Consider the following 144,179-nt stretch of genomic DNA (forward strand, 5'->3'; position numbering starts at 1 on the left):
TTACGGTCTGTCTTTTCACTCTCCTAGTAGTGTCTTTTAGTGAACGAAAGTTCTAAATTTGAATGTACTTGGTTCGTTATCTTTTATATATTTCTCTGTTTTAAGAAATCTCTTCCCACTATAATGGTATAAAGATATTATCCAATATTGTCTTCTAAAATTTTTATTGTATTGCTTTTCTATGAGGTCTGTAAACCATCTTTTTTTTGTGTGTGATGAGAGGTAGGGAGTGTAATTTCATCTCCCTCCCTCTTTGATAAAATTAGGCATCAAATGTCCATATTTGGGCTCTCAGTTCTGCCCACTGGCCTTTTTGCCTGTTGCTGTACAAATACTACACCATTATAAATACTATAACTTTATAAATCGTTTTATAGCTGGTAGGCTAAAATGCTCCACTTTATTCATCTTCTTCAAGAGGGCTTTGGTTATTACCTATCTTTGCTCTTCCAATTTAAAATTTAGGATTAGTTTGCTCAAATTCAACAAAAAAAGTGTCCTTGAAATACTGATTGGAATTTTACTAAATCCACAGATCAGTCTTAGGAGAAGAGACATCACTACAATAATGGGTCTTTTATTAATTAGCATAGCTTCTCTCTAATAGTTAAGGGTTTTTTCTAATAAAGTTTATAAATTTATCTTATAGATTTTTTATGAACTATTAATTTTTTGCTGTACTGGGTCTCTGTTGCTGTTTGTGGGTTTTCTCTAGTTGAGGCAAACAGGGGCTGCTCTCTAGCTGTGGTGCATGAGCTACTCATTGCAATGGTTTCTCTTGTTGCGGCCCTCAGGCTCTAGGGCATGTGGGCTCAGGAGTTGTGGCACACCAGCTTAGTTGCTCCATTGCATGTAGAATCTTCCTGGACCAGGGAGCAAACCTATGTCCACTGCATTGGCAGGCAGATTCTTAACCACTGGACCACCAGGGAAGTCCTATCTTACAGATTTTTATTAATAACTGTAATATTTATTGCTAGGTACTTAATATTTTTGATGCTGTTATTGTGATTTTTTTTTAAATTCTACAAAATATAATCTATTTACATTTTTATTCAGAAACAAAGAGCACATTAATGATCACAACATAAGTAACTCTTTTAAGATTTAACTAGTTCTCTTGTTTTGTTGTTATTATACAGTTGCTAAGTGTCCGACTCTTTTGGGACCCCATGGACTGTAGTCCACCAGGTTCTTCTGTCCATGGGATTCTCCAGGCAAGAATACTGGAATGGGTTGCCATTTCCTTATCCAGGGGATCTTCCTGACCCCGGGATCAAACCAATGTCTCCTGTATTGCAGGTGGATTCTTGGCTGCTGAGCCACCTGGGAAGCCCCAGTCATTTAGTTTTAATACAAAGTAAAATCATGTCTATTATTTTTTTTAAAAAAACTAGTGTTTAAATAATCGTACCAGTGATTCTTTCTCTGAGCAACATTATATATATATGTGGATATATTATACCAAACCTAAGATGTATACATATATAAAATGAACTTTTAAGAATTCATTTTGAACCATTTGTTTATGGTTTATACAAATGCAATGTACTGATATTGATGTATTCAGCCGTGTGCCATATTTTGAAATTATTTTTAGTAATTCATAGATTACTATAAGTTCTATTATTCTGGAACAATCATATTACTTGCAAAACGGACTTTTTGTTTCTTCCTTTTCATCTCTATTCCTTTTCTTTATGCTCTTCTGTGTTGTCTAGGATACTCAGTATACTACTGAATGAAATAGCTATTGTGGATATCCTTGCCTTTGCCTGATATCAAGAGTAAGCTTTCATTGTTCCAGAAATAAAATTTTGATATTTTATTTTATTTACATCCTTTATCAAATTTAGAAAGTCCTTTTTTAGTTTTCTTAGAGTGTGATCACAAATAAATGTTTAATCAAATACAGTTTCTGCATTTATGAAGATAACCATATGATTTTTTTCTCCTTTAAACTGTTAAAGTGGTAAATTAAGCCATGTATTCCTGAAGTTAAACCCAATTTTGTGAAGAATCATTATCTTTTTTACCTGGATTTGATTTGCTAATAGCCTTACGATTTTTGCATTCCAATTCATGAACGATAATGACTAGTAAATTTTCTGCCTCACACTACCTTTTAAGTTTTCTACATAGATTTGCTCTTTTGGCTTCTTTGGCTAAAGTTTAGGGCATTGATTTAAAACTTTTCTTCTTTTCAAATATAAACATTCAACATCACCGATTAGCCCAAGGTGGTTAACAATGTTCATAATCAGTATGTCTTTGCTGATTTTTTTTCCAATTGCCTTATCAGTTTGAGAGATCTCTCTGTGTTAAAATCTCCAGCTATAATTATGGATTTGTCTATTTCTCCCTTTGATTTTTTTCAACTTTTATTTATGAATTACACATGTTATATTGTTTGATATTATTCCTGTTCTTTATTTTTAACTCTTTTTTTCTTTCTATTCTTCAGACTGAACAATTTCCATTTTCCTGTCTCCTAGTTCTTTAATTCTTTCCCCATCATTTCCATTCTGCTTTAGGTTGACCCAGTGAAATTTTTATCTCACATGTTGAATTCTTCAGTCCAGAATTTCCATTCTATTTATTTTTATAGTTTCTATTTCTCTGCTGAGATTTCTTATCCTTTCATTCCAGTGACATCTTCCTTTACCTCACTGAGAATAGTACAATAGCTGCTTCAAAGTCTTTGGAATTTCCAACATGTGGGTCATCTGGGATATCTGATTATCTTTTCTCTTACGTTTCTTTGATACTTTGAATGTCAAGACAATTTGGATTGTATCCTGGGGATTGTCAGTGTTACACTGCAACTCAAGACTCTGGATTCTTTCGTATTTCTCCAGAGTCTGCTAAGGTTTTGTTATAGCAGGATACTAATGGGTTAGACTTAAATGACAAGCTTTCTTGCCTGGAGTGGCTGGAATCTCAAATCTCAGTTCAGATCTTCTCTTTTAGGGAACTGCTTGCAGTCTTGCCATATGTAGCTGTTGTTACGAGGTCAGCCTTGAGCAGAGTTTATACACAGGCATTTGGTGTCCCCTCCTTAGTCTCTCTCTTTTATGGGATTTTTGTCTCACTCACTGAGCTGTCTCACTTCAGGGAATAGAACCCGGGGTGACAGTACCCTGGGTTCTGTTCCTTGGCTGCTCAGGACAGAAGGCTGACTTTCTGTGAGAAATTTCTGTGAAAGCTGCTCAGAGCATGCTTTATCTGCAGTTGCCAAGTTTTATCTGCTGGAGCCAAGCTATTAAAAAGCAAAAAATTTACCCCAGGCTAGTCTTGTTTTCCAAATTTTAATTTCTCTCTCAAATTTGCTGCCTTTTGTTCATTCTGCAGAGCTCTCAGTAGCTAGTTTTTTTATTCTGTTATTTGGTTGGAGTTTCAGTCTATTAGGAGTTTATTCCTCAGTGCTGGGAGAGAAACTTTTCCACGTCTTAAGTTACCAAATTATGTTTTAGGAAAAAATGTTAGCCAAAGCGACTCAAAATTTAGTGATGGCTGACACAGTAAAATATGCCCTGGCACCCCACTACAAATTTATTGATGAGGGTTAATAGGGCTTTTGCCCTCCATTGTAGCAATGCCACAGCTGGCCAACCCACCCACTGTCTTTTTATGGTTGTTCCTAAAGGCAAGGACAACTGTGAATAAACTGGGGCTGATTTTGTCCTAAGCCTTTCAGATGTCCCTCACAACGCAGTTTATTGTAAATCACTGACTTTCAGTATGGAGAACTAATTTCTTAGAGACAGCCCAGAAACTCTGGCTTTTTCATGGTCATCATGGTCACTGGTGGATTTATAATGTTTCAGCAACAATCTCCCAGAGCAGACATCACTTTATTAATGCTTTCTAGGTGGCAGAGTTCATTTACCTCAGAGACCCTTCAAAAGCACTCATCGCTGTATTTTTGTTTTGAAGGATGGAAGGGTGAAGTGCCTGAAGGCTGTACAAATCACTGTGGTTAATGTGTGGTAGGCTGACCCAGGCCCCTAGAAGGACAAATCGCATGTTTGAAAGCATCTAATGATACACTGTATAGGATGTTGGACATATATTTAAATATCAAACTTGTCAAAAACATTATTTTTTTCATTCTTCTCATGTTTACAAATGAAATCATCTCAGTGAAATTTGGCAAGTCTGAAAATGTTCCAAGATCCTTAAACTGGCCTGTACATCTTGTAATGATAGCTATGGGAAGAAAGAATACTCACGACTGTAAGAAAAAGTTGTGTCCTTTAGATCTCAAATCTTGTTGTTTTCAACAGGTAGCTTCATGTCATGTTTAAGTATTTTAAAGGAGTGTTTCTCAAAATGTGGCCCAATAACCTCTTGCATTAAAATCTCCTATGGTGTTACTAAAAATGAGAATTCCTAACCTTACTTTAGCCCTAGAGAATGAAAATCATGAGTAAAGAGGGCAGGAGAGATGGGCCCTTCAATTTGCATATTTGTCAAGCTCCCCAGGTGAATCTCATGCATCTGAAAGAGAACAACTACACTAGATTCTTAGAAGGACATTCTTCAGCATAACCGTTTCAGTAAAATGACGTAACACATTCTGAGAATTTTTTCTTTTTATCTGGTACATTCACTATGTATCTCCTAACTACAGGAAGCCATGCTAGGTGCTGGTGGGATGAAAAGATGGATAAAGCATAGTTCATTTCCTGCTAAGGGAAGAGCAGAGAGCCCAGAATAGCTTGATTGGGAAAAAAAAGTGCTGAATGTTCTAACTGAAATGTGATTTGTAATGAATATGTCTCGTCTTAATGAATTTTTCAAGTTGTCTGGATTATATACAAAATAAAAATCAAATTAATAAGGGACCACACTGTAGATCCATCTCAGAGACTGCTATAAAATCTGAGACCCACAAGAATAATGGAATTCCAAAAGGTATTTCTTCTCATTCAAAGACTAATGTATTTTAAACTATATTAATATATATATACTTTTTCATATTATTTTACATTAGAGGTTTCAAAAGGTATCATGTGCATCATTTGTAAAGGCTTTATTGAATATATTACAATATTGTTTCTGTTTTATGTTTTGGTTTTTTGGTTGCAAGGCATGTGGGGTCTTAGCTCCCTGGCCAGGGATCGAACATACACCCCTTGCATTGGAAGGTGAAGTTTTAACCACTGGACTGCCAGGGAAGTCCCATTTAAAAGATATTTTAAAACAAGTTTCCTCAGTGTCTCAGCCAGGTTCTGAGAAGCAGAGCCTGAGACAGAGATTCATTCAACTGGTTGATTGAGAAAACGCTCTCCTGAGACACTATAAAGCAGTGAGGGTAGTAGGAGAGGACAGGAGAAGAAGTCAGACAAACATGTAGCTCAGGAAGAGGTCTAGCCCCAGCCTCTCCTGCCCCTCCAAAAAGTACTCGAGCAAAAGTGCGTGTGTGGCACAGCGGCCTTCTACACACCTGCATAGCTTCTGATGACCAGGAGCCACCACAGAAGCCTCCCAGGCCTCCTAATCATCTCCTGTCAGCCAAGGGCAAGCCTTCCCCAAGAGGTGCAGCTGGGAGCTAGTAGCAGCCAACATTCGAGCTGGCTAGGGATGGGTACACTGCCCAGTAAGGAGATCGGGGAGGATACCAAAAGCATATGTCTTACTCCCCCATTGCCTGAAATGATTCTTCCTCTATGCTACACTCATTCTGCTATTCAGGCTCTGCAGTCAGACTGCCTGGGTTCAAAGCTCATCTTTTATTTTCCATCTTACAGTAGCCTCTTTGTGCCTCAGTATTCTCATCTTTGAGCTTCTCTGATGGCTTGGACGGTAAAGAATCCGTCTTTACCAAGACAGTAAAGAATCCTGTCGCCTGCAGGAGACATTGGTTTGATCCCTGGGTCAGGAAGATCCCCTGGAGAAGGAAATTGCAACCCACTCCAGTATGTCATGCCTGGAGAATCTGATGGACAGAGGTAGCCTGGTGGGCTACAGTCCATAGGGTCACAAAGAGTCAGACATAACTGGGTGACTAAGCTTGCATGCACGCATTCTCATCTTTAAAATGCAATTTATAAAGTTAACTACTAGAAGACTGAGAGGAGATAATAGATAACCCTCACCAAGTATTCTGCACAGTGCCTGGCATACAGTAAGCACGCAATATATTTTAGCAACACTAGATATTATTTTCATTTCAGGTTCTTAAGACCCTTAAGGTAATTCATGAAAAAATATTTTGTTTTCATGATCCTGTATGTACAGCTGGGAAGCCATCTTAACCTTTAACTTGCCTGAGTCCTATCTGAAAGATGATTATGAAAAAAATATTAACACCTCATGAATGTCATATAAAAACAATGTCAACTACAAGATTATAGTGGAGCATTTAGGAACTATATTTTCCTTTCTTTAGCTCTAACTCAATATCACAACATGATTTATACTTACAGATAGACTAGGTGTATATAATCCATAAATTAAAAAATTGGTATCTAGAGACTAGATAATGAAAGAGATGTATTTCTCATTTGTCTTTGTTTAAACCTCTAGATCTTTTTATGAACACAAAAGTCATGAGCATTTTAATGGGGGCACAAATAGGGAACACATGTGATGAGTGTTAGAGTGGTAAAATCATTCATTTGTTACACTTAGGGTTTCATTTTGACATTTCTCTAATAAGTGAAATGCCAGGTTCTGCTAATGTGCTAATGAATCTGGGGAAAAAAAGGTTATTTCATATTAAGTGGAATATGAAAGATTTTACTCTTATGACTAAAGGTTAGTCCTAAAATAACAATTTGATAGTGGATTAAGACTACCATACAGGGTATTTAAAAGAATAGATCATTTTATTTGATTTTGTGTGATAATAGTTTCAGCACCTAAGTTTTGACTCTTAGACCATGGGGATGTTTTTGGAAGAACATTGTCCTCTATTTTCCCCTTAACAGCTCATTGTGGATAGATGATCTACAACTTGATCTTAATTTTCTTTGGAACCACTTAACTTTGAGCTTGAGGCTTTAAAAAAGTATATTGTGAATTCCCTGGTGGTCCAGTGGTTAGAACTCGGCACTTTCTCTAAGAGGGCCTGGGTTCAATGTCTGGATGGGACCAATAAATTAAAAAATAGATAAAAGTATCTCAACTTTATTGTCCACAGTATTATGTGTATTTTGTCAAATTAGGCTCATTGTCTTAAATGTATCTCTTATAAACTACAAAGAAATCTTACCCATTTGTAATATATAAATATTTAGTTAAGAGGTGTATAATCACTTTGTCAATCTCCTTCATGGTTTTATATGCTATTTATTTTTTAAAATGAAGATTATAATGCTTGATTTTACTGATTTTTTATAGGCAAATGAAATAATGCAAGACTGTTGAAAAATAATTCCAAATACATATGAACCACAGTTTATGACCTCTGATCATATTCCTTCTTTACACCTATCTTTCTTTAGTTACTTTAGTTTAGTTACTTTAGTTTCTTTCTTTAGCCCTACTCATTTGGCTGGTTTTTAGAAAGCAGACCTCTTTTAGTTTATCATTCTATCACTCTGGAGATTGCTTTCTGGATATTTTCGAGTCATTATTTTCATGAAGTACCATATAATTAGAACCATAAAATGTATTTCCACAGCTTTTAGAGTACAGTTTTATTTAAAAAAAAAAAAAAAGAAGGTAAGTAAATGTTTTCCACATTCTTTCTCTTTTTTTGGCCTCACTGTGCGGCTTAGGAGATATTAGTTCCCTGACCAAGGATCGCACCAGTTCCCCTTGCAGTGGAAGCAGAGTCCTAACCACTAGACAATCAGGGAATTCCCTTGTTATTTCTAAATGTATTCTCTATTTAAAAATCTTAAATACATTAAAAAGTGGAGGGTTATCCACCACTACATTTGCTTGTCATGTAAGCTCAGCAACATCACTTGCTATTTATGGAGCTTCTATTTATTATTCAACTTATTAAATAAAGCAATTTAGCCTAGTAGAGCGATAAACAGAAATAGTAAAATTTTTTGAGGAGGGAGCTTCAAAGAATTCCTCAGTCAATTCTTGCCACTGATCTTTTCCTATAGCGATTGTACTGGTACCTCTAGAAGCGAGACCTACGCTTGGATGTGCCCTCCTGTATTATACGGACCTTATGATAATTACAACGTTTTCCTTTATTTTTCTAAGTTGGGCCCATTATCTTTATAGAATTCCCTTTTACTTCTAGTCCAATGACTTCAACTACTGAGATAATATACATTGTTTTAAATGTGCTAGTTCACACCTACATTCATACATTTGCCCTGCATTTCCCTTCCATATTAAGTGGGGGGCTTGATGACCAGGCCTGACTTAATATATGAGGGTAACAGAATTTGATGTCCAGGAAGATCTGAAACACAGAACAGTCAGCAAAGCTGGAGCAAGCCTGGCGGAGAGTTGAACTGGCATGAGTGTTGAATTTGCTTGTTGCTAACTGTGGAAAATCCCATGGACGAAGGAGCCTGGTAGGCTGCAGTCCATGGGGTAGCTAAGAGTCGGACACGACTGAGCGACTTCACTTTCACTTTTCACTTTCATGCACTGGAGAAGGAAATGGCAACTCACTCCAATGTTCTTGCCTGGAGAATCCCAGGGACAGGGGAGCCTGGTGGGCTGCTGTCTATGGGGTCGCACAGAGCCGGACATGACTGAAGCGACTTAGCAGCAGCAGCAGCAGCAACTGTAGGAGTAGTTAGACAGGACACAGCAGAGAATGCTGGGAATGAGACATACATAGGAATCAGAGACACTGAGTGCTACAAGCAGGTTCACAAAAGAAAGTAGGAGGGAGACGCCAAGAAAGATTCCTTAAGGGGCTTAAGGATTGCCACAGGGCTTCTAGTAGGGTGTCTGAGGCCCCGTGGGTGGAATCGAGAGGTTCCGGAGACTGAGACTATTCAAGTGCATTTGTTCAGCCAACAATTGTCTGCACATCTGTGGAGCCAGGCTCAGGTAATTCTGGATTGGCCAAAAAATTCATTTGGGTTGTACCACTGCATCGTATACAAAAACCTGAATGAGCTTTTGGGCCAACCCATTATAATGACTACTAAGGTGTCACTCTTAGCACATTACGGAGGTATTATTTGATATTACTATATCTTTTTTGGTAGCAAACAAAAGAGTGTTTTTAGGACACCTTGTCTCTATGGTTAATCTAAGATCTATAAAATATATTATTAAAAACATGAATATATTTGTGGACAACATGATGAATCCCTGCAACAAATGTGGTTTCTTGTTCTTTATATAAATCTTTGAAATGTCCTTGAACTGACAATTGTCCTTGACTAGAAAGAACAGTGGAGAAGGCAATGGCACCCCACTCCAGTACTCTTGCCTGGAAAATCCCATGGACGGAGGAGCCTGGAAGGCTGCAGTCCATGGGGTCGCTGAGGGTTGGACACGACTGAGCAACTTCAATTTAACTTTTCACTTTGTTGCATTGGAGAAGGAAATGGCAACCCACTCCAGTGTTCTTGCCTGGAGAATCCCAGGGATGGGGGAGCCTGGGGCTGCCATCTATGGCGTCACACAGAGTCGGACACGACTGAAGTGACTTAGTAGTAGTAGAAGGAACAGATTTTGACTAAAGTAAGAACAAGATAAGACTTTTGGGAAAAAGTAACCAAGCTGCATGCACACTGAGTTAGAAAGCATGCATTAATTATGCCCAAGAAAGGGATAGAATTTTGAGGTTGGTTTGAAGCCATAATTGTGAAGTTGGTTTCCTAAAACTATTGGTTCATGCTCAATATCCTCAAGAATTATTGAAAACCGAAAATGAAAATATAATCCTACCTGATATATCTCTGCTTGGAATATTTCTCTTCAAAGACTGCAGTGTTTGTAGAAAGGATAAAAAAAGGGAACCCAAACTTGACAGGAGACAAAGGCAGTTTTATTAAAGAAAAAAATGTCTTCTTTATTTTAGAAAAAGAAAGTTTTAAAAATATAGAATCTTAGGAGCATATAATAATAAATTTAGAATAAATTCTGAATACTAAAATTAGGCTGGGCTTTTGAATCTGCCTGCAATGCAGGAGCCACCAGAGATGCAGGTTCAATCCCTAGGTTGGGAAGATCCCGGGAGGAGGGCATGGCAACCTACTCCAGTATTCTTGCCTGGAGAACCCCATGGACAGAGGAGCCTGGCGGGCTACAGTCCATGGGATTGCAAAGAGTTGGACACTACTGAAATGACTTAGCACGCATGCATTAAAATTAGGTTGCACCCTTTAAAGTTAAAAGAGGTATATCTTAGAATAACTAAAAATGACTACTCCATAGCATGCATAAACTGTAGCTGTATATTGCCTGAAAGCAACGTTTTAAATCTCAAATGTGTGTTGAGCTTTTATCTGTCTTTTGTGCTCAGTCCAAATAACTGCTCTTCTGACTGTACCTCTGCAGAGATTCATGGAGTTCTGGTCATTGTGGGCATAACAAACATGGTTGAATGACTGGCACAAATGAAATTATGTATTAATAAATACTATCTTTACAGTAAAACTAAAACGGGGATAATTTATTATATTCTCTTGATGAAAAATAAGTAAATAATTTTTAAAACAGCATATCCTGGTTTACTGACATTCATTGGCAAAATGAATTCGTCAACAAATACTTTTTATTAAACTCAATGTAGGATGTATACAAATTTGGTTTATATTATAATGCGGTATTATTCATATGACTTTTTAAGATAGATAGAAACGGCAATGTTTGATTGGCCCAACTGAGTCCCTGAAATTTGTTTCAATATTTGCGTCTGCATTTTGTAGTTAAGGCCAGTCCTGTTGCCAGGAAGTGAAGCAATGCTGCCACCTACTGTGCAGGACTTGGTAACGACAACGATTAAGGGAAAAATAAATAATTCTCTAGTTTCTATGGGCAGAGGAGCCTGGTAGGCCGCAGTCCATGGGGTCGCGAAGAGTCGGACACGACTGAGCGACTTTACTTTCACTTTTCACTTTCATGCATTGGAGAAGGAAATGGCAACCCACTCCAGTGTTCTTGCCTGGAGAATCCCAGGGATGGCGGAGCCTGGTGGGCTGCCATCTGTGGGGTTGCACAGAGTCGGACACAACTGAAGCGACTTAGTAGTAGCAGTAGTAGTAAGTGAATTATGAAGTAGAAATTAAGCTAATTTTTGGTGTAATTACATTATGTTGTTGTTTAGTTGCTAAGTCGTGTCTGACTCTTGCGACCTATAGGCTATATCCCACCAGGCTCCTCTGTCCATGGGATTTCCCAGGCAAGAATACTGGAGTGGGTTACCATTTCCTTCTTTCCAACCCTTTCCAACCCAGGGATTGAACTGGTGTCTCCTACATTGGCAGGTGGATTATTTACCACTGAGCCACTAGGGAAGCACATAATTACATTATCAGTTCAGTTCAGTTCAGTTCAGTCGCTCAGTCGTGTCCGACTCTTTGCAACCCCATGAATCGCAGCAGGCCAGGCCTCCCTGTCCATCATAAACTCCCGGAGTTCACTCAGACTCACGTCCATCGAGTCAGTGATGCCATCCAGCCATCTCATCCTCTGTCGTCCCCTTCTCCTCCTGCCCCCAATCCCTCCCAGCATCAGAGTCTTTTCCAATGAGTCAACTCTTCGCATGAGGTGGCCAAAGTACTGGAGTTTCAGCTTTAGCATCATTCCCTCAAAAGAAATCCCAGGGCTGATCTCCTTCAGAATGGACTGGTTGGATCTCCTTGCAGTCCAAGGGACTCTCAAGAGTCTTCTCCAACACCACAGTTCAAAAGCATCAATTCTTCAGCACTCAGCCTTCTTCACAGTCCAACTCTCACATCCATACATGACCACAGGAAAAACCATAGCCTTGACTAGACGGACCTTTGTTGGCAAAGTAATGTCTCTGCTTTTGAATATGCTATCTAGGTTGGTCCTAACTTTCCTTCCAAGGAGTAAGCGTCTTTTAATTTCATGGCTGCAGTCACCATCTGCAGTGATTTTGGAGCCCAGAAAAATAAAGTCTGACACTGTTTCCACTGTTTCCCCATCTATTTCCCATGAAGTGATGGGACCGGATGCCATGATCTTCATTTTCTGAATGTTGAGCTTTAAGACAACTTTTTCACTCTCCTCTTTCACTTTCATCAAGAGGCTCTTTAGTTCTTCTCTTTCTGCTGTAAGTGTGGTGTCTTCTGCATATCTGAGGTTATTGACATTTATCCTTGCCATCTTGATTCCAGCTTGTGCTTCATCCAGCCTGGCATTTCACATGATGTACACCGCATGTAAGTTAAATAAGCAGGGTGACAATATACAGCCTTGACGTACTCCTTTTCCTATTTGGAACCAGTCTGTTGTTCCATGTCCAGTTCTAACTGTTGCTTCCTGACCTGCATACAGATTTCTCCTTCAATTGTATTTTCAGTAAACAGGGTTACTGAATAGAATCAACCAATTCTGCTGGGAGTCCTATGAAGCTAGGCCTTGTGGCCATGGGCTTTTAAGATAAACCTCCTCTCAGTATTTTTCTTTAAAAAACATACACATGTGCACACATAGAATTTTGTGAATTCATACATCTTTTTTCCTTCTCCAACCCTTTTATTTGATCTTTTAAACATGATCTTTTAGTGTATTCCTTACTTTTTCCATGTTATTTTTCTCTTTTTTTAAGCTTAACAAATTTTTTCTGTGACATATTTTTTATTTTTAAATTTATTTATTTATTTATAGTTGAGCCATGTTTTATTTTTCATAAACTGATTTGCAAAATGATTTTTTCTATACTGTCCATAAATAGTTTCCTGTTTAATTTTGCTAAGGATTCAACCTATCTGATTTGTGAAAGTTTAGTTCAAGATAAAATTTCTCAATTAGAATCGGAAGCATTCCAAACACCAAATTTGTTAGGTTGCTGCTGCTGCTGCTACGTCGCATCAGTCATGTGCGACCCCATAGACGGCAGCCCACCAGGCTCCCCCGTCCCTGGGATTCTCCAGGCAAGAACACTGGAGTGGGTTGCCATTTCCTTCTCCAATGCATGAAAGTGAAAAGTGAAAGTAAAGTCGCTCAGTCGTGTCTGACCCTCAATGACCCCATGGACTGCAGCTTACCAGGCTCCTCTGTCCATGGGATTTTCCAGGCAAGAGTACTGGAGGGGGGTGCCAGTGCCTTCTATCCTCAAGTAAGCAATTAAAATGTTTTTCATAGCCACATACCAAAATACCAGTGGTCTATATTCCACCATCACTTGGTATTTCCCTGCTTTTTCCAATGTATTCTCCTCCATTAATCAATCATTTTCATAAATCACTCTCTCCTTCTGAATATAACTTATTTGAGGGCAGCTTTATATCATTTTCATGCCCCCATCATCAACTCTTGCCTGTGCCACTGGTTTTTTGAAAACAGGAGGCACCCAACGTTTACTAAATTAAATAGGAAAACTGTAATGTGCCGGGGTCCAGCCCCGGCTGATCCAGGGTATTCGAAGCGGGGACGGCGTCGGCGACCTATTTATATTTATTTATTCATCAAAGATTCAAAGAGTAATAGAATGAGGATAGCTCAGTGAAGAAATTCAGTGGAGAAAAGCGGCTGAAATAAGGATAGCTCAGTAGGAAAATTCAGTGGAGAAAAGAAGCTGAGTGGCTTGGTTTACGCGGAAAATCAATATAACCCGTGACACCAGGTTAGCTCTGACCACGGAGGCCGCAGGCGCCCTCTCGAATAGCGGAAGGTGCCCCACCTTAGACACCTTCTCGAGTGGGTCTTAGAAGCCCAGGCAAATAAATGGTCGCAGAGGACATCCGCGCTCCAGATGGACACTCAGCTGGAATTTGGGAGAGAGAGTGACATGGGGAGACCAAGTTTCAGTGAACAAGGCCCGCACTTTATTTTCCAAAGTAGTTTTTATACCTTAAGTTATGCATAGAGGATAATGGGGGAAGGGGTAGAGTCATGCAGCAAGCCAGGCTTTTTTCCTGTAAACTTATCATATGCAAAAGTTCAGGTGATAGACATCATCTTCTGGCCAGGAGGCCTATTAACATTTTAAGAAACTTATCTTTCTCTAAAGGTGATTATTCCAAAGTCAGGCACCAGCCTTCCAAAAAACATTGGACAAAGCTGCATTTTACATTTCTATACACCCATTATATCAATCAATACACTGCCAAGGACACAGTAGGTAAGGAGTATGGAGACTTAGCAGCAAACATTGGCCCAACAAGTGAAAAACCCTTCACCAATACAATTTCTAATCAATCTTTTAACTACTCAAAGGAATCTGTGTTTAGGCAGTTTAGAACATCTCTTGCCTCTCACAGTTGGGAGGCTCTGAACAATCACATGTGGCCGGAAAAACCCATTCAGGCAGGCTAGAGGATTTCCAAAGGAGTTTGTAGGTTGAAACACTGTCACACCCAGGAATTATTAACTGGAGCTGTAAGCTAACTCTTTTTTCAGAGAGAGGTAGTGGGGGACAGCCCCCCGTAAAGTCAGAGGTGTAGGTGAAAGCACAAAGCAGAAAGTAGGCAGACTCTGGTTTTGGGGGTAGATGCTCGAGAATTTCCAGGGGGACTCCTGAGGCTCGATCCCGCCTTTGCGTATGCCGAGCCTCCTTCCTCATGACCTTTGTCATGGGTGGAGTTCTTCACGCTGGCTCCCAGCAGTGATAGAATTCCAGTTGAGCTATTACAGATCCTCACTCAATATGCAATATGCCGGCTCCCAGCATCTCCCCCTTTTTTATTTCTTAAAACAGCCAGATGCAGCTCAGTCGCGAGCTTCTGAATGTTCTGCCGAAGAATCCTGACAATACAAGGAAGAATGATTATGAGAAGATTAGACAGAATGTTTTTTCCAGAAATAAAAGTTAGAGAAGGTGTGAAAAAAGTCATTAGCTGCGGTAAAATCCAGTCAAGAGTGTTTCAGGGTCTGTATTTGATTATGAAGTTTCCCTGAGTCCAGGCCAATGTCAGAGCTGTTCCAAACACCTGAGATATGATTTTTGATTTTTTCTCATTTATAATCTGTCTCGTTTACCTTTAAAGATGTCACGCATATCCACCGGTAATCAGCGTGGCAAGACAGAGCCATTTTCACTTTTAAAGTCTGTAACTCAGTCCCAATATGTATTATTGCCTCTTCTAAGGCGTCTACTCTCATCTCTAATTTCCTATCTATAGCTTCCTGTGTTGTTCGAGTTAGTGAAACATTTTTAGACATGGTATCAACATATTGGGCAGTATGTACTTGTTGAGTCAATGATATTGCTGCCACAGTAACAGAAGTAATTGCGGTTATTAAAGCTGATATTCCTAAAATAAGTAAGCCCACAAATCGTCGCAATCACATTAAATCCTGAAGTTGTTGTAATACAGCAAGACTATAGTTATATCAATAAGTGGTTACATTATAAGATAAGGTGGGCGTTGTAACACTTACAAAGGAGCAAACATTATATTGAGGGTTTAAACAAGATGAAAGCATACATTATTCACAGGTCACTACATTGGGTCCACCAGTTTAAAGTCACATGTACATTAAGTTTTCCAGAATCATTGGTAAAGAGAAAAACATAAGAAGAGGGTAGACAAGCCAAAACAGAATAAGTAGAATTATTTTCTGGTTGGAGTTCGCGCTGCAGCAGCCCCGTCGGTCCCGCCGGGATCTCGATGTTTATCTTGCCTCCCCTTCTGGCGGGCTCCTCTTTTGTGATCGAAGCAATGGGTGAACTGGATGTCTGGGGGTCTGCAACATGGTGAATCAGCCTGTCTAAATTGGAGAATCTGCATCCTGTGGAAAAATACACGCACATCCTCGACCGCTAGTTAATAATGGGTCAGGACCCTTCCATTGTCTTGAGAGGAGGTCCTTTCATTTGACTAATGGTTTTGTATTTAATTGCTCTGGGCACCAATGGGAAGGATTGTAGTAATTCCGGCTGAATCAGTATTTAAAATATTTATTATGAAAAGAGCATGTTGCAAGATTTGATGGGGAGAACTATACTTAAACTCCCCTTCTTTTAGTTTTTGAATTTGGATTTTTAATGTTTGGTGTGTTTTTTTTAACAATGGCTTGTCCCTGTGGGTAATAAGGGATGCCTGTATTATGTTTAATTTGAAACTTTATGCAAAATTTTTGAAAAGACTTAGAAGTGTAAGCAGAAGCATTGTCAGTTTTCAGAGCTTTTGGCAGGCCCAAATATGAAAAACAAGTAAAGAGATGTTGTATCACATCTTTAACTGCCTCTCCGGTATGAGCAGTTGCAATAATAACGTGATAAAAGGTATCTACAGTTACATGAACAAAAGACAGTTTTCCAAATGAAGAGACATGAGTTACATCCGTCTGCCAGAGTACGTTAGGTTTGAGACCATGAGGATTAACTCCCATAGGTAGATTATTATAAACAGTGGGGCAGTGTAAGCAAGAACGCACAATCTCTCGAGCAGTCTCTCTGGGAATTTGGAATTGATATCTTAAGGCGGTAGCGTATTGATGATGAAGTGAGTGAGAGGCTCTGGCCTCCTCAATCACAGTAGCCACTGTATTTCTGGTTAACAAGTCAGCCAAATCATTAAAGGCATTTAAAGGGCCGGGCAATCTGGAATGAGCCTGAATATGTCCAATGAAAAATATTTTATTTCTTTTCCAAATTTGTTGCTGTAACTTAGTTAACAAATGAAATATGGTAGTTTTATTTTCAGGCAGGACCGCAGTCTCAATGTGTGTAAACAGCCTGACCACATACTGAGAATCAGAGTAAAGATTAAATTCCTCATCTGCAAACATAGCAAAAGCCTCTATGACTGCTGTTATTTCAGCTCTTTTTTAGCTGAAGTTTTTTGTGTTTTTAAAACTTTTGTGATTTTTAGTAACTATGGAGGCTTTACCGTTTGTTGTCCGTCAGTAAAGGCTATCTGAGCATTTGGAATAGGAGACTGTTTACATCTGACAGGAAAAATAACTGGATGTCTGGATATAAAATTCAGCAAAACATGTGAAGGTAAACGATGTAAAAATTTTGACCAAAATAGTTTCCTATAGCAATCTGCCAATTTTCAAACATTAGAAGCACATCAAGTTGTTCTTTATTATATGGAATTACAATTTCTGATGGCTCTTTACCAAATAATTCAATGTTCCGCTTTTTTTTTTTTTACTATCAAAGTAGCTATCAATCCTGGATAAGAAGCCGCTACTTTTTTAGTTTGAGCGGGAAGATGGACCCACTCTAGGGGGCCGTTTTGCCATAAAACCAATTTTTTGTCTGGCTTCCCCAATTACACCTATGGGGGTTTTATGGCAAAGGAATTGTCAAGCAGTTGTCAATTTAATTTTTAAAATTTACATTTTAACAACATAAATTTAGAGATATGTTAATTTAGGTCTAATGTTTAGTTTAGGTCTCTGTACAAATTTAAATAATAAATGTATAACCTCCTTATCTCATTTTAGTATACAGATATACCTAAATGCAAAATGTATTTATATATGTATTTATATATGGCAACAAGTATCAACTTATTGACATATATATAAATCAATATACTTGAATTAATCGTTATAATTAATATATTAATTAATATATATACTACAGCAATACAACATGTACACAGCTAATACCAACCAACACAAACCAATGCACTGCAATAATACATGTCACACATATATAATAATACAGTATATAGAACATATATCACAGTACATCAATCCATACCAATTAATATCAGCCATTTACACATTATATTACTGCAATATATATTCAATTATACAGTATATATATAATATGCATATATAGTATACATATTAATTTATATACAAATTAATCAAGTATAGATCTATAAATAGAATTAGGTATACCTTTATTATATTTTATCTATACCCATACCTAACTAGGCAAACTGTAATTATGTAAATATATTTATATTATGTATTTATAACAACATATAAAGTCTTGTTAATTGTACCTCCTGTTGATAACTAAGAAATTGAGAAAACTCCTTCTCTGAATATCTCTTATTTGAGATAGCATGTCCTTCCCCCATAGGGTAAAGGGGAGCGTAGGAACTACATAGGGTTGGAAAGTTCTACAGGTATCTTCAAATTTCCAATCTAACATTTTTGAACTTTTAACTACTGTGGGGGCTTGAGGGCAAATGAAACAAAATTTGACTCCTGAAATCTATCAGGGCAACTTGCCAATCATCACTATTTTGTAAAAGACTTGCAGTTGATCCTTATTGAGTGAAATTATTATATTTGTTACTTGTTTTCTAAAAAGTTCTACACTTCTTTTTTCCTCCTTTTATAATTAATTATGCCACCGAGCTGGGATAAGATAAAACTATTTTTCTTGGAGTCACTGGTAGATGGAACCAATAGGCCTTTTTGTCACAAGCATCCTGTAGGTGTATGTTTTGTGGCAAGAATAATTTAATCTCATCTTTTGGTAATATTAATCTTAATTAACTGATCATTTAAAGTCTCATCTATTTTAACAAGAGCCGTCTGTCTCATTAGTCAACTTTTTCTTAGAACTGAAATTAGGATCGCTTTTTAAGTAATCAAACAAAGGCTTTAAATCTGTAGTAGTCAGTTTTAAATGTGGGCGTATCTAATTACTGTCCCCTAATAACCCCCTAATAATTTTTGGAAATCATTTAAAGTTAGTAAACAATCTCTCTGCAGCTTCAAATGGGCATTATCAATTTTTTAAAACTTTTGGCACCTAAATATGAGAAGCAAGTAAAGAGGTGTTGTACAACATCTTTATAAGCTTTTTTAATTATCGTTTTGTAAACTAAATCTGGTCTATAGCTTTTTATATGACAAGTAACCATCTAATCTTTGCTTGAATACTTCCAGCAACGGGGAACTCACTACTCTTCAAGGTTTTAAACTCTCTCTCACCTTTTTCTCTACAGCATTCTCACCCCGCATACCACTTTCTCTAATCCCACCAACTCATTTTCAGTAGTATGTGTTGGCCAGGAGCTGGGCCAGTCTTTTTCAGCAATGTTAAGAGACGTCTGTTCCTGCTTCTAATAGCCCTGACATTTTACTTTCTTGAATTAAAAGATCTTTTAAAGGCCTTGGAGCTGTAATTTCCTGCACCCCAAAAGCTAGATCACTAAATCCAAATACTCTGTGGCTCCTAGCCTGAGAAGTCAAGTTTTTTTCCTGTCTGATACTAAGGTAAAAAGCAAAAACTGTGTTACTCTTTGACCTTTATTAATTTGTACAGTTTTAGTAGGCGGTGAGGTCAAAACTTTAATTTCTCAATATAATCAGAATCTACTACACCATGTACCACCGAAATTTTTCTTTTCTCTTTTTTATTTTTTATTTATTTATTTATTTATTTTTTTTTTTTAAGAAAGCGAGCTACGCCCTAGCACAAGTCCTACAATGCCCTCAGGTAGGGGGCCAGCCACTCCCATTGGAATTGGAGTAACCAGCTAGTCAAGGGTTAATATTGTTGTTAAATCCCCTTACGGTTTTTCTCTTAGCCTGGGTGAGACCCCCCTGAGGGGGTTTTCTCCAAGGAGCACGCTCTGCATATTGTGCATGCAGTCTTGTTTTAAAAGCTCCACTGTTTAAAAAAACTTTTTATCTTTTTCAGGCTTAGGCAACACTTTGAGAGGCTTTGGGGGCAAAGTGGGGAACTCTTGGGCCCTAGAAGGCGCAAACGGAGGCGGCGGCGATGGCCTTAAATCAGAAAGTGGTGGATAAGTTTTTTGTTTTTTAAAGGTTTGCGCAGAGCGGGAGGGAGCTCACCAGGGCACCTGGTCACAGGGTCTCTTACTGTCTCTCTCTTCCTGCCTTTTTCACTTTTCTCTCACTCTTCTTTTTTCGCTACCCTTCTCTTTCCTTCGTTTCTTTTTCTTTACCCTCTTTTCTTCCCTAATTTTTTTTTTTTTATCTTTTTCTCTGTATCTCCTTTTTTAACTTCTTTTCTCTATCTTGATGTGTTCCCTGATTCCTTCTTTCTCTGTTCCTCTCCTTTTCACTCTTTAGCTCTTTTTCTAGATCTTTCTCTATTTTCTTTTTTCTTTTTTTTTTTTTTTTCACTTTTTTTTTTCTTTTTTCTTTTTATTTTTTCTTTTTTTTTTTTTTTCCGCATGGGTGAGGCCCCCCTGAGGGGGTTTTCTGCAATGAGCAGGCTCTGTATATTGTGTATTTTTTAAAAGTTCCTTTGTTTAAAAGGATTTTTTTTTTTTTTTTTTTTTTATCTTTTTCAGCCTTAGGTCTGGGAGGCTTTGGATGTAAACTGGGGAATTCTTAGGCCCTGGGAGGTGTAAGCGGAGGTGGGGTAGTCGCCTTAAATCAGAAATTGTTGGATAAATTTTTAAAGGTTTGTGTAGTAGAGGGGGAGGGGGCTTGTCAGGGCGCCCGGCCGCAGCGTCTTGTAAGCCCTCTCCTTTGTCGGGAGGTAGAGCACAGTCTCCCTCCTTTTCTTCGTCAATGGCAGAAAATATGATCTGCGCAGAAGGTGGAGACCCACTACCATCTACCGCTATAGCCTCTCCCATAGGCTATCCCACAGCCTCATGACGAGGGTCCAGAACATTTTTAATCATATTTATAGCATAAGTTTTTAGTTGTTTTTTACCTTCACCCAAGTATCTAAATTAACAGTAGCCTCTTTAACAGTTTCAAGATTACTTGTATAAAGAGTTGCCATTCTTAGTTTCAGTGTTACCCATGTCAGAAAATTAAGTATAATAGAAGATAAAGCTTTTAGCTTTTAAAAGATCAGGCTTTTCTTTGGCCTTTTAACTTCAGAAACCGTTTTTTCTCTCTAACTCTTTAACACTTTCAACACTTCCCACTCCTACTCGCCCTGTCTATCCTACAGGGGGGTCCGCGGCACCCTGAGTGGGGTCCTATCCGTCCCTAAAATTCAACACTGGGGGAAAGGGTTGGGGACCTACCTTCGAATGTCCCTGTTCGGGCGCCACCTGCCGGGGTCCAGCCCCGGCTGATCCAGGGTATTCGAAGCAGGGACGGCGTCGGCGACCTATTTATATTTATTTATTCATCAAAGATTCAAAGAGTAATAGAATGAGGATAGCTCAGTGAAGAAATTCAGTGGAGAAAAGCGGCTGAAATAAGGATAGCTCAGTAGGAAAATTCAGTGGAGAAAAGAAGCTGAGTGGCTTGGTTTACGCGGAAAATCAATATAACCCGTGACACCAGGTTAGCTCTGACCACGGAGGCCGCAGGCGCCCTCTCGAATAGCGGAAGGTGCCCCACCTTAGACACCTTCTCGAGTGGGTCTTAGAAGCCCAGGCAAATAAATGGTCGCAGAGGACATCCGCGCTCCAGATGGACACTCAGCTGGAATTTGGGAGAGAGAGTGACATGGGGAGACCAAGTTTCAGTGAACAAGGCCCGCACTTTATTTTCCAAAGTAGTTTTTATACCTTAAGTTATGCATAGAGGATAATGGGGGAAGGGGTAGAGTCATGCAGCAAGCCAGGCTTTTTTCCTGTAAACTTATCATATGCAAAAGTTCAGGTGATAGACATCATCTTCTGGCCAGGAGGCCTATTAACATTTTAAGAAACTTATCTTTCTCTAAAGGTGATTATTCCAAAGTCAGGCACCAGCCTTCCAAAAAACATTGGACAAAGCTGCATTTTACATTTCTATACACCCATTATATCAATCAATACACTGCCAAGGACACAGTAGGTAAGGAGTATGGAGACTTAGCAGCAAACATTGGCCCAACAAGTGAAAAACCCTTCACCAATACAATTTCTAATCAATCTTTTAACTACTCAAAGGAATCTGTGTTTAGGCAGTTTAGAACATCTCTTGCCTCTCACAGTTGGGAGGCTCTGAACAATCACATGTGGCCAGAAAAACCCATTCAGGCAGGCTAGAGGATTTCCAAAGGAGTTTGTAGGTTGAAACACTGTCACACCCAGGAATTATTAACTGGAGCTGTAAGCTAACTCTTTTTTCAGAGAGAGGTAGTGGGGGACAGCCCCCCGTAAAGTCAGAGGTGTAGGTGAAAGCACAAAGCAGAAAGTAGGCAGACTCTGGTTTTGGGGGTAGATGCTCGAGAATTTCCAGGGGGACTCCTGAGGCTCGATCCCGCCTTTGCGTATGCCGAGCCTCCTTCCTCATGACCTTTGTCATGGGCGGAGTTCTTCACGCTGGCTCCCAGCAGTGATAGAATTCCAGTTGAGCTATTACAGATCCTCACTCAATATGCAATATGCCGGCTCCCAGCAGTAATGTACCTGAAAAAAATGCTTTTAGTCACTGTGCAGGAGTGGGGAGGATAAAGGAACACAAGCTTAGAAAAGGTTAAGTATTTTATTGGATATTTGGGCATTTCTTTCAGCCAACTTGGTGGTGGGAACTGGAATGTGAGTGGAATGAGTCCCAGAAGTAAAGGACAAGTAATTAATCAAACACAGAGTTACTCAGCAGCTCAAAGTGTCAGAGAATGCGTGGCTTATAAACAACAGAAACTTATTTCTCACAGCTCAGGAGGCTGGCATTCTGAGATCAGGGTGCCAGTATGGTCAGGTTCTGGGGAGGGTGTTCTGGGTTTCAGACTTCTGATTTATTATACCCTTGCATGGCACAAAGAGAGTGAGCTAGGCTCTCTGGCCCTCTATTATAATGGCACTAATCTCATTAATGACAGCCACACTCTGTTGATGTAATTACCTGCCAATGGCTCCACCTCCAAATATCATCACATTGGGGGCTAGATTTCAACAGATGAATTTGGAGGAGACACACACAGTTCTCAATGCAGTGTTCACATATTTTAAGTAATGGGCTAATTGCTGTGGAGGGGCACAGAGTCAAAAACCACACAAATCCTTACATTGTGCTCTTATGGAGTTACAATTACTACACAAGCTAGGTGAGGGGAAAATGAAGTGCAGCGTTCACCATTTGTTCAATAAATGAACAAAGTGAAAGACATGAATTGGGACCAACTAAGGAATGCTTCTTCAGAAGATGGGTGTTGAACTGGGTCTTAAATTTCCAGATATGAAAAATGAAAAGAGGTAAAAGATGAAGATGGGTGAAAGAAGGAAGTATGTATTTTTGGAAAGAGAAGTATCATGAGACATAAGTAATACATACAAAATACACCTCTATTTCCTTCAACTGATTTTCACAATATTGACTAGTGCTAGCTGTGTCTTAAATACTAGCCACTAGCCACATGTGGCTATTCAATTTTAATTAGCTAAAATGAAATAAAATTTAAAATTCAGCATCTTTTCAAGGGATCAATAGCCACAGATACCTAGTGGCTATACCGAACAGTGCAATTACAAAACACATCATCGCAAAAAATTCTTTTGTAAAGGCTATAAGTGCTACTGACCACATACTATGCAAAAAGCTCTGATGATCCCATTTAATCTTCATAGCAAACTTAAGAAGCATACATTCACAAATAAGAAAACTGAGTTCCTAGAACTTAAGTATTTTCCCAAAGTCACATAGTCAGTGGCAAGGCCATGATTTGAAATTTCCAAAAACTGATGCTTTAATCCATGGAAAGTAAGGTTACTGGATAGGGGAAAATTGGGTTATTTACCAGAGACAATGACAGCCCAGAGTGAACTTTCTATGGCAGGTAAAATCCAGAGTTTCTCAAGTGAGGGAACAAAATCATAAAGCTGTTGCTTTGGGAGAATTACGTTGGTTTTGGATGCAGGGTTAGGCTAGCCCATGAGATGTCTTGAGGAGAAAAAGGCTTCCTCTCTGGAAAAGACGTAGCCTGTGGGTTAAAGACTCAGTTAACAGAGCATGAAGTACATCCCAGACCCCTCCTTACCCCCCTACAATGGGTGCCCTATCTCAAAGAGAAGAATTGGAAGGCGTGGAGGAAAAGAGAGCCTGGGAGAGAACAGAGGTGATGCCAGGGAGAAGGGGCGAGCGGACAGCAACAATTTTTAAGAAAGAAGTAAAACAACTGGTCTTTAAAAATTGGAAAAATAGAAGCAGAGTTAGAGCTTCTTCAAAGGTTTCTAGTATGTTGGTCCAAAATATCATGCTTGTGACAGAAAAGAGGCAGACAAAAGCCAATTTCCACTTTCTAGTCCAGAATCTAAGGAGCTTAGGAGTTGTCACCCTGGTCCACATAACAGGAAAAAAATCGCTGAACTGAAAATCAACAACTCTTCTTAGGTCCATCAGAGAACTGAAGTCATAGAGCAAACTGCTGCCCTAAAGTTGGAAAGACAGGCAGACATAGAGAATCACAACTTAACCAGAGCAGAAGGCCCTGCCACAGCCAATGCTGAGATAGGAAAACCTGAACTGTAATTGATGAACTGCTGGAGGCTCGCCGCAGACAAGTGTGAGAGTTAAACACTCCAGGAGGACCCAGTAATAGGGAGGCGCCCACATTTTTGTAAGCTTTAGCTCTAGGAGCTCTATCAGATTCCCATAATGAAAATTAGAGAAAATCCCCTTTTGCTTCTGACACAGGGAGGGGAAAAATAACCATATTGAAGTAAGCTCAAAGCATTCTGTTCTTCTTAAGGAAGTCTGACCTCAAAAGAAACTATTTTACCAGATTCTAACCAACTAGGGGTTTATCAGAGCCTAAGAAAGCTATGACAAACTTAGACAGTGCATTAAAAAGCAGAGACATCATTTTGTCAACAAAGGTCTGTATAATCAAAGCTACAGCTTTTCCAGTGGTCATGTATGGATGTGAGAGTTGGACCGTAAAGAAGGCTTAGTGCTGAAGAATTGATGCTTTTGAAGTGTAGTTCTGGAGAAGACTCTTGAGAGTCCCTTGGACAACAAGGAAATCAAACCAATCAATCCTAAAGGAAATCAACGCTGAATATTCATTAGAAGGACTGATGCTGAAGCTGAAGCTCCAATACTTTGGCCACCTGATGTGAAAAGCTGACTCATTGGAAAAGACCCTGATGCTGGGAAAGATTGAGGACAAGAGGAGAACAGGGTGACAGAGAATGAGATGGTGGGATGGCATCACTGACTCAATGGACATGAGTTTGAGCAAACTCCGGGAGATAGTGAAGGACAGGGAAGCCTGGGATGCTGCAGTCCATGAATTCGCAAGAGTCGGATATGATTTAGTGACTGAACAACCACCACCACCCACCTGGCAGAAGGGAAACCCCCAGCTCCAGCCCCACCCCTAGCCTTCCTGTCTCACCTAAGAGGGGAAGAGGTAAACCTGAGAAGCACTCTTTACCTCGTCCCAGCCCAGACACACAAGCTCAGCGAAGATTGAGACTCAATCATAGCACCTTAGAATACATCCCTTCCCCCAACACCTCACCACATCAACAGGGCTCCTGTGATAACAGAGGACTACAAGTGAAAGGGCTACATGTCTCAGATTGTGTTTAAGAAGTCTCTCAGGAACCCGAAGACCACAGGAGAGACAAAAACAAGAGCCCCAGAGGAAATTAAGCCTCTGACACCTACAGCTACAGCAATGGTAAACACAGCCTAACACCTAGCTAGATAAACAATTGTCGGAACTAGACTCAGCTCTGTCACGGATGTCAGAATCATACATCAGGAATTTGCATGAACTATGATTAACATGCTAAGGCACTAATGGGAAAACTGGACAGCACACAAGAACAGGTGAGTAATTTAGGCAGAGAAATGGAAATTCTAAGAAGGAATGAAAAGGAAATACAGAAATCAAATATAAATGTGTGTGCGTGCTCAGTCATATCTGACTCTCTGCAACTTCATGGACTGTAGCCCACCAGGCTCCTCTATCCATGGGATTGTTCAGGCAAGAATAGCCCACCAGGCTTCTCTATCCATGGGATTGTTCAGGCAAGAATACTGGAGCATGTTGCCATTTTCTCCTCCAGAAGACCTTCCCAACCCAGGGATCACGGCCCCGTCTCCTGCATTGGCAGAAGGATTCTTTACCAGTGAGCCACCTGGGAAGCCCAGAAATCAAACATACTATAATGGAAATGAAGAATGTCTTTAATGTGCTTGTAAGTAGACTGGACATGGTCAAAGAATCTGTGAGTTTGAGGAAATGTTTAACATCCGTGCCATGTCTACATCTAGTTCTGATGTTGCTCTTCAAACTGTTTTGTTTTGGCTTTTTGTCTTCTAATATGCCTTGTGAATTTTGGTCAAAAGCCAGACATGACATACTGGGTAAAAGGAACTGAGGAGAACAGGCTTTTTTCATGAGGTTTTATGTTTACCTGGCTAGGGGTTAGGTTGTGCTCCACACAAGACTTACTATATCAGAAACTCTGCAGGAGGATCCAGAAATCTGTGTTTTTAACAAGCTCTCCAAGTAGTTCTGATGCCAAATTTTGAGAACTACTTCTGTAGCATCACAATTACGAAGATCATGGTAAACTGGATTTGGGTACAGGTAGAAGGGCATGCACTGGCTTCTAACATTTGAAAGAGGTGAAAAGTATGAAAGAAGCTCTAACATTTGAAAGAGGTGAAAAGTAGGAAAGTGTTAGTTGCTCAGTCATATCTGAGGGTTCGTGACCCTGTGGAGTGTAGTCCCTGTCCTTGGAATTCTCTAGGAAAGAATTCTCTAGGAATGGGTAGCCATTCCCTTCTCCAGGGGATCTTCCCAACTCATGATTGAACTTGGGTCTCCCACACAGCAGGCAGGTTCTTTATCATCTGAGCCAACAGGGAAGCCCTTGAGAGAGGTGAAGAGAATTATAAAAACTGTGGAACTAGCTGGCTGTTGTTAATTATTGTTACAGTGCTACAGGGAGGAAATGACAAGATCAGGTTAGGCAGCTCTCTACTCAAGGCACATCATGAAAGCTAGGAATCTTCTATGGAAGCCTTTAGAGAGAGTGTCAGAACCAGCTTGCCTTTGAGAAATATTTTATTCTAAGACTACAGCAGAGAACATACAAGATGAGCCTAGAGCATCTTGTAGCACCAGAAAGTAAAGAAATGCTCAAAAAAAAAAAAAAAAAAAGATAGTGACACATCAGAGGGACATAGAAGTCAACTGAAAGAGCTCCCAAAACTGGAACACTTTAAGCAAAAACAAACACAACAGCAACAAAATGTATTGCTGGATTATAACCCAAAGTATAAGATAAATATACGTGAGTTCATATTGATAGAAACAATTTAATAAATAGGTGAATGTGAGAGAAGAGATGAATTTTCCTTATAGGAGAATTCCAATAATGTGCTTATTACAAGTACTCCCCTCTACAGAAGGTGAAGTTTATGGCCCTCTCTTTCCCTTGAGGGTGAACTAGATAGACTCTGTGACCTGCTTCCTAAGAACTTCCCTAAGTAGGGAAAGGGGAAAATGTTAACTTTGAAGTGGAGAAGCTTGGGCAATGCTGCATTTACCAAGTGCTAAAAGTTACCCTCACCAGATATCATGTACTCATTACAGGAATGTGATGAGGACACTCCGCCTTTGTGATTTTCTTTCCAAAATCCCACAACACTCATCTAAGCATGAGAAAGACATTAGACAAACTTAGATTCAGGGATAGTTTACAGGATATCCAGTCAGCACTTCTCAAGACAGCTAAGGTTGTGAAAAGCAGGTAAAGACCAAGAGACTGTCAGACATCTGAGGAGACTAGGGGAGGTATGACAACTTACATGAATTGTGAAACTCCTGTTTTCAGAAAAGGGTTAGCCTAGTAGGTCTGAGACTGCAATCCTTAGAAAGGCCTGCTTGTCAGGCCATTATATAAAGTAAATCAACAACAAGGATTTATTGTATAGTGTAAGTAACCATAATCAATATCTTGTCATAACCTATATTAATGGAAAAGACTCTGAAGCTGTACATCCAAGACTAATACAGTATTGTAAGTCAACTAGAGTTACATTTTTTAAAAAGCAACTAGAGATTATCATATTAAGTGAAATAAATCAGAAAAAGAAAGGCAAATATTGATACCACTTACATGTGGAGTCTAAAATACGACCCAAATGAATCTATGAAACAGAAACAGAATCAGGGACATAGAGAATAGACTGGTAGTTGCCACAGGGGAATAGGGTGGAAGTGGGTTGAATTGAGAGTTTGGGGGTAGCAGATGCAAACTGGTACATATAGAATGGATAAATAGCAAGGTCTATTGTATAGCCAGGGAACTATATTCAATATCCTGTGACAAACCACAAAGAAAAAGACTATGAAAAAGAATGCATGTGTGTGTATATAAAACTGAGTCAATTTGCTGTACAGCAGTAATCAACATGACATTGTAATTCAACTGTAGTTCAATAAAAAATAAATTAAAAAAAAGGGAAAAGCCTGCTTGCAAGGTTGACCCTTGATTGGCATCTGGGAACTTAGATTTGGGGAAAGTTGCCACAATATCCCTGATAAGGATGACTCCTGGTGCCTGAAGTGTTTGTACAAACAATATGGTTTATGCTGAACATCTGCTTTCCTTCTGAGAGTCTGAAAGTATGGGTGGGTGGTAGGTAGAAGGTGACTGTGTGACTAGCCCCCAATAAAAAACCCTGGGCATTGAATTTGCAATGAGCTTACCTGGCAGATGACATTTCACACAAGTTTTGGGTTGATTTAAGCAAGTCCTGTGTGCCGCCCCTGAGAGAGGACTCTTGGAAGCCCATACTCTAGACTTTACCCTATGTACCTTTACCCTTTGCTTATTCTGTTTTATATCCTCTAGTTGTAAAAAAAAAAAAATACAGTCATGAAGGTGACTATATGCTGAATCCTATGAGTCCCAGTGAATCATTAAACCTGGTGGCGATGTTGGGGACATCTGGCACACCAGAATTGGATTCTGGAAAAAAAAAGAGGCCATTAATGTAAACGTTGGTAAAATCCCAACAAATCTGGGGTTCAGTTAATAGTAATGAGCTAATGTTAGTTTCTTAGTTTCGACAAATTTACTATGGAAATGTAAGATGTTAACCACAGGAGAAAGGAGTGAGGAATAAATGAAACCTCTCTGTACTATCTTTGTAACTTTCATGTAAATCTAAAATTATTTGAAAATAAAAATTTTATTTCAAAAATACTCAAACCCACAGATTGAACCCGCATCTCCTGCATTGGCAGGCAGGATCTTTATCACTGAGCCACCTGGGATGCAATTGTGAGAGTGTGTTTAGTTGCTCAGTTTTGTCCAACTCTGCGACACCATGGGCTGTAGGCTGCCAGGTTTCTCTGTCCATGGGGATGCTCCAGGCAAGAATACTGGAATGGATTGCCATGCTCTCCATCAGCAGATCTTCCCAACCCAGGGATCAAACTCAGGTCTTCCACATTGCAGGCGGATTCTTTACCAACTGAGCCACCAGGGAGGCCCAATTGTGAGAGTAGCAGAACTTAAAAGAAGGTTGAATTCACGACCCATAGCAGAGTGTAGACTAAAGTCAGGGCCCTGCAGGGGAAAGGATGAGACTCCGAGATCTAGGATGATGGGGATATCTAGGATGAGACCCTGAGATCTAGGATGATGGGGATATCTGGGTGGATGCTCTGTAAACTCTGAGCTGATAGATTACCTCAGTATCCTGGACCCACAGAAGTGGTGTGCTTGACCCTTCTAGAGTACAGTGGCTTCTGTAGCCTGAAAACCATGGAGAAGCTCCATCTGAGGAAGATGCCTTCCAAGATGCGAGTTTCCCTTCTCAAGATTTCCCTTTTTGATCCAGAACCTCAAATCACTGCTTTCTTAGCTTACCTCAATCCTTATTTTCTGAAGTACTGAAAAGAGGTCATGTTCCTTACTCTTTTGCAAGGGAGGAGAAAAAAAAAGATTTCCCACAACCCCTTTTAGTGTTTCTAGACCAATGACTAGCATCAAGTTTCAAGTGCCTCTCTTCTTCATGGCCTGACTGGGGAAGCACTGACCCTTTTGTAGAATAAAAAGAGTTATTCACCAAATTTGTACTGGCAGAGTTGGAACATACCTGGGGATAGATTTTGTTATATGATCAGAGAAAGTGGTGTGAATTAAAAATATAGATTTGTAGAGTGTAAACCTAAAATAACAGCAACAGTTAACAAAAAACCCTAGACTGAATTCATCTGAAATCGATGAGATTATTTTGTTATCAGGGAGACTAGGGCTCAAAAGAGGTTGTACTACAGAAATTTTGCACACCTGTACTTGTGGACTGCCAATGACATATCTTTTAATTCTTCATTAACTTCATTAGGTGAAGTAACAATGAGCTATCTTTGTATCTCCCTGTTTCTAATACAGGGTCTGGATCTTAGTGACTATTAGATATTTTTTTAATTGGATTCACCAAGAGACTGGAGTTGCTTGGCACAGAAAAGTAAATACCTAGAGATTCTTGAGCATGTTTGCTATTAAAGATGTGGAAGAGTTAAGGAATCTCTTTAAAATGTGAATACTTTCCAAAGGTGAATTCTCAGCCCTTTGCTCTTATCTCAGTACAATCTCCTCTACAACATCTCTTCTTCAAGTGCCTCCTAAACTAGCTGTCTGGCCTGCTTCTTAAGGTATATCATGCACACTGCAGTCAGGTTAGTATCTGGAAACTTTTTGTGTACTCCTCTGCTGCTCAAAATCTTTAAACGATCGATGATCCAGTGCCTTCAGTGATAAAATTAAAAATTCTTAACTTGCTCCTTAAGGCTCTTTCCTGTTTCCTCTTATGTCTATCTAGCCTCATTTTCCATTCTAACACTGTCTTAATCCCATCCACCTAGAAAATCTCCAGATATATTTTGAACATCCTAGGTTCAATGTTTTTTGAAAATCAGCTTGTCTTCACCTGCAAATGTTTCCTCCTTGTTAACCTCTTTATGATACAAAATGCAACCACTTTTCTGAACTATGCCATGTATAAAGGTTCTCTCGTCTTTGTTTCAAATCTTTATACCAGAGGTTGTAAAATGGTTTTGTTTGGCCCTTTGTTAAAATGCTGAAGTCATTTTTAGGATTAAAAAAAATAATCATTGATAAACTGGAAGCTCTAGTAGGGTTCACACTTCAACTAATGGTTTAAGTTTACTGGTAGTTGCCAAGTACTGTTTAGTTGCATTTGAAAGGTATTTATTGAGCTTTATTTGAAAGGTATTTATTAGGTGCTGGACACTGTTTTAAATGCTGGGGATACAGCAGGGAACAAAAATAATCATGGAGTTTATATTCTAAAGAGAGAGAAAACATAGTAAGTAAATTATATATTGTTATTTATTATTGTTTAGTTTCTCCGTCCTTTCCAACTCTGAGACCCCATGGACTATAGCTTGTTAGGCTCCTCTGTTCATGGTATCTCCCAGGATACTGAAGTGAATTGCCATTTCCTCCTCCAGAAGATTTTCCCAACCCAGGGATGGAACCCACTTTTCTCCCGTATTCCAGGCGGGTTCTTAATCGCTGAGCCACTGGGGAAGTCCCAAGACATACTAGGAATTTTTTTATATATTAAGAATTTGTTGGCCCTAATATGATATATATTATTTTGAACTGTGGTGTTGGAGAAGACGCTTGAGAGTCCCTTGAACTGCAAGGAGTTCCATCCAGTCCATCCTAAAGGAAATCAGTCCTGAATATTCACTGGAAGGACTGGTGTTGAAGCTGAAACTCCAATACTTTGACCACCTGATGCCAAGAACTGACTCATTGGAAAAGACCTTGATGCTGGGAAAGACTGAAGGCAGGAGGAGAAAGGGACGACAGAGCAAGAGATGACTGGATGGGATCACCGACTCCAAGGACATGAGTTTGAGTAAACTCCGGGAGTTGGTGATAAGGGAAGCCTGGAGTGCTGCAGTTCATGGGGTCGCAAAGAGTCGGACACGACTGAGCGATTGAACTAAATTGAGTCCAGCAGTATTCTCATGGCGAGACCACGATGGAAAGCGAAAAGACAGAAGTCGGCACAGAGCCATTGTTACTTCGGCCGCTGCTTCTAGGGTGGTTATTCCCGCGGAGTTTAGGCGCCGGAGGAGAGTGCCACCCTGCAAGCGCCATGGGCGGAACCAAACCCTTCGCCGACTCTCTGCGCTACCAAGGCTCCTTCCGTTTCCAAGGCAACGGGACTGTGACGCGAATGCAGCCGCGGCCCCAAGGCCATGTGGCACCACAGCTTAGAAAGGAACCAATTTGGAGAGAGCTTGGTCGTCTGAACCCGCAGCCCTAGGCCGAGAACCCCGGACGACCGTACCCTAAGAAAAGCGGCCACCTGCAGTGCAACTTCCGGGCCTCTGGCTTCGCCCAGTCCCAGGCGCTACGACTTCCGGCCCCGAAGGTCCCCTGCTCCGTGGCTTGCCCGGGTCCTAGCCATGGACAGGTGGCCGCGGCAGCTGCCTGACCCTTATTGGAACTTCGGACCAGGGCTGCCGCCTCCTCCCCGCGGGCGGCGGACACAGGGGCGCTGAGAAGATGCCCGCGGCTGGCGGGACCTCTCCCCGGGAGGAGAGTTGAGGGCGGAGCGCGGACCGGGAGCTGGCCCATCAGGCGGGAGCCGGGCAGATGCGGTGGCGGAAGTGCTGGGACGTGGTCGGGGCCGAGCTAGACGTCTAGGAAGCCGCGGCCGCGGGTCCTCCAGCCCCGAGCAGCTGCTGAGCCTCTGCGTGATCGCAGCGAGGAAGGCTCGGGCACCGGCGAGATGCCTCTGTTCACCGCCAACCCTTTCGAGCAAGATGTGGGTAAGTGCTGGGCCCGGCCCTGGGCTGCTGTTTGTTGTGCTAGAAAGTGGGCGGTGGCGACTCTGGGAACTGGAAAGCCTAGGAAAGGGGGCGGCGCCGCCGCTCCGAGGCAGCCAGGATTTTTTTGAGAGGGTGGGCAACCTCGGCGCGTCCCCAGCGGTTTGGGGCGTGTCTCCAGCCCACCTGAGGTTGGGGACCTCGAAAAAGGACCATTCCCCTCGCCAAACTCAGGAATAGGGAGGAGACTGGGGCTCTCTGGAGACTGTACTAATTGAGCAGTTGCGGAGTTGATGACACAAACTTTTCAGCTCCCACTAGAGCTGGTTGAGTCTTGTGTCCCCCGGCCGTCCAGTCCCCTGCCTCGTGCTTAGGAAATGGTGCAGCAGACGCTGTTGTGTAGGGCACTCAACACTTAGAGACTTAAACTTGTTCCTGTTCAGTAGAAGGAAGGTGTTTTACCTCGCTTATATCCAGATGCGTCCGAGCCGTGATAGCAACTATTTACGGTAGTTGGAAGTGTTACTCTACCCATGGATGGCGCAAGTGCTATAAGGTGTCTGTCTTACGTTATGAAAAGGAAAACCCCAAGATTTCAAAATAGTCCAAAACAGCTGATATTTTACTTGTTGAGGAGTCTTCAGTGATTATGGAGCGAGATACTAGGTTATGCCAAGATTTCAGAACAATCCAGAACACCTGATATTTTACTTGTTGAGGGGTTTTCAGTGATTATGGAGTGAGAAAAAGATGGACTGGGTATGAGAACTTACATGTGGCATTAGAAAAGCAGTAACTGAAGCTGACTAAAGTAAATATTGATATTTTTGTAGCAGCAGTTAACTGTAGGTAGAGTTTTAGGATTTAGTGTAATGAAACGCATGACTGAAAATTGCCAGTCATACTGAATATTGCGCATCACACAATATTGCACCTGTTTCATAGTTACAATTTTCTGATTATGGGGAAGGTCTAGAAAGTGCCCTATTTTGGTTTGTGATTCCAAAAGTGCTTGTTCAAAAGTCTAATAAGTATTTTCTATTTCCAGAGAGCTAGACAGTTTTATATATTTTGACCCTTGTAGTTTTCAAGTATGTATTTCCATAATTTCATTCAGCTTTTTTTCTTGGTAGTTGAACATTGGTGACTGGTCTAAATCTCGGAAGCATCACATTGAGGCTCACAGCCTCTGCCTTTGGAACACCTAATGATGTCTTCTTCCTTTCAGTGAGACCTACACTTTTTATTGTTGTTGTGAAGACTTTTGTCACAGTTTTAAAAAAGAAAAAAGCAAACTAGAATAAGACAAATGATTTTCAAACTTAAAAACTGTGGAACTCTTCAAGGGAGATTTTTCCTGGAAGCCTGTTGTTTTCTGATTGAAAACTTCTCTAGTGAAAGTAAGCCTAGTTGCTTTTCTAAACCTCCCCCTCAGTGGCTCCTGAGGTTCCAACATGGTTTAGTAGATCACAGTTCAGTACTGCTGTAGTAAAAGAAGCACTGCTCTTCAGACAAAAAAACAAAACAGAACAAAACCATGTATAGATTATTTAATGGGCAGTGCCATCAGCCAAAGCTTCAGGCACTTATTTGTTAACCTAAGTATGACTGACTGGAAGTCAGTATCCAAAAGACAGTTTAAAAATAAAATAGAAAGCTTGATTGTAAACTTCTTTTAGGCAAGTGGTTGGAATTAATGGAGAAAATGGTATGATTTAGGATTTCAAACTGACTTTATATCTCTATCATAGAAGGGAAATTATATATTGCTCTTTGAAGGCTTCAAGACTTCTTTAATTTGAAATTAAAGTAATATGACATGCAAGTCATTATTTAACTTGAGATGTCCACAGGAATGTTGCTTTGCAATGTCATTGTCCTTTTCACCTGTGCTGTCTTTGATTCAGTCAGATTTTTATTACCATTGTTTCTTTTTTGTCACTGCTTTGTTTACCTTTCATTTAACAAATAGGCATTGAGTGATTACTGTGCACCAGAAATTGTGTTAAGTTCTGGGGACACAAATTTAATAAACAGACTGTGTTCCCTCAAGCAACTCTGTTTCTAATGGTGGATTCATACACATATAAAAAGATAATTGTAGGGACTTCCCTGGTGGATAAGAATCTGCCTGCAAATGCAGGAGACACAGGTTTGATCTCTGGTCCAGGAAGGTTCCACATGTGATGGAGAAGCTAATTCTGTGTGCCACAGCTACTGAGCCTGTGCTCTAGAGCCTGCGAGCTGCAACCACTGCAACAAGAGAAGCCAGCACAAATGAGAAGCCCATGCACCACCAGGAAGCGCAGCCCCCACTCTCCACCACGAGAGAAAGCCCACAGACAGCAACGAGAGACCAGAGCAGCGAAAAAGAAATAAAAACTTAAAAAATTGTAATACAATGTGAAAAATACAATCCTAGAAATACAGGCAATGCTTTATATTTTCCCTCTATTTACAACAGTTATTTTCCCTGAAAAGAAGACAAGGACCTTCAGGTGTACATTTTATCTGTACGGGTGTTGACAACTAGCCTCTCTCTCTCCCTGCTTTCCTGCTGCTGCTACTGCTGCTAAGTTGCTTCAGTCGTGTCCAACTCTGTGCCACCCCATAGACGGCAGCCCACCAGGCTCCCCCCGTCCCTGGGATTCTCCAGGCAAGAACACTGGAGTGGGTTGCCATTTCCTTCTCCAATGCATGAAAGTGAAAAGTGAAAGTGAAGTCGCTCAGTTGTGCCCGACTCTTAGCGACCCCATGGACTGCAGCCTACCAGGCTCCTCCATCCATGGGATTTTCCAGGCAAGAGTACTGGAGTGGTGTGCCATTGCCTTCTGCCTTCCCCTGCTTTCCTGACAGTACTTAAACCTGCAGGGAGTAACCACCTCTTACCATGTGTATGATATGGTCATTTTTTAATTAACTGAAAGTTGAAACTACCTTCCTTTGGTTGGTGCAGTCTCATCAGAGGGTGCACAGTCTTTCTGATATCATTCATGTGGAGAAGAAATCCTTTGCTTGAGGCAAAAGGCTGTAGCAAGTCATGATGTCCAAGGAGGCAATCATGAGTGGATGGTATTTGACTTGTCAAATGAAAGCAGGTCAAAGTCTAGGAGGTAGAAAGCTCTGGCAAGTTCCCATTTTTATCTTGAAGTCAAAACCTATAAATCCTGAAGGATACGCTAGGTATACCATACCTAGCATTAGAGCTTTTTAAATACTTACTGGAATTCTTGTAATCTGGATTTACTGTTTGTTTTGTTGAATAAGATTTCTCTGAAGCTGTGCTGAGAAAATATCCACATGTATCCCTCCGCTGACCCCCACCCCTGAGTCTTCTCTTGAAGGGGGAGTGTAGGTTTCCTGAGGTGGAGCCTGGTTAGGGTAACCTTTTTAGGGGATTCCAAAGAGAAAGTAAAACATGAGGGACACAGTCAACAATAGCAAGATTTAGTGATAGTGTTAAAAGGACTGATGTCATTTCCTTATATTTGCTATCAATTTTTTCCAGTCTCATGACATTGGTTCCCAAATCATGACTGTTCTGCTCCCTAACTCCAGTTCTTATTTGCATATCTTTTTTTCTCCTTACCCAAGTCAGGCAGTCTTTCTTACCAGTCTCCGCCTCTGTGCCTTTTACTGTTCACTGATAGATTTTTGCTCGTTTTCAACAACTCTTGGTATCTCCTTCCTTAAGAGATATACTTAATTGTGTTCCGCAAAGCTGAGCTTAAACTCTGCCTCTATAAAAACTCTTCAGACACAGTGGATTGAAGTATGAACTGTATCTATAAGGAGACTTTTTCAAATAAAATTTGAATGTATGTATTGCTGTCTTTGGCTTGTGTTGTGTTCAAATAACTTGACAGTGCGGTGGCTTAGGATTTTCTGCATGGAATTTTTTTCTCCAATGAAATTTTATAAGAAACCCTAATATAAAAATAGATGTTGATAGCTCTCTGATAATACAAATTTACTTTATATGTTTAAATTTATGTAGTTAAGGCAATTCTTGAACACATGGAGTGGTTATAATCTTTGTAAAAAGTTAAAATTAAAAAAATTTTTGATTATAGGTGAGAATGGTAGCCTTAACCATCAGTTTTTTTCCCCCTATACTTTCTTTTGCTCACGTGGTACCAAAAATCTAGTTATAAATTATAATTGATATATTTTGTAATTTTTTAAACAATATAATATTTTTAGCATAAAGCACAGAATGTAATGTAAACTTCTATTCCTATCCATCACCTCTCTCAAATCCTAACATTTGTCACACTTTATTCTTGTTTTCTTCGGAGAAGGCAATGGCGACCCACTCCACTACTCTTGCCTTGAAAATCCCATGGATGGAGGAGCCTGGTGGGCTGCAGTCCAGGGGGTCGTAAAGAGTTGGACACGACTGAGTGACTTCACTTTCACTTTTCACTTTCATGCATTGCAGAAGGAAATGGCAACCCACTCCAGTGTTCTTGTCTGGAGAATCCCAGGGACGGCGGAGCCTGATGGGCTGCCGTCTATGGGGTCACACAGAGTCGGACACGACTGAAACGACTTAGCAGCATTCTTGTTTTCTTAGGAAAACATTCAAGATACAATGGGAATTATTACCTATATTTAGTAACTACTTGACACTATTCTTTTTCCTGTCTTCTTACAGTAAACACTCCAAAAAGATTAAAAAAAACTATGTTATAATGTATACTAAACATGTAAATATATGTATTGTTTTACATGTTTTTAAACTTCATAAAAATAATACTCTTTGTAGTCATTTGCAACTTGTCATTTAGCACTTTTTGGGAGAGTTATTCATATTGATGTTTGTAGCGCTAGTTCATTAATTTTAAAAGCTGTGTAATAGTCCACGTTTTTTAACTCATTATCCTATTAATGAACATGAAGTTTTTTGCAGTTTTTTTGCTGTTACAGACAACACTGCAGTGAGAATTCTTATCCATGTTTTCTTGTTCATAAGAGTGAGAGATTCTACATGGATTGTACCTTGAAGAGGAATCCTTTATTAAAAATGTATATAGTGCAAAGTTGCAAAATTTTAAATAATACTGAATTGTTCTTTCATGTATTTTGTGGAACATTTTACTCCCACCAGCAGTGGAAGTCAAGCCTCTGTTCTATATTCTCAATTAACACTGGGTATTGTCATAATTTAAAATTTATGCCAATTTGATGGGTATGAAATAGGGCATTGTTTTCATTTCAGTTTCATTGCAGTTGAACATCTTTTCATGTTTTTTGGTGAGTTGGTTTTCTGTTTGTAAAAATTGGGCTTCCCCGGTGACTCAGCAGTAAAGAATCCACCTGCAATGCAGGAGCCACAGAAGATAGGGTTCGATCCCTGGGTCAGGAAGATCCCTGGAGGAGGGCATGGCAACCTACTCCAGTATTCTTGTCTGGAGAATTCCATGGACAGAGAAGCCTGGCAGGCTACCGTCCATAGGATCTCAAAGAATTGGACACGACTGAAGTGACTTAGCTCGCATACATTTCTGCTCATTACTTGCATATACTTATTCTGTTGGATTATTTTCTTACTGAGTTTTAGCATTCCACATGCATCCTCTACTAATCTTTCATTGTTTACATGAATTGCAAGTATATATCCCAGTCTGTTGCTTCTTTTTGTTTCTGATACCTTTTACTGTTAAAAAAAAAAAAAAAGAAGTTGTTTTTCTTTAGTAATACTGTCTTTCTCCCTTGGTTTTATTTTTTTTGTTCTAGAAAAGCTTTCTCTCTTCTCTTGAGTCTATAAGAATGTTGTCATGTTTTCTTCTGAAAATTTTATTGGAGTTTTGATTTTTGTACTTAGATCTTTAATCCATCTGGACTTGGTGTTTATGTAAGCTCTAAGGAGGGATCTGATGGGATAGTCAATTCACAATAGACAGTAATCAATTGTTTAATCACCATTGTTGAACAGTCTATCCTTCCCCTATTAGTTTAGTGCACTTTCTCCTACATAGTAAATCCCTTCCCCTGTAGGAGGCCTGCGTCTGTGCTTTCTGTTCACTGTTCTCTTTATCCTGTACCAGTACCACATTCATTTCCTATGTCAGTGGCTTTTATAGGTGTGGTAGGGTCAGGCCTGTGTCTTGTTTTTCTTCATTTTGCTAGTCATATCTGTTTTGGGCCTTTTTTCCTTCCATTTGGGTTTATTATTAGATTAGTAAAATCATAAAAGGAAATTTATGTTCTTTTAAGATTTGAGAAGACATTGTAGTTTATAGTTTATTTATTTATAGTTTAAGTGGCCACAGGACTGGAAAAGGTCACTTTTGATTCCAGTCCCAAAGAAAGGCAATGCCAAAGAATGCTCAAACTACCGCACAATTGCACTCATCTCAAACGCTAGTAAAGTAATGTTCAAAATTCTCCAAGCCAGGCTTCAGCAATACGTGAACCATGAACTTCCTGATGTTCAAGCTGGTTTTAGAAAAGGCAGAGGAACCAGAGATCAAATTGTCAACATCCGCTGGATCATCGAAAAAGCAAGAGAATTCCAGAAAAACGTCTATTTCTGCTTTATTGACTATGCCAAAGCCTTTGACTGTGTGGATCACAAGAAACTGTGGAAAATTCTGAAAGAGATGGGAATACCAGGCTACCTGACCTGCTCTTGAGAAACCTGTATACAGGTCAGGAAGCAGCAGTTAGAACTAGACATGGAACAACAGACTGGTTCCAAATAGGAAAAGGAGTACATCAAGGCTGTATATTGTCACCCTGCTTATTTAACTTATATGCAGAGTACATCAGGAGAGACGCTGGGCTGGATGAAGCACAAGCTGGGATCAAGATTGCTGGGAGAAACATCAATAACTTCAGATATGCAGATGACACCACCCTTATGGCAGGAAGTGAAGAAGAACTAAAGAGCCTCTTGATGAAAGTGAAAGAAGAGAGTGAAAAAGTTGGCTTAAAGCCCAACATTCAGAAAAGTAAGATCATGGTGTTCGGTCCCATCACTTCATGGCAAATAGATGGGAAACAGTGGAAACAGTGTCTGACTTTATTTTTCTGGGCTCCAGAATCACTGCAGATGGTGATTGCAGCCAGGAAATTAAATGACGCTTGCTCCTTGGAAGTAAAGTTATGACCAACCTAGACAGCATATTAAAAAGCAGAGACATTACTTTGCCATCGAAGGTCCGTCTAGTCAAGGCTATGATTTTTTCAGTAGTCATGTATGGATGTGAGAGTTGAACTATAAAGAAAGCTGAGCGCTGAAGAATTGATGGTTTTTAACTGTGGTGTTGGAGAAGACTCTTGAGAGTCCCTTGGACTGCGAGGAGATCCAACCAGTCCATCCTAAAGGAGATCAGTCCTGGGTGTTCATTGGAGGGACTGATGTTGAAACTCCAATACTTTGGCCACCTGATACGAAGAGCTGACTCATTTGAAAAGACCCTGATGCTGGGAAAGATTGAGGGCAGGCAGAGAAGGGGACGACAGAGGATGAGATGGTTGGATGGCATCACTGACACAATGGACATGGGTTTGGGTGGACTCTGGGAGTTGGTGATGGACATGGAGGCCTGGCGTGCTGCGGTTTGTGGGGTTGCAAAGAGTTGGACACGACTGAGCGACTGAACTAAACTGTAGTTTATTCTTGATTTATATGAACTGATGATATTAATAGCTAATAATACACTTTTTTGTTTCCTTATACTAATATTTAGTTCTAAGCTTACTTAGATTTATAGTTGACCCTTGAACGACTCAGGGGGTTAGGGTTGTCGACCCCCCTGCACAGTTAAAATTCCATGTATTAACTTTTGACTCCCCCCCAAAACTTAACTACTAATAACCTACTGTTGACAGGAAGCCTTACTGATAACACAGTCTATTAATATGTTTTTGATGTTATACGTATATCTACATATATCTTACGCATTCATGACACACCTTTTTCTTAATCTTTAAAATATTTCTAGGCTTCCCAATTTGTCTGCAATTTTTTTCACATTGTTAAAAACGTCTAAAAATTGTTTATAGTTATTAGAAAAGTTACATGGATATGTGCAGTTCAAACCCATGTTATTCAGTGGTCAATTTTAAAGTTAAGAGGGCAAGAGGAGGATTTTTCTACAGGTAAATATACAACATACTACAACTTAACACGGAGGGTTGAGAGGAAAGAATTTTTTTAACATTATTGCCTTATTTGTCTGTAGTTTACTTGTTAGTGACTGTTTGCATTTAGTATAGGGATTGAACCTAAGGTCAATGTGACAGATATCAAGACTTTGCCCCCTGAAAACTATTGACATTTTGAAGCTGCCACCTACTTAGTTTTAGCTCATATTGCTTCATTTTCATGTCAAAATTTTGCCAGTAGATAGTGGTGTAGTTTTGAGAATTTTAGCCATTTTAATGGCATCTCATTGTGGCTTTAATATGTATTTATGTGCTTGATCTTCAGTATAGTCACTAAATTAATATTCTCTTTTTTGAAATACCTGTTTAAGTTTTTCATCCAATTTTCTTTTCACTTAATTTTCACAACTCCTCTTTTAAACATGGCTGCTGCTGCTGCTGTCACTTTAGTCGTGTCCGACTCTGTGCGACCCCATAGACAGCAGCCCACCAGGCTCCCCCGTCCCTGGGATTCTCCAGGCAAGAACACTGGAGGCAGTTGTCATTTCCTTCTCCAGTGCATGAAAGTGAAAAGTGAAAGTGAAGTTGCTCAGTTGTGTCTGACTCTAGTGACCCCATGGACTGCAGCCTACCAGGGATCCATTCTAATTTCCATTTTACAGATGAGAACATGGTTTCAGATTTCAGTCAGAGCTGAGGGGAACTACCTAGAAGCCTTAAGCTAGTGTATAAGTTTCAGAGCTGGGAATAGAGAAGGTGAGTCTTCAGTGTTTAATGGGTGATATGTGTGCTCCACATGTGCCCGGTGATTTCCTCAGTCTGCAGAGGACAAGTAATCATCGGCCCAACCTAACTGCTTTTCATTCTCCATCAGTGGTGTTTTGGCAAGTTAGTGGCTACTTTTGGAGATTCATTTTTCCTTTTCCCCATCTATTAGTGTCTTCCACATGAAACTTTCTAGTAAGTCTGTTGAAATGGAAATTATACTTACTACATTTATACTTCTGCCCTGTTTCCTAATGTCAGAGTGTTTGTAGAAATGAGCATAACTGTTCTGTGGAGTTGGGAGTGGAGTATGAGAAAATATGGTCCACTGGAGAAGGGAATGGCAAACCACTTCAGTATTATTGCCTTGAGAACCCCATGAATGGTATGAAAAGGCAAAAAGATAGGACAGTGTAGATGAACTCTCCAGGTGGGTAGGTGCCCAGTATGCTACTGGAGATCAGTGGAGAAATAACTCCAGAAAGAATGAAGGGACGGAGCCAAAGCAAAAACAACACCCAGTTGTGGATATGACTGGTGATAGAAGCGAGGTCCGATGCTGTAAAGAACAATAGTGCATAAGAACCTAGAATGTTAGGTCCATGAATCAAGGCAAATTCAGTTCAGTTCAGTTCAGTTGGTCAGTCGTGTCTGACTCTTTGCAACCCCATGAATTGCAGCACACCAGGCCTCCCTGTCCATCACCAACTCCTGGAGTTCACAGAAAACTCAGTCCATTGAGTCGGTGATGCCATCCAGCCATCTCATCCTCTGTCCCCTTTTTCTCCTGCCCCCAATCCCTCCCAGCATCAGAGTCTTTTCCAATGAGTCAACTCTTTGCATGAGGTGGCCAAAGTACTGGAGTTTCAGCTTTAGCATCATTCCTTCCAAAGAACACCCAGGGCTGATCTCCTTTAGAATGGACTGGTTGGATCTCCTTGCAGTCCAAGGGACTCTCAAGAGTCTTCTCCAATACCACAGTTCAAAAGCATCAATTCTTCGGTGCTCAGCTTTCTTCACAGTCCAACTCGCACATCCATACGTGACAACTGGAAAAACCATAGCCTTGACTAGACGGACCTTTGTTTGCAAAGTAATGTCTCTGCTTTTCAATAGGCTGTCTAGGTTGGTCATAAGTTTCCTTCCAAGGAGTAAGCGTCTTTTAATTTTATGGCTGCAGTCACCATCTGCAGTGATTTTGGAGCCCAAAAAAATAAAGTCTGACACTGTTTCCACTGTTTCCCCATCTATTTCCCATGAAGTGATGGGACCAGATGCCATGATCTTCGTTTTCTGAGTGTTGAGCTTTAAGCCAACTTTTTCACTCTCATCAAGAGGCTTTTGAGTTCTTCTTCACTTTCTGCCATAAGGGTGGTGTCATCTGCATATCTGAGGTTATTGATATTTCTCCCAGTAATCTTGATTCCAGCTTGTGCTTCTTCCAGCCCAGCGTTTCTCATGATGTACTCTGCATATAAGTTAAATAAGCAGGGTGACAGTATACAGCCTTGACGTACTCCTTTTCCTATTGGAACCAGTCTGTTGTTCCATGTCCATTTCTAACTGTTGCTTCCTGATCTGCATATAAGTTTCTCAAGAGGCAGGTCAGGTGGTCTAGTATTCCCATCTCTTTCAGAATTTTCCACAGTTTCTTGTGATCCACACAGGCAAAGGCTTTGACATAGTCAATAAAGCAGAAATAGATGTTCTTCTGGAACTCTTTTGCTTTTTTGATGATCCAGCACATGTTGGCAATTTGGAAGTGGTCAAACAGGAGATGGCAAAAATGAACATCAACATTCTAGGAATCAGCGAGCTAAAATGGACTGCAATGGGTGAATTTAACTCAGATGATCATTATATCTACTACTGTGGGCAGGAATCCCTTAGAAGAAATGGAGTAGCCATCATAGTCAACAAAAGAGTCCAAAATGCAATACTTGGATACAATCTCAAAAATGACAGAATGATCTATGTTCGTTTTCCAAGGGAAACCATTCAGTATCATGGTATGCCCCAATGAGTAACGCTGATGAAGCTGAAGTTGAACGGTTCTATGAAGACCTACAAGACCTTTTATAACTAACACCCAAAAAAGATGTCCTTTTCATTATAGGAGACTGGAATGCAAAAGTAGGAAGTCAGGAAACACCTGCTGTAACAGGCAAATTTGGCCTTGGAGTACAGAATGAAGCAGGGCAAAGGCTAATAGAACAAGAGAACGCACTGGTCATAGCCAAGAGAACCACTGTCAAGAGAACGCAGTGGTCATAGCAGACACCCTCTTTCAACAACACAAGAGAAGACTCTACACACGGATGTCACCAGATGGCCAACACCGAAATCTGATTGATTATATTCTTTGCAGCCAAAGATGGAAAAGCTCTGTATAGTCAGCAAAAACAAGACCGGGAGCGGACTGTGGCTCAGATCATGAACTCCTTATTGCCAAATTCAGACTTATTGAAGAAAGTGGGGAAAACCACTAGACCATTCAGGTGTGACCTAAATCAAATCCCTTATGATTATACAGTGGATGTGAGAAATAGATTTAAGGGACTAGATCTGATAGAGTGCCTGATGAACTATGGATAGAGGTTTGTGACATTGTACAGGAGACAGGGATCAAGACCATCCCCAGGAAAAAGAAATGCAAAAAAGCAAAATGGCTGTCTGAGGAGGCCTTACAAATAACTGTGAAAAGAAGAGAAGCAAAAAGCAAAGGAGAGAAGGAAAGATACACCCATTTGAATACAGAGTTCAAAAACTAACAAGGAGAGATAAGAAAGCCTTTCTCAGTGATCAGTGCAAAGAAATAGAGGAAAACAATAGAATGGGAAAGTCTAGACCTCTCTTCAAGATAGCTAGAAATACTAAGGGAACCTTTCATGCAAAGTTGCGCTCTATAAAGGACAGATGGTATAGACCTAACAAAAGCAGAAGATATCAAGAAGAGGTGGCAAGAATACACAGACAAACTGTCCAAAAAAGATCTTCACGACCCAGATCATCACGATGGTGTGATCACTCACCTAGAGCCAGACATGCTGGAATGTGAAGTCAAGTGGGCCTTAGGAAGCATCACTACGAATAAAGCTATTGGAGGTGATGGAATTCCAGTTCAGCTATTTCAAATCCTGAAAGATGATGCTGTGAAAGTGCTGCACTCAATATGCCAGCAAATTTGGAAAACTCAGCAGTGGCCACAGGACTGGAAAAAGTCAGTTTTCATTCCAATTTCAAAGAAAGTCAATGCCAAAGAATGCTCAAACTACTGCACAATTGCACTCATCTCACACGCTAGTAAGGTAATGCTCAAAATTCTCCAAGCCAGGCTTCAACAGTATGTGAACTGTGAACTTACAGATGTTCAAGCTCGTTTTAGAAAAGGCAGAGGAATCAGAGATCAAATAGCCAACATCTGCTGGATTATTGAAAAAGCAAGAGAGTACCAGAAAAATATCTATTTCTACTTTATTGACTATGCCAAAAACCTTTGACTGTGTGGATCACAAGAAACTGTGGAAAATTCTGAAAGAGATGGGAATATCAGACCACCTGACCTGCCTCTTGAGAAACCGATATGCAGGTCAGGAAGCAACAGTTAGAACTGGACATGGAACAACAGACTGGTTCCAAATTGAGAAAGGAATACATCAAGGCTGTATATTGTCATCCTGCTATTTAATTTATATGCAGAGTACATCATGGGAAACACTGGGCTGCATGAAGCACAAGCTGGAATCACGATTCCTGGGAGAAATATCAATAACTTCAGATATGCAGATGACACCACCTTCATGGCAGAAAGCAAAGAACTAAAGAGCCTCTTGATGAAAGTGAAAGAGGAGAGTGAAAAAGTTGGCTTAAAGCTCAGCATTCAGAAAACTAAGATCATGGTGTTCGGTCCCATCACTTCATGGCAAATAGATGGGGAAACAGTGGCAGACTTTTTTTTCTGGGCTCCAAAATCACTGCACATGGTGACTGCAGCCATGAAGTTAAACGACACTTGTTCCTTGGAAGGAAAGTTATGACCAACCTAGATAGCATATTCAAAAGCAGAAACATTACTTTGCCAACAAAGGTCCATCTAGTCAAGGCTATGATTTTTCCAGTAGCCATGTATGGATGTGAGAGTTGGACTGTAAAGAAAGCTGAGCGCCGAAGAATTGATGCTTTTGAACTGTGGTGTTGGAGAAGACTCTTGAGAGTCCCTTGGACTGCAAAGAGATCCAACCAGTCCATCCTAAAGGAGACCAGTCCTGAGTGTTCATTGGAAAGATTGATGTTGAAGCTGAAACTCCAATACTTTGGCCACCTGATGCAAAGAGCTACTCATTTGAAAAGACCCTGATACTGGGAAAGATTGAGGGCAGGTGGAGAAGGGGATGATAGAGGATGAGATGATTGGATGGCATCACCGACTCAATGGACATGAGTTTGGGTAGACTCCGGGAGTTGGATGGACAGGGAAGCTTGGCGTGCTTGTGTCCCGGGGTCGCAAAGAGTTGGACACAACTGCGCGGCTGAACTGAACTGAACTGATGGTTTTCAGCAAACCGGATAACCGAGGGTATCTTGGGAGTGTCACATAAGAAGAAAGTGAACTTGTAGGGAGGTAAAGCCTGCCCTAGACCTTTTACCTTTTTAATAAATTACAATATTAGAAGGCAGTAAATGATTTTTTTGATTTTTTTTCTTTCTTCCTGTCTCCCCAACTCTCTAAACTTTTCCTAGTCTCCCCACAAATGTTGGCATGACACGTGAAATGAGAAAAGAGTAGCAGTCACTCTTCTGTGTTCCACCAGAGCAAGAATTTCAAATGTATATTTTGTTTTACTAGATGATGTAGTAAATGGAGTTAAGCATGATACTCTATCTGATCCTTTGCTTATAAAGCAGAGTTGATCTAGCATTTTTATTATTCAGTATGTTTAAAATGTTCCTACATAGAGAAACTGACAACTGACTTGTTAAAAGAGTTAATTTAGCAATTTTGAACAAAAATTGCTGCCAAGAGGCAGTTTAATAGAAAATATACCCTGAGCCACATTGCCTTGATTGGAATCTTTTACTTTTTACTAGCTGTATGTTACTAGTTGCTAGTTACTTTTCTGTATCTCAGATTCCTTATGTATTAAATGGGAAATCTTCTTTGGGTTCAATGTAAATAGTTGAGCATATGTAAAATACTCTGGAACTATCACTTGTAGTTGTTTTTTAATTATTGCCTGTCATTCATTACTCAGAGCTGTAAGTAGGTTTTTATTTTAGGAGATAAGTAGTGTATTAAAGTAGAATTTATATTACAGCTTTCCCCATAGTAAACTGTATCAACAAAAATTTTCCCCAAACAAATCAAAACATTAAATGAGGAGAATTAAAAGAGAAAAATGTATGCTAAACCCAGGCACTCCAAAATGCTAAGTTTATGCTGGTTGTCATTGGAGTCAGAAAAGCAGGTGAAATATTTATCATCTTATCTGTGTGATGTATTTGGCGTTTAAATATTTTAATCTAAATTTAACTAAACTAGAATTCTAGACCAAACTAGAATCTAGTGTGGTCTACTAATTTAATAGCAAGTATATTTTATTTTAATAGTGTAAATATGTAGGATTTGCAAGCTAGAAAAAATTGACTGTCCTGTATTTTCAAATAGTTATTTAGTATGTAATGAATTGGTGTAAAGAAAGAACATTTTTATGTCTTTAGTAAAAGCCTCAGCTGTGGTTTCCTGTTAGATGCCAAAAAGAATTCTACTTATTCATTTGCTTTCCATTTTCTAGTTACTTCTGCTTTTGGAAAACAAATTTTTTTTTCAATTTTCCACAATTCTTCTCCTGTAATTTTAAGGTATAAAAATAATTGTTTTTTAAAATAAATACATAAAAAGCAATTTTTCCATTAAGGCCTAATAAGCATTGCTTTAGTCATGTCCTGAGATACATGCAGTATCCTAATTATAATAGTGTTTTATATTTCCTTCATTATAGTGTTAATTGTCTGTATATTGTGATTGTTAATGTCCATGTGATGGGGTGTAGTGTTGGTCTAATACAAACATATTGCCTTCAGAGAGCACACTGAGTATATTGTCCTAGATTATCCTACGTGTTGGTAGTTTTGTGCACATTTGAAGGAGTATTGAAACTGTGCTTTAATGTACAAGTAGTCTTCATTTGACATGATTCCAGTATGCATGCATTTAGTTACCATGTGTTGGTTAACTAGTTTTCTTTATGAGATAGGTCTGTTTTGATATTACTAAATTCTAGGATGCCTTTACTCCTAAGGTGTGATAGCCTTTTTGGGGGTTTCAGTTGATAGCCTAAAATATGGTCCTCTCTACTCTAGTTGGGTGGAGTACTAGTCTGCTTGGGCTGCCATAGCCAAATAACGTAGACCACGTAGCTAAGCAACAGAAATCTGTCTTCTCACATTTCTGGTGACTGGAAGTCTAAAATCAAGCTCCCAGCAGGGTTGGTGTCTAATGAGGGCTCGCCCCTGGGGTTGCAGATGGTTGTCTTCTCACTGTGTCCTCACCTGACCTCATTTTTGTGCATGTGAGAAAAGACAGGGAGCTCTCTGGTGTCTCTTCTTTTGAGGACACTAATCCTCTTGGGTCAGGGCTTCAACCTTATGACATTATTTCACCTTAATTACTTCTTTAGAGTCTGGTCTCCAGCTCCAGCAGTGCTGGGTAGGGCTTCATGGTATGAATTTTGTGGGGACACAGACACTCAGTCCATAACAGGTAGGAACTTGTAAAGACTCCTTGCATTGTGCAGCCTTCCAGTCTAATAGCAGGTGATCTGTGCTAGACCTCATAGAACCTCACCCAGAGTGTGTGGGAGTGTGGGTGTGTACAGCATAGCCCTTGACCAACAAGGACCCACGATTAAATCCCTACGCTCAGAAATCTGGCCTCTGTCTCCTAGGTGCCTTATTTGGGCTGTTTCTACTTGTGTTTTGGGCTTCCCTGATAGCTCAGTTGGTAAAGAATCCACCTGCAATGCAGGAGACCCCGGTTCGATTCCTGGGTCAGGAAGATCTGCTGGAGAAGAATACCCACTCCAGTATTCTTGGGCTTCCCTTATGGCTTGGCTGGTAAAGAAGCCACATGCAATGCGGGAGACCTGGGTTTAATCCCTGGGTTGGGAAGATCCCCTGGAGAAGAGAAAGACTACCCACTCCATTTTTCTGGCCTAGAGAATTCCATGTATAGTCCATGGGGTCGAAAAGAGTCAGACACGACTGAGCGGCTTTCACTACTTGTGTTGGGACAAGAAAGTATGCCCAGGTAGAACACTAGGGCCATGGTGAGGCTTACTTCATATTTCCCTTCTCTCAGAAACCTCAGATGTGCACTGCTTGTTGTTCACTTCCTGACCACAGTTGCATCATATATTTTGGCCTGTTTTATTCTTGTTTTCAGCCCCATGGTGGCTCAGATGTTAAAAAATCTACCTGCAATGCAAGAGACCAGGTTCCACCCCTAGGTCGGGAAGATCCCCTAGAAAAAGGAATGGCAACCCACTCCAGTATTCTTGCCTGGAGAATCCCATGGACAGAGGAGCCTAGTGGACTACAGTCTACCGGGTTGCAGAGAGTTGGACAGAGTGACTAATAACATGCTTGTTTTCAATAGAGTAGCAAGTCTGGTACCAGATATTCTGCCATGGTTGAAAGCAGACCAGTCATGAGTTTTTATTTTCAAACATAGTAGGAAGAGCTTTAAAGATCTCTTTGAGGCATGCTTGTTTTATATAATTTTTTTTTTTATTACTGATGGAACCTATTTTCTTAAAAGTTTTATGGGTTAGACTTGAATCCTTTTTAATGCTGTGTGTTGAACATTATGGGCTGTGTAGAGAGTGAGTCTTTTGTTCCTTATAGGTATTGATGGACTGATTCTTTATGATATTCTTAGAATCTTTCTGAAGTATTTCACTGTGTATTTGAAGCTCTCTATATACAATCATAACCTGGTGATGAAATGTTATGACTTACACCCACCAAACCCTGGAAATTCAGCATTTAGGCCCCAGGAGGGCTCTTTTAACTCTCCCCCGCTCTATGTATTTGACATAGGATAATGTGAGATAGGGCCCCAACACTGGGCATGGTGACATGCTATAAAAGAATGGTTCCTTAATTATAATATTTAAGATTTTTCCTGGAGTTTAAAATACTTTTAAGCGCATAATTTAACTGTTATTTCCTTCACTTGAAAAATGAAATCCTTTTTGGCAGGCCATTATAAAGTCTTTAGATTTTATACTTTTAAAAAAGGGTAATTGTGAGTCCTATATTTGTAGAAAGTAAACTATGCTGGATAGAGTATTTAAATTAGGATTTTTCCATTTTCTATAAAAGATCAAGTAAAAAAAATTCTGTTGAGATATTTTTTAAATTGTTGGAAGGGTTTTGAGGGGATATCAAAGAGGCTTCACACACAATTATGTATCACATAGCCAGAAGTGAAAAAACAGTCATTAAAAATTGAGTTCTAGCAGGAATAGGTAGGTTATTGGATGATCTAAAAATCAGTTGTGGAGGAGGGGGTCGTGAGTGGATGTTGAGTGTATTGGTACTGATATACATGTATACTGACAAAATTTGGTAATTGATGATGCTGGCTTCTCAGATCAAAGAGGAAAGGATAGATTCTTAGATCCCCACTTCACCCCATGTGCCAGATGGAATTCCAGAAAGACTAAGGATGTATCTGTAAAAGATAAATAATATATATATTTATATATAAAGAAAAAGATATTGGGGGAATATTTAATCTCAGGTAGTTGTAACACTGCCAAATGACATTTAAAAAAAAGAAAAAGAATAACCTATCTGTACAGCAAGAACGAAACCCCATCCGTTATAGGCAGAGAGAAAATTTGAGCATGAAGCTGGCAAGTTGTAATATATGTGATTTGGTCTTCAGACTCAAGATAAATATATATCACTGTACTAGAAGTCCTTTGCCTCCTTGTGGAGGCATTCCTTTCCCCATTCACCCCGGCTGTGTTTTTAGATAGACTCCTAGAGGTATTGGTATTGTCATTCCTCTTTAGTAAACAAGCGGAGAAGGGAACCTCCCTTTTAAGCTCCCTGGTGCTGTTGCCTTTTGTTGCCACTTGGTGTTGCTATTGAAGCTTGATTCTGTGGAGCCCCTTGTATTACTCAGCTATGAGGCTCTTAATGGTCCAGAAGCTTGCACAGACTTCACTGGGGCCACTTGGGGCTTCTTAAGGCTATTAGAGTTCATTTACTCAGAAGCTCTGCTGTTGTTTCCCCCTTTAGAGTCATTGTACCAGGGTTATAGGGTATGAAGGAGCAACCAGCACCATTCATTCATTCATTCGACAAATAATTACTTAGCACCCACTGTGTGCACTGGATACTGTTTTATTTATTTTAAGTAATAATAGTGAACAAAACAAAGCAAAAACTTCCTGCCACTTGGAGTCTACATTCTTTCTGAGGGTTGGGTGGAGGGAGAAGAGTGGTGGCAGAGAGAGATGATGGGTTAAGTGTTAATGCTGTGACACATCTACAGAAACTTCTCTGCACACAGTTCTGAGCTCTTTTAATTATTTTGCCATTTATTCTATGTGGGACATCAATATGAGTGAGTCCAGTAAGTGTAATAAAGAAGAGAGGCTGAGTACTTGATGGATTTAAATTTACAGTTCACTGATGACTTCTCGCTAGCTTGTATAGGCACTTTGTGGCCACACTGTATGTAGTGGTGCATCATGCAGCTATTAAAAACATTGTTGGTGGTGGTTGTTCAGTTGCCAAGTTGCATCTGACTCTTTGCAACCGCCTGGACTGCAGCACATCAAGCTTCTCTGTCCCTCACCATCTCCTGGAGTTTGCCCAAATTCATGTCCTTTGAATCCGTGATGCCATCCAACCATCTCATCCTGTGTCACCCTCTTTTCCTTCTGCCTTCAATCTTTCCCAGCATCCGGGTCTTTTCAAATGAGTTGGCTCTTCGCATCTGGTGGCCAAAGTGTTGGAGTTTAAGCATCAGTCCTTCCAATGAATATTCAGGGTTGATTTCCTTTAGGATGACTGGTTTGATCTCCTTGCAGTCCAAGGGACTCTAAAGAGTCTTTTCCAGCACTACAGTTCAGAAGCATCAATTCTTCAGTGCTCAACTTTCTTTATGGTCCAACTCTCACATCCATACATGACTACTGGGAAGACCATAGCCTTTACTATATGGTATAGACATGTATTTATGAACATGAAGAGATGATTATGTTAAGTGGAAAGGCACCTTAGGAAGTAATATATTTAGGATGATCACATTGTTGAAAAGTATTTTTTCTCTACCCCTGAGGTCTCCTTCCTGAGCAGGGAGTTCTGTTAGTTTCACCCAAGTCTGCCCCCACTTCGTTATTTACTCCATCCCTGGTATAATGACTTGAGTGCACATGCATGCTGAGTCACTTCAGTCATGCGACCCTATAGATTATAGCTTACCAGACTCCTCTGTCCATGGGATTCTCCAGGCAAGAATACTGGAGTGCGATACCATACCCTCCTCAGATCTTCCTGACCTAGGGATCAAACCCACATCTCTTATGTCTTCGGTATAATGACTTATCTGATTGTAAATTTGAGAGTAATTGACCCTCCTGGTGCCTGTTGTTAATGTAAGAGCTGTCTGGTCTTTTTACAGCCATGAATCAATTTCTTCTTTGAATAATTGTGCAGGGGCTCAGCCCTGCAGGGAGAGGTCTGCTCTGTCTTTTGCTAACATGTCCATCTCTGGGGCTCACTGCTACCAAGCCCATTTGTCCAGCACACCTAAAGCTTCTATTAGGAATGACAGTGATATTTTATTTTTTGTTTTGTTTCTTGTTCATAACTTTGGCAGGGAAGTGGTTATCAGTTTTTGGGTGCTCTCTTTTATTTAGTTTTATACGTATTTTTCCCCCATATACATGCTAGAAAAAGGTCTGGGTAAATATGCATCATAGTTTTCCAAGAGGTTCGTAGAACTAGGAGATTCCCCCCCCCCCCTTTTTTTTTTCTGTCTGTACTTTTGAATTAACTGGGATTATTAGATATGTTTGAGAAATAGTTAAACATTTTCAACCTCTGAAAAATACAGCCTGGTCTGACTTTCCCTGTGAAAGAACTAGTCATCTTTCTACCAGGGAAGAAGCTAGACTTGAGTGATAAGTTTCTACCTGTAGAGCTTGATGCTTGAGTCTAGAACTTATGATAGGCAAAAATATATTACTAAAACCTCTAACTTAACATTTCACCATCAGAATAATTGCCTTTTATCCTTAAATTTACAAGTTTTCAGTTTTTTGTATCCCTTAACTACTCTTCTGGCTATAGATGAATTTACTTCTTTTGTCTTTTAGCCTTCCTACTACCTTTGTAAGTAGTTAATCTACTATCTCCACTGTACATTTGCCTTTGCTAGTGAGATTTTTCATTTCAAAATGTTTGTATTTCTAGTTTTGATGTTTGCTGCTTAAATGCTTTAACATTTCTCGTAAAGACAGTTTCAGTTCAGTTCAGTCACTCAGTCGTGTCCGACTCTTTGCGACCCCATGGACTGCAGCACGCCAGGCCTCCCTATCCATCACCAACTCCCAGAGTCTACCCAAACTCATGTCCATTGAGTTGGTGATGCCATCCAACCATCTCATCCTCTGTCGTCCCCTTCTCCGCCTGCCCTCAATCTTTCCCAGCATCAGGGTCTTTTCAAATGAGTCCGCTCTTTGAATCAGGTGGCCAAAGTATTGGAGTTTCAGCTTTAACACTAGTCCTTCCAATGAACACCCAGGACTGATCTCCTTTAGGATGGACTGGTTGGATCTCCTTGCAGTCCAAGGGACTCTCAAGAGTCTTCTCCAACACCACAGTTCAAAAGCATCAGTTCTTCAGCACTCAGCTTTCTTTACAATCCAACTCACATCCATACATGGCTACTGGAAAAACCATAGCCTTGACTAGATGGACCTTTATGGGCAAAGTAATGTCTTTGCTGGACTGGAAGAAACACAAGCTGGAATCGAGATTGCCGGGAGAAATATCAATAACCTCAGATATGCAGATGACACCACCCTTATGGCAGAAAGTGAAGAGGAACTCAAAAGCCTGTTGATGAAAGTGAAAGTGGAGAGTGAAAAAGTTGGCTTAAAGCTCAACATTCAGGAAACAAAGATCATGGCATCCGGTCCCATCACTTCATGGGAAATAGATGGGGAAACAGTGGAAACAGTGTCAGACTTTATTTTTCTGGGCTCCAGAATCACTGCAGATGGTGACTGCAGCCATGAAATTAAAAGACGCTTACTCCTTGGAAGGAAAGTTATGACCAACCTAGATAGCGTATTCAAAACCAGAGACATTACTTTGCCAACAAAGGTTCATCTAGTCAAGGCTATGGTTTTTTCTGTGGTCATGTATGGATATGAGAGTTGGACTGTGAAGAAGGCTAAGTGCCGAAGAATTGATGCTTTTGAACTGTGGTGTTGGAGAAGACTCTTGAGAGTCCCTTGGACTGCAAGGAGATCCAACCAGTCCATTCTGAAGGAGATCAGCCCTGGGTGTTCTTTGGAAGGAATGATGCTAAAGCTGAAACTCCAGTACTTTGGCCACCTCATGCGAAGACTTGACTCATTGGAAAAGACTCTGATGCTGGGAGGGATTGGGGGCAAGAGTAGAAGGGGACGACAGAGGATGAGATGGCTGGATGGCATCACTGACTTGATGGACGTGAGTCTGAGTGAACCCCAGGAGTTGGTGATGGACAGGGAGGCCTGGCGTGCCGTGATTCATGGGGTCGCAAAGAGTCAGACAAGACTGAGCGACTGATCTGATCTGATCTGAATGTCTCTGCTTTTTAATAGGTTGGCCTTAACTTTCCTTCCACGGAACAAGCATCTTTTAATTTCATGACTGAAGTCACCATCTGCAGTGATTTTGGAGCCGCCCAAGATAAAAGTCTGCCACTGTTTCCCCATCTATTTCCCATGAAGTGATGGGACCGAACACCATGATCTTCGTTTTCTGAATGTTGAGCTTTAAGCCAACTTTTTCATTCTCCTCTTTCACTTTCATCAAGAGGCTCTTTAGTTCTTCTTTGCTTTCTGCCATGAGGGTGGTGTCATCTGCATATCTGAAGTTATTGATAGTTCTCCGGGCAATCTTGATTCCATCTTGTGCTTCTTCCAGTCCAGCGTTTCTCATGATGTACTCTGCATATAAGTTAAATAAGCAGGGTGACAATATACAAGGCTTGACATACTCCTTTCCCGATTTGAAACCAATCCATTGTTCCATGTCCAGTTCTAACTGTTGCTTCTTGACCTGCATACAGATTTCTCAAGAGGCAGGTCAGGTGGTCTGATATTCCCATCTCTTTCAGAATTTTCCACAGTTTCTTGTGATCCACACAGTCCAAGGCTTTGGCATAGTCAATAAAGCAGAAATAGATGTTTTTCTGGTACTCTCTTGCTTTTTCAATGATCCAGCAGATGTTGGCAATTTGATCCCTGGTTCCTCTGCCCTTTCTAAAACGAGCTTGAACATCTGGAAGTTCACGGTTCACGTATTAATGATGCTAAACTCTTTTAGCTTTTGCTTGTTTATGAAACTCTATCTCCTTCAAATCTGAGTGATATCTTTGCTGGGTAGAATGTTTGTTTTTGTTTTTTTTTCAGGTGGGTGGAGTATTCTTGTTTGTAGCTTTTTCTCCTTTCATCACTTTGAAAATATTACGCCATATTCTTCTGGTCTGCAGAGTTTCTGCCAAAATATCAGCTAATGGTCTTATAGGAGTTCCCTTGTGTGTAATTGGTTTCTTTTCTCTGGATACTTTTATGTCTTTACTGGCATTTATTATTATATAAGACATCCTAATTTTTTGTATGTTTATCTCTTATAGAAAAGGCTACAAATGAGTACAACACTACAGAAGATTGGAGTCTTATTATGGACATATGTGACAAAGTTGGAAGCACTCCTAATGGGTAAGATGGCCAGTCATGCCCAGTGAATGTCTAGGAGCTTAATAATCTGTATCTCTTTTCCTGATATAATTCTGGAAGGAAACGGGATTTTTACTGTTTCCTTTTGGGAGTAAAAGTAAAGACATGCTACTGGCTGAATTTATGTGGTTAATCTTATTCTGAAAGAACAAACAGAAAAGAATTAACTGAAAACTTGAAATATTGAAATATATAATTAAAGCCTTGATACAGGGAATTCCCTGGTGGTCCAGTGCTTAGGACACTGTGCTTTCACTGCTGGGGGTCCAGGTTCAATCCCTGGTCGGGGAACTAAGATCCCAGAAGACTCAAGGTACAGCTCAAAAAAAAAAAAAAAAAAAAAAATATATATATATATATATATATATATAATGCCTTAATTCAATAGGGACAGATGTTAACAATGAATAGACTTAATTATTTAGGGCATTCTCCTGTGACTTAGACATGTTATTAATGAAGTAGATAAAGATAACAATATATAATATATTGAAAAGATCTTTCAGTAATGAATAGATAAATGCAATAAATCATGATGAAAAAGTGAATATAAATAATAGTGCTTTGAGGATGGAATGGGGCCATTAACCTGATTATACATTAGAGGTTTAGAAGACTGATGAAAGCATTGGTTTTAATGTTCCAGCTTTTTGAAGTTTATTCATGCATGGTTATACTTAAATCATTTGAGACTATGTATCTTGCTAGTTTTTTTCCCCACAAGATAAGAATTTGCTGTCTGAAAGCTGTCAGTCTTAAATGTAAAGATAATTTTTATGATACTGTTCTCTTGTGTTGACTGACCTTTTTGAAAAGATTTGATTTTTGATTTTGGGATACACAACCTTTGCAATAAGCATTTTTTTCCCTCTACAAGTCTATGAGCAAAAGGTGTAAGATTATTTGATAGATTTATTCCCTTAATGAAGTAAAGTTTGCAGGTGTACATATAAGGTATTGTATGACCAAATAGCTTTTAAAGTTACTTGGTTGTAGAATACCTATGTATTTAATGCTTGAATTGAAATTCTGAATACTTAACTTTCTTCATTTTTTTTAGAGCAAAAGATTGCCTAAAAGCCATAATGAAAAGGGTAAATCATAAAGTTCCTCATGTTGCTCTGCAGGCATTAACTGTAAGTGAAAGTCATGTTATTATTTGGCCCAAATTTTAAATATGTTTGTTTCAGTAAGTTAAGTAAGATTACATCTCAACATTTGTATATTGATTTTTATTTTAATTAATAGCTTCTTGGGGCTTGTGTGGCAAACTGTGGAAAGATATTTCATTTAGAAGTGTGTTCCCGTGATTTTGCAACAGAAGTACGTGCTGTGATAAAAAATAAGGTAAATTTTAAAAAGAAAAGAAGTTTGAGTCATTAAAAAATACATATGCTGTGTTATTTTAACTGTGTTATAGCATTAGTAGAGTTGTAAGTGAAATCATTTTAGATAAATTTGAAACGAAACAAACTTTCTGTTCTAAAATTTGTTGTTTGCATTTGTAGCACCAAAAACTGTTTTCCTCCCTAAAGCATATATACAAGTGATAAAGCTGATCTTTATTGAGGGTTAGCAGCCACTGCTTTAAGCATTTTATGTATGCTATCTTGTTTAATGCTCTTAGCAACTCTTGGAAGTTAGATTCCCAGGTAATTCTTATTTTATAGATGGAGAAACTAAGACTTAAGAGTAACTTGTCTAAGGTTATGCAGCTAATAAGTGGCATAGCTGAAGTTCAGATATGTGTCTGTGATACCAGCATCCAAACTAACCATCATTCTGTCCTGATTCCCATTAGAGATGGTGAGCAAAGGAGGCCTTTATTTTAGAACAGGGTGGAGAGGGCCTTTGTGATGGGGTTGTTATTGATTTATTTGTAATAGAAACTCTGATACACTATGTTCATGCTATTAGTGACAAAAATCTCAGAATTTTACTTCAGTTGATATAAAAAGTTTAATATTGAGAATATTAGGAAAATATGAAATAATCTATGAATATGACAGATTCATTGTCATTGTATAAGACATAAACATTAATGTTCAAAACAGGTAATTTTCCAAGAGACAAATATATATTAAAATAGGTATTTATCAAGTGCTCATCTAAACTAAGATTTGCTGGACTTTTGTGGATATTCATAAAACTAGAGAATTTTGGTGGTAATTCTCTTTGTTAAATAATTCAAGTGCTTATTTTAACTATTTTATTCTTTGCCTTTTCTTTCTTTCTTTATTTTTTTTATTCTTTGCCTTTTCTTTAAAAGGCTCATCCTAAAGTATGTGAAAAACTGAAATCTTTAATGGTAGAATGGTCAGAAGAATTTCAGAAGGACCCTCAGTTTAGTCTAATATCTGCAACTATTAAATCTATGAAAGAAGAAGGAATTACTTTTCCTCCATCAGGTTCTCAGGTAAGAGATTCATTCAGACACATGGATGACCCTATACTATAGTATTTTGAAGGTATATACCTTATTTCAAAGCTGACAAGGTCTATCTTTGTCATTACTCACCTCCACTCTACGTGAGTTTGTCTAGTGTAGTGTCTGTAATTGTCGAGTGAATTCTACACATGAGAACTTTGAGAAGTGAGTCATCCAAAAATAATCTGTTTAATGTGACTCTGAATCTAGAGTCATGCAAAAGGCATAGATGTGTGAGAGAGCCCTTATGTTCAAGGTATTTATAGTCAATTGAAAGGGTAGCTTTATATATGTGAAAAATAACTGATTATAAGTGACAAAGATGGATGAGGGGTGCAAAAGTTAGATGCCAGGAAGAAGAGGTAACTGTAGACTCGGATAGTGAAGAAGTTGAAGAGTAGAATTTTTAGGCTGGAATGTAATTCAGTATGTAAGGGGAGTAAAGAGGTTGTCAAGGGAGGAATGACATGAATCACTTCATGGACTTGAGAAAGCTCGAGGCCTGTCCGCTGAAGAGGGAACATGCCTGGAGTATGCTTTAGTTTACGTATAAAATGGGTTGGCCTGTAAGGCTAGAAGTTTATTTGAGGACACAGGGACAGCTTTTGCAGGACTGGGGTGGAGGCAGGGATAATGATTCCCAGAGTCCGTGGTGTATTTTGGGTCTGTGGGGGAAAAACACTGTATCTTGGGTTCTGCTCTCAGTGTCTCTTGTTTTCTCAGGATATGGCCTAGGCAAAGAAACTAAGAGAACTGTGTATTTTTTCAATTTTAGACCATAGACTGAAGACACAAAAAGAACCTTTTTAGTTGATCAGATCTGTGGGTTCAAAGTAGAATGTAGTAAGGTGGATGAACTAGAACCTGTTATAGAGAGTGAAATAAATCAGAAAGAGAAAAACAAGCGTCATGTATTAGCCCATATAAATGGAATCGAGAAAAATGGTACTGATGAACGTATGTGAAGGGCAGGAATAGAGTTGCAGACATGGAGAATGGACTGGTGGGCATAGTGGGGAAACACAGGGTGGTACAAACTGAGAGACTAGCATTGACATATATGTACTATTATGTGTAAAATAAGTAGCTGGCAGGAAGCAGCTGTATGTAGCACAGGGAGCTCAGCTTCAGTGCTCTGTGATGACGCAGATGGGTGGGATGGGGGATGGGGTAGGAGGGAGGCTCAAGAGGGAGGGGATATATGTATACTTAGAGCTGATTCACATTGTCATAAACAGCAGAAACCAACACAACATTGTAAAGCAGTTATCCTCCAATTAAAAATAAATTTTAAAAATAGAAGTCTTATAAGTAATAAAAAGCCAGCATTTCCTTGCTCTGTCCTTTCTGCAAGTCATTCTCAAAAATCTGTGTTGATGATTCGGAAAAAACTGGTTGATGGTTCGGAACCCTGGACATCTTTGTCTTCCATGCCCTTAAGTTTAAGCATGACCTTCCTTAGTCCTCTGCTATGTCTGAAGCGTCACCACCATTCAAACACAATGAGCAGTGAAGGGGGTTAACAGGAGCTGCCCCTGTTGTTTGCGTCCCGCCTCTGCTCTTCTTCATTATCCTGGCTTCTTGGTACTTCTGTAGCCCCGCACCTCTAGCAGCGTATCACCTCTCACTGAATTAGAGGCTTTGGACCACCGAGATCAGGAAGTGCAGTCAGGAAAGATGTATATTTAAGTACTTTTCTTTATGCCAGGTTCTGTGTCAGATACTACGATTCATGCAAAATGTAAACCATGCCCTTTGTGATTTTTTTCATATTTTCTTGAAAATTCTGATGTTCTGTTTTAGTATTTGAAAACAACTACTTAAAATTATCATAAAGACCTTCACTTTTAAGTGAAACTCATTAGTTACGTTAGTTGTTTTTTTTAAATTAGCATGTGCGAGTAATTATAGAGCTTGTGTTTTCTTTGAAAAGGTAGTTGTGTTCATTTTACTTATACATTACAGACTGTCTCAGCTGCTGCCAAGAACGGTACATCATCGAACAAAAACAAAGAAGATGAAGATATAGCTAAAGGTAAAGGATCAAGCACATGTAGTTTAGTATTGCTGATCTTTGCAGAATGATTTATTGGAATAAAAATTAAAATAAAACTGAGTTTACTTGTAGTATTTTACCTCAAATCTAAAAATTAGTGGAGTCTGAAAACGTAAGAGAAACAACTGACATGATATAAGGTTAATTGAATTCATAATCCTTGTCAGTAATGGTTTTTAGTGTCCTACCTTTGAAGAGATTACATTTCACCTTTTCTTTAATGCCAAAGTTATGAGTCAAGCACAGAAATATGTTCATGACTTGTCCTATATGGAAAGCTACCCATATTATAATGTCACAATCTGTTTGCTGTAAAAATAATAGCTTTTGTATATGACAGACTGTGATATTAAGGAATGAGCAAAAACTTTATTTTCAAAAATGTCATAGTTGTCTTCCCTGTTCCCTTTTGCCCCCCACCCCCATCCTACAAAAGCTAATTGTTTAGTATTTAACTGGACAAATAACATTCACTTGATTTATTCTTATTAAATAGTATATTATGTAATATTTCTTTTTAAACTCTTAAAAAATCAGAGTTAATACTGGCTGTCTTGTTTTTTGCATTTTAATTTTTCAAACTAGCTATTGAATTATCATTGCAAGAGCAGAAGCAGCAGCACACGGAAACAAAATCCTTATATCCATCTGCAGAAATTCAGTCAAATAATAAAGGTGCAAGGAAAGTGAGAGCTTTATATGATTTTGAAGCCGTTGAGGACAATGAACTTACCTTTAAACATGGTGAAATTATTATTGTTTTGGATGACAGGTATGTTTTAAATGTTTCTGGAATATTTTGAAGTTATTCAGTATCATATCCTTAATTTAGAATGCTGAATATTCAGCTTTTGACTTTGGTGTAGTTAAATCATACTAGAACCTTTTCTGCCTTAATTATTTCTTTCTAAAATTAGTTAGGGTAGTTTGAGTTTCTTATTCTTTCATTAAATTTGGTAATAAAGTGTTCTTTGTATCTTGGGTTAAAAATGTATTGAATAATATTGTTTATTATCACAATTGAGACGCAGAAATATTCAGTCATTTGGATGTATTTACATTGAGAATTGTATATACCAAAATTACTGGCAAAAAAAAAAACAACAACTTTAGGAAGAGATATAACTGTAATACCTTTGATCAGCTCAGCTAAAAACTATGCTCGGCTCCTCCCCAGTTGTTAATCTGCTACTGCCTCTCCCTCACGATTTCTCTATCACTTACACTTGTAATAAAGAATAGATTTGTCTTTATTGAGACTAATTCTACTTTAGTTTGCTTTTAAAAGAAATTGATGAAATTTAGCAAGAGTGAGACCTAACAACTTGTTACTAACAGATTGCAAATGTATTTGGTATCCATTATAAATAACTTAGGAAGGATACATTAGTGTATTTTTAAATGGGTAGATACCCAAAATGGTTTTACTTTGCTGCAGTAAATATTTATTGGGAAAATACTATATGAATATGCTGTGTTTATTTATAATAAAGAATGAGGAAACAGTTCTTTTCTTCATAAAACCTAGAATAAAGGAAGGGAGTTAAGATTACTTTACAAGTAAATATGTGGTATGGAGATTGTGAATGCCATAAAAGGTAATGTTGGGGTTCAGAAAAAAGCGGAGTCACACCTGGTACACACCCCTAAGAAAAAAGGCTTATCCAGTGGGTTCACTTTGGGTGAACTTTGATCTTACAGAACAGGAAAATGAAGGTCTCTTACACAGTCAAGATAACATTATGTTTACTTAGAAAATAATCATTTTTTTTTTCTTTAAGAGTCTTTTTTGTTTTTCTTTTTTAAATAATCATGTGGACCAGAGCACATGATCCCTGAAGGAGAATAAATAGATGTGAAGGTGAAGGGTTAGTATGGGGTCTGAATGCTGACAGTCTGAAATGTCAGGCTTCTGGGTGTAAAATGTTTATAGAAGAACTTAAGTTTACACTTCTGATACTTTTATACAAGCATAAAATTAAGGACATTTATAAAATAAATATAAGAAAAACTGCAAAATGAGCATTATTTTTATGTAATGAGAAAATTTTCCAGTGTAAGTTACTGCTCACAAGGTAAATAACAGTACTGATCAGTGGCACAGCTGCTTCCTCATTTTCTTCAGCAAGTCTGTTCTGCTCACTGCTCTGATAACTCAATTTTCTTCTGATTGTTTCTTATGTGGTTGTTGTGACTCCTGCATACATACCATATCCCTTGATGTCATTTGATGTTCATGTGGCATTATGTTATCTGTATGGTCTGCAGGCTTGCAGTATGTAAAGGGTTACGTCATTGTGAAGCCATGTGTCTTTTCGTTGATGTCTAGTTAAAGCACAAATCCATTAAATAACTTAGACTCATATGAAACTATTTTCAGTTAAGGCTTATCCTTACAAAAGAGAATGGTTTTTTCTGTTGTAAACTACTAAGAGAATTCAACATGAATATGATGGAATATGTAGGTTGATTAAATGTCATTTTGATGTTGCTGCTGCTGCTAAGTCGCTTCAGTCGTGTCCGACTCTGTGTGACCCCATAGATGGCAGCCCACCAGGCTCCCCCGTCCCTGGGATTCTCCAGGCAAGAACACTGGAGTGGGTTGCCATTTCCTTCTCCACATTTTGATGTTAGGAGACCCCAATCTTAAAACTGCCATAGATGTGCTCATCAACACACGTAAGTAAAATGTTATCATTCTAGGAGATTGGTTATTACTGGCAAGATTTTAAACACAAATGCATACTTGGGTACTAAAGTTAAATGGCCGCCTTGCATTAAAAAAGAGGTCATCTGGATGATCCAGAATATGACTATATCCATTGTTTTTATATTCTGTTGAAATTAAAAGTACAAAATTTAAAACTTCACATATAGAACTTGAAGTCCCTTGAAAATATATCATTTTCAGACTTCAGTTTAAGAAATACTCAGCTGATAGACAGGTGCAGATTCCTTATTAACAGAGTATACCAAAAAATGTCATTCTCAGTGCTCCCAAATATTATAAAGGATCTAGGAATAAATAGAAGGCAATGGCAGCCCACTCCAGTACTCTTGCCTGGAAAATCCCATGGTTGGAGGAGCCTGGTAGGCTTCAGTCCATGGGGTCGCTGAGTTGGACACGACTGAGCGATTTCACTTTCACTTTTCACTTTCATGCACTGGAGAAGGAAATGGCAACCCACTCCAGTGTTCTTGCCTGGAGAATCCCAGGGACGGCGGAGCCTGGTAGGCTGCCGTCTGTGGGGTTACACAGAGTCGGACACGACTGACGTGACTTAGCAGCAGCAGGAATAAATAAACCTAACAAAGACACTTAAGGACTTCATGGAAAAAATTATAAATCCTTTGAAAGATATAAAATAATATATATATTTATATATCAATAAATATAAATGGAGTGAGATGTCATTTATGCTGAAGAAACCTTAATATTGTAAAGATTGCTTTTTCTAATATTAATACATAAACAGTTCATTTCTAATTAAAAGCTCAATAGGACTTTTTTCCAGAGAACTTGGAAACATTTTTATTTTGACATTAATATGGAAATATGAAGGTGTACAATAACACAGAGAAGATACTTTTCCTGTCATGTATCAAGGCATATTAAGAGGTTATAATAAATATAGTCTATTGTAACAGGATGGAATCCAGAAATAAGCTTATGAACAGATAGCAGCTTGCTGTTTGAAAGATAGACTATCATAAATCAGTAGGAAAAATGATGTACTATTAAATAGATTTTGCTGGGATGAATTGACTTTCTATGCAGTATAAATAAAATTTGATTCAGCTTCACACAGTACATAAAATTTCATTCCAAATAAAGACCTAAATGTGGAAGAGTGCTATAAAGGAAAATGTGAAACTATTAGGCAAATATAAAGGAGAATAGATTGAGGAATTCAAGGTATTTGCATAATACAGACAAACAAATGCTCTTCAGATATGTACAGAACTCCTACATATTCATGAAAAGAGACAAATGACCCAGTGGAAAAAGAAAAATGGACAGAAGATATGAACAAGCAGTCTAGGGAAGAGTCAGTCTGGATGCTCAGAAGTGCAAATGGGCACAGCAGTAAGAGATGATTTCTCCTGTGCAATACCAAGTGTTGCCTGGACAGTTAACACATGTGAGCAAAAGTGACATTCTCACATGCTGCTGAGGGAAAGGAGGTTGATGAATTGCCACAACCACTTCAGGGAACATTTGACAGCATTAGTAAAACAGAAAATGCTTAGGTTCTGTGGCCCAGCAAGCCTGTCTCTGTGAACATGCCTAGAGAATTGTTGCATGTGTGCCCTAAAATCTAGAATGATTATTACCCCAGCCTTTATAAGGGTGAGAGAAAAGACTGGAAATAACCTAAATGCCTGCCTGCATGGGGATGAGTACATCAAATATGCCATATCTGTGTGATGGATCTTTAAAAGGGATTAATAAAATCTGAAAGAATTAACCTATAAAATTTAAAAGATATATAATGATTAACATTTATGTTAGGTTGGCGTGAACGTAATTGTGGTTTTGGACCATCAATTTTATTTTATATTTTTTTATATATTTTTTAAATTTTATTTTATTTTTAAACTTTACAATATTGTATTAGTTTTGCCAAATATCGAAATGAATCCGCCACAGGTATACCTGTGTTCCCCATCCTGAACCCTCCTCCCTCTTCCCTCCCCATACCCTCCCTCTGGGTCATCCCAGTGCACCAGCCCCAAGCATCCAGTATCGTGCATCGAACCTGGACTGGCGACTCGTTTCATACATGATATTATACATGTTTCAATGCCATTCTCCCAAATCTCCCCACCCTCTACCTCTCCCACAGAGTCCATAAGACTGATCTATACATCAGTGTCTCTTTTGCTGTCTCGTACACAGGGTTATTGTTACCATCTTTCTAAACTCCATATATATGCGTTAGTATACTGTATTGGTGTTTTTCTTTCTGGCTTACTTCACTCTGTATAATAGGTTCCAGTTTCATCCACCTCATTAGAACTGATTCAAATGTATTCTTTTTAATGGCTGAGTAATACTCCATTGTGTATATGTACCACAGCTTTCTTATCCATTCATCTGCTGATGGGCATCTAGGTTGCTTCCATGTCCTGCCTATTATAAACAGTGCTGCGATGAACATTGGGGTACACGTGTCTCTTTCCCTTCTGGTTTCCTCAGTGTGTATGCCCAGCAGTGGGATTGCTGGATCATAAGGCAGTTCTATTTCCAGTTTTTTAAGGAATCTCCACACTGTTCTCCATAGTGGCTGTACTAGTTTGCATTCCCACCAACAGTGCAAGAGGGTTCCCTTTTCTCCACACCCTCTCCAGCATTTATTGCTTGTAGACTTTTGGATCACAGCCATTCTGACTGGCGTGAAATGGTACCTCATAGTGGTTTTGATTTGCATTTCTCTGATAATGAGTGATGTTGAGCATCTTTTCATGTGTTTGTTAGCCATCTGTATGTCTTCTTTGGTGAAATGTCTATTTAGTTCTTTGGCCCATTTTTTGATTGGGTCATTTATTTTTCTGGAGTTGAGCTGTAGGAGTTGCTTGTATATTTTTGAGATTAGTTGTTTGTCAGTTGCTTCATTTGCTATTATTTTCTCCCATTCTGAAGGCTGTCTTTTCACCTTGCTAATAGTTTCCTTTGTTGTGCAGAAGCTTTTAAGTTTAATTAGGTCCCATTTGTTTATTTTTGCTTTTATTTCCAGTATTCTGGGAAGTGGGTCATAGAGGATCCTGCTGTGATGTATGTCGGAGAGTGTTTTGCCTATGTTCTCCTCTAGGAGTTTTATAGTTTCTGGTCTTACGTTGAGATCTTTAATCCATTTTGAGTTTATTTTTGTGTATGGTGTTAGAAAGTGTTCTAGTTTCATTCTTTTACAAGTGGTTGACCAGTTTTCCCAGCACCACTTGTTAAAGAGATTGTCTTTAATCCATTGTATATTCTTGCCTCCTTTGTCAAAGATAAGGTGTCCATATGTGCGTGGATTTATCTCTGGGCTTTCTGTTTTGTTCCATTGATCAATATTTCTGTCTTTGTGCCAGTACCATACTGTCTTGATAACTGTGGCTTTGTAATAGAGCCTGAAGTCAGGTAGGTTGATTCTTCCAGTTCCATTCTTCTTTCTCAAGATAGCTTTGGCTATTCGAGGTTTTTTGTATTTCCATACAAATTGTGAAATTATTTGTTCTAGCTCTGTGAAGAATACCGTTGGTAGCTTGATAGGGATTGCATTGAATCTATAGATTGCTTTGGGTAGTATACTCATTTTCACTATATTGATTCTTCCAATCCATGAACATGGTATATTTCTCCATCTATTAGTGTCCTCTTTGATTTCTTTCACCAGTGTTTTATAGTTTTCTATGTATAGGTCTTTAGTTTCTTTAGGTAGATATATTCCTAAGTATTTTATTCTTTCCATTGCAATGGTGAATGGAATTGTTTCCTTAATTTCTCTTTGTTTTCTCATTATTAGTGTATAGGAACGCAAGGGATTTCTGTGTGTTGATTTTATATCCTGCAACTTTACTATAATCATTGATTAGTTCTAGTAATTTTCTGGTGGAGTCTTTAGGGTTTTCTATGTAGAGGATCATGTCATCTGCAAATAGTGAGAGTTTTACTTCTTCTTTTCCAATTTGGATTCCTTTTATTTCTGTTTCTGCTCTGATTGCTGTGGCCAAAACTTCCAAAACTATGTTGAATAGTAATGGTGAAAGTGGGCACCCTTGTCTTGTTCCTGACTTTAGAGGAAATGCTTTCAATTTTTCACCATAGAGGATAATGTTTGCTGTGGGTTTGTCATATATAGCTTTTATTATGTTGAGGTATGTTCCTTCTATTCCTGCTTTCTGGAGAGTTTTTATCATAAATGGATGTTGAATTTTGTCAAAGGCTTTCTCTGCATCTATTGAGATAATCATATGGTTTTTATTTTTCAACTTGTTAATGTGGTGTATTACATTGATTGATTTGCGGATATTGAAGAATCCTTGCATCCCTGGGATAAAGCCCACTTGGTCATGGTGTATGATCTTTTTAATGTGTTGTTGGATTCTGATTGCTAGAATTTTGTTAAGGATTTTTGCATCTATGTTCATCAGTGATATTGGCCTGTAGTTTTCTTTTTTTGTGGCATCTTTGTCAGGTTTTGGTATTAGGGTGATGGTGGCCTCATAGAATGAGTTTGGAAGTTTACCATCCTCTGCAATTTTCTGGAAGAGTTTGAGCAGGATAGGTGTTAGCTCCTCTCTAAATTTTTGGTAGAATTCAGCTGTGAAGCCGTCTGGACCTGGGCTTTTGTTTGCTGGAAGATTTTTGATTACAGTTTCAATTTCCGTGCTTGTGATGGGTCTGTTAAGATTTTCTATTTCTTCCTGGTCGAGTTTTGGAAAGTTGTACTTTTCTAAGAATTTGTCCATTTCTTCCACGTTGTCCATTTTATTGGCATATAATTGTTGATAGTAGTCTCTTATGATCCTTTGTATTTCTGTGTTGTCTGTTGTGATCTCTCCATTTTCATTTCTAATTTTATTGATTTGATTTTTCTCCCTTTGTTTCTTGATGGGTCTGGCTAATGGTTTGTCAATTTTATTTATCCTTTCAAAGAACCAGCTTTTGGTTTTGTTGATTTTTGCTATGGTCTCTTTTGTTTCTTTTGCATTTATTTCTGCCCTAATTTTTAAGATTTCTTTCCTTCTACTAACCCTGGGGTTCTTCATTTCTTCCTTTTCTAGTTGCTTTAGGTGTAGGGTTAGGTTATTTATTTGACTTTTTTCTTGTTTCTTGAAGTATGCCTGTATTGCTATGAACTTTCCCCTTAGGACTGCTTTTAAAGTGTCCCATAGGTTTTGGGTTGTTGTGTTTTCATTTTCATTTGTTTCTATGCAAATTTTGATTTCTTTTTTGATTTCTTCTGTGATTTGTTGGTTATTCAGCAGCGTGTTGTTCTCCATATGTTGGAATTTTTAATAGTTTTTCTCCTGTAATTGAGATCTAATCTTACTGCATTGTGGTCAGAAAAGATGCTTGGAATGATTTCAATTTTTTTGAATTTACCAAGGCTAGATTTATGGCCCAGGATGTGATCTATCCTGGAGAAGGTTCCATGTGCGCTTGAGAAAAAGGTGAAATTCATTGTTTTGGGATGAAATGTCCTATAGATATCAATTAGGTCTAACTGGTCTATTGTATCGTTTAAAGTTTGTGTTTCCTTGTTAATTTTCTGTTTAGTTGATCTATCCATAGGTGTGAGTGGGGTATTAAAGTCTCCCACTATTATTGTGTTATTGTTAATTTCTCCTTTCATACTTGTTAGCATTTGTCTTACATATTGCGGCGCTCCCGTGTTGGGTGCATATATATTTATAATTTTTATATCTTCTTCTTGGATTGATCCTTTGATCATTATGTAGTGACTATCTTTGTCTCTTTTCACAGCCTTTGTTTTAAAGTCTATTTTATCTGATATAAGTATTGCTACTCCTGCTTTCTTTTGGTCCCTATTTGCATGGAAAATCTTTTTCCAGCCCTTCACTTTCAGTCTGTATGTGTCCCCTGTTTTGAGGTGGGTCTCTTGTAGACAACATATGTAGGGGTCTTGTTTTTGTATCCATTCAACCAGTCTTTGTCTTTTGGTTGGGGCATTCAACCCATTTATGTTTAAGGTAATTACTGATAAGTATGATCCCGTTGCCATTTATTTTATTGTTTTGGGTTCGATTTTATACACCATTTTTGTGTTTCCTGTCTAGAGAATATCCTTTAGTATTTGTTGGAGAGCTGGTTTGGTGGTGCTGAATTCTCTCAGCTTTTGCTTGTCTGAAAAGCTTTTGATTTCTCCTTCATATTTGAATGAGATCCTTGCTGGGTACAATAATCTGGGCTGTAGGTTATTTTCTTTCATCACTTTAAGTATGTCTTGCCATTCCGTCCTGGCCTGAAGAGTTTCTATGGAAAGATCAGCTGTTATCCTTATGGGAATTCCCTTGTGTGTTATTTGTTGTTTTTCCCTTGCTGCTTTTAATATTTGTTCTTTGTGTTTGATCTTTGTTAATTTGATTACTATGTGTCTTGGGGTGTTTCGCCTTGGGTTTATCCTGTTTGGGACTCTCTGGGTTTCTTGGACTTGGGTGATTATTTCCTTCCCCATTTTAGGGAAGTTTTCAACTATTATCTCTTCAAGTATTTTCTCATGGTCTTTCTTTTTGTCTTCTTCTTCTGGGACCCCTATGATTCGAATGTTGTAGCGTTTAATATTGTCCTGGAGGTCTCTGAGATTGTCCTCATTTCTTTTAATTCATTTTTCTTTTATCCTCTCTGACTCATTTATTTCTACCATTCTATCTTCTAATTCACTAATCCTATCTTCTGCCTCTGTTATTCTACTATTTGTTGCCTCCAGAGTGTTTTTAATTTCATTTATTGCATTATTCATTATATATTGACTCTTTTTTATTTCTTCTAGGTCCTTGTTAAACCTTTCTTGCATCTTCTCAATCTTTGTCTCCAGGCTATTTATCTGTGATTCCATTTTGATTTCAAGATTTTGGATCAATTTCACTATCATTATTTGGAATTCTTTATCAGGTAGATTCCCTATCTGTTCCTCTTTTGTTTGGTTTGGTGGGCATTTATCCTGTTCCTTTATCTGCTGGGTATTCCTCTGTCTCTTCATCTTGTTTAAATTGCTGACTTTGGGGTGTCCTTTCTGTATTCTGGCAGTTTGTGGAGTTCTCTTTATTGTGGCGTTTCCTCGCTCTGTGTGGGTTTGTACAGGTGGCTTGTCAAGGTTTCTTGGTTAGGGAAGCTTGTGTCGGTGTTCTGGTGGGTGAAGCTGTATTTCTTCTCTCTGGAGTGCAATGAAATGTCCAGTAATGAGTTATGGGATGTCTATGGTTTTGGGGTGACTTTGGGCTGCCTGTATCTTGGAGCTCTGGGCTGTGTTCCTTGTTGCTGGAGAATTTGCTTGGTATGTCTTGCCCTGAAACTTGTTGGCCCTTGTGTGGTGCTTGGTTTCAGTGCAGGTATGAGGAGGTATGATGAGCTCCTGTCAATTAATGTTCCTTGGAGTCAGGAGCTCCCTGGAGTCAGGGTTTGGACTTAAGCCTCCTGCTTCCAGTTATCGGTCTTATTTTTACAGTAGTTTCAAAGCTTCTCCTTCTATACAGCACCATTGATAAAACATCTACGTTAAAGATGAAAAGTTTCTCTACCGTGAGGGTCACCCAGAGAGGTTCACAGCGTTACATGGAGAAGAGAAGAGGGAGGAGGGAGTTAGAGGTGACCCAAATGAGATGAGGTGGAATCAATAGAGGAGAGAGTGGGCTAGCCAGAAATCTCTTCCTTATGTGCACTCCACAGCTGGACTGCTCAGAGTTGTTCATGGAGTTATACAGAGAAGAGAAGAAGGAGGAAGGTGACAGAGGTGGCCAGGAGGATAAAAGGGGGGAATGAAAAGGAGGGAGACAGATCCAGCCAGTAATCAGTTCCCTAAGTGTTCTCCACCGTCTGGAACACACAGAAATTCACAGAGTTGGGTAGAGTAGAGAGAGGTTAGGGAGGAGACACAGGCGACCTGGTAGAGAAAAAGGAGAGTCCAAAGGGAGAGAGAGCAGTCAAGCCAGTAATCTCGCTCCCTAGTGAAAAATGGGTACTGAAGATTGGGTTCTTAAAGGTACAAAATTGGTAACAAATACATAAAAGCAAAAATTAAAAATCTAGAGTAGAGTTTGGAATTTCAAAAATACGATGTTAAAGAAAAGAAGAAGGAAAAGAAGAGAAAAAACGAACAAACAAAAACAAACAAGGTCGCGAAAATTATAAAGAAAATATAGGTACAGAATTGATAACTAATACCAAAAAGCAAAAGTTAAAAATCTAGAGTAGAGTTTGGAATTGCAAAAATACAATGTTAAAAAAAGAAGAAGAAAAAGAAAGAGAGAAAAAAAACAAACAAGAACAAACAAAGTCGCTTAAATTATAAAGAAAATACAGGTACAAAATTGATAACAAATACCAAAAAGCATAAATTAAAAATCTAGAGTAGAGTTTGGAATTTCAGATATACAATGTTATTTAAAAGAAGAAGAGAAAGAAACAGAGAAAAAGAAAAAAGAAAAAAGGGTCACAGAAATTATAAAAAAAAAAAAAACTATAGGTACAAAATTGATAACAAATATCAAAAAGCTAAAGTTAAAAATCTAGAGTAGAGTTTGGAATTTCAAAAATACAATGTTAAAGAAAAGAAGGAAAAAAAAAAAACAAGGTCAAAAAAATTATAAAATATATATATATGAAGTTTGCTTTAAAAAAATAGGGTCTTTTTTTTTTGCAAAGTAATCGGTTATAAAAGTGAAAATTAAAGGAATAATAGAGGGCTTAAAAAATTTTTTTAAAAAGTAAAAAAAAATGAAAGAATGATGGTAAAAATAGTAAAAATATATCTAGGACTTTCTCCGGTTTTGTTGTGAGTATTGTGGGTTCAGTTCATTTTTGGCTAGTTCCTTGGTCCAACTTATATTTCTCAAGATCTATAGGCCCCTTCCTATGTAGTTGGTATTAACCACAGGGTTTTAATCTATTGCCTGTAGCTTCCAAGGCGTTTCCCTCTGTTATAGCTTCTTCTGTTTGCTGGTCTCTTCAGTGTCTGCTTTCCGCCCTGACACAAAGGGGACGGTGGAGGACACTTTGTTTTTTTTTTTTTTAGGCTCACTTGTTCAGTCGCGCTGTGGGGAGGGAGGGAGGGATGCTGCAAACAGATAACACTGGCGTGCGCTCGCAGTGCCTCAGCCCCACTGGGTCTGCCCCCTGTTCACGGCGCGTGTAGCCTCCCTGCCCACACTGCTCAGGCTCTAGGTTGCTCCGCTGGGAATCATCCGTGGCCGGCCCTGGGCTGCCTGCACTTCCCAGGTCCAAGCCGCTCAGGTTCAGGCACTTGGATAGTCCTCAGAGGCGCAGACTCTTGGTTGGGCCTGTGTTTTGTGCCCTTCCCAGATCTGAGCAGTTCAGGTGATGAGGTGTTTGGCGTGCGCGATTGCTGCGACTTACCGCCTCCCCGCAGCTCGGTTATCGAGGAGTGCAACCGGCACACCTTCTCAGGCAGATGTTGACCGTCCAGATCCCCAAGAGGTTTTAGTTAGCAAAGAAGCCTGCTTACAGTTTTATAGATAGTGTCTCTCTTGGGCTGCGATTGTCGCCTTCCGGCTCTGGCTGCCTGTCACCGGAGGGGGAAGGTCTGCAGCCGGCTGTCTCTGTTCAGTCCTTTGTTCCGTGCGCGGGCCTGGCTGTGTCTTAGGGTAGGGCTGGCTTTTCGCATGGTAGATATCCCACGGTCTGGTTTGCTAGCCCAAATTATTTCGCTCAGATATCGCTCGGGGTATTCAGGCCAGATCCTTGCGATGCAGCCTGCGCCGTGCCTCCCTGCCCATCCCCCGCTTGCTAATGGCGGATGCAGGTGTCTGCGCTGCTTCTCCACTGGGGGAGTTACCGTAGGGCTCGCAATGTGCGGGTTTTAATTATTTATTTTTCCTCCCTGTTATGTTGCTCTCTGTGCTTCCAAGGCGCAGCACAGATTCGGCAGTGACAAAGTTTCCTGGTGTTTGGAAACTTCTCTCTTTTTAAGACTCCCTTCCCTGGACGGAACTCCGTCCCTCCCTCTTTTGTCTCTTTTTTTGTCTTTTATATTTTTTTCCTACCTCCTTTCAAAGACTTGGGTTGCTTTTCTGGGTGCCTGATGTCCTCTGCCGGCATTCAGAAGTTGTTTTGTGGAATTTACTCGGCGTTTAAATGTTCTTTTGATGAATTTGTGGGGGAGAAAGTGTTCTCCCTGTCCTACTCCTCCGCCATCTTAGCTCCTCCCTCCTGGACCATCAATTTTAAATCATTATAACTAAGCTTGAATATATCTTTATTAATCAAAATAGGAACCTTTTCAATCAACACATTTTTGCCAACAAGAAATAAGTTTACTTATTACTGTAGTATAAAAATCTGTGCTCCAGATCAATCCTAAAGGGTTCTACTCTACAGCATTGTGTCTAGGATTATAGTCTGTACTGTGCACTTAAAATTTGATGTGAAGGGAGATCTTACATTGTGTTATCACCAAAAATTAATAAATAGAGATGGGTGGAGAAAGTTTTAGGAGGTAATGGATGTATTTATTGTATAAACTGTGGTGATGATGTTCAGATGCATACTAATTTGCAAATCCATCAAGTTGTACAGTAAATAGGTACAGCTCTTTGTATGTATGTTAAAACCTTAAGAAAGTGGTTTCGAAAAATTAAAAAAAAAAAAAATCCGTGCTTCGGGATTTGACTCTTGGAAAGCTTTTTCTGCCTCTGGCTGGTTTGTGGAATCCTTTTCCCTGCAAAAAGTTGTTGAGATGCTCAAAGAAGTAGTCAGTTGGTGAGAGAGGTCAGGTGAATATGGCAGATGAGGCAAAATTTTGTAGCCTAATTTGTTCAACTTTTGAAGCATTGGTTGTGCAACATGTGGTCAGGCATTGTCGTGGAGAAGATTTGGGCCCTTACTGTTGACCAAAGATGGCTGTAAACATTGCAGTTTTCAGTGCATCTCATCGATTTGCTTAGCATACTTCTCAGATCAATGGTTTCACCAGGATTCAGAAAGCTGTAATGGATCACAGTGGCAGCAGACTACCAAACAGTGACTGTGACCTTTCTTGGTGCAAGTCTGGCTTTGGGAAGCGCTTTGGACCTTCTTACCAGTCCAACCACTGAGCTAGTCGTCACCAGTGGTTTTATAAAATCTACTTTTCATTGCATGTCACAATCTGATCAAGAAATGGTTTGTTGTTGTGGCATAGAATAAGAGAAGATGATACTTCAAAATGATGATTTATTTGATTTGTGGTCAGCTCATGAGGCACCCACTTATCGAGGTTTTTCACCTTTCCAATTGGCTTCAAATGCCAAATGACCGACCATAGCACGGTCGACATTGAGTTCTTTGGCGACTTCTCGTGTGGTTGTAAGAGGATCAGCTTTGATGATGTTGTTACCTTCCGGTGGCTGGCCATTATGCTCCTCCTCTTCAAAGCTCTTGTCTCCTTTGCAGAACTTGAACCACTTGAACCACTGCACTGTCCATTCATTAGCAGTTCCTGGGCCAAATGTGTTGTTGATGTTGTGAGTTGTCCTTGCTGCTTTACTTTTGAACTCAAATAAGAAAACCACTCCAATTTGCTTTTTGTCTAATATCATTTCCCTAGTCTAAAATAAATATAAACAAGTAATAAGTCATTAGCAAAAAAAATAAAGCAAGAAATGTGCATTAAAATGGTGTATAACATAACCATATTTATTTAAGAATACTCCAGTATCAAATGGTGAATTTAAACAATGCAAAACTGCAATTACTTTTGTACCAACTTAATATCTATAGAGTTGGCTATACATATCTATATATATCTATATCTGTAAGCTCTTATAGATATAGTAAATGAATAAAAAATATATCTGAAGGAAGGTGACGTATCAACTTGGTGGTGGTATGAAGGATGGATGTGAGTTTGGGATTTGGAGGTGTTGATAAAGGAAACTTCAGTGTTATCTGTAATGTTTTGGGTTTTTTTTTAAAGTACAGAATCAAGTATGACCAGTTGTTGATAGGTTCTGAATTTAAGTATGAGAATATAGATGTTTATTTTATTTGTACTTTTTTATATCTCTTATTAAGTTTACTTCCCTGGTGGCTCAGATGGTAAAGAATCTGCCTGCAGTGCAGGAGACCCAGGTTCTTTCCCTGAGTTGGGAAGATCCTGTGGAGAAGTCATGGCTACCCACTCCAGTACTCTTGCCTGGAGAATTCCATGGACAGAGGAGCCTGAAGGGCTATAGTCCATGGGGTCACAAAGAGTAGGACATGACTGAGCAACTAACACACAAGTTTAAGAAGAACTACTTTTAAATATAGTGGGATTTGAACTAGTATTTTCAAAGTAGACTAAATTTAATTTTTATTTTAATTACTCTTGACACTAATGAAATATAGGGTAACAAATGGCATTTTTGTACTGTATTTTCAGTGATGCTAATTGGTGGAAAGGAGAAAATCACAGAGGAATAGGACTCTTCCCATCTAATTTTGTAACATGTAATTTAAACATAGAATCAGAGGCAGGTAAGTTAAATCTGTGGAAAGGTTAAATCTATTGAAGTTTTCTGTTTGAATTTTATGATTCGGTTTGAAATATAAAGTAGATTGGCATTTAATTCTTGTTTTGAATAATTTATTTATGGATAGTACAGTTTAACCTACTTCTTCCCAAATTAAGGGGTTAACTTATTCCAGGTCAATTCCAAATTAGAGTTATTTCCTTATCATTATATTTTAAATCCTTTGAGAGTTAATGTGCATAGGTACATATAAGGCATAAAGTAAGCTATGCTTGACCATGTAAATATTTAAATCAGTGTAATTATGGTTTAAGAGGCCATTTGCATTTGCCTAGTACAAAAAATGTTTTATTCATCATTGAAGCGCGGTATCAAAGTAGGCAGGTTTGGGGATCCATTGACAAGTGCTGAGTGTAATTACAGGGGTTAGGAGTACTCCTAAATTGTAGATTTTTCCTTACATTGATTTGGTCCCGGGGAACTCAAAACAATAACAAAGTAATGTAATCAAGACAGTAGGTTCCTAGTTCACATCTTCTGAACTTCCCTCAGTTTTGCAGCCACAGACAGTTCTACACAGCTGCTGCCAACCATGCCAAGGAAGCGTCCATTTGTTAGGCAGGCAGGGAGTTGGGGGGTAGGGTGGTGGTGCTGAGTGTGCAGAACAACTGGTAATAATACTAATGATGGTGAGGGTCAAAAATAAAATTGCTCAGTGGTGTTTAAGCACTCGTTTATCAGCTGTTGTGCAAAGTCCTTTGCTTGCACTATTTCATTTAATCTTCTTAAGTCTGTGAGATAGGTACTTTTGCTATCCCATTTTATAGATAAGAAAACTGAGGCTGAGGTTATTTGGCTAGTAGGTGGTAGAGCCAGGATTCTAAAGTCGGCTACTCTGCCATTAGAATGTACTTGTACTGACATAGCTGCTGAACATACTCCTTTAATCTTTATCATTCTAGAGAACTTAAATTGAAAGCTCTACAGCATGTGTAGCATCATCTTTGTGTAGATTGAATGATGCATTCAATTAAAATTGAGAGACATGAATACTGAGTACTCTGTCACTCAATACTTCTTTTGCCTCCATTCTGACTCTTAAGTTGATATGAACATTGGAGACACTAGGTTTAATAGCTTGATAGACCATGCTCAGGGAATGCTGTAGAATTCACTATAGGCTGGAGAAATTGAGCTTCTATTTTTAAAAGTAAAAAATACCCTGGATTTTCAGTAAATCCTCGTGTTATGCTAAGCTCTGCTTCTTAGGGCATACTTGAAAGTTAACTAAATATTTGAAATAACTGTTGGGACTTAAAACTTCTTTGGTTATATAGTTTTTGATTATAATTTTTAATTCAAATTTACTTCATTAAAATATAGTACATTGTGGCAGTTCTCCAGTGAGCATTTAAATAATTTTCTATATATATGCGTATATATATATATTTTTAATTTATTTTTCAACCTCTTTTCTAAGAAAAGTTTTTGTTTTGTGTTGCTGTAACTATTATCAGGTTGAAATCAGGTCTCTCTTTTAATTTTTTTACATGTAGAAAATAATTTTTTATAGCAGGAAAGAGTGTAGTTCATAGATTTAACTCTGAAATTAGCTAATTAGATAATACTCTACTCTCGTATATATATTTTCACCCTAGCAATAACACTCAGTTTTAGGAAGGTGCCTGTAATGACAGTTGCCATTAATATTGCTTACTTGTTCCACTAAAATGTAAGTTATATCAGGGTAAGGATTCCTGTTTGTTTTATTCACTAGTGTATTTTCAATGCCTCGAACAATGCTTATCATATAGTAAGGGCTAAATAGATAGTTGTGGCATGAATCAATGACCATATGTAATAACGTATATTGATTATGAAATGTTATGATTATATTGATTATGAAATGTTATTATTTAGAGTTTCCTTTTTTTTAATTATGAATAATCACAGGCTATTTATAAATTAATGACTAAACTACCAAAGTGAATACTGAGGAACTTAAAGTTTACTTTGTTTCCATAGCAGCTGTGGACAAATTGAATATAATTGATGATGAGGAGGAGGAAATTAAGAAATCAGAGCCTGAGCCTGTTTATATAGATGAGGTAGAGTCATTCTTTTGTTTAATGGTTAAACTGTCAAGACTTTTAAAATGTGTTATTCTTGAGAATGCTTGAAAATAAATTTTTATAATCATTGAAATTAAAACTCTTTGTAAGGTGTCCTGTTACTTTTTTAGGATAAGATGGATAGAGCCCTGCAGGTACTGCAGAGTATAGATCCAACAGATTCAAAACCAGATTCTCAAGACCTCTTGGACTTAGAAGGTACTAAGTGAATATTAGGGATTACCTTGATGTCATTTAATGTTTTAGCAATTTATAATGTCTTAAATTTTTTCTGCCTTGGGTTGCTTCCAGAGATTAGAAATCTTTGGTGGGAAGTAGACTAGTGTAGTAAAATAGTAAACATATGACTTGGAAGATGTTACAACCTGCCTATCCTGTTCATTGGGGAAGTCTTTACTTCTCTGTAAGCCCACTCATGAAATTTGCAGTTCAGAAAAGGACAGAATTAGAAATAGCATCATAAAGTAACTGAGCAAAATGTTGGAAATTCTTATTCCTCTTCTTATTCTCTTGTATCAGAATTTTAAAGGTCAAAATTATACATGATCTATCTTTACTGTGTAATGTAGGGGTATTTGATACATGCTGATGTGTCTTTTTACTCTCTAAGAAATTTGAAGCAATTAAAATAGATGTTTTTGTGCCTTTTTAAAAAATCCATTGGGAGAAAAATCTCTGGGATAAATGTTTCAGTTCAGTTCAGTCGCTCAGTTGTGTCTGACTCTTTGCCACCCCATGAACTGCAGCACGCCAGGCTTCCCTGTCAATCACCAACTCCTGGAGCTTACTCAGACTCATGTCCATCGAGTCGGTGATGCCATCCAACCATCTCATCCTCTGTCGTCCCCTTCTCCCACCTTCAATCTTTCCCAGCATCAGGGTCTTTTCCAATGAGTCAGTTCTTCTCATCAGGTGGCCAAAGTATTGGAGTTTCAGCTTCAACATCAATCCTTCCAATGAATATTCAGGACTGATTTCCTTTTGGATGGACTGGTTGGATCTCCTTGCAGTCTGAGGGACTCTCAAGAGTCTTCTCCAACACCACAGTTCAAAAGCATCAGTTCTTTGGTGCTCAGCTTTCTTTATAGTCCAACTCTCACATCCATACATGACCACTGGAAAAACCACAGCTTTTACTAGATGGACCTTTGTTGGCAAAGTAATGTCTCTGCTTTTTAATATGCTGTCTAGGTTGGTCATAGCTTTTCTTCCAAGGAGCAACCATCTTTTAATTTCATGGCTGCAGTCAGCATCTGAAGTGATTTTGGAGTCCCCCAAAATAGTCTTTCACTGTTTCCATTGTTTCACCATGTATTTGCCATGATGTGATTGCACTGGATGCCATGATCTTAGTTTTCTGAATGTTGAGTTTTAAGCCAACTTTTTCACTCTCTTTCATTTTCGTCAAGAGGCTTTTTAGTTCTTCTTTGCTTTCTGCCATGAGGGTGGTGTCATCTGCATATCTGAGGTTATTGATATTTCTCCCAGCAGTCTTGTATAAATGTTATTAAATTTTTCATAGAAGAAAATCTGGTTATGAATATAGAATATTGTGCTACTGTATCAGTGTTTACATTTGGAGATATAAAACTGTTATTTTGAAATCGTTTAAATAAATGAAAAATTTTCATATCTAATCTGTATATAATTATTTTATATATTGTGACAAGTTCATTTTATTGTAGCTAATAATAGTATTCTAAGTATTTTTAAGGTTTTTGACATAACTCCAAATTTCAATCTATAAAGTAGTACTTTGAAAGAACATGGTGGCATTTCTGTTCTGATTTTTACTTTGCCTTGGTCACATGATATTAATATTAGTGCTGAATAGTATTACTGTTTGGTCTATTGCAGTCCTTTCTCTAACATAACTTAATTCTCTTTATATTTTACATGGTGTTACATATTGGTGCTCTGTTGTTAAAAATTGTTGAAATTGACTTAAACTGGTTTTTTAGTTTCAAGATTTTTAAATATTTTTGTGTTTACAGATATCTGCCAACAGATGGGTCCAATGATAGATGAAAAACTTGAAGAGATTGATAGGTGAGATTCTTCATGCAGGAAATGACAAGTATAGTTTTCTTATGTTGACTTGTTTTGGCAGAACTTTAAGCTAGAAAGTTTTTGTGGAACTGTTCAGTCTTTTGAAATTGTTTCTGTTTCTAAAAACCCTTACAGACTAATAGAATGGTACTTCTGAGTTTGGTAATAGCTTTTTTCATGGCAGTGTATTATATGTAGAATGATGGACTCCTATCTTCATTTTTGTACTTGGGCTGGAGTTGAGGGATAATGAATAATGAAGAGTAAATTTGAACAGAGCACAAAATAGAACATGAATCATAGGCAAGCACTGTTTTATTATATAATGAAAAGTAGTATTTTTTGAAGTCGTATATAATGAAAAGTATTAAAACTTTACAGTGAAATATCTTTTTTTACTCTAAATCCGATTTACACACCTTCTCTTCTCATATTTCTTCCTTATATTTCTGTATTTCTGTTGTCCTTTTAATTTCATTATCCCATCGAGTCTTACTCTTCCTTAGAGATAGCAGCCCTGAAGGTCAGACTGTCAGTGTTTTGAGCTTTTAACTTAGTTTTGCCCCTTCTCTTATTCCTCACAGCTTTATATCTTAAGTCAGAGGGGGCATCCATGGTGAATGGCAGACAAGGAAGAAGGTTTTAGTGTCCCACCATCATCCCTTTCTAGTATCTGTTTACTGAACTTGGGTATAAAACAGCATAGGAAGAACAGGAGCTATTTTGCTTCTTATCTGCCTTTACCAGAGAAAAGTAGTAGCAAGGTTTTTTCCTAGTCACTGAGGATTATAATCTTTGTTCCCTAGGACTTTTTTTTTTTTTTTAAATAAAGTTGTTGTATTTTCTATAGAAATGAAAAATAAATCCCTGTCTCAGTCAATGAAATTATGGTGTCAATTTCATCATATTTTTTGGTCTTATTTTGGAGAAAGCATGGAGTATGTACTGTTAATTTGTTATTTTGGTTTCAGTGCAGGTATGTTAATGGTTAGTGAATAATCAAATGGAAAAGATTAAAAAGAGGGCTTCCCTGGTTGCTCAGTGCTAAAGAATCTGCTTGTTAATGCACAAGACACAGTTCGATTCCAGGTCTGGGAAGATCCCATGTGCCACAGCACAGCTGAGCCTTGTACCACAACTACTGAGCCTGTGCTCTAGAGCCAGGGAACTGCAACTGCTGAGCCCACATGCTGCAGCTGCTGAAGTCTGAACCCTCTTGAGCCTGTGCTCAGAAACAAGAGAAGCCGCCGTAATGAGAAGCTGGCGCACCGCAGCTAGCCCCCATTCACCACAACTAGAGAAAAGCCTGCCCACATAGAAGCGAAGACCCAGCGCAGCCAAATAAATACATAAATAAAATTATTTTTTTAAAAGATTAAAAAGAAAATAGTATTATCTTAGGTGTGGCTAGGGCTGCAATTATTATAAACCTTTCTAAAGACTAAAAATAGTCCGTATCTTTTAACTCAGCAATTTCAGGCCCATACTAAATACATAGGGATATATGCAGATTTAGCTCTTTGGGTGTTCTTCAGTGTTATTTATAATAACAAACTTGAAAGTAACTAAAATGTCTTTCAATGTGAGATTGGTTTTAAAAAAATTATACATTCACACATTCTACAGTAAAAAGCATTATCATTGAGAAACATCTATTGACATGTAGTGAAAAAAGCCAGAGATGACAGTATAATTTTATTTTTGTCAAGAATATTTTCAGAGGAAAACAAATAATCGCTCTATTATTTTAATTGTTTTCCTCTGAAGATATTCTTTACTTACAATATTACTTTTTTGAGTGAAAGCTCACCTGTTAACGAGTTCTCTCTTTAATTTCAGTCTCTGAATAGGCCAGCTGGCATTTTCTGTTTCATGCCCACTGACTGCAGATGCAGCTCCTGTTTTGGAAAATTCTTGTTATTCTTCAACAAATTTTTATTGACTATATACCCTTGTTGAGCATTCAGAGATGAATAAAATATTGTTTCCTCCCTTGAATGGATCACCATTAGTTTGTTTTTCCTAAGCAGAAAAATAACTTTACTGTCAGAATATTAAATTTTAGCTTTCATTTCTGTCATTGTACAGAATGAAATTTTGTAGCATTTATCCTACTAGGAAATTATATTGGGTAAACATGTAAATTGACTTCAAAAAAAGGTGTAGATAGAGTTATTGAAGAAAGATCCATAGCCTGAGCTTAACTGTGTTTCAGGCTGTATTAATGTTCTTTCCTACTGCCTTCCAAAAACCATTTTTTACCACCTCTGTCAAAGTGCCTTTTCTACCACCTTTTCACTCTTCCCTTGTGTACCCTTCTTGTTTCTTTCAATTGCCTTGATTTACACTGTCCCACTGACCTGACTTGGTCTTCCTTTTTTGCTTGACCTTTCCATCTTTCCTGGGATACCAGCTTAAGTCCTGGCTTCTCCATAAAGCCTTGATAATCACATTAATTCCCTCCTCTAAACTCTTCGGTCCCCTACCTATTTCACTGAACTTTGCATTCGGTTATGTGCTATCTTATATCATTTGCTATTTTTCAGGCCTTGTCTTCCTAACAGACTACAGTCTTTCTGAAGGAGAGAATGATACTTTTGCCTAATTTCTCTATCCCAGGATAGTGTCAGGCACAATTTAGTAAAAATTTGTTACTGCTTTGGGATTGTGTCTCAAATCCTTGAAGGTGATCTCAAGTGTGCATTCAACCTGCCCTTCAGTGTTGTTCTGGTGTTTCATTAGTATAATACTGGCTTATATGGACTCTGGTTCTTAGAGCCTATGGTTCCTAGTGACACATGTGTTAGCATGGACGCTCATTTCTGAAACTTCCTGTGCAATTTACAACCAATATTTCTGAAAGTAGAGTTCAGCCTTCTTGATACAGTCACACATGCAAGAGAGCAAACAGCACTTTTTGTTTCAGACATAACAGTCTCTGATAGAGGAAAGGTGACAAGTCCTGGTAGGACTCAGTCCAGGTCATATATTGGGTAGCCCTTTGTCTGGCTGCTTGCTTTGCTTCTTGTCTCTTGAGTCTCTCTCTGTATATATTTTAAAAGCTACATTAATAAACAGATTTGTGGGTGCTTTAGGCCAGATTAAGTGGCCATTGAACTTTTATGAACTTTACAACAACTCCCTTGTTGTAAAAGGAGTTCTTTATTACCCCAGAATGATAGCAGAACTGTACCAAGTTGAAAGGACTGGCTTTGCAATTTCCTGGGCAGATTTGAAGATGCAAACTTGAAAATATTATTTTGACCTATATTCACTCACTTTCAAAAGAAACCAATGAACAAGCTGTAGAGACTAGTTTATGTATACATTTTTTTTCATTTGCATTTTCAAGGACAATTATTAATTTTTTTTAGTTGAGCCTTTCATGAGTATAAGCAAATAAAAATGTGTCATTTTGTTTGTGAATGTGCTTATATCTCAGTCATATTGTATCTCACACTTGGCTCTGGGCCTTGCCTGAGTACTTTCTTTTTCTACTAAGATTTTTAATTAAGACTTGGACTCTTCCTAAATTCAAAAATTACTCTTGTTTGTAATTGAATTTTTAACAGAAACCTGTAACATAAGAAAAAAATTCTCCTAGCACCAAAATTATGAATTGGTTGCATTTTATGAGTTGTGGAAAGGAATTCCCCTAGTATTATGAAGTTATATCAGCCCAGTCATTACATGAAGTAAATAATTCCTCCTCCTGTTTTCCCTGTTTGAATATTCTTTCATAGTAGAATTTTTAAAATATGAATAGAAAATGTAAATTTTAAAAAATAATTTATGTTGCCAAGTGAAAAATGAAGTTGCTCAGTCATGTCCGACTCTGCAACTCCATGGACTGTTGACTCTGCGACTCGATGGACTGTTGCTTACCAGGTTCCTCAGGCGACAGTCCATGGAGTTTTTCAGGCAAGAGTACTGGAGTGGGTTGCCATTTCTTTCTCCAGGGGGTCTTCCCGACCCAGGGATTGAACCCGGGTCTCCCGCATTGTAGGCAGACGCTTTACCATCTGAGCCACAGGGAAGCCCTTCTTTTCATTAGTCCGGTATGCTGCTAAAAATATGCTTAAATGCTTAAAAACTTTGAAAAATATTAAAGAGCTTTTCTTCTATATCAGGAAGCATTCAGAATTGTCTGAATTGAATGTAAAAGTCTTAGAAGCTTTGGAACTTTATAATAAGTTGATGAATGAAGCGCCAGTATATGCAGTCTATTCAAAGATCCACCATCCAGCACATTACCCAACTTCATCAGCTGGAGTTCCAATTCAGGTGAGCATATCTTTTGAGAACATTTTTCAAGATTTAGAAAAAGTTTTAACTTAAAAAAAAGCATAGTATTAAAATTTCTATGGTCCATGAATAACATTATAAAATCCATCTTCATCAGAAAAATGTTGGATAAACAGTTAAGTGTTCACCAGGACAATTAGACACTTATATTTCACAAATATATTTTAGTTCATTTATGACATAATTAAGAGACCATTAAATATATGAGTGGAGTTCTGTTCTTCATAAGGTTTTGTAAGTATAAACCCTTTAATTTAGGACAGAGCCTGGCATGTCAGGAGTCTTCCAAATGTGGTACTGATGCTGTTCCTGTTGCTCAGCAAGCAAAATCTAACATTTATTTTAAATTTATGTTAAGATTTCTTTAACTTCTATGATGATTAAAAAGGCCTAAAGAACGTATTTTGTTCTCAGATCATGCTTTATATTTTCTCAGATGTACGGCTTACACTGTTAAAAATCCACACATGATGAGAATATGATGCAGATCTATACATACAGGTTCCATGACCCTTTCATGAACATCTTTTCCAGGGCTTTTTACACCTTTTCTGTGCTTCCCAGCTGAAGTGAATATTTATATTTGTCAGTATCCGGTATTCTAAAGCCTTTTTCAAATTTCAGCCAGTTAGCAGTTGAATTCAGAATGAGCTTGGATGAACAAATTTCATGTTAATGTATGAAAACTGGTATGTAAAGGAGTGTGTGAAGGAGACACCAAGGAGAAACAGAATGTGGATGCATAATCTAGGTGACTTGACACAACGTAATTGTTAAGTAAAAAAAGAATAGTTACTATGGTAACTGTCACATCAGACAAGATGCATTTATCAAATATGGTGTTCCCCGAACTTCTGAAAATGATGCGAGTCATTACATGTGAGGGTAGAAAGGACTTCTGGGTGCAAAAGACAGCTGGAGTTTATTCAGTATTGCTTCTGTTTATCTGCTGCTGCTGTGAACATGAAACAAAACAAAATGCAGCATTGTGTTATAGGACTAGATGTTGCATTTACTACTTTGTGTGTCTGAAAAGGGTCCTTCCTGTGTCCTTCCTGTGTCAGATTTTTATGTTTAGTTGCATACTGTTTACAATCCGTGTTTCGCTAAGCACAACTTATTCCTTTAAAAAGTTAGCATTCTGTCTAGTTTGATTCTTCATAGAATGTTATCTATATTATTCATGCATAATAACATTTGAAATATTTAAAGTTCCTATTCTAATTTGAAAAAGGAAAGTTCATACTAGAAAAAGTTAGAGTAACACACCATTAGCTGCATCTGTGAAGGCCATTCAGGAATCCTAACGTGCAGAAGAGGTCCACTCCCACCATCTAAGCCTGTTGTCAATGGGCTGTGTGTGTCTGCTAAGGAGGTAGTATGATTTTTTTTTTCCTTTTTAAATTTTTGGCTGCACTGCCCAGCTTAGTTCCCAACCAAGGATCAGACCCATCCTTTCAGCAATGAAAATATGGAGTCCTAACCACTGGAAAGAAAGTGAAAGTCGCTCAGTCATGTCCAACTCTTTACAACCCCATGGACTATACAGTCCATGGAATTCTCCAGGCCAGAATACTGGAGTGGGTAACTTTTCCCTTCTCCAGGGGATCTTCCCAACCCAGGGATCAAACCCAGGTCTCCCACATTGCAGGTGGATTCTTTATCAGCTGAGCCACCAGGGAAGCCCAAGAATACTGGAGTGGGTAGTCTGTCCCTTCTCCAGCAGATCTTCCTGACCCAGGAATTGGACTGGGGTCTCCTGCATTGCAGGCAGATTCTTTACTAACTGGGCTCTCAGGGAAGCCCCCTAACCATTGGACTGCCAGGGAATTCCCATAATTATAGTTGTCAATGTAGTAGTTGATTTGGCATTTCTAGAATTCTACATTTTCATGTTATTGGTCTTTGCTTTAAAAATAGCTTAGTTTAAAATTGGAGTGATGATAGTTACTATATGATACTTGTTAAACATGCAGTTATTTTGAATGTTGTATTTTGTAAGCAGGTTGTAGAGCCTGTCCTGAAAGAGATGTTACCCTGGAAATTAAGTAGGGCACACATACATATAAATATCCAAAGAGACTTAGACCATGTTGCTAGTTCTTGAGGGCACATCTCCTTTACCCAGAATTCTTCTCTCCTTTTGTCCTATCTGTCCTGCAGGAAGGATGAAGGAGGCATTGCCAGAGAGGGCCTGCACCCTGCCTTGATACCACTTATCCTTCAACTTATTCTTTTAAGTTTCATTCTTAAGAAGTTGAATAAGGCACCCTGAGATAGGGGTGAAGGTCATCTCTCTCATGGTGACTTGAAGTGATACTGTGCTGACTTCAAGGGAGTATATAGTCTTCAGTGGCTTGACAGCAAGACATGTTACCTAGTAATAGACAGCCTAGATGAATTCCAACCTGCTGCTTAAAAATACACAACCTCCCTTCCTTTCATCCCACTGCAAAATAAAAGAATGAGCAAGTAAATCATAAACTTCCATGGATTTGGCACTGTAATGTGAAAGTGCTCCACGTTTTATACCAGTGTGGACAGATTGGTGAAATCAGATTGCTCTCCAAAGAACTATAACATTTTATTTCATTTAAGTCTTTTAAAGTTTTAATGTATTGCTAGGCAGTAGTTTGGGAAATCAGTGAGTCAACCTTTTCTCCTTGGTTAACAGACATACCCAGTTCAACCACATGGTGGAAACTATATGGGTCAAAGTATTCACCAAGTCACGGTTGCCCCAAGCTACAGCCTAGGACCGGATCAGATTGGTCCACTGAGATCTCTGCCTCCAACTGTGAATTCCTCAGTGACAACACAGCCTGCTCAAATTCCGTACTTAAGGTAAGTTTTGGGGAGCTATGTTAATTTTGTAATTATATACATTAAATTTTCACAGATGTTCAGAAGGAGAATAATTAGACCCTTTTCTTTATAATAATAGTGCCCTCTTTTGCTGTTGAGATGAAGTTATAGAAGTGCTCATTCAAGATCCCATGAGATAGGAATACTGCTGTCTTAGCTTTGCTACCCATACTGAGATGGTGCCCAGACCTGGATTATAGTCTGGGTCCCTGGGAAAAAAATAAGCTAACTTGGAGAAGAAAATGTCAAGCCACACCAGTACTCTTGCCTGGAAAATCCCACGGACAGAGGAGGCTGGTAATCTATAGGCCACGGGGCCACAAAGAGTCGGACACGACTGACTTCACTTTCACTTTCACTTCCCGTATAGAAACAAGCCAATGATATACTTAGCACGGTGCTATAATTAGTAGTCTCAATGAAGACGGGAAGTGGCAACCCACTCCAGTATTCCTGCCTGGGAAATCCCATGGACAGAGGAGCCTGGTAGGCTACAGTCCATGGGGTCGCAAAAGAGTCGACATGACTGAGTGACTGAATAACAACAACAAAGTAGTCTCAGACATATTTCAGGAATGTGTATTCCTAAAAAGCAAAAACCTTTGCTGCTTTGACTCTTAAAAGAAGTATGTTTCAGCTGTGGAATTTGTCGTCTGATTTTTTTATATTCTTCACTTCTATTCTGAAAACCATGTTTGAATCTTGCCTTCTGTTAACTTTGCTTAACACAAAATGTCTGTTTAGTACAGTCATATGTAATGATCTCGAAAATCTCTTCCCACTCTTATATTCCATGAGTATAAATTTTAGATATTATCTGGTAATTAAATAAATCTGTTCATACTGCTGTTTAACTCAGTTAAAATGTAAAAATTTTGTTATCCTGGGTGACATTAGGAATCACAGAGAGAAAAACTATAGAGTATAGACATTAATCCTCCTGTATTGAAGCAGTATATTTGGTGCAATTATAGCCACTGGGGAAGCCCCTTTTAAAAGTTACACTATGTTGGGACTTCATTATGGTCTAGTGGTTGAGAATCCGCCTTCCAATGCAGATGACATGAGTTCAATCCCTGGTTGTGGAACTAAGATCCCACATGCCGTGGGGCAGCTTAGCCTGTGTGCCACAACTAAGACTTAATGCAGCCAAAAAAGTAAATAAATAAAATAAAAGCTACACTATAGTAATTATAGAAACAAATAGGTGTACCTGCAGTTTGGTGTGATTTTCAACTTAGTAGGAATTTGGGATTTTTTTGTTTTCTTTTTGCAGAGTGTTAATATAGTCTGTTGAGGGTAGATTCAGGTCCTGTGTGGATTTCACATTCTCCCTGCTTGTGTTATTTTTATGTAGGCATTCAGGTTAAGCTACCAGGGGCAGCTTGGAAAGGGCGCTACCAGAGGAAAGTGTAAAGAGTGGGTAAGGAAACATGGTCTCCGCTGTGCTGACTGAGAGAAGGGGACAGGGGAAAATGGGCCAAAGGGTACTTGAGCTGGGGCTCTGCTATCACCACAGCTGGTCAAGAACACCAGGGGCAGAAACAATCTGCATCTCCTCAGAAGATTTCCAAATGTTTTCCATGAGAGATTTTGGGGAAAAAAAAATTAGATAGGCCTTATAATCGTATATTTTATTTTACTTGGAGTACATCCTTCTTCCCAAATATGAAAATTACATTAACAGTGTTGGATAGCTGGAGTGGTTAAATCATAATCAGAATAGTAGAGCTATATAAACTTAGAAATATGGAAAAGACATTTTTATTTTGTCACAGTGATTGATCTCCAACCGTAACCCAGACAATGCAAAGTAAATATGGTTTTCTTTTTAAAATTTTGTTTGCAGCACTGGACAAGACACTATTTCCAATCCTACTTACATGAACCAGAACTCTAACCTTCAATCAGCTCCTGGTGCAGCTGCTTACACACAGCAGATGGGGATGTCTGTGGATATGTCATCTTACCAGAACACTACTTCCAACTTGCCGCAGTTGGCAGGCTTTCCGGTGGCAGTTCCAGCTCATTCAGTTGCACAGCAGCAAACAAATTACCATCAACAGCAGCCTCTCCTTTAAAATCAAACCAAGCATTTTCTTGAAAGCCTTCATAAGTGTACTACTCAACCCTTGTGATTATAATCTGAAAATATTAAAAGAAGGAAAAAAAAATTTTCTCAACTGAAAAGACCCATGAATAAATAAAGCACAAAAACCTGTCTTTCTTTTTATGCTATAAAAAGTTCTTTTCAAGTACCAGCTTGTTTGAAGTCAGACTTTTGATCAGAGGCCGCTTCAAGTTGCTTCCAGTTAGTTCTTTCTTACTTTCAAATCTCTCTACACAAATCTGGACAAACAAGTAGCCTTATGACACTAAACAACAAGAGATAGGAGTGTAGGAGTGTATAAGGAAAGCAGCATTTACCCCTAAATTGTCATGGTAATTGGGAAAGCACTGAAACCTTTAAGTACTTTCTGTCTGCTCTCTTTTTTTCAGTTTCCCACATACCATTGTTTAAAAAGGCGAACATGTTTTGTGCAGGCATTTAGCTTCCCTGCGTATTTCCTTTGTTTCCTTAAATTGCAGTTGTGTTTGCAGTACTGTCAGTTTTGCTCTCAGTGATGTGTTGAGTAATAATTAGCATAGAATTGTCTACGAAAGGAAGAGCACTTTGGGAGGAACAGAAATGTTTTCTGTTATTATTAGTGAAGACCATGTAAATGCAGGTGTGTGTTAAAGTGTTTAGCCAGTTCTCCAGTCATGCCAACAGTGGGTTGAGGGATGCCCCATGAAACATTTCCATTCCCTGGGGAAAAAATAAAAAACATTTTTTCCTACAAGGGTCCTTAGCATTTAGAATTGTCACTTAACCTTTTCAAGTGGTTTTGGCCAGCATCTAATGAAGATACAAGGTCCGTTTGGTTTTTTTTTTTTGGTCGGTCGGTTGGTTTTGTTTTTCTGCAGCATGGTGTGCAGAGACACTGCATTTCCTTTTTACAGACTGTGTGAATTTGAGCTACGAGACATTCCTAATAACTTGATGCAGTGTATACCAGGCGTGAATAATGTGTGTTTTTACTGATGTGTTGTTTTTTTAAAAGGTGATTTGAGTACCACTGGTATGCCAGACTGTTGACAATTTTGGCCATTGCTTTCAGAAGTAATCTTGAGCTTGTGGAATAATAACAGGCAGTGGATTTATAGGGAAGCCATCAAGACAGGTTTCCTGAAGCCTATGTTCTAGGTGAGTTTGAAGTGCTAAAAATTCCACGTACTTTGGGAGTTAGGTAGTGAACCAGTAGGGATTGTTTTCTTTCCTAAGAATTTGGACCACTACTGCATCATCTACCAACCTTCTAGATAGCACAAAATGTGAATACATATGCTTACAGATTCATGGTATTTCAACTGAGAGAAACAATGGATGTAAAGTTAAGTTTTTAAAAATTTAACTAGCAGGAATTCCCTGGCTCTCCGGTGGTTATGACTTGGCGCTGTTACCACTGGGGTCCATATTCAAACTAAGATGCAGCAAGCTGCAAAAATATATAAACTTGCATGGAAGCAAGATTTCTATATTGTTTTTTAAAGAAAGCCCTTAATCTTTCTACTAAGAATCCATTTGAAGATAGTGCTCTGGAAATATTTGTCATTTCTGTATTTATAGAAATTCCATTATAAATATGTTCCTTTTTCAAAGAAACTATATTCTGGGAAAAAACAGTCTTCTATATACTACTTGGTCTACATTTAAAGGGAAAAACAAGCAGAATTTGAAAAACCCAATTTCTGTCATTGTTTTATTTCAGATATAAGTAACTGGAAAGAAACTTTTAACCTTTGATGTCTGTTTTCTGTTTTTTATCCAGTATTTTCCTTCCATGTGAATTCAGTTATATACTTGTAAGAAATTCTAAAATAGCACCTTACTTTTTTGGAAATGAATCTTCTATAAAGAAAACAAAACAGAAAAAACATTTTCAAAACCTCTTGATAATAATTAACGTTTGCATAATATATGAAAAATCTTAAATTTTCCTCCCAAACAATATTTAATAGTTATTTTAATGTTTGTGTAAATAATTTATGTATAACTGTGATCTGAGTTGTAAAAGCTTGATTCTGTGTAAGTCTTTGAATTACAATAAATACTGCACACCCACTAATTTGGGTTCTACCATTTTTAAGTTCAACTAATGTAGTTTTGGAATGATATAACATGAAACATGTATATAGTGTATATTGGCATTTATCTGTGAAATTTTATATATCTGGAAGTTTATTCTCCCTTTTAAATTAAAAATAATTTTATTTTTGCCATACTGTAGTGAATTTTGTGTTACAGGTTGTTGATAGTATAAAAATGTTATTAAATCTGTGTACTGAGATGATATTTTTGGTGTTAATAAGAAAAACAGGGTTATTTTTCTTTCTTTTTCATGATATTATGGATGTGTTTAAGACCTGTTTATAATTAAATGTTTTCTGCCAAAAGAATTGTCTAACATCAGATTTCTACATTAGGTTCATACTTAACTATTTTATATAAAAAATAAAAATAACTTCTACTTTTTCATATGGAAATCTTGGTACATTAGAAAGAATTCCTGACAATTTATAATACAATTTTCATGAATGTAGGAAAAATCTACCCTAGATCTTAAACTATATTAAGTGAGATATGTTCTTACACTTTGAAAAATACATGCTGTACCAACATTGTCTTGTAATTAGGTAACTTGTTTATAAAATTACTTAAACATTAAATAATTATAATACTTATCAATTAACAATTGATACCTGACTACATAACAGATATCACTGTATATTTTGAAGACAGTTATAAAGTTTCACCGTCCAAATTTTTTAAAAATTGATTTTAGATGTTAAAAATTATGGTTTAGGAATTTTAAAAGAAGGTGCTCAGTAAAAATTGTGCCGAGGCCCCTGACTTCTGGGAGAGGATTTATTGTCATTTTGATGAGAAAGCTGAAGTTATTTTTGTAAGTAATAAATTATAAATACTATAGCACCAATCTGTCATGCTTTGTTTCTGTCAAAAGGCATTTTTCTTATTTACTTATATCAGTTTTAGTAAGTAGAGGACTCAGTTCTAGGGATTTGATTTAGTTTCTTTTGAAGATTAAAGATTTATTTTTTAAATAAAGTTCTCCACAGAAGATTGGTTCTAATCTTACCAGCAAATTAAAATTTGCATTTTGAAAAAACCTTACTGTGTCAAAAAGAGAAATTAGGTTGCTTACATAGAGTAGTGGGATGAATGAAAGTGAAGTCGCTCAGTCGTGTTGACTCTTTGTGAACCCGTGAATTATAGCCTACCAGGCTCCTCCATCCGTGGGATTTTCCAGGCAAGAATACTGGAGTGGTTTGCCATTTCTTTCTCCAGGGGATCTTCCCAACCCAGGGATCAAACCCAGGTCTCCCACATTGTAGGCAGACGCTTTACTGTCTGATCCACCACAGAAATTCCCATATACTCAGTCGGTAAAGTATCTGCCTGCAATGTGGGAGACCTGAGTTCAGTTTCTGGGTCAGGAAGTTCCTCTTGGGATAAACAGTGTCCTCCCAAAATTCATGCTCCCCTAGAATGTCAGATTGTGAACTCAACTGGAAAAAATCAGCAGATAGTTAAGGATCTCAAGGTGAGATCACTCTGGATTTAGCGTGGGCTCTAAATCCCATGACAGTGCCCTTATGAGAAGAGAAGACACAGAGACACAGCCAGCAAGTTATGAAGATGGAGGCAGAGATGGGAATTAATCTACCACAAGTCAAGGACTGCCTGGGGCCATCAGAACAGGAGGAAGCAAGGGCAGATTCTTCCCTAAGAGACTTCAGAAGGAACATGGCCCTTGATTTCAAATTTCTAGCCTCTAAAACTCACAAGAAATCAATGCTTTAAGCCACTCTGTTTGAGGTACCTTGTTATGGCAGCACTAGGAAACTGATGAACTTGGATAAAAGTCTATGGTGAAATCTGAATACCGGGCATTCCAGACTTTTACAAGACTGGCTAAAGTTGTCACAAGAGTTCTGAGATAAGTAAGTCCAGCTGCTAGACTTTTACTATCTTTTTCAAACTATAATGAAATCGTATGGATAAATGAAGCTACTGCTACTGCTAAGTCGCTTCAGTTGTGTCTGATTCTGTGCGACCCCATAGATGGCAGCCCACCAGGCTCCCCTGTCCCTGAGATTCTCCAGGCAAGAACACTGGAGTGGGTTGCCATTTCCTTCTCCAATGCATGAAAGTGAAAAGTGAAAGTGAAGTCGCTCAGTCGTGTCCAACTCTTAGCACCCCCATGGACTGCAGCCTACCAGGCTCCTCCGTCCATGGGATTTTCTAGGCAAAAGTACTGGAGTGGAGTGTCATCGCTTTCTCCGAAATGAAGCTAAGACCCCTGATAATCCCATTTTTAGTGATTAAAAAAATCTGCATTTCAATAATTGATTTCTTTCTGCCAGAGCTTATGCAATTACTATTCGCTCTTCTAGTGGGTATTGAACAAAAGGAGAAATGTTCAAGGCAAGCAGAGGGACAGAAGAAGAAACCAGAAAACTGGGTATCCTCCAGAAAGGCTACTGAAGAATGGAATTATGTTTTTATTTTATACCATAAAATAAAGGAAAAGACTTCCCAATACTTTTACAGCAGGTCAACGACCTCTACTAATTATATGTAGTCTAGGGAGCCATCTTTAAAAAAAATGAAGTGAAATCATGTAACATAAAATTAGCCATTTTGAAATGAATAGTGGCATTTTAGTACCATTTACCATCTCCCCAAATTAGTCTTTTTGTTGTCTTGTTTTTCCTCTTAGCATAAAGTTGTTAAGGTACATCTCCACATAACATAGTAAATGAGGTTCATATACCACAGGTTTATTTATCCATTCATCTGTTGATGGGTACTTGGGCTGTTTCCACCTTTTTGCTATTGTGAATAGTGCTGCTATGAATGTGTGTGTACATATTATTTGAATACCAATTTCCAGTTCTTTTGTATCTATATATTAGGGTGTAACTACTGGGGCATATGGTAATTTTATATTTAATATTCTGAGGAACTGTCAAACTTTCATACTGCCACCAACAATGCTTGAGGGTTCTGATTTCTCTACATTCTCACCAATGCTTATTTCCTGTTTTAAAAAATTATAGTCATTCTGATGGATGTGAAGTGGTGCCTCTTTGTGGTTTCTCTTTGTGTTTCCCTAATGGGTATTGAGCATCTTTTCATGTGCTTGGCCACTGTGTATCTTTTTTGGAAAAATATCTGTGAGCCTTCTGCTCATTTTTTAAATTGGATTGTTTGTCATTGAGTTGTAAGAGTGCTTGATATATTATGGATACTAGACACATGGATCTAGTTTCTTCCATTCTGTAGGTTGTCTTTTTATTTTCTTGATGATGTTCTTTGATGCATGAAAGTTTTTAATTTTGATGGAGTCCATTGTATTTACAATTTCTTTTGTTGCTTGTGCTTTTGATGTCATATCTAAGAGTTCATTACTAAATCCAAGGTCATGAAGATGTTCTCCTGTTCTCAGTGTTTTATGGTTTTAGCTCTTGAAAGTAGGTCATTGATCCATTTTGATTTAATTTTTGTGCATAGTGTGAGGTAGGACTCCAACTTCTTTCTTTTGCATATGGGCATCCAGTTGTCCCAACACCATTTGTTGAAGAGACAGTTCTTTCACCAGCTACTTTTTGACACCGCTGTAGCATACGCTAACGGTAGTCAGTTCTAGAACCTAGTCCTCTAGCTGCAGTGCATCAACTGCATAGCTGTATAGTTTGCAGTTCTAAAAGGTGGTAGCCTTGTCCTCATCTGGTCACTTCTGTCACTTACCTAAAAGGGGAATCAGTGCTAGCTTGTCAGGATATCATTCCCGGTGGTCAACAGATTAGCCCATGAACAGACAGGTATGTTGGGTGGCAATGTAGAGATTTGCCTTTAGCTATCATATAAGTTTTTTTTTTCTTCCAAGTAACTTCAGACAAGCGTTGTGAAAAGTACACTGTCTAAATTTTAAAAATGGGACCTAGAACCCAAGACAAAAGTAGGTTTTAGCATTTCTTTCCTAGGAAACCATTCCCCAGAGATTTTCACCTACATGTCTGGTCAGTACTGTGTCAAGAGGCTACCCTTAACAGCAAGTGAGTCTGGGAAAGTGAGTATTTTGCTTTCAGCCTCTATATAGAGAAGCCGGGGGAGGAGATGATTGGGAATAAATGTAGGAGTGAGCCATTCTATAGTACCTGACACAGAGACAGACCTGTGCACATGTGTTTACAACCTGGTATTACTATTTGCCTGGTAAATAGACTCAGATCACTCTGTTGCTGCCCAATGGTCAAATAAGCCCTTGTTAAGATTCTCTAAGTATACCATAGTTTTTAGTCAATAAAGGCTAGAATTAGCATAGTTACCAGAGAAGGCGATGGCACTCCACTCCAATACTCTTGCCTGGAAAATCCCGTGGACTGAGGAGCCTGGTAGGCTGCAGTCCATGGGGTCGCTGAGAGTCGGACACGACTGAGCGACTTACCTTTCACTTTTCACTTTCATACATTGGAGAAGGAAATGGCAACCCACTCCAGTGTTCTTGCCTGGAGAATCCCAGGGACGGGGGAGCCTGGTGGGCTGCCATCTATGGGGTCACACAGAGTCGGACACGACTGAAGTGACTTAGCAGCAGCAGCAGCAGCAGCATAGTTACATCTGACTTGATCATTAAAACTGGGACTTTTTTTTAACCTCAGGAGAGACCAAGAAGGTCCTGGAAGTCTACAGAGATGGGGATTAAAGTTTTAAGTTGCTCCTGTCATTTCTATTTTGAAACAGATGAAGAAATTACAGGTTTATTAACATTCATTAACTAATTCATATAATAACATTGGTACTACATGCTGGGGATGCTAAGAACTGAATTTCCAAGGTTGCATTGTGCTTGTGGCTTTGCCGTGCACTAACTGGTTGTATAACATCAGATGTTGCACTTGGACTTGACGAAAAACTTCTCGTATACATTGTCATTGAATTCGCATAACACTTGTTAGGTAGGCAAAGAGGTGACATAATCTTCACAAGGTCACAGTCACGTGGCCAAAGTTGCGATTATGACCTGGTCTGTCTGAGGCCCATGCCTGTGCCTTTTCCCACTACACTGGTGTGACAGTTACCTAGGAATGATTTGTATATTCAGGCTGTTAGCTAGTATCTTATAACAGCTTCCTTTCCCACAAGTCACTGAGACAGGTCCCAGAGGGCTCACATGGGGTAAAATGCCTTCAGATGTGAGCATGCTCATGTAAGGAACAGCATGCAAGTGGCTGGATCTGTTTAACGTGTACCTTCTGGTACAGTTAGCTCAGTCACACGGGGGATGATGAGACCAGATCTTGATGCAAATAGCCTTGCTCTGAGATCCTGACAGTGCTCTGTGTTTTCTGAATAGAAAAGAGTGAAATTCAAGGAATTGCTCTGAGGAAGACAGCAGGTGACAGCTAATTGAGATTGATTTGAAGTAGGAGAACTAGTTCTGAGTTGAAATCTGGGGCCCAGCATCCACACATACAGGTTAGTTTCTCCAAGGACCAAAGCTGCTGAGAAAAAAATCATCCAACCTGAGCTTGGAGTCCTGTCACATACTCAGTGAGGGACCAACTTAGGAGTCATGTACTTGTTAGGGTCTTTATGACCTGACCCTTGGCAGCCCTTCTAACGTCTTCCACTTTCTCATATACATGCTAGATTTCTACATTAGCTCAAAATTCCTCAGGTGCTAATATTGCTTTGCGTGTGTGTGTGTGTGAGTGTGTGTGTGTGTGTGTGTGTGTGTGTGTGTGTGTGTGTGTGTGCCTGCCTGGGTTTGGCCCTGTTGTTTTTCTCTGCCTGAAACGCTTTTGATCACCTAATAAATTGTCTTTGTGTCAGCCCAAATTCTTATTCTGATTCTGGCTCCTAGACCCTGCTGCACTTCTGTGGGTAGCATCTTGTAACTCCGTAATAGTTGACACATTGCATTGGAATGATCTGTGTGTGATACGGATCTGTCTTTAGGTCAGATACTACAGCTTGACTCATTCAACATCCAGTTTCCAACCATCTTATTAATATTCCTCCATATGGAAATCAGCAAACAAGGTAATAATGTTTGCCTTCCCAGATTCCTTTGGGAATCAGCCACGGGTGACCCAATGACATAGGCTTCAGTCAATGAAATATAGGTCAGAGTTCCTTGGGTGGGCTTTCTAGGATGAAAGACAATTTTAAAAGAAAAGGCTTTTGGCTCTTCCCCCTTCTGGCTTAGAAGGCAGATGCAATGTCAAGAGATAAAGCAACCGTATTGTGACCATGAGGAATAAAGTTATGAGGGCTCAGAAAAGTTTAAAGATGCCTGATTCTTTGTTTGCACCTTTGAGAGATACACCAGTTCTAAACTCTTCCTCTGGAATTCTTGTGTGGGGGGAAAAAAAAATCTGTCATTACCCCTATTTGTCTAGGTTTCTGTTGGTAGGGCTTTGCTATTTGTATATGAAAATATTCTTACCTTCACTAGATCTACAAAATCTTTCAGAACTTGGAGTTTTGTTTTACTCAGTGGTGTATTCACAGGGCCTAGCAGAGGCATATAAAATATTTTTGGAATGAAGAATAAAAATTGATTTAGCAGAGAGCTGCATAGCACCTCACAGTGCCTGGCATTCAAAAAATATGCGTTTTCTCCATCTTTTTTTTATCCTTGTACTTGTTTATTGTAATCATTCCACTTTAACATGTGTGAAATCAGGATGTATTTTATTTTACAGTGGATGGGCATGTATATTGTAGGACTTAATTTTCTTCCCTTAAAGCTATTCTACCAGTGATGCATCTTAAACTCCAACTTATCTTAGAATCCAGGGACTATTGCATTTTAACTATCAAGAGACAAAAGGCCCTGTCATTGTCAATATGGTCAGTAGCTCTTGGAAAAATCGTAGTGTCTCCAGTGCTCAGCAAATAATACTCATGGATGCCTTCCAGGACAGCATGTTCATTTCTCTACTTTGAGCCCAGGGGTTGCAGCAGAGCAGAAGCCCAGTGAATATTTCCTTATGACTCATGGAAGGTAACAGTACATCACAGACCTTGCTACGGACTGGAGAAGGAGTGAGTGGTTATGCAGAACAATAAATAAAGGAATCACCTAGAAGATGGAAAGGTCGTGGTTGGGATTTCCCTGGTGGTCGAATGGTTACGCATCCACCTTCCAATTCAGGGGAGGTGAATTCAACCCCTAGCCTGGGAACTAAGATCTCACATGCTGTGAGGCAACTAAGCCCACATGCTGCAACTGCTGAGCCTGTGTGCCACAACTAGAGAGGAGTCTGCGCTCCACAGCTAGGAAAAGCAAAGAGTGTGCGTGCGGCAACTAACACCTGACGCGGCCAAATATTTCTAAAAAGAAAGGTTATGGGTAATTTGAGCAGGTGATATTAACAAGAGACACAGCACGAGGATATGGAGATTAAGGAAAAAGAAAATTCTATGTAATGGGCCTGACAATACTGGATATTCCACTTCCAAGTTACCCTTCAGGTGGAGGGTTATATTGTTGTTTGTAGGTTTTTGCTTTCCCCCTTTCCTGGAAGAGGCTTGTACGTATCTACCCATGCTCTTGACTTCTGGAGTAGTATGTTTCCATGCAGTGATTTTTGTAATGGTTGCATGTCGTGTATTAGCCAATGGGATGTAAGCAGGTGCAACAAATGCCCACATCTAAGCAGAAGCTTAAAGAGGCATCTCAAAATTCCTGTAGCCCTGTGGTTTCTACTCTTTTCAGAGCTAGTACATCTCAGATTGGGGCTGCTTCTTTAGCCTGGACCTGGGAATAGGAAGACAAGCAGAGACAAGCCATCGGCTGGACCAGAAACATGGGATCCATGGTATTGTAATCCACTAAGATTTGGGACTTCCCTGTTGGTCCAGTGGTTAGGAATCCGCCAGTCATTGCACAAGACACACGTTCAATCCCTGGTCTGGGAGGATTCCACACACCTTTGGAGCAACTAAGCCCAGGCACCACAACTACTGAGCCTGTGGTCTAGAGCCAATGAGCCACAACAACTGAAACCCCTGCACCTAGAGCCCGAGCTCCGCAACAAAGATCAGCCCCCACTCGCTGCAACTAGAGAAAGGCCACGCACAGCAATGAAGACCCAGTGCAGCTCAAGATGAATAGATAAATGTGTTACTAAAGCAAAGATGACAAATAGGACTGGTAAAAAAAAAATAAAAAATTTAAATTAGCTAATAGCATCTCAATGACTTCCCTGGTGGCTCAGATGGTAAAAGTGTCTGCCTACCATGCGGGACACCCAGGTTCGATGCCTGGGTTGGGAAGATCCCCTGGAGAAGGAAATGGCAACCCACTCCAGTCCTCTTGCCTGGAAAATCCCATGGACAGAGGAGCATGGTAAGCTACAGTCCATGTGGTCGCAAAGGGTCGGACATGACTGAGCAACTTCACTACACTACACTACTAGCATCTCAATGTAATTCCCCACTTTCTCTTCCCAGGTGGCACAGTGGTAAAGAATCCACCTTCCAAAGCAGGAAATGCAGAGACACACAGGTTTGATCCCTGGATCAGGAAGATCCCCTGGAGAAGGAAATGGCAACGCACTCCAGTATTCTTGCCTGGAAAATTGCATGGTCAGAGGAGCCAGGTGGGCTCCAGTCCATGAGATGGCAAAGAGTCGGACACAACTGAGCAACTGTGCACATACAAGATATGTGAGTCATCTTCACAGTAATTATACTTCAAACTTAAACCTAAAAATTTACTTCCATTACTATCTGCATCAATTGTACTCTTTAAAATTGTATCCAGAAAACAATATTTTCACTGGTTTTTATAGCATATAAGCTTTTTAGGGTTAAGAAAGTAGACTTTTTCCAATTTTTGAATCTATAACAATCTTGAATATCCTGAAGGTCCATGGCCTTATGTGACTTTGGAACAGATTTTCAAAGTTTGAACCAGAGTATTAGGGGAGAGGGGGAGCAGAAGAGGAATTCTGGATAAATTCTTAGGAACAAGACAAAGTAGATCCTCCTGAGACAAAAACTCAGAAAATTTACAGTGGGATTGTCATGAGATAAAGGTGAAAGGTTAATTACACAAACCTGTGAATGCAATTGAGTACATGTGCTACTGTTATGATTTTTGTATACTCCAAGCTTAAAAATACAAATAATATTTTCCTAGATGCATGGACCCTAGACAAAATTTTTTGTGACTTTATTTTTAAATATGAAATTACTGCCATCTTATGATTCTGAGCTCTGTAAATCATGTCTTTTTTCAACAGTACTTCAGACAGAATTTTGACTGTGGGAAACACTTTGCAAAATGTATTTAAGTGACAGAATAAAGTTTTAAGAGTATTTGCAGCTGACAAAGTGATTTAGCAGCATTCAACATTTTAGGAAGGAAGACAGAGTATCTGTCAGTTCAGTTCAGTTCAGTCGCTCAGTCTTGTCCGACCTTTGCGACCCCATGAATCACAGCACGCCAGGCCTCCCTGTCCATCACCAACTCCTGGAGTTCACTCAGACTCACGTCCATCAAGTCAGTGATGCCATCCAGCCATCTCATCCTCTGTCGTCCCCTTCTCCTCCTGCCCCCAATCCCTCCCAGCATCAGAGTCTCTTCCAATGAGTCAACTCTTCGCAGTGGTCAATTGCTCTTGAGTAAGTCATTCTCTTGAAATCAGATTCCTAATTTGCTACAAGTGGGGTTTGTTCTAAATGGTTACTAAGTTCCCTTCCAGCTATAAAATTTTAGACTTAAAAAATTTTTTTTAAATCTTGGGATCATTTTAGATTTACAGAAAAGTTGTGAAGATAATACAGAGAGTTCTAAATGTTGTTTCCCCTATTAAAAACATCTTACCTTACTGAAGTACATCGGTTACCACTAAAACCAGTATTGATACATTATTATTAACTTAAGTCCATACTTGATTCTGACTTCCTTAGCTTTTGCCTCATGTCCTTTTTCTGTCTTAGGATCCCATCCAGGATACAACATGCCATTTAGTCATCACATCCCCTCAGGCTTCTTTTGGCTGTGACAGTTTCTTGGACTTTCCTTGGCAGTTTTGAGAAGTTCTAAGTCATGAGTTTTATAGAACCTCCCTCAATCGAGATTTGCACGGTGTCTTTCTCATGATTAGACAGGGGCTGTGGGTTTGAGAGAAGACCCTCTCTCAAACCTTTGCCCTCCTGTGATATCAAGGGTGTGTATCGTCATCCTGGTCAGGTGATGCTGATCCTGAACACCTGGCTGAGGTGGTGCTGGTCGCCTTTCTCCACTGCTCCTGGCCAGGTTGCCCTCTTTGGAAGATCACTGCACAGTGCACATGGAGGGAGTGGTAGCTATGGTGTTTCTAATAGATTATTTGGAATTCTTCCTCATGGGAGATTTGTCTCTTCTCTTCCGTTTATTTATTCAGTCATTTATTTTTATCACTATGAGCTCATAGATATTTATTTTATACATTAGGATATATTCCAATACTACTTTATTTTATTGCTCAAATTGTTCCAACTTTGGCCATTGAGAGCTCTTTCAGTTGGCTCCTGTGCCCCTTTGATGTATATACCCAGTCATTTTTTTTTTTTTTTTAGCACTTCTTTACTTTCTGACATGATAATGCTCCAGGCTTATCTTATATACTTCCTGCCCCGCTCCTGGAGTCAGCCATTTCTTCAAGGTGCCCTTTTATTAGAGGACAGTATTAGAAATCAAGACCTGAATTCTAGATGCATTTGTTGCTGCTGAGATGCAGTTATTTCTAGACCCTCAACTGAGGACAGGAAAACAAGTGTGTATATGCTAACCCATGGATATCTTTGCATATTTCTATATAGAACCATCTGAATCTCACACTGAGCTACACTTGAGTTCACACCTGTGTCTCTGACCCTAATCCATTACCACATGGATCATCCTAGACATCTCCCCTTGCTCATCTGTAACCTTCCACTCCAACAGTAGAAAAACCTGGCTCCCAACACCTGCCATCCATTTACCTAATTATTCCATTCCAGTATGTATGTATAGGGACTTCAGAATTGTTAACCCATCCTCCTCAGGGAACAACTTTGTCAACTGCAGTGCAGTCCTGCTTCTGCACAGCTCCTTTTGCTTAGTCTCATAGACCCCACTCATTTCAAACATTACTTAGACTAGCACCTTCCCCTTCTCCCATGTCCTTCAGTGAAGTTGTTTCATGGTTTGCTGTCATAATAATAATAGTATTTTGTCACATTCTGCCTCCCATCTTGGGAATGCCCAAAATTTCTAAATGATTTTTTTAATTTGCACACATTAAGGTTCACTCTTTGTGGTGTAAAGTTCTCTAGGTTTTGACACATGCTTAGAGTCAAATATCCAGCGTTACAGTATCCTACAGAGTAGTTTCAGCATCCTAAAAAAATCCTGTGCTTCACCTGTTCAACCCTCCCCCTTTCTACTGATCTGTTTACTGTTATAGCTTGACTTTTTCTAAAATTGCATATAAACATAATAATTTGTGTGGGCTTCCCAGGTGGCACTAGTGGTAAAGAACCCACTTGCCAATGTAGAATATGGAAGAGACGCAGGTTCGATCCCTAGGTTGGGAAGATCCCCTGGAGGTGGGCATGGCAACCTACTCCAGTATTCTTTGCCTGGAGAATCCCATGGACAGAACAGCCTGGTGGACTATAGTCCCTAGGGGCGCAAAGAGTTGGACCTGACTTTAAAGCAACTTAGCACTCACATAATCATTTATGTAGTTACAAATGTAGCCTCAGATTGGCTTCTTTCATTAAACAAGATGCATTTAGGGTTTATCCATGTCTTTTAATGGCTTGTTAGATCATTTTTTTTAAAATCACCAAATAATATTCCATTGTACCATTGACTATATTTTAAAAGATACATTTGCCTATTGAAGGACATCTTGGTTGCTTCCAGCTTGGGGTGATTATGAATAAAACTGCTACCTACATTTGCATGCTGGTTTTTGTGTGCACCTAAGGTTTCAAGTCAATTGTGTAAATACTTAGGACCACAACTGCTGGACTGTTGGTGTGTTTAACTTATTAACAAACTGACAAACTATCTTCCATAGTGGCTGTGCCATTTAGCATTCCCATCATCAACGAATAAGAATTCCTGTTGCTTCTAATCCTCGCTAAAAAGTGCTATTGTCAATTAAAATTGTTTTTAAGCCTGATAGGTGTGTGTTGGTACTGTATTGTCATTTTAATTTGTATTTTCCCATTGACAACTGATGTTGGGTATCTTTTCATATGCTTATTTGCTACTATATTTGGTAAAGAGTCCATTCAAATCTTTTGTCCATTTATTAATTGAGTTGTTAGTTTTCTTATTGTTGAGTTTTGAGAGTTGTTTGTATATTTTGTTTACAAGTTCCTTATAGGATTTGTGTCTTGCAAATGTATTCTGCCAGAAATGTATTCTGTCATTTCATTCTCTTAACAGAGTCTTTCACAGAGCCTACAGTAGTTTTTAATTTTAATAAAGCCAAACATGTCAATTTTTACTTTCTTGGATACATTTTTGGTAGTAGTGTATCCAAAACCTCATCACCAAACCCAGAGTCATGTAGATCTTCTCCTATTTTTTCTCTTAGAAGTTTTAAAGTTTTGTACTTAGATCTATGATCTGTTTTGAGTTCACTTTTTATAAAGTCTGAAGATTTTTTCAAAGTAGAGGCTTTGAGATAGTTCACATACCACACCATTCATCTATTTAAAATGTACAGTTCAGGGACTTCCCGGGTGGTCCAGTGGTTAAGAATCTACCTGCCAATGCACAGCACATGGGTTTGATCCCTGGTCTGGGAAGATCCCACATCGTGTGGAGCGGCTAAGCCCTGTACCCCACGACTGCTAAGCCAGTGCTCTAGAGCCCGTGCTCCACAACAAGAGAAGCTAGCGCGATGAGAAGCCCACGTACCACAACTAGAGAGCAGCCTCCTGCACTCACCACAACTGGAGAAAGCCTGAGTACAGCAACGAAGACCCAGTGCAAAAATAAATAGATAAAACATGAAAAAGTGTGCAATTCAGTGCTTTTTAGTATTTTTATTAACATTTTCTTTGCCTCAAAAAGAAGCCCTGTAGACTTAACTATCACTTCAATATCCCCCCAACCTCCCCTGCCCTAAGCAACCACTAATCTGTTTTTAGTCTCTATAGATTTATTTATTTGGGATATTTCATGTAAATGCAACAATATAATATATGACCTTCTGTGACTTATTTCTTTCACTTAGCTTAATATTTTCAAGGCTCATCCATACTGTAGCATGTATCAATACTTCGTTCCTTCTTATTGCTGGGTAATATTCCAATGTATACAGATACCACAGTTTCTTTTGTTTATTCATCAGTTGGTGGACATTTGGGGTATTTCCACCTTTTTGGCTATTATGAATAATGCTTCTTTGAGCTTTCTTGTACAAGTTTTTGTACAAATATATGCTTTTGTTTATCTTGGGTATATACTCAGGAGTGGAATTGCTGGCTCATTTTATAACTTTATGTTTAAACACTTGAGTAGATGCCAGACTGGTTTTCAAAGGAGCTGCACCATTTTACATTCCCACCAGCAGTGGGAATTTCTGATTTCCAATTTCTCTATATCTTTGCCAATAATTATTATCCGAGGTTTATCTAGTGGATAGTATAGTGGTATTTCATGGTTTCAATTTGCATTCTCCTGATGACTAAAAATATCAATCATTTTTTCATGAGCTTATTGGCCATTTGTATATCTTCTTTGGAGAAAGGTCTATTCAGATTCTTTTCCTATGTTAAAATAGGGTCATCTGTCTCTTTATTACTGAGCTGTAAGAATTTTACACACATATATGATACACATATATATGATACAAGTCCCTTATTAGATATATGATTTGCAAATATTTTCCTGCATTCTGTTGTCTTTTCACTTTCTTGATAGTGCCCTTTTCACTTTCTTGACAGTACCACAAAATTTAAAAAGTTCAGACATTTTTAATTTTGAAGTTCAAATTTACTTTCTTTCTTTTGTTGCTTGTGCTCCTGGTGACATATCTAAAAATCCATTGCCAAATCCAAGATCGTGAAGATTTACCCTTATGTTTCCTTCTGATAGTTTTACACTTTTATGTAAGACCTCTTCATTTAGATCTTTGGTCCATTTTGAGTTAATTTTTGTATGTGGTGCAAAGTGGGGCCCAACTTCATTCTCTGAGTTCCAGTCCTGGGGGCAAGGACAATGGCATTCTCTGTGTGACATTTTCACTTTAGGAGCTGGGCGCTTGGTAGTGAGGGGCAGCAAGCCTGGGTCTCCTGGCTTGTCTCTCGAGGAGCAGTTGGGGCCTCAGTATTCTCTGTGGCACTGTGTCCCAGGCAGAGCCCCATCCCACAAGTGGGGGCTGGGCTAAAGAAAGGAGCCCCCACCTCTGCTGCATTTGGGGAACTTAGCCTCAGCAACAGGTGGCTGCTGCAGGATGATAAATGGCCTGTCCCTCCCAGGAAAATAACCCTCCAGCTGGAGCTGAAGGGAGAGGGAGCCCTGTATTCCCAGCTGCATCAGGTAGCCAGAGTTTCCCTCTTGCTGAATCAGATGAAGGTGGGGGTGGTGAGGGTGGGGAGAACAAGTCTTGGTTCAAATACCACAAGCTCACTTTTCTTATTGAGTTTTAGTAAATTTTCCTGAATGAATGTTTTTTTCAGTGGCTGCATACCCTTCTCTGGACCATTTCCACAGATTAAAGAATTTTTTAGAAACTATTTTCACCAGTTTTGCTGTGAGGTAAGTAAAGAGAACTCTTCAATGTCATGCCACTGTAGATTCTTTTTTGATAACTCAAAGTCATAAGACTGTAGGCAGCAGAAAGCCAGAAAACTCAAATCCCAGTGCCCACATCATAATTCACTCTGTAAGTATTGATTAAGTATCAACTATGAAAATGGCTAAGAACTAAAAATGGATTGAGTTGACGGTAACTAAAGCAAGGGGTTCTGCACTGGCAGACATACCATTATCCATATACTTTATGGAATATCTATTAATATAACATGTGAGATATAAGAATGGAAGATAAAAAGCTAAAAATCTATTTTAGGAATTAGATTTTCACAAAAAGAGAACACGTAAACCAAGGCAGCCTGCACTAAGTGCCCAGAGAATAAATGCTCCAGTTTTTCAGGGCATGGTCAGGGAAGATTTCTGTGGAAGGAGAGTGTGGTGAACCAGGCTTGGAAGAAGGGTAGGATTCAGGCGGGTGGGATTGGGGGCAGGACACATTTCAGGCAGAGGTGCTGAAGAGGGATTGTATTTGGTGTGTTTGAGCAATGAGGAGACTTTTCTGCTTGCTGTTCAGTGATCAAGTTGGAGAAAAGTGGTAGTGACCAAAGCAGGAGATCGGGTGTTGGACCAAGGAGTTTGAACTCTGTCTTGTGGGCTGCTGAGAGCAATGAGCGCCGTCAACTACAAACTGACACTTGCCATCTACCTCTATAAGGGTTAAAGCATGTGCTCTGACCTTCAGCAGCCTCTGAAAGGAGTTCAGGGTGGAGCGCAGAAATGAGGCACTCTGTGCTTGGGATGGGGTAGGGGAACTGGCAGGACAGATCTTCAGATAGGTATTTTGAGGATCTCATTTTATAGGTCCAATTCTTATGTCTCCTCATATCTAAAAAAGCACTAAAATCCTTCTTGGTGATGACTGTTTCTCATCACTGGCAAAAAAGCTTCATGAGACTAGCAGAAACCTTCTGTACATGTGCTTGACTGTATGTATTTCCTCCTTTGCCAGAATCAGTGCATACTGACCTTCACCCCTGCCTCTTTGGAGCAGTCTCTCAGAGGTACTTGAGGCACCATTTCCCAGGCTGCAGTCCTCATTTTGCCCCAAATAAAATGGCAGGTAACTCACATTGTACATTTTTTTTTAAGTCAACAGTGCTTTTTAGAAAAGAGTGAGTTGAGTAAAGAGATTTTAGGAAAATGGTTTTGCCTGTAGTGTGTAGATAGAATGAAGTGTGTGGGTATGTGTGTGTGTGCAGGTGTATGCTCAGAGGAAGGCTGGAGGCAAGGAGATTAGTTATTATACTCTTACAAAGAATTGAAGGTCTGGATTAAGTGAAGGGGCTGGGAATGGAAAGAAAGTGTCTGGTGTATGGTAAAACATTATCAGGACCTCAATAAGGCCAACCAATTGTTAAAAGAGACATGCAGTTTCGCTCAAAAAATACTAGAACCCAAGGTGATAGGGGCTGATGTAGTAATTTAAGATATCACGCAAATTTTATTCATGGATTTCTCTTGCGGTAACTATTTACAATTAAACAGGGTCTCTTTATTTTTGAATTCGCATGTTTCTCTTCCTGCTTGTTACTTCAAGTCCTCCTCCCCACAATTCGCTTTTATTTGTTCTCCAGTTAATCTCTAGTATGTTTTTGCAGGAGGAAATTTAGGGTTGCAACAACGCCAAAGATGTATGATTTCAAAGATGAGTTTTCTCCCTTGAAAACAGATATCCGCCTAGAAAGGGGAGGCACGTGGCCAACTCTTGCCTTTCAGCACGTCTATGTGACCTTCAAAACTCCTTAGGACACGCCGGTTTGCTGCGGGGCTGCACCCCCGTCAGACTCAGGTTGGCAGAATCTCCTGGGGCTGCCGGGTGTGCACGGCTTGCGGTTCTGAAGCTAGAGTTCACAGAACAATACAAAGACACGGACAAAAGCCAAACCACAGAACCCCATGCCTTATGGGTGAAGTCGCGGAAGAAAGGTTCTGCTCTTGCCCTTTTAAAATTCCAGTGCAGCAAACACACACCCGCGCGCTCGCGCGCGCGCGCGCACACACACACACACACACACACACACACGCATACACGCCGGATCGGCTTTTCCCACTCCCTGCTACTCTGCACCAGTGTCCTTCCCCGAGTCCTGATTCATGAACCGTGCCACCTTTGTCTCATTTTAAACTGTGCAGACTATTTTCATCCTCCCACCCCCCTCCCCGGTTCCCCCTCTCCCTTCCTGCACTGGAAAGCTCTGATGTAAGGCGCTCGCTAGGTGGGAGAGAGCTTCTTTCCATCGGCTCGGGTCGGCGAGATCCCGAGAGCCCCCCCCCCTCCGCGGGACCTCCGCCGGAGGGGGCCGCTGCCCGGAGGTCCGCTGCGGGCGCGGGGGTGAGCGCCTCGATCCCTTTAAGGTGTCGCCGCGCTCGCAGGAGCCGGCGCGGGTCCCGAAGCGGGTGGGGAAGTCCTGCCGCCCTCCCCCGCCTCCAGCTTGCAAGCGTCCGGGGGGCCCAGCCGTCCTCCGCCCGCCGCGCACGGGCGGGCCATGCGGCTGTGAACCATGTCCTCCTCCTCCTATGCCAAGAACGGGAGCGCTGACCGGCCGCACTCCCCAACCTCACAGGTACCGCCCCCTCCCCCCCCTCCTCGCCCCGCCTTCGCGCCCGGCGAGCTGGGCCCCGGGTCCTGGGAGTCAGCGGCCCCGCTCCCCCACCCCTGCGAGGCGTCCCTCTCTCCTCCCGCCCCTCTTCTTTCTCCTCCTCCTCCTCCTGCTCCTTCTCACCTCGTCCGGTCTCTGCGCTCCGGCTCCGGAGTCCGCAGCCTTCCCCAGCCCATGCCGCCGGGGACTCGGACCCCGCACTCTGAGAGTCTTTGTTAATGGATGTGGTGGGTGCTCGCGGGCGGCTCTTCCCTGGCGTCTTTCAGCCGTCGAGGCTTGAGTGGGTGGGTGGGGTGGAGGCTGTATGTGGGGACCGTGGAGGAGACTTGGGTGCGGGCTCTGGGGAACCCCCGGGGAGCTGGTCCCGAGGCGGACTCTAGCCTGGGGTGGTCGCCCGGCTCCCCACTGCCGCGCCCTCATGCGCTTCTCTCCGACCCCCTGTGTCGAGTGCAGGTGGCCCGAGGCACCACGACCCGGAGGAGCAGGTTGAAAAGATCCGATGGCAGCACCACTTCGACCAGCTTCATCCTTAGACAGGTAGGAGGCGGGCGCGGGGGGCCGTGGGGGTGGTGTTCCGGAGCTGAGAGCAGCCCCCTCGTGAGGGCGCGGCGGGCGGGGTCCCCGCGCGCCCCTTCCCTCCCCCGGCGTTCCCTGCGGCTGGTCCTTCTCCCTCCGTCCCGGCTCCCAAGTCTTAGGGTCCCGGGAAGTTAGTACGTGTGGACGCGAGCCAGCTGGGACCTAGTTGAATTTAAGACTGGAAATATTTCTTTTTGCACCTTCGATGCTCGAGGAAACCTTTTTAAGTCGTGTGACTTGACTTGACCAGAACCCCGGGCGCCGGACAACTGCTTTGATTCGCTGTTAGAAGCTTTTCTGTTTTGCCCTATTTTGAATACTCTCCTTTGTCATCTCCGAGCTCTGGTCAAAAGGAAAAACACTTTGAGCAGAAAGTTTGGTCTCGCTTTGGGACCTATTCTTTGGTTCGCTCGGTTAGGGAAAGACTGCCGCATCTGTTTAAATCCAAGTAAGCGAAGCCCTGCACTCGGTTTCTGGGGCCTGGGTGCTGCTACACTTAGTGTTTGTTTCCTTAGTGATTGTTCTCTCCTGCGTGGTTCTAGCACGCGTTAAGTGTGATAAAGATCACTGGTTCCACCGAATGCTGAAGTGCCTTTTACCTTGACACAGGAAATTGGTCCTTAATTTCGTACTGTCTATGGGCTACAGAGAAACCACTCCTTCATAGCTACTGGGTGCTACAGAGATCATGCGAAAAGGAATCGCCTTGATTTCTCTTTGGAAGAGAAGCTATCGAGGTGTGTGAGTTCAGGGTACCCTGGGAGGGCCGTGGTCATCGCACCAAGGCTGCGCTGTGGGCTGCTGGAATGACCTTGGGAAGTTCTTTTCCCTCTAGGTAACTCAGATCATCGTGTACTGTGTTTTTAACCTATGATGGTAGCTGCATTATATTTCTTTAGTAATTATCCTCACTTTAAACAGATTACCCCCAAGGAATGGGCATTAGACTCAAAATTGGACCCAGACCTCTCCTAAAAAGTCCATAAAGCGTATTTACATAATATTTATTACACAGGCATTCATTTTCTTCAGGAACAGAAATTACTGCAACTACTCTTTCATTCAGTGAGTATTAAGTGTGTGCATTATTAAAATAAATATATTTTGGATTCTGAATTCAGAAAGTGTATTCTATCCTTTTTGCAGTATTTAGATTATTTACATATTTAATAAAGCAACACATTCTTCATCTTTTACAAAAATTGACTTATGTGACAGATCTTGTTTATGTTTATTTTGTAGATGCCTATTTTTTATAGTGTTTTATTACTATAGATTCTTAGAAATACTAATTATACAGCAGTGTATTCCATGAGGCGTTTGACTGACACTTTTATCTATACCATCACTTCAGTAATGTTTTATTCTTCCAAGCACAATCAATATTCTTTATAATATGTTAATCTTATTCTTTCCTCAAGTTAAATAATAAGTGAGATAAGGCATGTATAAGTTCTCGTCAAATGTGCTGGTGTGTGTCGGCTTAAAAATGTAAAAAGTATTCATGCTGAATAATTTTGGGAGTAATTTAAACTGTCACAGATTATGGGAACAAATATATTTCATAAGTCTTTCTGAAACTAGGCTAGGATATGTTGGTTTAATAAGATGATCTAATTTAAATTTGGACATTTTGTTGTAATGATATTATTAACATATACACAATCTTACTAATTTTTCTGCACAGAAATAATACATAATTTTTATGAGGACTTACAGCTCAGTAAGCATCCTGTATATGATCTTCTTTAAATGTCATAATACAGACTTCTATAATGACTATGATAAAATAACTGAGAAGCTTTTATTTATTTGACAAGAGATGAAAAATGATTCCCAATGGAACTTTAACACTGTATTTTGAAATTAAATTTAACAGTTTTCACCCAAATGCCAAAAAAAAAAAAATTGTTTAAAAAAAGACCAGCAGCTGTTTAATGTTACTGGAGAGTTGTTATTCGTAGAATGACCAGTGATTTACTGTTTTTGAATTCTTGATGTATCTCACAATCTGTGTGATGCCTTTGCACAAGAAGAAGATAGTGAAGACATCAGTAAAAACAGTGCTGCTCATTTCTCTGCCATATAACCTACAAACATATGGGGATAAAGCTTCCACTTATTAAAAAAAAAAAAATGAATCAGAGAGGAACATCCCGGCTGGTGGTGAAGAATAGAGGACAGCTGGCAAACTTATCAAATAGAACAGGGTTTATTGTTTGAGCTGGTAAAAAAAACTCAGTGTTCATGTGTATATGTGCACAGATGTATGTATGTGCACACGCATACACATGCATACATGTGAGTTGGCCTGAAAATGAACAGACTAAGACAGCCTGTCTCTCCCCATGAGGACTGCTCACAAAACCCCTCAGGCATCTCTGATCTTATTTGCTGATCTGCTAGATTGCTGCTCTCCACAGTTTAGGAGGGATGGAAGTTTTGGAATGAATCCAGGGAGCAACTAAATGATTTCTTTGAGGAAAGGTGAGAAGGTTAAGTATTTCGTTAAAAAAGAGAGAGAACTAGGGGTGACCCAGTAGTGATCCCAAAGGGTACAGGAAGACTGTCCTTTGGAAATGTGGTGGGCTGTTCTGTCTTCATGGAGGCTGAACTCAACAGCTGGCTACAATTAGAAAGGAATGATACTTTATAGCAAGACTTTCCAAAGAATGTTGATATCATTGAAATGGCTTTCCAAGAAAGGCTGTAGAATTTTCTCTCCGGAGATCACTTTTGACAGGCTATTTATGAATGGATTGTTTATTCATGCTTTAAAGTTTTAGGAAGCACTTACCAAACATTTGATATGTACCTTTCCCTGCAGTAGATATTGTGGAATAGGAATGAAAAGATGAATGAGACACAGCCCCTGTACCTAAAGGATTTTCTGATATAGTTACAGAGACATAGATGTATACAATTAATATGGTGAAATGGAGCAAGGAATTAGGGTGTCTGCAGAATGCCCATGTGTGCTGAGTATATGAGATACCGTGGGTGTCACAGCACATACAGTTTGTGTGGCAGAGTGCTCCAGGTTACTCTCACTGGGGTTACTCCCAGTTTTTTCCTCCTCTGGGGTTCAAAGGAAAATCTGATCAGAGTGGCTTGTTGACTTCTCCTTAAGACTGCCCTTATTATTGACTTCTCCTTAAAACTGCAGAGTCTTACAAGACCTGGATCCTACCAGCTTCCAGCCTCATCCTAGGCCATGATCTTAGTTCTGGAAACAGATCTTGAACATACCACTCTCCCACCTGCCACAGGCCCTATGCACATGTGAAGTTCTCTGTGTGGAGGCTCTCCCCTCTGCCTAGCTGATTTTTTAATCTTCCTTGAAACCTAACTTTAGTTTCCACTTCTTTTTCTAATCTCCTTAATAAGGACAGTTCCTTAACCAAGTACCCAGAGTGCACTGTGCTAGTTCTCAATAGTACCATCGCTGTTTATTTAACATTTAACTATTTAACATGTCATTACATGTTTTGTTAATGTCCATTTCCCCATCCAGATGACAGATTCCACTGGGGCAGGGACATGTCTGCATTTGGTCTCCATTTTCTCCTCAGCATTTAGCATAGTAGGTGTTCAATAAATATTTGAAAGAAGCCCTGGTTATAGAAACATTTCTCTGATTTGAAAGAATGAAGGGGTAGATGGAATGAAGGAAGACTATCTTGATATATTTTAGGCATGAGGTTCTGCTCCAATATTAAACTCTTTATTTAATGGGGGAGAAATTGCCTCCTAACTGCTATCCCAAATTTAGTAACTTAAAAAAACAACGTAAAATTTTTTTTCTGTGTACTGAGCAGACACACTTCTTCTTTGTGTGATGTTATCTGGGTACTGAGAAGGCTGAAAGGTCTGAAGTACCCTTATATGTGTGGTTGGTGGTTGGTGCTGGCTGCTGGCTGAGAACTCAAGTGGTGTTTTTGGCAGAGGTTCACTTTCCATCCACCTGAACCTGTCAGTGCGGTTGCTTGAGTTTCTTCACAACATGGTATCTGGGTTCCAAGCAGGAGCATCCCAAGAAGTAAAGCCTGAAGCTATAGACTTCACAGTGTTAGTTTAGACACTCAGTTGTGTCCAACTCTTGCAACCACATGGACTGTAGACCGCCAGACTCCTCTGTCCATAGGATTCTCCAGGGAAGAATACTGGAGTGGGTTGCCATTTCCTTCTCCAGAGGATTTTCCCAACCCAGGGATCAAACCTGGGTCTCCTGCATTGCAGGTGGATTCTTTACTGACTGAGTTAGTAGGGAAGCCCATGTAGCTATGTAGCCTGTAGACTTCGTAGTAGCTATGTAACCCTGTAGCCATAGTTCCTGGAGAAGGCAATGTCACCCCACTCCAGTACTCTTGCTGGAAAATCCCATGGATGGAGGAGCCTGGTGGGCTACAGTTCATGGGGTCGCTAAGAGTCGGACACAACTAAGTGACTTTACTTTCACTTTTCACTTTCATGCATTGAGGAAGGAAATGGCAACCCACTCCAGTGTTCTTGCCTTGAGAATCCCAGGAATGGGGGAACCTAGTGGGCTGCCGTCTATGGGGTCGCACAGAGTCGGACACGACTGAAGTGATTTAGCAGCAGCAGCAGCAGCCATATAGCTATGTTGCTATGTAGCCATGTAGAGTTCATCAGATCAGATCAGTCGCTCAGTCGTGTCCGACTCTTTGCGACCCCATGAATCACGGCACGCCAGGCCTCCCTGTCTATCACCAACTCCCAGAGTTCACTCAGACTCACATCCATCAAGTCAGTGATGCCATCCAGCCATCTCATCCTCTGTCGTCCCCTTCTCCTCCTGCCCCCAATCCCTCCCAGCATCACAGTCTTTTCCAATGAGTCAATTCTTCGCATGAGGTGGCCAAACTATTGGAGTTTCAGCTTTAGCATCATTCCTTCCAAAGAAATCCCAGGGCTGATCTCCTTCGGAATGGACTGGTTGGATCTCCTTGCAGTCCAAGGGACTCTCAAGAATCTTCTCCAACACCACAGTTCAAAAGCATCAATTCTTCATAGTTGATATCAAAAGCTACATGACTTCACTTCTGTTACAGTTGCTAGGTAAAAACAAATCAAAGGGACAGCCAGTTACAAAGGGACGGAAAATAAACTCTCTTTTGATGGGGTGCAGCAAGGTCACCTTACAAAGGAGCAGATAGAACGGAAGATATTGTTGCATCCGTCTTTGGGACAATCTACTTTCAAGCAAGGTTCCTTCTGTGTTTTTTTTAGATATGCTAATCAGATGATCATTACAATGATTCAGTGAACCCACATTATATGTAGAGATCTAAAACACATTCAGATACTAAGTTGATACTATAATAAAGCAAGTTGGCAAAAATATTCTTTGGGTTCTAATTTGAGCACCGGTTATAGACACATTTCTCTGATGAAATGCAAATTCATCAACAGAAGGTATATGCTTTGTGCATAGCTCTAAGAATAATCATATGCTTGAAGTCATGCATATGTGCAAAATTTATCCATAAGCTAGAATCACAGAATTTTAGAACAGAAAGAGATTGTGGAGGGAAAGTACTTTGATTTCCCATTTTCAGATGAATGAAATACAGACCCAAGGAGGTAAGGCCTTACCAAGGTCACACCAATAGATAGTAGCAGAACTGAGACAGGAGACCCCAGCTCAGATTCTACAGTTTCCCCACCACAGTACACTTCATCCCTGAATAATCAAGCCAGGCACACAAACACACGTGGATATGGACACATGGAAAAACTTACTCCTCTTAGATCCTAGAAATATTCCTAGTTTATATGGTTACTATGAAGACCAAAGCAACCCCTGGAGATTCTGGAGACTCTAGTTTTTCTCGGTTTTATCATGGGATGGAATTTTTGTTTGCATGGTTTATGGTTCATGGAGGTTTGTTAGTTTCTTTACTTAGTAACGTTCTAGTCACTTTAGTAGCCAGTCTAACCAGAAAACAAAACAAAACTCAAAGGACTTGAAAGTTAGAGACAGGAGTGAACAGGTGAGGCAAGAGCTTAGAAGCTAAACATAGAGGTTAGCAACATCGGGAAGCCACTATGACCTCCAGACTAGAAGGACAAGGGGAGGACATTGCCCTGGAACCCAGGGGCCAGAATCACCTGGTGGATGCTGGAACTGCTGGGGTACTGTTCATACGAGCAAGAGACACAGAGGGGATACAGCCAGAGAAGCCATTTGAGGTGGAGAAAATGGGGAGAAACACTCTGGCTTCTTCATTTCTTCTGCTCCCCGCTCCACCTCTGCCCAGTCTGTCACTGGCTGGGCTGGACACCAGCTGACATAAGAGACTGGGAAACTGCCTGCAGGCCGTGGCCCCCCTGAGACAGAAAGCAGAGCAGAAAAAGGAGAGGATGACTCTGAGGAAAACAGGCCAGGACTGGCACAGCCATTATTATATTTTAACTGCATGGAAGATATTAGTGAATCATTTTCACCAGCCAAATCAGAAATTTTTCCTTGCACTGTAAGTAGACCGTCCTTGCTAAACGGTATAATCCAGTGACACAGAACTTTAAGGAAAACTTTATACCTCTTTCCTTTGTGAATTTTATTTGGAATGCACCTTCCAAAATTGAGACCTGATAGAGCAAAAAAGAACTCTGCCTCTGGTGGCAAATGGTGCTTCATTCTGGCTCTTGGGCTTGAATAAATGGAACTGAATTTGTGATGCTTCTGATTGAGAAATCTAATTACTGGACAGCTAACCAGTTAAGCAGTCATTTTTGCTTTTCTCCGAGTTTCTGTTCTTGACACACTGAGTTCCCTAAATCTCATTTTTATAAAATAAAGAACTATTTACCCTTCAGTTTAGGTTGATAAGATTTTATTGAAGCTTACATAAATTCTGATTCACATTTTAATCCTTCTAGAAAATTATAGGATGCTGCATGGAAACTTAAACTGAAAATGACCTTGGCTTCATTGTGACCTTCTCCCTGTAATTACTCCACATGCTGTCCTAGACAATGTCGTCCCTGGGAATCAAGGGGCAGAGACGGTTCCTTCATCAAGGGAAAAGGCAAGGGCAGGGTGGAAAAGAATGTAGTTTTGTTCAACCATGTTGTAGAGCTGGTTTGCAGAAATCAGTTTCTTGGCCCCTGATGAGTCTGCCAACTCCGTGGGCTCAGCTGGGCCCAGCACATAGAGTTCTGACCCATCTTTTCTGGTTTGGGCTGTGACCTTGTCCAAGGTCATCATTGTCCTTCAAGTTTGGCCCTTTCTTGGTCTCCTTTCTGTGGCTTAGACTCAGAAGGAAGCATAAGCCCGAACCAGGGTGACTGGGCTTGTACCTCACTCAGATTCACTGAACCCCAAGAAATGGCCTAAAACAGCACCACCCTCACTGCCTGCTCGCCCTTCTCAGCAGGAGTGTGTGTGTGAGAGAGAGAATCTTCTGAGTCCCTGTCTGTGTAGGCAGAGCCCCTGGACGGCGTTTACTTCCTTTGAGCCCAGGTGTGGCACTAGTATTTCTTTTGCGAGCTGTGCAGAGCACTTCCTTACCGTCCGCAATCACACATCACACATTCTCTAGATAACACCTCTGCAGATTTGAACCCATCGAGTTGATAGGACGAGCTAGGCTGTTATCCCCCAAACACCCCCATAAAATCTCATCCTCGTGTAAGAGGTGGGTATGGTCCTGCGTTCACACAGTTTCATGCCCTCTTTCTTCCTGAGCCAGGAAAACGTAGAAGAAGCACTCTTCGTTCTTGAAGAGTCTAAGTTATAAGCTCAACTACAGACTACGCATCAGGAATTTTACATGGATTTAACTATGTGAACTCGGGCAGGAAGAGGGGGAGGGCTAGAACTAGAAGCCTGAATTCATGAAGAGGCTAAATTATAGATTCAATTTTAAGGGAATGGTTTTATTGCTTTCAAGTAACAGTAATGACAAGCTGTGGGCTTCCGCAGCCTGCATTCAGAAAGCGAGAAGGCTGATGAATTACCAACACCTGGCTTGAACATAGACGGTGCTTTGAAATTCCTTGAAGATGGTTTTCATTTTAACTAGAAAAACATGTGCCTCTGTAAACTTTCCTACTTTCTTTACTCTGTCCTTATGACACCCATAAACAGAACAGAGGTAATTACTTGAATCAGTAGGGATGGTGTAAAGCGTGTTGCTTTATGTACTGAAAGTGTTAGGTGGGGCTGTGAAAATGAGGGACACTCACTGAATCTTTCTGATCATTTCCCTGTAATCACTTGGAAGACAAAGTGTGCCTATTTTATTTCTCATTTTATGTTCTTTTCTGTTGGTGGAGGTATCTTTCTCTGGGGCTGCAATTTAAATTGCTGGAGCAGTAGTTTTGTTTTGAGAGGAAATATTTTGTAAACAAACTTAAAAAAAATCTGCATTTTTTTCCCTAGGTTGTCAGAATTACTAGAAATGGTAAGCTTTTGTTCACTGTGTCTGAATATTATGATATTCTTTTTTAACTCCTCGGGAAAATTTGTTTTGCAATTTCTTCTTTAATGCAGGAAGGACCAGCAGTAATGGAAATGCATAATAACTCATGTAGATGAGTTTATCATCCTGTCCCACTTCGTTCTCCAGTGGCGCAGTGCTAGGATAACTCAAAGGCTGATTATAAAACCCTCACTGTTAAGGTTGGCGTGCTTTGTGGTCATGGCTTAATTATTTGGCCTCTGTGTGTGTTTGTGTGTAGAACAGAAAGAAGGAAGTCATCTTTCAAGAATTCAAAGGCTATATTCTGTTATCACCATAATCTAATTTTAGAACATTTTCATCACCCTGGAATCAAATCTTGCACCCATTAGCTATCATTCTCCAACCTCCTACCTACCCCCAGCCCCCGCTCTTTGTGGTGGTGTTTAGTTAATAAGTCACGTCTGACTCTTTAGTGACCCCATGGACTGTAACCCTCCAGGCTTCTCTGTCCATCGGGGTTCTCCAGGTGAGAATACTGGAGTGGGTTGCCATTTCCTCCTCCAGGGGATCTTGCTGACCCAGGGCTCAAGCCCATGTCTCCTGCATTGGCAGGCGGATTGTTTACCACTGAGCCACCAAGGAAGCCAACCTCCAGCCCTGGGCAGTCACTAATCTACTCTCTGTGTCTATAGATTTGCCTGTTTTGAACATTTCATTCCAGGTTACATTCATGTAACTGGAATCATACAGTAATATGTGATCTTTTGGATTGGTTTTGGATTATTTCATTAACATATTCTCAACACCAGCCTGAAGGTTTTCCAGTCATAGCTGCTGGTCTAAATGTGCAAACATTTGCTTGCCTGTGGAAAGGGACTTGCCTTTTCTTAATCGTAGATCCAGACAGCATTTTAAGTTGTGGTGGTAAATGGGATGGATGATTTGATACATTTTAGGGCTGTAGTGTCAGGTTATAAAGCTGAATTTGTGGGGTAGGGGTAAAACTGACCTGCATGAAAATCATATCCCTGACCTTGGCCTTCTTGTCATCAGGATTAAACAAAACTGAGTAACTCCCATCTATAGAAGGGATTTATGTAATAGAATGAGATTAACAGGATTAAAGAAAAGTGTCTGAGCAATATAAGTGGGCATTGCCATAATTTTCAGTAATTTTAGTAATAGAAATGCCTTATATCTTATAATTCAAAATACTTCTTTTATTTTACCTACGTGTTCATAATAACTCAGCTCTGGTAAATTCTATTTCTTCCGTGAGAGACGCAATTAATGAGAAAGCAGAGTGCTTGAGTCCCAAGCTAAGTACAATATTTATGGGAATTATTGGGTGTATAAAACTGTACTTTCTGTGTGGCAGGTGCTGCTCAATTATATTTGAGCACTTCCCTGGGGGACAAAAGTCAATTATCAACACAGTCGTGTGGGAGAGAAATAGGTCAGCTGCAAACATTCTCTGCTAATTTCAGAGAGCTTGAGGGGTGATTTCGATTGGGGGACTTTTTTTTTTTTATCTTTTGGTCTCAGTATTGTAGGAAGACCTTCTGGTTGGGAAAGGCTCAGTTTTTCATTTGGATGTCTTATGCAGTTACTTTACTATGAATACTTCTTTTGATCATATAAAATGAAGATTAAATAAAATATCTTTTAGAAAATTGTCAAATTTACATTGTAAGAGTAATGTGTACCATGGGTATTATTATTATTATTAGTGTTTTTTGTACATTAGTAGAAATGCTCAGGGTTTAAACTCACTGGATAAAATGCAAATTTCATATTTCCAAGTATTTTGTTTACTCTTTCTACATAAAAAGAATAAAAAGGGTTAATTGTAAAAAAAATGGCATTGGTTTTTTTAAAAAATTATGTTTATATTTTTATTGTGGAAAAATACACATAACAAACTTTACCATTGTAACCACTTTTAAAGGCATAATTCAGTGACATTAAGTCCATTCACTAGAGCTGTTTTTTAAATGAATGTGGCAGGTTATTTTAAAAGTGCAGGTTCGATGCACGATGCACGATACTGGATGCTTGGGGCTGGTGCACTGGGACGACCCAGAGGGATGGTATGGGGAGGGAGGAGGGAGCAGGGTTCAGGATGGGGAACACATGTATACCTGTGGCGGATTCATTTTGATATTTGGCAAAACTAATACAATTATGTAAAGTTTAAAAATAAAATTAAAACAAAAACAAAACAAAAAAAAAGTGCAGACCAGGTAAAACTTAATATAACCTACTTTGAAATACACTAAAAATGTCCACCATTGTCCAGGTCTCCAAATACAACTGTGGCCTTATTTGAAGCAACAGCAGCAGCAGGAAACATGCCCTAGAGCGCATCACCGTGCAGTGGGGACCCCAGTTGAGCAGAACCAGGGGGCGCTGTGGACCCCAGGCGGGGCGTGGGAAGGTGGGTGGGAATAGATTGGGGCTCTGGCCCAGGGCACCTGTTTTCTTCTTCTTCTGCTGTCTGAGATCCGATCAGTTTCTAGATAATTTGGGTTAACGAGCAGTCTATTTTAAAATTGTGAACCTTCCCAGGAGTCTTCAGGGGTTGTCATTGCTCGTCCGGTGCTCGTGATCATGGTTTGACTTACTGCCTGCAGGTAAGCACGTTTCATCCTGTTACTCAGCAAGGCAGACGGCTCCCCACAAAGATCCCAGTCTCCCTGGAGCTGTTCCTCACTTTACTATGAGCACACCTGCCCAGACTCAGCGCAGTCTCTGCTCTCGTCCCCTCACCCCCTCAGTTGTGCCATCCTTCTCCTGGAGGGAGGTCTCGCTGTTTGCACTTGATGATGATCTTGCCATCTGTCAAACCCCTCTAGAACCTTCTCCCCCATGAAGCTCTGCGATATGGCTCCGGGTCTCCTTCTCAGGCACTCCCTGATCCTCTGTTTTGACTGTTCTGTATTAAATTCTTTTCTGTGTAAACTGGAGGTCCCCATGCCCCACCAGCCTGTGGGTCTACGTGGACATCATTGCTAACTAATCGCGTGGGGCAAGAAGAAGGAGAGCAGCTGGGAGAGGAAGTCTTGGTGTAGAGACATTAGTCATTTCCCTTTTGCTTTTTCACCTTGCTACCTGTAGACAGAGGACTGCAACACCTTGCCTCCGAATAGCCTGCCCATTATTTCGGAGACCAGGGGGTGCGCACAGGTCTATCCCTTATTGACCTTGGCTGCCACAAGCCTTTGACGGAGATTCGTCCTGCTGCAGGTTGCTTATCTGTGAGGACCCTGCCTCCTTCTTACTAAGATGCTGCTTCTCGGGCAAAATCTCAAAGGTGACAGGTAGCACTATACTCTTCAGCTTCTCTGGACAAGCTGCGTTCCAGACTTCCTCATCCCTGGGTCCTGCTCTGAACCCTGGGCCCTGGAGTGACACTTGCTGTGTCCTGCATCTCACGTGTCCAGCTCTGTGCTTTCAGCCAGCGTCTCTCCTTTTGTAGGTTACACTGGGAAACAGGTGTCAATCTGCCTCTGCCCCAGGGCTGCACACAAAACTTGCTCCTAACAGTGACACTCCCACCCAGGCATACATATTGACCTGCACATATTGATGTAAACAGAGACAAACTTTGAATCTCCTATTCGTCTTATCAACACATGCATATTTGACATATGCATAATGATCTTTGTATTTTTTTTTATGTTTGTCTTAATTTGAATGGGGGCATGGAATAGGAAAAATAAGAGGAAAGAGGAAGGTTATACTGGCATCTAAAGCACTTTGGTAGTTAGTGCAGGCCTGGATTGGGTATCAGAAGAGACCTTGGGACAGAAGGAGGGCATTTGGTGCCTAGAGAGAAAAACAGTGGCTGGTGGGAGATGGTTTCAGAAAGTGAAGTGAATGAAGATCACACTTTGTCTGTTTCAAACTTTGTTCTGGAACTGTATCTGTTAGGAATCTTTCAGTTGCAAAGAAACAGAAACTGAATGCAATTGGCTAAGGTGAAATATAGAATTATTGGCTAAGGTGAAATATAGAATTATTGGCTTATGCCAGTGAAAGGTTCAGGGGTAGGTCGTCCTAGCTTCAGGTATGGCTTGTTCCAGGAGTTCATGACTTCATCAGGCCTTCTGTTCCCTCTCTCTGAAGTTCTTTCAACACCGTGTGCTTTGCAGTGCTCAGTTGTGTGTGCTGGCTCAAGCCTTGCTTTGACATTTGTCACGGTGGCAGCAGTGGCGACAGTGGTTCAGGGTTTCCCACTGACCCCGTTTAGAGGACGAGCTGGCCTCTCTCATGGTAGCTCCAGCAGAGAGGCAAAAGTTTTGTTTGCCTGTCTTTGGAGATACCACCCACCCTCTGAAACATAATACAGTATGCACGCACACTTCTTGGATCTTCTTGGCCTAAAATGGCTTGTAACCAGCACTGTGGCCAGGGGACTAGCCAGTCAGTGGTTGACCACTGCTGGAGATGAGATTGGGGTCAGCCCCACTAAGGCTGAGAATGGGGAGGAGCAGGTCCCTAAGGGAATTTGGGAGCTAGTGGTAGATGACGGGGAAAATGGGCATTGCAGATGTGATTAATCAGACCTACTTGAGGAGAGACTCTCAGGTGGACCCAGGGAAGGTGGTGGGATTTCTTTCTTCTCTGCCTTCTTCTCTTTGTACCACATTTCATCCACTTAGTGGGTTAAATAAGAATCTTTTAAAAAATTGTGTTTAATACATTAACAAAAGTTACTATCCTAACCATTTTTCAGTGTACAGTTCAGTGATATTAAGCACATTCACATGATTGTATTATCATCATCACCATCCATCCTAATTGTAATTTTGTAGAGAGTCAAATGTTCTGTTGTAACATTGTTTCTTAATGAAAAAATATGTATCAAATTTCAAATAACTGACCAAACAGTGAATTTATGGGACACCATCCGGCAATGGCACCCCACTCCAGTACTCTTGCCTGGAAAATCCTGTGGACAGAGGAGCCTGGTGGGCTGCAGCCCATGGGGTCTCGAAGAGTCGGACACAACTGAGCGACTTCACTTTCACTTTTCACTCTCATGCATTGGAGAAGGAAATGGCAACCCACTCCAGTGTTCTTGCCTGGAGAATCCCAGGGACAGGGGAGCCTGGTGGGCTGCCGTCTATGGGGTTGCACAGAGTCGGACATGACTGAAGTGATTTAGCAGCAGCAGCAGCAGCGTCCAAGCATTAATGCAGAGTGACTACCTGAATTAATATTTCTCAAGGCCTCAGTTTTCCTGTCTGTAAAATGAAGGTTGAGTAGAGTGAACTAGGGGATCTCAAGCTCTAGTATTACAGAGCTTTGTGCCTGGGTCTGCACATGTGTGTTGTCATTTCATGCATCTTGAGAGAAAACACTATATTCTGTAGTTTTTATGGAAGTCCAATGACACTTTGCTGCTGAGATGAACTTGTGAAACATGGGGTCATTCAATATCATATATTATTTGAAAGTATTGGATGAAGACGTCTTTGTAGAATGTAGCAAAGAGATGATGTGGAGAGACAAGAAGAAAGATAATTTTGGATGGAGTTGGAATTTATAACTCTTTGAGGCATATGCATCCAGCCTGAAAGGATCTTCAGCAAATAGAGTGGGTTGTCAAGAATGAGACATTTGTGAAATGTGATGACATGGTTCGAAGATGTGCATCCTGGAAGCTATTAAGAGGAAGTCCACGGAGGAGTAGTGTAGCTCCTGTTATTACGATGATTACAGCCATCAGGAAGAGCACGGCTCGCTAATGGGGCTTTAAATCTATAATAAAGAATAACAGAAGCTGTCATATGGAAATTTTGCTGAAGGTGAGTGGAACCGCAAGATTGATTCTTAGCATTTGAAAACACTGCATTAGGAGCTTTCAATACCCATCTTCCTGCTTATCCCTACTTTCACAGAGGAAGAGTATTGAGCATCTGTAGTTCAGCTGCTGCTGCTACTGAGTCGCTTCAGTCGTGTCCGACTCTGTGCGACCCCATAGACGGCAGCCCACCAGGCTCTGCCCTCCCTGAGATTCTCCAGGCAAGAACACTGGAGTGGGTTGCCATTTCCTTCTCCAATGCAGGAAAGTGAAAAGTGAAAGTGAAGTCGCTCAGTCACGTCCGACTGGTAGCGACCCCATGGACTGCAGCCTACCAGGCTCCTCCATCCATGGGATTTTCTAGGCAAGAGTACTGGAGTGGCTTGCCATTGCCTTCAGCATGGCTCCCCATATTCCAATACACAAGGCAGGAATTTCTGTGTTGAAGTAACTCTATTTAATAAATAGACTTTGCTGGATATTTTTGTAGAACTTCATGTAATTGAGTCAGGTAAGCTGGTGCACTTGATTGTTTTCGTCCCTTTTCCAGTCAGTGGAACATGCTCCTTATTTATTATTTAAAAAATATATTTATATCCTGGCTTGTTCTGGAAGTGACTTAAGTTAGCTTGTATGATATCACAAGTGAAAAAAATGAACTGAAGCAAAGATCAAGGCTAAAACAGTATGCCAGTGAAATCTGAGTCACTTGTTAGTTGGGGGCCTCCTGTTTGAACTTTCTAGGACCTACTCAGAGAGGAAAGCAAGGTCATTTACAGGATTTACAATGTCCAAGGGCAAAAGCAAATTTGTTGTTTAGGAGAAGCACAAATACTTCCCACTCTGAGACTAGGAGAAATTGCTCATGGAGTTGAGACTGTGTAAGACAGTAAATTAAACCCTGCTGTGATGACACCTTATCATGATTCTAGAGTCTTTTTTTTTTTTTAATAATATCCTTCACTATATAATGTCCCTCATCATGCTGGAGTCCAGTTGAGTAAAAGCATTTATGTGGAGTGATTGCTGTATCATTCACAAGATGTCTGTAATTCTCAACCTTGGCTGCATATTAGAATCACCAGGGAAGTTTATAAAAATCCCCATGCTAGGCTGCACTCCAGCCTCATTAAATCAGGATTTCTGGGTAGAGGACTCAGGCATCAGTATTTTTCAGATCTCCTCAGCTGATGGATATGGTTTTCTGACTCATGTAATCCAGGTAAGATTTTAGAGTGGTTGTTTTCAACCAGAATGTATTAGTAAGAATAGGTTAGATGATGCTGCTGTAAGAAAACTTTCCCCAAACAACAACAGCTACAACAGCAAAGGCTTATTCTTCACTTACCTTCCGTCTGTCTCCTGGGTTATCTGAGGGCTTGCTCACAGTTGTTCTCACACCAGTGAAGCAGCCACTATCTGGAATGTTTCTGTTTACTGCAGTAGAGGGAAAGAGATACATGGTGGATCATATACTGGCTGTCAAAACTGCCTGGGAATACGCTGAACTGCTGTAACTCTGAAGTCAAAAGATGTCATGTGTATTTGTTTGTCACTTATGAGTCCAGAGGTTGGTGGGCCGTTCAGACGGATAGAGGGCGCTCTTCCAAGAGATCAGGGTCCAAGGACCCAGGCTGGTGGGTCAGCTCTGCCAGCCTCAGCGTGTAGATTCCATCTTTGGGTCCAGTGTGGCTGCTACCTTTGTCACCATTTCCTAGGCAGATCAAAAGGGAAATAAGAGAATAAGGAGCTTCATTTTTAAGGGAGTGACCTAGAAGTTAAACATACTTCTTTTGCTCACAACTCATTGGCCTGAACTTTGTCTTGAGGCCACACCTAGCTTCAAAGGATGCTGAGAAATGTGATCTCTAGCTGAGTAGCTGTGTGAGGGCTAAAAATTGTGAGAGCTCTATTTCTGGAAAAATAGAAAAGATATTGGGGACAGTTAGGCGGACTCTGTCTTATCACAATAGTGGTTTTCCAAGTTTGGTTTTACCATAAAAAAATTCCTTTTTTTCCTAAGGAAATTGCAGTTGTCATTCTTGGCAGTCAGCATATTTGGAGATGCTTTGATTGACGGGGGCGCTTGTATCTGGACCACTCTCTCCTCATGCCCCTGCAGCAGTTCTAGAGGCATCTAAGAGGATTCATAAAAGTCACTGATGCATATTCTGAAGACGATTGTCCCAAAATATTCTTCTAGTCACTTCTATCTCAAAAGCCCTCTCAAAGCCATCCACGTCTCTCTGCATCTCTCCTGCCATCACTCTAGTTCCTAGTTTGAGCCAGCATCATTTCATCTGGTCTACTTAGTTCCCCTACTTCCATTCATCACCAGATCCATTCTCCACACAACTTCCGGAAGTTGTTTAAATCTTTCTTTTTAAAAAAGGAAATCAGATCATGCCATTCCCCTGTTTTAAACCCTCCAATGGATTCCAATTGTGTTAAAGTATAATCTGAATTCCTTATTGTGGTCTACAAGGCTCTTTAATGATCTGACTCCTGACACACTCTCTTATTTCATCTTCAACTCTCCTGCTTGCTAGTCTGCCCTCCCGCCCCTTCCCCCATTCCTGGCCGGCTTTGTGTACTTTGATAAGGCCGAATTAATCCTGTTTCTGGGCCTTTGCACTTCTGCTTCCTTGTCCAGGAGTGTGCTCCTCCCCCAACTCTTTACATGGCTGGCTCCTTCTCATTCTTCCCATCTCAGCCCGAACATCATCATTTTCTTAGAGAGACCTCCTCTGGGAGCCTGTATGAGACAGCTCCCCTCACCCCTCCTTCCATGCTTACCTGCTGTCACTTCCTTTTACTATCAGAAATCACCTTTTAAGTGTCGTTTTCTTTGCCTTATTCGTTCCTGTCAATCTTTGCTGGAATAGAAGCTCCGAAAAAGACAGGGAACTGGCATATCCTTGTCATTGCACATTCCCATGAACAGAGGAAGCATCTGGCACGTAATAAGTGCTTCATAAAACTGAGTGGTGAGTGAGTAGAATGACAGTGACGTGGAGATTCAGTAGCTGGGTAAGAATCTGAGTAGCACTGAGTCCCTGTTGTCAGTTAAGGGAGAAATAGTGCTAAGGATAGACTTGATGTTTTCTTTTTTTTTTTTTTTGTATTTTTATTTTATTTTTAAACTTTACATAATTGTATTAGTTTTGCCAAATATCAAAATGAATCCGCCACAGGTATACATGTTTGATGTTTTCTTTTAAGAGCTGAGGTCTCTGAGAAGAACATGTTTCCAAAAAGAAGGCTTAGGGTGTGGTCCAGGGATCAATCTACTCAGAGAAAGTAGTTTGGGATTTACTAAACAACACACAGCTGGGATTTCCCTAGTGGTCCAGTGGTTAAGAATCGCCTTGCAATGCAGGGGACACTGGTTTGATCCCTGGTCCGGGAAGATCCTGCATGCCGTGGAGCCACGAAGCCCATGTGTCACAACTACTGAGCCAGAGCTCTAGAGCCCCAGAGCCGCAACTAGTGAGCCCACAAGCTCGACTACTGAAGCCAATGGGCAGAGAGCCCGCGCTCTGCAATAAGAGAAGCCACCGCAGTGAGAAGCCTGTGCACTGCAGTTAGAGCATAGCCCTCTCTCACTGCAGCTAGAGAAAAGCCCATGTGCAGCAACGAAGATGCAGCTCAGCTAAATAAATAAATCTTTAAAAAAAAAAAAAAAAACAGACACACACACACAGACAGATAGATGTGTGGACCCATAGTTTCAAGTCCAGAGACACAACTACAATGTATTTGGCTTGGAAAAAAAGCAATTGTGGTCACATCCAACCTTGGTCTCTACCATGGCATGCCTAGCTCTGAGCAATTCCCTTCCTAATCTGCTTTCCCCAAAAGACCTCGTGACAGAATGTATACCCTGAGCACTGAGTTGCGTGGCCTGGTATCAGGGACGCCAGCTGCAGCTCGGTGACCTGCAGATAAGCAGTTGCTTTGCTGTCATACTTGTTTCATCGGGACACTCTATCAGGGATTTGCTTCAGGACAGTGTCTGCACAAAGAGAGGACATCTAAAGAAGCCTCTTGGTCAGTCCCGACTGACCAGCACAGGGCCTCAGCTTTCAGTCTCCTTGTGGCTGATACTTCGGTCCGACGCCTCGTGCCCTGTCCTGCACGCCTGAGTTCCTGCCCACCAGATCCTTTCATCCCAGGCTCTCTTGGGAGGTGGCTGGATATGTTGGACTCTGGGTTTTGAGCCAGAGTGAGGACAGGCTGAGACAGGGGTCTCTGTGTGTGGCTGGGTGGGTGTGAAGAGACAAGGTTGGCAGTGGGACTAGACCTGAGACGAGGCTCTCTGTCCGGCCAGAAGTCAGACGTGGGAACATCAGCAGAGCCTGCGGAGTAAGTCAGCATGGCGTGCATCCCTCGGATGTGCTGGGTCTCCACCTGGAATGCTCTCCCCTGGTCAACTCCCACTCATTTTCTCCCTGCTTGCATAAATGTCACATCCTCCAGAAAGCCTTCTCCCTCACCCCTGGAAAGAATTAGCTTCTTCCTCCCTTAGTGCAGTCAGAGCATCTCTTACCTTGTTTTGAAAAGATATGTTGTTTGTAGGCCTCTCCCGCTGCCAGAGAGCCCCTTGAGGACTCGGCTGTGTCTTCATTTTCTTTAGAGAGGTGCCCCTGCGGCACTGCTCATGGAAGCAGTGGGTGGAAGTGTGACCCAGGCTCTGTCACTTCAAGTACTACTGTCCTCGAGGTTCATCTCCCTCACTCATAAAATGGGGGTAGCCATGCCTGCTTCCTAGGGTGTTGTGAGAATTTGAAGAAGTGAGCTAATATACATGGATTGTTGTTCAGTCCCTAAGTTGTGTCCAACTCGTTGTGACCCCATGGACTGCGACACACCAGGCCTCCCTGTCCCTCACGGTCCCCTGAAATTTGCCCAAGTCCATGTTGCATTGAGTCAGTGATGCTATCCAGCCATCTCATCCTCTGCTGCCCTCGTCTCCTTTTGCCTTCAATCTTTCCCAGCATCAGGGTCTTTTCCAATGAGTTGGCCGTTCACATCAGGATATGTGTATATCCTGGATGAAAATTATTTTATTTAAAACTACAACCTACTGTAGCTATTCTGCTTTGTAAGTTGGGTAGTGGCCATGGTTTGTATCCAGTGTTGCTGCCTTCCATGTTCAGAGACTGGTGCGGAAGGCTGACACTTTGAAGCCTCTGCCAGTCCCTCTGTGCTTGTTGGAGGGACGTCCTAAAGGGATGATGGCATGCGATGATGGTCATATTGATGGCATGGCTGGTGGTAGTGATGCTGGTGGTGAGGATGCTGTGGGTGCTGACGGTGGTGTGTTGGGAGTGAGGGTCAGGATGATGGTGGTGACTGTAGGATGGTGATGGTGCTGATGGCGTTGGGTGGAGGTGATGGTAGTGACGCTGATGGTGATGGAGGCAGAGGCGCTCGTGGGGGTGATGTTGGTAACGGCCGCAGTTATGATGGTGCTGAGGGTGGAGCTGGTGATGGTAGTATCAGTGGCTCTGAAGGATTTGGGAACAAGCTAGTTTCTTTTTTTTAATTTATTTTTTATTGACGTATAGTTGATTTACAATTTGTGTTCATTTTTGCTGTGCAGCAAAATGATTCAGTTATGCATATGTATTGTTTGTTGTTGTTTAGTTGCTAACTCATGGCTGACTCTTAGCGACCATATGGACTATAGCCTGCCAGGCTCCTCTGTCCATGGGATTTCCCAGGCGAGAATATTGCAGTGGGTTGCCATTTCTTTCTCCTATATATATGTAGCATATATATATATACTGAAGCTGAAGTTCCAGGATGTTGGTCATCTGATGCAAACAGCCGACTCATTGGAAAATTCCCTGATGCTGGGAAAGATTGAGGGTAGAAGGAGAACAGGGCGTCAGAGGATGAGATGGCTGGATGGCATCACCGATGAAATGGACATGAACATGGGAAAACTTCTGAAATGGTGGGGGACAGGGAGGCCTGGCATGCTGCAGTCCATAGGGTTGCAAAGAGTTGGACACGACTGGGCAATTGAACAACAACAACAGCAACAACAATATATATATACAATCTTTTTCATTTTCTTTTCCATTATGATTTATTACAAGGTATTGAATATAGTTCTTTGTGCTATAGAGTAGGACTTGTTTATCCATTTTATATAGCAGAGTTTCCATCTGCTAACCACCCCAAACCCCCAGTCCTTCCCTCCTTAATGCTTCTCTCCCTTGGGAAGCTAGTTTCTGGCACTTACTCTAGGATCCTCACTTCTGTTGTTCACCCTCCTAGTTGATATTCATGGCCTCCAACTCCTGGGGTGAGGAACACATCTTTGTTTTCTCTTGTCCTCTGCCTGCCTCCCTGCCTTATTCTGAACTCAGTCCCCTCCATGTGGGCTTACCTGGGACTCTCCACCTGGCTTCCAGCCCTGGACTCTATTTGGACACCAGCTTTGGTGGCAGATTCCTGGATCTGGCAGAGAATCCTGGCCTACATGCCCACCTCTCTCTACAGCCTTGTCTCTTTCGGTCCCAGATCCCTGCTCTTCAGCTTGGAGCCAGAGACACGGCTCCAATATGCTAGTCCTTTGAGTTGCTTGTCAAGTGAGAGATTTTAGTGCTAGAGGGCCACGTTTCCTACTGAAGGGGTGTCTCAAGTTCTGAGAGCCCCCTTTAAGAACACAGCTGGCAATGGAGAATGGACTTTGTTTTAAGCAGTGACAGCAGATTTACCAGTCTGCCCACAGTTTTCTCTTTTATTCTGTTCTCAAATTTTATCTCTAATTATCTTCAGTTTTTATTATCCTGTGCTGTGTTCCAATCTCTTCACATTATTTAACCTGTTTCTAAAATTTATTTATTTAGCTGTTTACCTTTCTGTCTCCACTTGTTCAAAATTTATAATAATTCCATTCTTCTGCTACCTTATGCCAGACATGGTGATGCTGCTAGGATCTGGAGGCAGTGGTTGAATTCTTGTGTAAACGTAGTGACAGCATGATTACACAGCATTGAGCTACAGCAGCCATTTCAGTGGGGAGGACGCTTCCAGGTATGTTTAGGGGTAAAAGGTGGGACTGCAAGGAGGTCCAACCAGTCCATCCTAAAGGAGATCAGTCCTGGGTGTTCATTGGTAGGACTGATTTTGAAGCTGAAACTCCAATACTTTGGCCACCTGATGTGAAGAGCTGACTCATTTGAAAAGACCCTGATGTTGGGAAAGATTGAGGAGGAGAAGGGGACGACAGAGGATGAGATGGTTGGATGGCATCACCAACTCAATGGACATGGGTTTGGGTGGACTCCGGGAGTTGGTGATGGACAGGGAGGCCTGGGGTGCTGCGGTTCATGGGGTTGCAGAGTCGGACACTACTGAGCAACTGAACTGAACTGAAAGGGTGGGATGGGTGAGTTTTTGGACCTTTGATGACCAGGGGGAAGGCCACTTTGTTAAGGAAATCATTATGCTGACGTCTTGACTTTGTGTGTTTGCTGATTGCTGACTACCCTATTCCCCTGGCCCTTTCTCTTTTTCTGCTAAGTGCACACAGTAGATATGTATAGATTTCTTCCAAAGACCAATAGCACTTGTGATATATTGCTCTGTGAGAGCACTTCCCTGTTATCTTGTAAAAACCCTTAAATTGGCACTAAATTCCGGTCTAGTAAAAAGAGGACAGTATTTACAGTAAAAGCCCAAGTTTAAGGTCTAGCTTAGCCATTTACTAGGCAGGGAGTACATAAGTGACTTAACTTATTTGAGCTTTAGTTTCCATATCTGTAAAATGGACATAACTGCTGTGCTTCATCAGAAGGTTTTGTTAGCCTTGACTGAGATATTATCTGTGAAAAAGACTTAAACCTTAAAAAATTTCTATTGCTGTTTTTGTATTTGGATTATGATACTTACCTTGAGGCATGAATGATCTGTAACTAGGAATTTTGCCTTTAAGAAAACTAATACAGACCTCGCAGATGTTTGTGAAAACAATTATACTTTTAAATCGCTTTGCATGCAAAAATTTTCTTGTGATTTAATCTTCATTAAGCCACTCTAGCCGTGTTGAGTTTCTCAAGTTGTCTTGGAGCTGGGATGTAAACGCTGCTTAGGGACAGACTTTCTGCAGCTCTCTGTTCCACCCTGTGCTCTCCGGTCTGCAGTGACTGTCCCCACTTCTGCCTGGTGGGCTCCTCCTCATCTCGGAGGCCCAAGCTTAGAAGTCACCCCTTCTAAGTCTTCCTAGCAGAAGAGTTATTTCTGTTCTTCTACAGTTCCTTGTTCACTTATCTCTAAACAGCCCAACAGTTCTTATCTACTTGTAAACAACACCTGAATACAAGCTCCAGGAGGGCAGGGATTGCTGTTGCTTTTGATCACTGTGTGATTCACAAGGTCTTGAGACATGCCTGGTACATAATGGGTTCTCAGTGAACCTTTACAGAATGAGTGAATGGATGAATGACTGAAGATAAGTCACCTCCTTCAATTTCTTAAGTGCGTGAACTGGTGTGCATTGATGTGCTTTCATCTTGGTCAGGGCTTGGCACCTACTAGGCTTACATGTTTGCTGAATGAATACATTTCTGGATTAAGGATTCTTATGTCTGAAAAACAGAATAGAAAGGCTAAGTATTATAAAGTCTTAATGATGTCATTGTACTTTCTTGCTATAATTGTTTAAAATGCATGTTTTTTATTTTGTTTTTAGGTTAGTATAGGCCCATTTGCTATTTTTATAAAAAGCCTTGATCAACATCTGGAGACGTTTTATTTTTGTATTTTATTATTATTTTAAAGTCAGAGTCATACTTTAACTCACACTGAACATGTTAAATGTGAAGACCACAGAGGGAATTTTAAGAATTTAAAAGTATTAGAAAAGAGCTAATGCCTATCCTTCTAAAACTCTTTCCAAAGGTTGCAGAGGAAGGAACACTTCCAAACTCATTCTATGAGACCACCATTACCCTGATACCAAAACCAGACAAAGACAACAAAAATAAAACTACAGGCCAATAGCACTGATGAACATAGATGCAAAATCCTCAACAAAATTTTAGCAAACAGAATTCAGCAACACATCAAAAAGCTCATACACCATGATCAAGTTGAGTTTATTCCAGGGATGCAAGGATGCTTCAATATATGCAAATCAATCAATGTGATACACCATATTAGCAAATTGAAAGATAAAAACCATCTGATAATCTCAATAGGTGCAGAAAAAGCCCTTGACAAAATTCAGCACCCATTTATGATTAAAACTCTTTTCAAAAAATGGACATAGAAGAAACCTACCTCAACATAGTAAAGACTATATATGATAAACCTACAGCAAACATTACTCTCAATGGTGAAAAACTGAAAGCATTCCCCTTAAGATCAGGAACAAGACAAGGGTGTCTACTTTCACTATTATTATTCCACATAGTTCTGGAAGTCCTAGCTACAACAATTAGAGAAGAAAAAGAAATAAAAGGAATCTAGATCAGAAAAGAAGAAGTAAAGCTCTCACTATTTGCAGATGACATGATAATGTACATTGAAAACCCTAAAGATAGTATCAGAAAATTACTAGAGCTAATCAGTGAATTTAGCAAAGTTGCAGGATCCAAAATCAATACACAGAAATCACTTGCATTTTATAGACTAACAATGAAAAATCAGAAAGAGAAATTAAAGAATCAATCCCATTCACCATTACAACAAAAAGAATTAAATATCTAGGAATAAACTTACCTAAGGAGACAAAAGATCTGTACACAGAAAATAATAAGACACTAATGAAAGAAAGAAAGACAACATAAACAGGTGGAGAGATATTCCATGTTCCCAGGTAGGAAGAATCAATATCATGAAAATAACTACAGTGGAAGGACTGATGCTGAAGCTGAAACTCCAATACTTTGGCCACCTGATGCAAAGAACTGACTCATTTGAAAAGACCCAGATGCTAGGAAAGATTGAGGGCAGGAGGAAAAGGGGACGACAGAGGTTGAGATAGTTGGATGGCATCACCAAGTCAATGGACATGAGTTTGAGTAAACTCTGGGAGTTGGTGATAGACAGGGAGGCCTGGCATTCTGCAGTCCATGGGGCCACAAAGAGTTGGACATGACTGCAACTGAACTGAACTGAACCAAATGCAATCTACAGGTTCAAAGTCATCCCTATCAAATTACCAATGGCATTTTTCACAGAACTAGAACCAAAAATTTCACAACTCATAAGGAAACACAAAAGACCCCAAATAGCCAAAGCAGTCTTAAGAATGGAGCTGGAGGAATCAAGCTTCCTGACTTCAGATTATACTACAAAACTACAGCTGACAAGGCAGTATGGCACTGGCACAAAAACAGAAATATAGACCAATGGAACAAGATAGAAAGTCGCACCTATGGGTACCTTATTCTTGACAAAGGAGGCAAGAATATACAGTGGGGCAAAGACAGCCTCTTTAATAAATAGTGCTGGGAAAACTGGACAGCTACATATAAAAGAATGAAATTAGAACATTTCCTAACACCATACACAAAGATAAACTCAAAATGGATTAAAGACCTAAATGTAAGACCAGAAACTATAAAACTCTTAGAGAAAAACATAGGCAAATACTCGATGACATAAATCAAAGCGAGATCCTCTATGACCCACCTCCTAGAGTAATGGAAATAAAAACAAAAATAAACAAGTGGGACCTGATTAACTTAAAACCTTTTGCACAGCAAAGGAAACTGTAAGCAAGGTGAAAAGACAACCCTCAGAATGGGAGAAAATAATAGCAAATGAAACAACTGAAAAAGGATTAATTTCCAAAATATACAAGCAGCTCATACAACTCAGTGCCAGAAGAACAAATAGTCCAATCAAAAAGTGGGAAAACGACCTAACGGACATTTATCCAGAGAAGACATACAGATGGCTAACAAACACATGAAAACATGCTCAACATCACTCATTATTAGAGAAATGCAAATCAAAACTACAATGAGCTATCACCTCGCACTGGTCAGAATGACCATCATCAAATAGTCTACAAGCAATAAATGCTGGAGAGGGTGTGGAGAAAAGGGAACACTTGTGCCGTTGGTGGGAATGTAAATTGATACAGCCACTATGGAAGACAGTATGGAGATTCTTTAAAATACCAGAAATAAAGCTACCTTGCTGTTGCTGCTGCTAAGTCACTTCAGTCGTGTCCAAATCTGTGCAACCCCATAGACGGCACCCCACCAGCCTCCCCCATCCCTGGGATTCTCCAGGCAAGAACACTGGAGTGGGTTGCCATTTCCTTCTCCAATGCATGAAAGTGAAAAGTGAAAGCGAAGTCACTCAGTCGTGTCCGACTCTCCACCCATGGGATTTTCCAGGCAAGAGTACTGGAGTGGGTTGCCATTGCCTTCTCTGTAAAACTACCTTATGCCCCAGCAATCCGACTCCTAGGCATATACCCTGAGGAAACCAAAACTGAAGAAGACACATGCATCTCATGGTTCATTGCAGTACTATTTGCAGTAGCTAGAACATGGAAGCAACCTAGATGTCCATCGACAGATGAATGGATAAAGAAGTTGTGGTACATATACACAATGGAACATTACTCAGCCATAAAAGGAACACCTTTGAGTCAGTTCTAATGATGTGGATGAACCTAAAACCTATTATACAGAATCAGAAAGGGAAAGGTAAGTATTATAAACAAATTAAAAATAATAAATGAAAAAAAAAAACAGAAAAAAAGGAATTTAAAAGTAAAAGTCATTAAAAAACATACACAATTAAAAATTACTTCCTACTTAAATACCTACTTAAATAAATGAATTTAAAAACTTCTTCCTAAAGACATCATTTTTTCCTTTTTTTAAAAAGTTTTTTTATTGGATTTACAATGTTGTATTGGTCTCAGGTATATAGCAAAGTAAATCAGTTGTATGTATACATATGTATTTTTGTTTTAGATTCTTTTCCCATATAGGCCATTGCAGAGTATTGAGTAGAGTTCTTTGTGCTATACAGTAGGTTCTTATTAGTTACCTGTTTTATATATAGTAGTGTGTATATGTCCATCCCAACCTCCCAGTTTATCTCTCCACCTCTTCCCCCTGGTAACCGTAAGTTTGTTTTCTATATCTGTAACTCTGTCTGTTTTGTAGATTAGTTCATTTGTACCAATTTTTTTTTTTTTTTAGATTCCACATAGAAGTGATATAAAATGATGTTTGTCTTTCTCTGTATGACTTCACTCAGTATGACAATCTCTAGGTCCATCCATGTTGCTGCTGCTGCTACTGCTAAGTCACTTCAGTCATGTCCAACTCTGTGCGACCCCATAGACGGCAGCCCACCAGGCTCCCCCATCCCTGGGATTCTCCAGGCCAGAACACTGGAGTGGGTTGCCATTTCCTTCTCCAATGCATGAAAGTGAAAAGTGAAAGTGAAGTCGCTCAGTCATATCCGACTCGTAGCGACCTCATGGACAGCAGCCCAGGTTCCTCCGTCCATGGGATGTTCCAGGCAGGAGTACTGGAGTGGGTTGCCATTGCCTTCTCCGGCAGATGGCATTATTTCATTCTTTTTTATGGCTGAGTAATATTCTGTTGTATATATATACCACATCTTTACCCGTTCCTCTGTCTGTGGGCATTTAGGTTGCTGCCATGTCCTCTTGTGAATGGTGCTGCAGTGAACAATTGGGGTGCCATGTGTCTTTTAGAATTATGGTTTTCTCTGGATGTATGCTCCGGAGTGGGATTGCTGGATCATATGGTAGCTCTATTTTTAATTTTTAAGGAACCTCCACACTGTTCTCCACACTGGCTGCACCAATTTACATTCCCATCACCAGTGTGGGAGGGTTCCCTTTTCTCCACACCCTTTCCAGCATTTATTGTCTGTAGATTTTTTTGATGATGGCCACTCTGACTGGTGTGAGTTGATACCTCATTGTAGTTTTGATTTGCATTCCTCTAGTAATTACTGATGTTGAATGTCTTCTCATGTGCTTTATAGCCATCTGCATGTCTTCTTTGGAGAAATGTCTGTTTCGATCTTCTGCCCATTTTTTTGGATTGGGTTATTTGTTGGAGTAGTTTTTAAAGCCAAACAAACCAAATCATAGATTTCTCTGGACCAGTTTTTAATATAAATTGCTAATTTTTTTCTAAAAATGATATAAACATCATTAGTATAGAATACCAAAATATGTTCTACATTTTTAGTATCAAATGCACAGATATTAATAGCTTCCTCTTAATAAGAGTTACTGAAAATTCAGTTTGTATCAAAATAATGATAGCCCACAGTTTTGCAAATGGCCATTTGCCAGACTTTCTGCAGCTCCCTCCCCGCTACAGTGTTTGAGGAAGTCTTTCTCATAGTAAGGTTTTTAAAATTCTACTTACAGAATTTTATATCCTCTTCAGCAGATGGGCTGACCGGCTTACAGTCTCCATGGCAACAAGGTTTCTGTATTTTCCCCCCTTTTTAAAATAGCCTAAAGTCACAGAAGGGAACTTAGATATTAATAGCATAAGAAATTTCAATGTGAACAAGTTATTAAATATGCTGCTTTTGATTACTTGTTTCTTGATCTAGGATCATTTATGATATATAGCAACTGTGATTAAGCATATATGACTGTAATTTTAATAGCCATACAGATTAGGAGGTAGCAGTTTGGTTTGCTGAAATTAACTGTTGGATAACCTGTTTAAATTAGCCCCTACTTCCCAACTTCCTTTTTGCCAGCCAAATCAGATTATGCCCTGTCCCTCACTTAGAAGTCAATAGCAGAGTAATAACACATTACATTATTTTTAACATCTGTGTGGAAGACAAAACTAAGACTCCTTTGTGACTGTGCAGTTTCTATGGACACCCATTTTTGTGTTAGACTTAAGTGTGATGTTTGTGCTAAATATAGGACAAGCATGGATGATTTCTTGGAGCCACAGCTCGCCCATACTGACTTGATTGGACTCTGGTGTCTTTGATTGACATGTATAAAGCATCACAACTCCAAGCCCAGCTAGTGCACAAATGATTCTCTAAAACTAGTACACTAGCAAAGCATGAAAAGCTATTTTTAAAAGGGGAGTGTATTTGGTTTGCTAAAATTCTGGCTTTTCCCCAAGAAGTGCCCTATTTTTGATACAGCATGGTTGAGCCTTGCACAGAAAAATTGATTCTTGTTTTTGGATCTTCTTATAAGTGTTTATTTTTGAGAAGTCATGACATATTCTTGCTTGTTTAGCTGTAAATATTGACATAGATTGTTATTCTATCAAAATATCTAGAATAAAGGATATATTTTTATTTAAAACAGCAAGAGTTATTAAACATATCTGGAGTGCTTGGTCCTGTGATGGACTCTTTTTAATATATTGTGAGAGCTATAATCTTATCACAAGATTGTCTGAGAGGTTCATTTAAATATCTACTAAAATTTTTTCCTCCTTGTTTTCTAGTGTTATGTCTCTATATTTATCTTCAGTGCTGTCAACTAATTAGGTTGAGCTGTAAAAGACCCAGTGTGGAGGGTGTGTGTGAATGTAGTGTTTGATTCCACTGGAAAAGAAAAGGAGGGGTGTTGTCTATATGCTTGTGATGGAGATGTAGTGGGAGGTTGGTTCGGAGTGGGTATCTGTCATCCCTGTAACTTCTGCTGTGGGACCATTTTTCTAGGAGGCTGAGGTCTTGACCCATATTAAAGCACTCCTGCCCCCATTATCCCTAACTACTGGACTTTGTTTCATCCAAAGTTCCTCTGAAAGCTTTAGTGCAGGTGGCTTATTTGGGAAGTGAGTCTAAGCAGCGGGGAGTGGAGAGTGAGAGCTAACAGCAGAATGTGTTAACAGGTTGGCCAGTACTGGGAGCCACTAGTGATCGATGATGACACCAGGTCTCCCGAAGGAGCCTTATGAGATGCATGCGGAGCTGTCCACCCTGGGCAACAGGAGGGGGAAGCCTTTCTCCACTGGCTTCTGAGCCTCACTGACCACGGGTAGCTCTTCAGAGGCTGGTTCCCTCTCACTACCAGGCTGCACATGTTTGAGTGCCGAGTACCCTGCACCAACTGCTCTGTGAGAAAGGTCCAGGGCCTGGGAGCCAAAGGGCCATGAAAGGGGGAGGCCAGGTCACACCAGTGCAGAGCTGGTCACTGCCTGTGTGAAGCTGATGCTGCATCAGGGATGGGAGTAAGAGGTTGGTCCCAGAGGCTGGGAAGTGGCTCCTGAAAGGTACAAACGTGTATCCAAAGACACCCCTGCCTCCCTTTGCAGTCTACTCCTTATGGTCTTGGTGAAGGGAGGATTCTTCTCCGTGACCTTCCAAGAAGCATAGGTGATGAGTTCCTCAGTCTCAAATGATAAATTCATATTTACAGCCTCACCTGCCTGATCCTTGGATCCCTTCCTCAGTCTGGCATCTCTACCTCATTAACAGGGAGCCGATATCCAGTCCAAGCTTTGTGGAGCCATCCCAGCTGGATGTCAGGACCAATGTCAGTGTCCTTGCCAGGACTTTGAAGCCAGAGTCATAGGCGAGAGCTCTCATGTCAATAAGTTATTCTTCATCCAGCTTTATATTTTGTACCCCCTGGTCTAAAACCCCCAGGACCCACTCTAAATAATATTCCTTTGGTTCCTGCTGATATATATCCCTTTGATGAATATATTCTGCAGCAGGAACTCTGTTTCCCTGCTTGGACTGTGCTGATATTTGACCCTAGTTACTGATTCACAGACAATGAAATGAGATGGCAGCAGATCTTAAAAAGGACAACAGTCAGCTTGTCAGGCACCTGCCTACCTATGAGGTCTCTGGGAAAGGGAAGGAAGGCTGCTCTCCATTAGCAAGAAGGAGTGAGCTGCTGTTGATGGTCTGGAAGATTCAGGAATTTAAGGTTCTTAGGCTCATCAACCCAAACGTCCAGATTCCTGGTCATAGAGCTACCAGTTTTCCTATAGAGGCCAGATACTGACTTAGGAGATACACTGAGACTGCTTTTGGTCTTTGTGGATCTTCCAGCTCTACGGTTAGTTCCTGAGCCTGATTTCTGGCACTGTCTGCCTGGTGGCTGCAGGAGACGAACAATCAATCAAATGTTCTCAAAGAAGCATTTCACAGCGTGCCTGTGTTAATTGTTGGCTGACTTGGATACGCAATTTTCTTTTTACCTCTTCCTAACTTCCAAAGAAGTTGACAAAAACCAGACAACTCTCTTGATTCTTATCATTACCATTGACCCTATATTATTCAAGTACCACAACTTCCGGTTCACTCAGTACCTCACATTCCACATGTACCCCATCCTCATCCACCACAGATAAGAATAACAGTAAATGGGCTGATGCTACTTTCAAAGGTTGTCACCATCTTGCTGACCACCAGCAATGGCATGAGCAGTACAGCTCCATGACCCAGAGAATCTGCTTTCCAAGTCCACTTCCTTATCAGCATTCTTAGCTTGGGTCCCCAGGAAAGCAGAGCCTGAGATAACTGCTTGGATGCAAGTAATTTATTTGGGATGTGGCCCCAGTTGGAGTAGAGGACCTAGGAAAAGAAAAGGGAAGGAGAGAAAGCTGAAATCAAATCAGCCGAGGGCAATGGATGTTTGATTCCCCAGCGCTTTTTAGGAGCCATGTAAGATAATCTCAGAACTATCTGCTTGGGGGCTGAAATGAAGAAAGATGTGTCCATTGGCTTCTGTCCCTAATGGTCAAGAGTGGCCCATAAAGGATGACTCCCCTGCACTCCTGGGTTGCAAATGCATATCTGTGGGTTCTAAAGCCTTGGTTGGCATTAGAAAACTTTGGAGCAGGAGGTGAAGGGTATGTGGACAGGGAGAGGAAGGCAGAGGCTGAGTGCTGTCAAATTGTACCTGCTTGAATCTGCTTGAAGCCTGTATGGACTTGGTCACTTCAGCAGGGGCTGGAGTAAGATGTGGGGCTGAGAGGTTGTGAAGTGGTGAGGGAAGGATGTCTGATACAGGCTTCATCCCACCTGATCCGTTGGTTAAGTGGATTCATGTTTTATGCTCCTTAGGAATACCCATTTTTCTTTGTTATTTCTAATATGAATATATTTAACTTTTGTAATCAAGAATATTATCCCCTTTATTAAAAAAATAAATATTAGAGTCTTAAAATGAGGATATGTAGGACTGCCTGAGGAGAAAGGACAAGTGAAATGTGTAGAGAGGAGAATAAATTATGTAATTAACTTGCTGCCTGCTGATACTTTCTAAGTGGAGAGTAGGGAAGCTCAGCATGGCATCACAGAGCCTGAGCTTGCACTGTGTGAGGTCCTTGAAGACCTGGTCAGAACATCTCATTGCCAAGAACTCCTCTTTCTAGCACTTTCCATTTCCTTGTACTTAGGAGGATTGTCTGTGTGTTTTAACAGATCTAACCAAGCCTTCAAAACAGATATTGTTACCAGTCAAGGAACTGGCCGGAAGTGAAACTCCATGGAAAAAAAAGTGTATTGCTCTGCCTAAAACCGGCATGTCTTGTAGATGAGGGTTGGATGACAGATATGCAAGTATGTAACACGTATTATATAAGCAAAAATGTACATCAAAATTCAAAAATCAAAAACTCTGTGTTGAGTATCTGGCCCAGAAAGGTAAATAAGGACCAGCCCTCAAGGGCAATTCCTTCTCCTGGTCCTGATTTCATAGGAGTGCAGCTATGTAGCAGCTGGCTGGGGACTGAAGGGTCAAGCTTTTTTATTTAATACTGAGTTTGTTGGTGAATTCCCTTTGATTTCTGGAGAGAAAGATACAGATAAAATTTTTTATGTTTGATGGTCTAGTTCCTTTGCCTGAGAATGTGATATCGGTGTTGGTGTAACCTTCACAGCCACTATTATATTTTAATGTATATCTATTATTTGGAAAATATGTATATGTACTACTTTAAAGTGTATATGAACACTGTAATGCAAATGTAAAAAATGAAATTTTAAAATAAAAGAAGTAGAAATACAAAGTGGAATGTTTTCTTCTTGCACCTCAGTGGATGTCCTTGCATGCCTCCCAGAGTGCCTGAAGTCCACTCTGGAGACCTTTGACTCAGATGCCCCTGGCTGCATTCATATACTCTGCTGCTAAGTCGCTTCAGTCGTGTCCAACTCTGTGCGATCCCACGGACGGCAGCCTACCAGGCTCCCCCATCCCTGGGATTCTCCAGGCAAGAACACTGGAGTGGGTTGCCATTTCCTTATCCAATGCATGAAAGTGAAAAGTGAAAGTGAAGTCGCTCAGTCGTGTCCGACTCAGCGACCCCATGGACTGCAGCCTTCCAGGCACCTCCATCCATGGGATTTTCCAGGCAAGAGTACTGGAGTGGGGTGCCATTGCCTTCTCCGTCATATACTCTAACAGGGGGGAATCTTGAGAGATGTTTGGCTTCACGTTCTTGCCATGATATAACCAGACCAAAACCATTACCTGTTTGTATATAGACATTCTTTGATTTACGATGGAGTTATGACCGGATTAACCCATCATAAGTTGAAAATTTTGTAAGTCAAAAATGCATTTATGGAGAAGGGCACGGCAACCCACTCCCGTATTCTTGCCTGGAGAATCCCATGGATGGAGGAGCCTGGTTGGCTACAGTCCGTGGGGTCGCAAAGTTGGACGCGACTGAGCGACTAAGCACACACGCAGTGGAGAGACAGACATGGTGAATAGACTTACAGACATGGAGAGAGGGGAGGAGAGGGTGAGATGTATGGAAAGAGTAACATGGAAACTTACATTACCATAAGTAAAAGAGATAGCCAATGGGAAGTTGCTGTGTGGCTCAGGAAACTCAAACAGGGGCTCTGTATCAACTTAGAATGGTGGGATGGGGAGGGAGATGGGAGGGAGGTTCAAAAGGGAGGGGATAAATGTATATCTATGGCTGATTCGTGTTGAAATTGACAGAAAACAAAATTCTGTAATTATCTTTCAATACATAAATAAATTAATTAAAAAATGCATTTAATATATACAACCTATCTAATTTTATAGATGTTCCCAGGCTACCTAAAACGTGTTCAGAATGCTTGATTTGCCTCACAGTTGGCTAAAATCATCTAACACAAGCCTATTTTATAAAAAGTGTTGACTGGCTCATGCACTGAATACTGCACTGAAAATGGAAAATAAAATGCTCCTGTGGCTACAGAATGGTTCTAAGTCTATTAATTGTTTACCCCTGTGATCAAGTGCTGACTGGAACTGTGGCTTGCTGTAGAATAATGTACTGCATTTTGTTAGCCCAGGGAAAGATCAAAATTCAAAGAACAGTTTCTGTTGGACATGTATTTACTTTCTCACCATTGTAAAGTCAGAAAATTGTAAGTTGAACCATCGTAAGTCAAGGACCATCTGCAGTTATATATTGATCCCTGTCTTCTTAACATTTCAGAATCTCTACTAATTTCCAGTACTCTGCCATTTAGAAGGCCATTATTGCATCACCTGCTGAGAACTTCGATGAATCCAGAACAGAGGTGGCAGCCGATGTTTGCAGATAGGTTTTGTTTGGCTCATCGTTCAAAGAAAATAAGTTGGAATGAGTGCCAGGATTTGAAAATTGTGGAGATTTTGCACAAGAATCCGAATTTTAAACCTTTTTTAAAAAAATGAGAATTGGCAAACCTAGTTCTATATCTTCTAGGGAGATAGTTGTCTGGGGAGACTTAGGTAGGCATTTGATCTCTTGGTCTTCACTGACTCCCACCCCTCCTACTTCCCTCGACCCACACTCAGCAGGCTCCATCTGGTTATCCTGTCTTCTGTGGAATTTGTTTTCTTTGATATAAATTTTGTGGATGGTTGTTAACAAAGAAGGTCTCTTGAAATTATATAATCTGCAGAAAAGCTCTTCAAGGCTCATTCAAGGAATGCTATTTATCTGGTTTACTCACTCAGAACCCCAGAGTAATCTAGGTTACATGCCCTGGTTAGAGTTAACTTGGTTCAGTGTGATTTATTGTAGTCTAGTGGAACCTTTGGAATGAGATTGCCTCAGCTCAAGTTCTGGCTCTGGCTCTGGCTCTGCCATTTCTTAACTGGAGCCTCAGGCACATTAATCGCTTCCTGCCTCATTTCCTCATCTGTAAAATAGAGATGATAACAAGTGGGTAGGTATAAAATCGGAAAAGACCCTGATGCTGAGAAAGATTGAAGGCAGGAGGAGAAGGGGACGACAGAGAATGAGATGGTTGGATGGCATCACCGACTCAATGGACTTTGAGCAAGCTCTGGGAAATGGTGACGGACAGGGAAGCCTGGAGTGCTGCAGTCCATAGGGTTGCAGAGTCAGGCACGACTGAATTAACTGAACAATAAGATAAAATAACAACAAGTAAAATAACTGGCTAATATTAATAACATTGCCTAGCATGTAGTAAGTACGTGTTGGCTTTTATATTATCTTTATGGATTTTTTTAATTGGTATTTGATAATGATTATGAGGAGGTTTGTATCTGTTTGCCAATGTCGAAACAGGTTGAGACTAACTAAATTCACAATGTGGAATGATCTGTGTGCAGTTTACTGAACAGTTAGCTAGCCTTAAGTGTGTGTACAGGGAATTCCCAAAAGCATTCTGGTGTGTCTGGTGCTAAATCCAATCCATCTCACCAAGGGACTAGAGAATCCTCTAGTGTGGAACAGCTGTGGCCGCGCTCTCTGTCCTGGTGCATCGGGACGCTTCTCAGCTCCTCTCCTGCGTGGCAGGCTGGCCCACACCCTCAGGCTGATATGAGTCCAAAGGGGCATCTCCTGTCCCAAAGCAGATATGCTAATTTCAGAGAAGTGCCAGCCTTCCTGTCTAAAATTGCTCACAGTTCACACCTCATGTCCTGCCTTCTGCTCTGCTTCCTTCCCAGTTTGTCAGTACACAGGTCTGGGCAGAGCCAGACTTGAAGGAAGTTCCCTCTCCGCCCCTGTGTCCGCCGCCTCGTGCCTGCAGCCTATCTGTCTGGCCAGGGTGCTCCAACTGACGTGCTCCCCAAAGAGCCTCCTTCACTGTTCAGAGATGAGATGGCTGATTTTACAGTGTTTCCAGTCTGGCTGGGCCACGAGGGGGCTTACTGTTTAAATTTCACACCCATTCTCAGTGTGTTCCATCTTTGCTTGCTTTGGGAATGCGTGTGTCTGGTGGAAATGCCATTTTTCTGAGCATTTCTTTGTTGTGGTTTAACGCCAACTCCTCTATATGGTTGACACAGACATATAGAGACGG

At 40.1% G+C, this 144,179-nt stretch overlaps 1 protein-coding gene across 5 annotated transcripts; it reads left to right on the forward strand.

The window, feature by feature from the left end:
- The first annotated feature begins 32,302 nt into the window (after nt 1-32,302).
- STAM2 (signal transducing adaptor molecule 2) lies at nt 32,303-102,869 on the forward strand. Of its 5 annotated transcripts, XR_008711917.1 has the most exons (15): nt 32,307-32,647; nt 55,455-55,539; nt 56,618-56,693; nt 56,806-56,904; nt 57,827-57,973; nt 59,951-60,020; nt 60,627-60,813; nt 75,128-75,222; nt 77,244-77,326; nt 77,461-77,548; nt 79,345-79,399; nt 83,530-83,683; nt 86,379-86,548; nt 87,927-87,992; nt 88,419-88,552. XR_008711917.1 is itself a non-coding variant. In XM_055572576.1 (14 exons), the coding sequence occupies exons 1-14, from the start codon at nt 32,608-32,610 to the stop codon at nt 99,220-99,222; spliced, it is 1,410 nt and encodes a 469-aa protein (XP_055428551.1). In that variant the 5' UTR covers nt 32,303-32,607; the 3' UTR covers nt 99,223-102,869. The 5 variants fall into 5 exon arrangements, 4 of the variants coding, with proteins under 4 accessions (XP_055428551.1, XP_055428552.1, XP_055428550.1 ...); XM_055572576.1 differs by lacking the exons at nt 87,927-87,992; nt 88,419-88,552 and adding an exon at nt 99,162-102,869 and having other exon boundaries at nt 32,303-32,647; XM_055572577.1 differs by lacking the exons at nt 87,927-87,992; nt 88,419-88,552 and adding an exon at nt 86,649-87,719 and having other exon boundaries at nt 32,306-32,647.
- Nucleotides 102,870-144,179: the final 41,310 nt, after the last annotated feature.

Source organism: Bubalus kerabau, chromosome 3, assembly GCF_029407905.1.
Source record: "Bubalus kerabau isolate K-KA32 ecotype Philippines breed swamp buffalo chromosome 3, PCC_UOA_SB_1v2, whole genome shotgun sequence".
Lineage (NCBI taxonomy): Eukaryota > Metazoa > Chordata > Mammalia > Artiodactyla > Bovidae > Bubalus > Bubalus kerabau.

Bases quoted from the DNA above. Each gene is read 5' to 3' on its own strand.
- STAM2 (XM_055572574.1), top strand. From the start codon at position 32,608: ATGCCTCTGTTCACCGCCAACCCTTTCGAGCAAGATGTGG. The intron at 75,223-77,243 runs GTAAGTTAAATC...TTGTTTCCATAG, and splicing joins AAACATAGAATCAGAGGCAG to CAGCTGTGGACAAATTGAAT. The intron at 86,549-88,418 runs GTAAGTTTTGGG...TTTTGTTTGCAG, and splicing joins GCTCAAATTCCGTACTTAAG to CACTGGACAAGACACTATTT.